This window comes from Chamaea fasciata, unplaced genomic scaffold, assembly GCF_029207755.1.
Source record: "Chamaea fasciata isolate MVZ Bird 193981 ecotype frontalis unplaced genomic scaffold, bChaFas1.0.hap1 SCAF_5, whole genome shotgun sequence".
Classification (NCBI taxonomy): domain Eukaryota; kingdom Metazoa; phylum Chordata; class Aves; order Passeriformes; family Sylviidae; genus Chamaea; species Chamaea fasciata.
This window is the reverse complement of record NW_027094090.1, coordinates 7,143,176-7,287,354: the sequence shown is the minus strand read 5'-3', so window position 1 is coordinate 7,287,354 and position 144,179 is coordinate 7,143,176. Positions and strand designations below refer to the sequence as shown.

Here is a 144,179-nt window from a genome sequence, read left to right as displayed (position 1 = left end):
TATTCTTCATCCTCATAAACTGTAGTCTTGTAAATTGTCGTCTAAACGGGGAGAATTTCAGCGGCTAAGGGGACTTTTGAAGATGCGGCTGAATTAGACTGTTTACTAACATTTTGAATAAGTACACGGCACGCTGAGAGTGACTTAGCAGCTGTCAAATCTCAAGGAGTGGTTGCACCATAGAGTTTAACTCCCACAGAGTCCTAAAAAGACATGGGAATAGCAGATGCAGGATCTGTATTAGGAAAATTTTTCTGCACCCAGTATAAAAGGTCTTTAAGTTCCTGCTTGGGTACGGAATGAGAATTAGATCTAACCAGAGCCTTAAGGCTCTTATAAACATCTCTGGGCTGTTTGGACATCTTGTGCCTTATCACGTTCCCCAAAGCTTACCTGTTGTTGTGCAGCAGGTGATAATACTGGTCTCCGTCTGAGTCAAATCAGCAGTGCAGGCAGAGGTTCCAACTGCTCCTTCCTTGTAGGAGTGATGCCTTGGGACAGCTGACCTGAAACAGAGACTGGACAGAGCTAGAGAATAAAGTAGGTATTTATTGAAAGGCCTCCAGGATCCACCATGGGCAGGGCTACACTCAAGGTGGGCTAAGAATGGGCACAAAATGGCTAACAAGTCACGAGGTCTTACACTTTTATAAGTTTTGGTTTATTTGCATATTGGGGTTTAATTGTCCAATTACAGCTTCAGGTTGTGAGGTCTCATCCTTCTTGTTCCTCCCTTCAGTTCACTGTTGTTTATGCTTTCAGGCCTGAAAGTTGTCCTTGGTCTTCAGCAGGAAAAGGATTTGTTTTGTCTACCTACTCTGTGAAGAGAGCTTACTGGCACTTAATATGAGGCTCAGAACTACACCCCTGGGCAGCACAGAATCTGAAAAACAAGAAAGTTAAAACTCAAGGCATCAGGAGGACTCAAAATCTCTAGGGTTCCTGCTTCTTCTCAGCAGCAGTTAGCAAAAAGTACTTTGGGGCATTCTAGCCAGTTGACAAATTAGCTGAATTGCATTCCCCGAATGGAAGGCAGTTCCATTTCTTGGAAAAAACCCGGCTCTACAGAGACAGGGCAACTGAGAGGTGTTTTTAAAAGATTTTATTCCATTATCAATCTCATAGAAGGGTGAGACACAAGAGACTTAAATCTCAATGCCATTCCATCAGAAGCCAAACTTTGTTACAATACCTAATAAATGTTTTTCAGCCTATTTGCTTTTGCCACACAATGTTGCTAATACTTCTAACACTGATCACCTATTATTTTACCCCACGTGGTCTTGCTACAATGTGTCTTTCATAGTTCTAATTCTCCAAAATATCTGGTGTGTTTGCAAGGCCATCATTTGAAACTTGTTTCCAGTTCAATTTCTCTGTCAACAATGTCTTTATTCTATGGCCTTTCTCAGTCAGCACACCTTATCTCAGAGTTTGCATACAGATGTACAAGACTATGTAAGCTTTCAGAACCCTCTACAAATCCATTTCTCACATTACCCAAATCAGTTAATGTTCCTGCCAGGTATAAGCAAACCTGAGTAGTAAGAAATTGGCAGGCAAGAAATTACTCAGCAGAGGTTTGTGGAGGCAAGTGGTATTTGCTGAGGAGTGAAATGCCCTTGTTTGTCTGTGCCCTTCCTATGTTTTTGGGAATTGTTCTTATCTAATGAGAAGTTCAAAAGCTGCACTGAGCTTGAGTGAGCTGATAAATGGGGCAACAACCCACCTCCAAATAAATAGTGGAAGCAACAGCCTGGCTCTGGAATTTGATCTTGCACACCTCTGCGGGAGCTATTTCTCTGACCTGGGAAGAGGGGAAACACCCAGCCACAGTCTGGCTGGACTCCTGCACATCTCCAGGCACCTCCTTCCGACAAACACTCACCACGCATCAAACTCAGCTGAGAATTAGACGAATACTCTGAAGCCGGTTAGTATTATTTTCCAGCTGAAAAAGCAGTAGCACAAACCTGTCACGGTGTCACAGCTGTCCCTTCTTCTCCGGGCTGTGGAACACCTCTCAGCCATCCAAAACCCAGAGCAGCTTTATATCCTCATATCTAAAACAAATCAGCCCTCTTTCAATTTAAAACCATCACCCCTTGCAACAGGTCTTGCTAAAAACTCTGTCTCCATCTTTCTCAGAGGCCCCCTTTAATGCCTTTAAGGTGGAAGCATCTCTATCAAACAAGGATTGCTTTGCAGCTGGTAAATAGTATGTACTCTAAAATGTCCCTTGGGGTAGGAAAGAGGGATGAGAGAACTTCTTTTAATTATCTTATGTGTGTTTTGACTTAATTCTCAGAAAATTAAGCTTCGAGGAGACAAGATGGCAGCTGCAAGACTGTGGCCTGTGATCATCTCTGGCCTGAGGATGTGAACAGACCCAGTGCAGTGGTCAGGACTCTCAGGAGAGCTTTGTGAGAGCCTGGTTGTGGGGGCCTGGACAGCAATCCTCTGTGTGGCACGTAGCCCCAGCTTTGAAAACAGCTCCTTCCCCAAGACAGAGGTGTAAGACTACACAGCCTTACTGGACGTCTTGCCATCTCTGTTAGAAAACTTCCATTTCCCTCACTTTGTATAAAAAGAGGCTTTTCAAGCTCATTGTCTGAATTCCCCAAAGTGATTACACCATCATTATTCATCACAGTGCTTATTTTGGGCACACATGGTGTTGGAGGGTGTCTGTATATCACCTCCAAGGCTACTGGGCTTTCGTGGAGGCTGTAGCTATTTCTGACTTTGCTCTTAACACTTGCCACCCATCACAAAAGCCACTTAATAAAATCGATTTCAGTATCCCTTCTTCATAACCCCAGTATATAAATGATAGGGAAGAAACAAGCTCAGTTAATGGGTCAGATTAGTTAAATACTTGTCTTAATATATAATAAACGGAACAAAATATTTTTTATGGATCGAAGGTCGGGGCTGACTGCTGTGGAGTCTTCCCGCAGCAGACCACAAAAAAGAAGTGCATAGAAAGTTTGGCAGGCAAACCCCTTGCAGAGCGGCTCTCAGTGCCTGTAGGTGGCAGAACTGCCGCATGAAATCGCAGTGCTACAACACCTGCAGCGATACAACTTACCTGCAGCATTCTGTCTGTTTGCCAGCTCGGTAGGTTAGCAGCAATGGTAAAGACAGATTAATTCTCTTTTACTCGCACCAGAGTGCTTATTAGAGAGTATCCCAAGATTTGTTTCTATTTTGGAGGACATAGACTATATTAAACATATCTGATTTCGATTGTAAATCAAGAATGGTAGTTTTCTTTCTTTTCTTGAAAAACCTTAGAGTGCTTTCAAAATAAACCACCGTTTTTTGCACTCTACATCACAAGCTTGAGTCACAAAGTAGGAAAAATTTGATTTTCTTGCAACGTGAAACAACCAAACTGTACCTGGGGCATTGATGAGTGCTCCTTGAATGAGCTGCTCACCCACATTGCAGCATCCCAAGGGAATCTGCCAATGACTCCAGTGAAAATAATGTCCTGAAATAATTTAAACTGTCTTTCAGGCCACGCTGGTACATTTCTTCTCTGCTGCCACTCTGGAAATTGGGAATTACTGTTGACAGGAGCAAGGAGGTACTGAATGCCAATTAAACACAAACACACTCCAAGGCTGGAACAGAGAACTGGCACAAGTCACCTTTGACAAGGCTTTGTAGAAATTTGGCTATTAGGGAAATCAAATTTGTATGAATTACTGTAGAGTAAATATAAGTACACGCCACAGACAATTGCATGTACACTTGGTGTTAATAAAACAAAAAATATGTAATATTCTCATTGCTGTTTGGGGAATTGCTATTGACTGTGTCAGGCAGTATCATCTTTGAGCACATCTGTGATGATCAAAGTTGGCTAAACAACTTCATTACTCTTGTGAAGCCTGAGAACTTTCAAACATACAGACCACTTTTTTCCCTCCCAGTAAGAGCACCAATCTGCATATTTTTGTCATTTTTCCTCTCTATGTTCCAGTTTTTCCATCTCTTAAATGATGTCAAGTTCACTCTGCAGGAATGTTGAACAGTTTTAATAATAGATAGGAAGTGTGCTGAGATCCTTGGCTGGAGGATGCTCTGTAAATGCAAAATGTTCTGGTTAATAATGCAGATCTGAGTTGTGACATGAATTACAAAGAATACCATGAGGCAAGCTCAGAGCTTTTCTAGCAAACTTCATGGTAAAATATGCCTGAAATTCACTTTTGTGCTCTCAGTGGAAAACCTTGTGCTCATTGAGCACTGCCATGAAGTTCATACTCTGCAGAGCAAGGTCACTACAAAAGGATGAGAGGAAATGGCCTCAAGTTGTGTCGGGGAAGAATTAGATTAGAATTAGATATTAGGAACAAATTATTTGCTGAAAGTGAGGTCAGGCATTGGAATCACCATCCCTGGAAGTTTTCAAAAGGTGTGTGTGTCTGGCACCTGGGGTGATGGTGAACACAGTGGTGCTGGGGTAAGTGTTGGGTTCAGATGTTCTTAGAGGCCTTTTCCAACCTGAACAGTTCCATGATTCTTTGAAAACTGAGCTGTGTTTAAACCAGCAGTTTAAGAAGAGATGACCACCACAAGAGGTTATGACCAGCATCAGATTAGACGGTGATTAAGGTGGGCAAAGAAAGGATTTAGGCATGAGGGTGCCAGCTAGAAACAAAGAGTTCAGTCTGTGCACTGTCAGAGATTTACCATGTGATTATGTGGAAGCCATTTAATTTTGCTGCTCCCTGAGTTCTTCATTTGGAAAAAAAAAAAACCCAAAGCAACAAATAAACGGGACCAGCATTTTCCTTCCTCCCAACGGTGTTCTGAGGATAACCACATTAATTAGTTGCCTGCTTAGAGGTGAGTGTAATAGGATGGAGTAGCTAGAACACAGCTCTTATCTCTGCTGACCACTCCTGGTCAGTATCATGTCAACTAAATTGATTTCTGCAGAAGGTGATTAAACGCACTTAAATGCCCATGTTAAAACGAACACTAAGATTAGCTTTATTGAACTGAGATCAAAGTGATGATAGATTTTGAGGTCCTTTTATTAAAAAAAAAAAAGTGTTAATAGGATCCATGCAGAGCTGACAGAACTACTTCCTTTCCCACAATCCCACTGTTATCTGTAAAGCTCAAAGATGAAATTACAGTTCTTTAAACTACAGAGCGGACATATTTTTTTAAGTGTTAATGACTCCTGACTTTAGCTAACTTACTAATATTCCTTTGGCAATCTCTGCTGTTCAGTTTACGGTTTTTATTGTTGTTGTATGTAAAGAATTTTTGATAGATTTTACTACAAATTCCCTTAGAATATAAGAAGTTACTTAGAGAAATTTACTTCTTGCTGTGGACATCATAGCTGGTCAGCAGCTGTGGGGATCAAAGGAAAATAATGGCATGTGGAACCATTTTTCTTTGTTTTAAGTTCTGAGAAAGCCCTGGTTAAATGACAGAATTTGTGCTCAGAAAAAAATCTCTGTCCATCTGCACTCATGGGCATTCATTCAAATCCAGTAATGACAATAATAATGATAATTATGAATAACAGAGGACAGTCCTGTGGCCTGTGAGAGGCAGATTTGCGAGATTTGTGCTTGATTTTCAGCATATATGGCTGTGTGTTGCTGGACAGCCATTGAAATCAGTGGGACTCTTTCCAGCAGCTTCCCTGGTCATTGGCTGGGGCCCTAAACTGCCTATTACACCAGGGGAGAATTAACAGAGCTGTTGGCAGCTCATCAGCTGATGACTGAATAGATACACTAAAATTCCCTTCCACCTTTGCAGAGGAAGCTGGGAAAGGCCAAGGGTGCAGAGGAGGGAGCTGCTGTGCTGATGAACAAACAGCTGCACTTTTCCTCAGCGACAGCTTCAGGGCTTCCGAGGAATTTCAGACACCAAACGATTTTACTGTGTGATGCTCTGGTTTTAATGACCTGGACCCAGAGAGCTGCTTCTGAAATAACAGCTGTCACTTCTGTGGAAAACTACACGTTTTTATGGAGACAAAACTACCTCTCATTCAGGCAGACCTGGGGCCCGGGCAGTTGGGACACATTACATCGACTGATCCTACCTCCTGAGCCACAGGAGGGCTGTGCAATCAGGCGGTTTGTTGTAAAATCTCTGCATGCTCTGATGTTAATTGTGCTGCAGGGACTCCTCACTCCTTTGGAAGCAGGAGGGGAATCCCCAAAGCCTTCACAGAAGAGCTGCTGCAGGAGACACAGTGCTTTTGGCAGCTCACAGGGGACAAACCCCACTCCACAAAGCAGGGGTGGCCTGGTTTAGGCCAACTTCAGCAGAGACATCTGCAGCACCAATCAATTACATGGGTCTACCCTTTGAAGAAAGGTGTACACTGAATTTTCAGCTTTGGATTTTCCCAGGTTGCCTTTTGGAGATTTCCCTGGCCTGCTCTCATGCCCAGAGGTTATTCCTCTGACTGCTGTTCAACCGCAGAGCAAAAAGAAAAAAAAATCTACTTCAAGAAATTACAGTCAAACCAAGAGGAATTTCCTGGGGTGCAGAGAAACAGTGAATCAGTCTGACCATGAGATAAGCAGAGGTTTCTGTGGTCCAGCCTCCTGCCCCTGTGCTGAAGAGTGCTTATCCACTATCCCCTATGGTGAGACAGACTAGGTGGGTAGACCTGCAAGAGTCTCATTCTTGATTTAGAACCACAGGTGGTCTCTTTGCCTTCTCTGTGCTGTAAAAGCTAGCAGAAAACCCCTGCTGCTTTTATGGGATGCATTCTACCATGAAGAGGAGAGCTTCCTTGCCGTATCATGTTACTCATTAATTCATTTAATTGTACATTCATCATGTTTGCTCATGTGACAGGCTGACACAGTCCCAGGTTTAGCTTCAGGATTTATTATGGGTGTAAAGTTAAAACAAAATATTGCCAAATAGAAACAACACCATTCAATACCTCCTGAAAATTATTTGCACATTTACAACATCCATTACAAGCATGTCTGGCACTGCTGTGCCCTTTGCTTTGCCATATGTTTTGCCCAATGGAAGGGGGAGTCCCGTGATTTTAGCCAGTGGCTTGTGGCAGTCAACATCCTTGGCATAATTGTGCCTTGTACTTCCATAGGTTTCTAGGAGTGTGCAAGCCTTCCCAGCTTTGCAGCATCCCCTGCCAAAGATCTGTGTAAAGTATAAGGTGGCAGACAGTTTGATTGCTGGGTTTTGGGGTCTTGCTGTTACATTTGGCTATCCTCCTACAGCCTTTTCTGTTCTTCAGCCTTTCTAAACCTGAACAGAAAGGGAAATAAATAGTTCTGTAGTGCCTTCCTCCCTTTTCTCATCTACTTACAGCTGAGGCCAGGAAAAGTTTGGGGCTTACACTTTCCTGCTAGCCAGAGCAGCCTTTGTTGGAGGCCTGTCTGGATGACTCATGGATGTGGATGGGCACTTTCCCAGCTCTGCAGTGAAGGAGGAGCAATGCTGACTCCTTCAGAGAGAGGTTGCTTGTTCAAGTTGAACAGCTGTGCACAAAGACTGTCGAGTTTTAAGTAACTCAAGTAAGTGAAGTCTCTTTTCCCTCTTGTTTTCTTTGTACATCAAAAAACTCTGCTCTTCTTACCCAGACAGTTTTTCATGGCAGACAAAAACTGAGTATAGGACATAAACAGCCAGTGCCATGGACTGAATGAAACCTCATTTCCAGTGGCTTAATGACTTTTGGATCTACCATGTTTTTCCTAGTGAAGTGCAGGGGTTGGCATGAGCTTTTTTCATGGCAGAGCACTTCTCAGACTCATTCTCCTGTGTGATTTTTCTGGTGGCTAATGAAACTTATTCTAAAGCCTTCCTCTTGAGGAAAGAAATGAGACAAAGAAACTGGTGCCATCCCCTCTAGAGATGTCATGGACTGGTAAAGCCTTGGTCCTTGGCTTAAAATACTTGGAGCTGCAGAGAGATCAGTGGAGGATATGGGACTACAAGCCCATTTCATTTGGGATGCAACAACTGGTCTCCCTGACTGTGCTGCCCTCTGTCACAGCAATTTCTCCACAGCATTTACATAAACTGGGTGATTTTTTTCCTCTCCACAACACAGAGGAGTTAAGGGCAATGTGAAAACTCACATGCTCTCTAAAGCGTCTCTCACATTCTTTCCTCTTGTGGAAAGGAAACTGGATTTAAAACACACACAGCTGTCCAGAAGGATGAGGGAGGCTGAGTGCTGGAAGTACTGACAGTCTGGGGAGAAGTCACCAGGGTCTGTATGGAGAAAGCAGAGCTTGTTCCAAAGTGTCTGTGTGCAAAGCCCAGATCACACCTTGAGCTGACACTGGTCTCAAGCCCATGTTGGTCACAAACACTGTCTTAAAGAGATGGTTGGGATTTTTATTAGGGGTTGCTTTTGTTGCATGCTAACAGTGCAAGGCATTTGTCAAACACCTTCAGAAAAGATTTCTAACAGACATACAATCATTAATTATTTACCTTTCAATAGGTGAGCAGAGGTCCCAGTATGCCAAGACCTATACATAACACACACATCAACACACACACACACAGGAGCTGTTTTTCTACACTATTCTCTGAGGATATGGTGTAAATAAAGCCACAGACAGAATCCATAAATAAATAAAAGGGCTCTGTCCTGTTACCAGTGAAGTCAGGGGTCTCTCACTGATGATACTGAGAGCAGAATTAGCCATAGGGTATTCCTGGAGCACATGGTACTATGGAATAGAGACAGGGGAGGAGGGAAGTGCCAAGATGCAGGGGGGTGAAACTCATGTGCCCTGGCTCAGCTGCCTGAAGCACAAGGTCCAGGTCAGAGCTAGTTCACATGTGGCAGAAATGGGCATCTGAAGAGACACTTCCAACTCATCAGTTTTTGGACTGCTGGCAGGCTCCCCACACTCACCCTGCAAATGCAGCCTGGCACATACAGATCCTACCCTGTGTTCTCTATTGCTTTTTCTGTCTTTCAGCACAGGTAGACAAGTGAGCAGCAATACAGATACAAATTGCAGCTCTTAGTCAGAAAATGCTAACCAAAACTAACCAGCCTAAAGCCTGCGTTGCTAGGAAACAATCTTCCTCTTACTATGCATCATTGCCATTTGCATGCATCCACTCTTCTGATTCTCTTATTAATATTCCTCACCTCAGACAAACTCTTAAGAAATTTCCACTACAAGCTGGCACAGAATCCAGTCCTCACCAGGTCCCCCAATGGTTTAATTTAAGCTCAGGCTGCTGATGCAAGTGACTTCAGTTACTTAATTTTAGTCTGGCAGGAAAGTGACAGAGTTCACATGCCCACATGCACGTGGCCATATGAAATCAGGGACAGCTGAGCTTTGCAGGACACAGTGTCATGTGCTGCCTTCTGCTTTTCCAGCCTGTCCTGGAGGTTTCTTCCTTTCAGTGTTGTTGTTGACTCTCACATGCCTTGAGGAACTAACCTGCCTGCTTGTGATTGCACAACCATACCCAGGAGGAAACTCAGGCAAAAATAATTAATCCTGCTAAAATTATTTTTCTTAGGACAAGTACCTCTAACCTATATTTTTATGTCATTTCTAGGGAGCTCTCGATTTACTATGTTGGAATTTAAGTCAATGTAGGTAAATCAATACTCAACTGCAGTGGAGATTAGGTTCACCATTGATTTTAAGTGTGTGTGACACGGGTAGAGTTTGCCATTTACAAGCACAGGATTTATTGGTGTGAGGCAGCTTTAAATCTCTCTGGCCATGTTACACCATCTCTGCCAAGATTTAGGCTGGGAGCTGGAGGGGGATTTCCAGTGGTGCATTCCCAGTCTGCTGATTGTTGCTGATAACCAAAGTCTCCTGATAAAACCTGGTGTGTCACTGCTTCCCAGTGCAGTTCTACCAGGAAATTGAAATCTAGCAAGAATCACGGCTTTTGCCTTTGTTTCAATGTGTTTTCAGGCGAGTTCATTTAAAGCATGTCATGATGCTGTCAGGATTAGGAAAGGGCTCTTCCTGCAGTGCCAGCAGCAGCCTGGGAGTGCCACAGCAGGGCAAGGACAGCACAACCCAGCAGAAGTCACTGTCAGAGCACTTTCTGCTGACACTGAGCAGCAGCAGCAGCCAGCAATCACATCATCTTATCATCTCATGTGGAGGTATTTGGCACTGGCTGCAGCTTCCACAGGCAGCTCCTTGGCCACAAATCCATCTTGGCTTTCCTGGAAGGCTTTTGCCTTTTATCTTAGCAGTGAAGGAAGGAGGCAGGGATCCTGTGGATAACCCTGTCCATTGCATGTTACAGAATAAGGCAGAATCCTGGAGAAAAAGCGCCTTTTTTTCCAAAAATCTGATTGTAGTGCACAAAGGACAAAATGAGTGTTTCACCTTGCATCTGTAGTCTTGTAATGGATGGGAGAATCGTGTGGCATCAATGTACATACGTGTTCCCTTGTGAAGATTATTCCCTAATCCCTAGGTCTTTGCTGCTTGGGAATGATTGTTCAACAAACCTCTGTTTCCTTTGCTTGTTGTCTTTGAAGCAGTTTGCCACAAATACACAGCCAAATGCACTTAAAGCTATTATAAATGAAAACTCAAGATTTTTAGACCTACTCTAAATACGTCTCTTTCCACTTCGTGTTATACTTTTCCAAAATCTATAGATATCCAAGGGTTTTGTCATGATCTTTAGATATTCAAGGGCTTTGCCACCTCACTTTACTAAACTGAACTTTCCAGAGGTTTTCAATAGAATTTGAGCTCTCAACTCTCTTATTGTTTTGGTGCTCTTCAAATCCCTTCCAATCGGGGATTGATATAATGGATGGAAACACAACCAGAAAATCCCAGTACTCCAGGATATTCTGCTTGTTTAAAGGGGTTATTGAATGTATACAGGTAGGGCCTGTGAGTTTAACTACAGAAAATGTAGGTGCAGGAAGATCAGCAGAAGATAATGGTACAAATCATAAAAGGAAAGCAGAAGGCTTGTCCATTATGTTTCCACCTCAAAAATTCCTGTGGGAATGAGAAGAATCCCTTCCAATTCCACCAGAAGGAAATGTGCTTTCTCTCATCCTGGGCTGCTCTGCCCAGGCACCCTCATACTGTGAAAGGTGTGGGAGGCAGCAGGACAGGTTGTGACATGAGTCCTGAGTGAACAGCTTAAGCCCTGATGGGCAGGATCTGAGCTGGTCCCAAAGTCTGAGACTGGCAGCAGATCCCTTAACAGCAGGAAGAAACCTTCCTCTGGTAACTTGACCCATCCTGGAAAAAGTGAGATCTACTTTCTGGTAGTTGGAGAGGCAGAACAGAACAAGATGCAGTACTTAGGAAAGAAACTAGTTCATGCATTGGCAGCCCTTTGAACAGTTTTTTATTTCACAATCAAACCCCATGGAAAAAGGACTCTGCAGCTGGTTAAATGCAATAGTAAAATTAGTTAAAAAAAGACTTCCAGTATGTCACAAATTAATAAATGCCTAAAAATTCACATCTGAACCTTGGCAGCCTTGTCTTGTCTGGAAATCTTGTACTTGAATCTCTTGACTGAGCAGATATCTCTAGGGCCATTGGGGAGGCCCAACTGGGCTGGAAGGATGTGCATCACCTGGAGGTCCCATGTCACACCTGCCCATACTTGGTGTCTCAGCCAAGAGGGTTTGAAATGTGTTGAGGTCACTGAATAGAGCCTGTCTTGTGTGGGTTTGCAGTGAATTTTCAGTATCTCCTGTCACAGAGGTAGACATAGAGGTGGGTAACTATATATCTATATCTTTATCTATATCTATATATCTGTTTGTAAGTTACTTGGGTACATCTGCTTTAAAAGAGGAAGTGGAAGAGGAATTGCTCCTTGTCCATCAGTAATGAACCAAGGATCTGCTTTACTCTTAATGTTACTTGTCTTTTGTGCTCTGTGACAGAAGTTAAGTCCATCTGTTCCACCTCTTTAAAATTTTCTATACCTTCATAAGAGAGCAGAGTACTTACTCTGGGAATGTGGCCAAACACACCTTGCCTAAACCTTCCTGTCTACCTCCATTTCCCTCCAGGTCCATCTGAATAAGATAGTCCGCATTTCCTATCCAAACCCACCATGTCTTTTTGCAGTGAGGTGTAAAACTGTGTACAAAATACGTAAATCTGGATGTCATTGCCAAAGTACTTCAATAAATGGATTTAATTGTGTTGCCTAAAGTTTGCAAACTTTTTCTTGCGACCAAAATATATACATATACACATGTAAAAATATAGATATTTAGGTCCTGTTCAAGACCTCTTGTCTGCTCAGCTATGACTTATTTGCCTGTGAAATAGCAGTCAGGTGTGCTCCTAAGGATAGACTCAGAGTTGCCAGGAGTCAAATGAGCTCAGCAGAGCCCAGGCAATTCCCATCAGCCCATGGCTTGGTGTGAGTTCCTATGCAAAATTACTTAGCGGGAAAGGTGCTCAAGTCGCACACAGCGTTTAAGCAGCAGTTTTAACATTTTAAAATTAGGAAGGAAAATATTCTCTCTGAACAAAACATGGATCTGGAAATGTTTTGTTTACCAGGTGGGACTCCCTCATCCACTGAACTGGTGCAGAAATAGCTGCCATCAGCGTTCTGGAGCTGTCTCCGTCTGTGAATTGACATTTGCTGATGGCAGTAAACTCAGCAGCCTGAAAAGCTATTTTTTCCCTACTGCTGAGACCACCATTCCATAGACTCTGGCAGAGGAGGTGCCTTCTGTCTCCCAGCATGTCATGCCAAGAGAAAGCCTTTTGTCCACCCACAACAGAGGCTGTGGCAGAGCAGGAAGTTGTGAAACGCTAACTACTGTTGCTGGCAAGTGAGCCATGAAGGAGGGTTCTGCCAGAAGGACACAGGCTGGGATCTGACCTCCCTTTCTGTGCTCACAGCCACTGTGGATAGGTGAAACCATCTCCTGAAGGGAGCACTGGAGGGGGCTGAGCTGTGCTGAGCCAAGAGCTCCCTGGAGTTAACTGCATTGTTAATGCTGGGGCAGAGATCTGGGTCTGTATTGGAAGCACAGACAATGCTTCCCCTCAGTCTTGCCACTGAGAGATTTCTGCCAGCTGGGCACCTGCCATGGATCTCAAAACACAGCTATGAAATTGGTTGCTATCCCAAATTAAATAATATCCTGAAGGATGGCACGGAGCAGCTTTCAGGCCAAATTTGGCATCTTCTGTATTTGCTAAAATCTGCCTTCTTAATAGTCCTTGCCTGTGTCTGCCCTCTCCGAGCAGCATCAGCTCCAGAGTGTCCAAGCAGCAGGATGAGGTGCCTTTGGGCACAGGAGATGTATTGGACTGGTCCCCCCAGGTACCCCCTCTGCTGCTCCTCTGCCCTGCAGAGGCATCTAAATTTGGTAGGACACTGATGGAGTGATCCTCTGCATCTGCTCTGGGGTGTGCAGAGCATAAGAGGGGTGCAGTATGGAACACTGTCCCAATGCTGTGTGCTGATGAAGGATCTCTTCCCTCCCTGATGAAGGGCCTTCACCGTCTCCTCCCTGCACAGGGCCATCGGGACACATCAGTGTGTTACTAATTACTCCCTGAGTAAACTTCAGACTCTGTTACAAGCCCAAGGGCTCAAAGACATATTTTAAATGTGGAATTTACAATTCTGGCATTTCACCTGCCTCTGGGAACCAGGAGCTTTAACTGACTTCTTCTCAAGCCTTAAACACTGCTACAACTTCTTGGCTCAGCTCCTTCACATCTAAATTACACACTGGACCCATCTTTTCAGAAGACATTGTTCTGCAATAAGATTTTCAAAGTAGCTTCTTTAATTTTGTGGTTAATTTCACATTTGCAGCATGTGAAAGAAATGGCCAGATTTTCCTAGCCTAAAGCATCTTGAAAGACGCCATAATTTTTGTTCTTGTGAAATATTTGCTCTTGAAGGCAGAGTCAGACAGACCTGTGCTGTGGCTTATCATGACCTGATTATACTGCAGTGAACTCAAAGGGTGGGTGTGAGGGGGAAGCAGCTATTTAAAACTATTTTCCTCAAAATCAGAGCAGTCTGTGGGAGCAAGACAGCTGCTAGATGCATTGTGGGCACTGAGATGGGAATTCCTGCCTGTTTAATCAGGCAGCCAGCTGCAGCCAGCAAAACCAACCCCGACAAGTCAAGCGATGGAAAGCTGCACCTGCGAGCTGCGTATGTGCCTATGGTGGGGTTGGGAAGGAAAAAAAAGAGAAGCCTTAAGACTGGATCAAACAAATGAAACCTGAAGTGTGGAAGCTGTGCAGAGGTTAAAAAGTAATAGCACTGTCATGGATTCATCTTGCAGGCCTGCCTGAGAGAGGACTCAGTGCATTGTGGTGAGGAGTCATCTCTGCTTGGGAAATTTTCCAAATGTCTGCAAAACCAGCAATCTTCTGTTGAAACTTGTGTAGTTGTGTTACCATTCCCACTGCCTGAAGTTCTGGATAATTAGTCTTAAGGACACCACAGAGGTGCCTTTGTGTTGTTGCCTGTGATGTCTCAGCGAGGAGTGTGGCAGTGAAATGCCTGCCGAGCCTCAGTGCAGAGGCAGTAGCAAACCCAGCATGTGTGTTTTGCTCAGGAACTGTAAGCAAACATGGAACAAGTGCATTGCATCAACACACACCACATATTTCAGCCCCTGGTTGGGAATTGCCCCTGTTGCACATGTGGGCAGGAGGCAGCAGGATGCTGAAGGGGGCAGCCCCTCACCTGCTGCCCACAAGGATCCAGGTCAGGCAGTCAGTGCAGAGCTTTCACTGTCAGACTTGAGCTGGTTGATTGCTGTGGTTCCTGGACTCAGTGAATGATGTTTAAGTCACCCACTCCTATCTGAGATGGATTTTATGTGGTCATGAACTGGATGACCCCAGACTGGGAGGAGTGTCTGATACACTGTTGGATTACGCTTCCATCCAGATCTCAGTAAGCTGGAGAAATGGGCCAGCAGGAATCTCATGAAACTCAACAAGGAGAAGTGCGAAGTCCTGTGCCAGGGGAAGAACAACCCCAGGCACCAATACATGCTGGAGGCCACCCAGCTGGAAAGCAGCTTGTTGGAAAAGGACCTTAGTGGACACGAAGTTGAACATGAGCCAACACAGTGCCCCTGCAGCAAAGAAGGCAAATGGCATCCTTGGCTGCAGTACACTATTACTAGAAGTTGAAGGGAAGTGGTATTTCCCCTCTACACTGCTTTCTTGAGACCCCACCTGGAGTATTTTGTTCAGTTCTGGGCTCTCCAATACAAGAGCGACATGGACATACTGAAGAGAGTCCAGCAAAAGATCAGGAAGACAGTGAAGAGTCTGGATCATCTGTCCTAGGAGGAGAGGCTGAGAGAGCTGGGGCTGGTCAGCCTGGGGCAGAGAAGGCTCAGAGGGTCTTATTAATGTCCGTAAAAACCTGAAGGGAGGGTGCAAGGAGAACAGAGCCAGGCTCTGTTCAGTGATGCCCAGTGACAGGGCCACAGGCAATGGGCACAAACTGAAACACTGGAGATTCCCTCTGAACACCAGGAAACACTTTTTAGCTGTGAGGGTGACTGAGTACTGGCACGGGTTGCCCAAGGGTGTTGCCTCCATCTATAGAGATATTCAAAAGCTGTCTGAATAATTGCTCTAGGTGGTCCTGGTTGAGCAGGGGGCTTGGATAAGATGACCTCTAGGGGTTCCTTTCAGCCTCAACCTTTCTGTGATTCTGTAATTTTGTTTCTTGATTAAATACAGAATCTTGGCCACAGGCGTGACTGTTCATTTTCCCAAGCATCAAGCAAGAATGTTGCAAAGTAAACAGAGCCAAGTGATGTGGAGACATGGCCAAAATTAAATTGAACAGAGCAAAATGATTGCGGATGCTCTTTGGTTTAATCACCTATCTCTGGTCAAGGCCATGGTGAATGCAGGCTTTATTTAGAGTTTTCAAGAAAAGGCTTCCAAACCGGAAAGATCATTTCACAAAATACCATTTCCTGAAATGATAATTGCTTTGGTAGATTTTTTTTTCTTCACAAAAATGTTTTTATCAAGAAAGATGACTTCTTCATACAAATAAGAAAGAGGGGTTCCTTTTCTTGTAAATAATATGTTTTCTTGAAGTGTTTTTATAAATCACCCAGAGGTTTACAGGGCGTTTGTATTTACAAATACAAACCAATTATACAATTTTAGAATCTCTCACTATGTTGCCCCTTAATATTGATTCTGGTTTTAATACTCACAAATCACTGCTGGGCTGAGTTGAAGAGCAGGTTTTGTTCAGCAAGCACTCAGAACACAAATTACAATATATGCCTGAAATCCTCAATGATGATGTATTTTCAAGCCCCTGTGAGGGAAGAAGGAAATACAGTGCTTTTCTTCATGTCAGAAATTTCAGAGTGAGATTTTGTCACCTGTGTGTGACAGAGTACACGGCACGGTTCCTCATGGCTCTCTTTCTGTTAGCCATGGAGACTTGCTCAGTTAAGGGCTCACAGAGTCAAAGGGATTGGGTGATTTTTTTCCTGGGAGGCAATTGTTGCATTGTAATTAGGAGAGTCAATAATGAAAAGGCGATTTTAAGGGTGAGAGATAATGACAGCACCTTGACATGAAATAGCACAGGCAATATTTTTTTAGATGGATATGGGGAGGGCTCAAAGAAGAAGTCAGTGGGAATTAAAAGAACCTGAAAAGCTACCTTTTCTGCTCCCAGACATTGCTCCCTTCTTTTGCATGCCCCATTTCTCTGCTTGCCCATCCATGCCCAAAACCAGATTCCCAGTCCCTGAGGGCAGGATTGTGCCATAGCCTTGGGTGCTGTGCCATGCCCCAGCTGCAACAGCGGGCTGAATTACGCAGCGATGGATCTCATCTGCATAACGGAGAGCCCATTCCCAGCACAGAAGGCCACAGAGCAGATTTCCTCTCTCCATGATCCTAATTAGCCATCTGTGGTGTGCAACTGGAAAAGGGCTCGGCTCAGCAGGGAGAGCAGGGAAGGGGCAGCCAGAGAATGATTCCCCCAGTCCAGGCTGGGCTGGCATTTCTCTGTACACAGGAGTGGAGCTGCCTGGTGCTGCTGGAGCAGTGACACAGCTGAGACCAGTGAAGGAAGGGCTGAGACCCCCTGCTTTCCCATGACAAAAACTGGAAAAATCAGAGCTGATTGAGAAAATTCCTGCTGGGAGAGCAGCCTTCAGTCCATCCCTTTCCAAAAGGGCATCTGGCAGTCTGCTCCATCCATATGCCAACACGTGTGTGCAAAGCGACTGTCTGGAATATGGGGAATGGCCCTGGGACAGTGCATCAGGCCATCACAGTCCACAGATGTGTCTGCTGCATCAAAGATAAGCTTCCAGTCCAAAGAAACGTGGCCAGCAGGTCAAGGGGCAAGATTGTTCCCCTCTGCTCTCCAGGGGTACTGCATGAGGCTGGGGGAACCCCAGTACAAGACAGACACTGACCTGCTGGAGTGGGTCCAGAGGAAGGCTGTGAAGATGGTCAGGGGGCTGGAGCACCTCTCTGTGAGGACAGGCTGGTGTTGTTCAGCCTGGAAAAGAGAAGGATCTAGGGAGACCTAATGATGGCCTTCCAGTACTTAGAGGGGACTTATAAGAAAGATCATAGAATCATAGAACCATTTAGATTGGAAAAGACCTTTGAGGTCACTGAGTTCAACCATCTTTGTGTCTTTTAAATACCTACAGGGATGGTGACTCCACCACTTCCCTGGGCAGCCTGTTCCAACGGGGTACAGACTTTCTTAGCAGGGCCTCTTCTGGTAGGCCAAAGGGTAATGGTTTTAAACTAAAAGAGGGGAGATCCAGACTAGATACAAGGAAGATTTTTTTTTTTTTTTCTTGCAATGAATATGGTGAAATAGTGGAACAGGTTGCCCAGAGATGTGGTGGATTGGAAGTGTTCAAGGCCACACTGGACAGGGCATTTAGCAACCTGGTCTAATGGAAGGTGTCTCTGCTCCTTGCAGGGACCTTTAAAGGCCCCTTCCAACTCAAATCATTCTGCAATTCTAAGTTACAAACTAGATAATCCCCCCTTTTTTTAATTCCTTGAAAATTACCTGCCTTTTGGAATGATTGCTAACAGCTAGCCATCAGGCAAGTCTGTGTTATTTTAAAAGGGCTGCAATGAGACTAGAATGCATATTTGTGAATTCAAAGGAACTCTTTCTATGAAGTAAAATCATTGAAACTCAAAGAAATATTTTGTCATTGCTCTTTTGTTTTTCTTAATATTCACAGTCACGCCATGTTAATACCAGTGGGTGAGAGTGAAAACCGGAAAATTGCTATAAATGTACAAAGTTGTGAAGGTTGGATGTGTAATTGAGAAAAGAGCAGAAAGTAAATGAAGCTGATCATTTACGAAGTGTCAATTATTTGAAACTGTTCTGGCCCAGAGGCTTGATGTGTCATTAGTGCATGAAAGGCCATTAAAAATAAAAATATGGGGTTTAATCTTGAATCCTCTAAACTACAAAAGGAAGAGATTCTACTTCTGCCTCAAGGACAACTTGTGCTCAGACAGAAGTTTTATTTCAGTTGTTAATCCAGCTGCAGGAGCTCTAAATTCATCTCAGAAACTAGTAGCACTTGTTATGAAAGAACTAATTTATTAAGCGGCCTTCTGATTTTTCCAAGTTTTCACTGACGGAAGCAACCTGTCTGGCTGGAAGATAGCAAAGTAAATATCATCATCTCTGTGTACCCATTTCAACAGCAGAATCAAGACTGATTCTACAATCTACTGATTTCTACAAAAGCTTCTGGCTCCAAGGCCCAGGACTTTGGTTTGGTATGAATATTATTTACATGGCCAAAAATGGAAAATTTGAACAATGATTTTCATTAATATAAAGAGTGCATGTGTGCATTCATCCAGTTTCAGGAATCATCCAACTTCTGGAATTAATTCTACAGTAGAATGGCATAATTTGTTGCAAAGGACTTTAGTTTAGCTCTTCATTTCCAGTCCTCTGTAATCTCACCACATGGGTTTACTTTTTAGTAGTGTTTTTTTCCCAGCTACTCAGTAGGAGTCCCTAGGGAATAAGCATTTTCACAGTCCCTCAAAATTATATCCTTCCCTGGGAAGACAAAGGGGTGTTCTCAGAGTCTGCCTCCAGCTGACCAGTGAGTCCTGGCAGGTTTTTGGCATTCTAAGACAGGAGGTTTTTTAGCCTCTCAGGAGCAAGATTTTGACAGGCATGCTCAAGACCTTCAAAAACCAGATTAGCAATGGAAGATAGTGGGGAGGGGGGTTGTTTGTTTCTTTGTTTGGTGTTGAAAGTATCAAAACATATACAAATTTCAGAAAATTAGTTGAAAAAAACTTTACAAGTTTAAATTTTTCTTGTCTAGAAAAACTGGCTCTGACATAACTGGATGAGACTAATAGTTTCTCTCAGCCAGACACCTGTCCTCAGTGATGCCTAATAGCAGGTACAACAGAAGATGAAAGAAACTCTGAAATTATTAGGGAGTGTTTTGGCTACCATAATCATCCAAGTTTTAACCTCAATCCCTATGTGTCTCAGATAAACACAGGCCATGTTATCCCATTTCTTATCTTACTGGTTTCTTGTTTCATCTCCAGCTGAGCTCTTTTAAACCTTCCCTTATAAGCTGGTCCCTCTGGCATCTGCAATGTTCTTATCTGAACTATCTTCTATTAAGGTCCATCCAAGCAGTGCCAAGTTGCTTCCAGCTGATTTGATGATTTCATGGTTTAGCTACACTCTCTTCACATCCTACTCATCTTCTATAGAATGTACATACTGTATGTGTATAGAAAGCACACCTCACACAAACATAGCTCTAACCCCCTGCCGCAGGCAGGGACACCTTCCACTAGACCAGGCTGCTCGAATCCTCATCCAACCTGTCCTTGGACACTTCCAGGGATGGGGCATCCACAGCTTCTCTGGGCTACCTGTGTCAGGGCCTCACCACCCTCACAGTAAAGAATTTCTTCCTGATATCTAATCTACACCTGCCCTCTGACAGTTTAGTATGTTTCATATGAAGTAGGAGGAGAGAGAAGCTCCGCTGGTTTCCAGCTGAAGTTTGGGCAGTCTGAAAGGAGACAGAAGAGATAGCAGGAGACTGGATTTATATCTGGTCACCGTTTCAGATCCCCCAAATCTGAAGGCAGTGGAACTCTATTGACTATCATCAGCTCTGATTGAACCTAAAACTTACTTTGGTGCAATGAACATATTTCTTCTGCAGGCAGCCCTGAGGCAGCAGATGCAGGTTGTGGCTTTTGTCAGGAGCAGAAAGGGGAGGTGCTGGGGCATGCTGAGCTATGGCCAAACCCACCAGACAGAAATGGGTTTGGGAGATGTTTAGAGGGTCAGTGCCACTGCAGGAGTGATGAGGAAAGAAGGGACAGCTCAGAAGAACAAAAGCTGCAAAACAAGATTCTGCAAAAGTGGCTCATGTGAAGTGAGAGACACAGCTAGGCTTAGGTCCTGCTGCAAGCCTGGAGCATCTGAGCTAAATCTGACCTGACGTCTCCTGCTGAGAAGAGTATAATATCAGTCACGTGAAGGAAAAATCTCTCTTGAAGGAATAATACTGAAGACAGGTCATAAGTTGGCTGCAATTCACCTTCTCCATTTCCTTGACATGTCCATCTCCCTGAGCTGTTAAGTCAGAACGTTTCAGCTCATCATTAATTTATGAGCAAATTCAGGAAAAATAAAGTGAGTCTTGTCTCTTGTCCTAATAATATCTCATCACACATAAAAAGTGGTTAGTACACTTGATTGATTAGTGCAAGGAGATCTGCTTGAATGAAACAAACCTTGAATCGTGACTTCAGTGTTAGCAAGAGTGATGGGCTTTAACCAAAACCCAACAGCCCCAAGTTGTGAGGAGATGGAGCTCATGTCTGACTGCTGGGACTCATGGCTGCCACTCCTTAGATGTCACCAGCAAGTTCATTTTGGACTTTCTCAGCTTGTGATATTTCTCAAGATGTCTTTGAACTCAGGACAAGATTCACGGGTTAATTACTCTTGTCCTGATCACTTCTCTTACAGGTACAATGCAGCATTTTCCTCTTTTTGTTGGCTGAAGAGGTATCTCTGTGGTTCTCACAGCAAGCAGGCACTGAACATTCTCCTTCCTCAGAGGTAATACGAGCACTCACCTGATTTTTAGAACAACCACTCTTCAGTCAGACATGTATCTGTGCCGTGCGGTGAATTTAAGTGTTCATGACTCACACATGCAGCTAGTCTTTGTGTAGACTGGTGTCCCTATAAACTCATTAGGTTCTCAGAAAGAGTTGAAGAAAAGCTGGCATAGCCAGCTGAAGACCTGGAAATAATTGAATATAGGTTGTTGGCTGACTGACTTGTTGAAATAACTATTTTAATTCCAAGCACAACTTACTGTTTAATTAATGAAATGTCAGATCATTGAAGTCTTAGTTGTGCATCACTTTGAAATTATTGTTCTTATCTAACCATCAAAAGCTGTTCCCACATAAAAACAGTTCTTTGGTCCTGCCTCTCCATTTGACCTCTCACAGCCACAGAGCTGTGCAGAGGAGCAGGGCACCCAGCTGGGTGCAAAACTATCTATTGGCAGTGAATCCACTTCCAAAGGGATCCATGTCCACCCCAGTGGATGCAAAGTGAGAGGAAGTTGCTGCACATCAGCATAGCCAGCTTTTTGTCTCCTGGTACTTGCTGCATGCTGACATTGGTGCTGATACTTTCACCTGAAGTAAAGCAAGGTGGACCCCAAACCAAAATCAACCTCTTCCACGGCTATAATAAAGCTAATGCTTTTCACTTCAAGGATTCCAGTTTTGCACCACATTTTTTACCTCTGAGTTTGCTTTCCCCACTATTAGATCCTCTCCTAACCTTTCCAAGCCTTTTTGGGTGAGCAGGTGCCTGGTTCACATCCAAGAGCAGTATGTTTTCACCTCACCCTGGCAGTACTCACAAACAAGGGAGTGATACAGGACAGCAAGAGCCCCTGCAAGCCAAAACGTATTGCTGTGCAAGCTGGAGGCCACTTTGGACCTTTCTAAAACACTAAACCAGCCACTGAGATGTGCAGATGTGCAAGACTCAGTTAGAAAAGGGTACAAAGAGAAGTTTAAGGTTATTTGGGATGAGGGACCTGAGATTGTTTTGCTCCCAGCACAGAAAATGTACACATCAGGATTTTAACCCTCAACATTCTGCACTTTGGTTCCTGATGAGCTACTGCTACTGGAAACACGAGTTTCTCCTAATATGTCACATTTTTGCGCAGTGTTACACGTGACAGGGATATGAAAGGAACAGTTACAGGGAGGGTCTGACAAACATCTAGAAACATCTAAAGCAAACCAGGCTAGAAAAATAAATGAAAGACTATGACCTTTTTGAGAAAAGACTGAACCCCAAATTTCTCTTTAGAAGACATTAACAGGTAAATGCCATGTTTGTATACAGAGACCTTTCGTACCAGCAGCTTAAAGGCAAATAAGAAGAAGCTGTTGCACTCAAGAGTCTATAACCTCTTACAAAGAGACAGGATATGTATAGTGGGTGGAAAAAACGAAGTGATTACTCTCCTCCTTTTTACAGATGGAGATAGAGATCAAATAACATCTCTACTATCACACAGGAAGCCTGTGGCAGCACAAAATAGAAGGAACTGGGATTTTCTGGAAGCAGATGCTCTAACCACAAACTCCCTTCTTCCCTCACTTCCCGCATATTTTTATTTTAACAGCCAGCCTCGAGCCACTGCACACTGGAAAAGGAAATGTCTCCCTTTACAACCACCCAAGAGCAGATGAGTTTTAGTAGGACACTTCCCTGGTTTCTCTGGGGAATGGAGAGGGCCAGTGGGTGATTTTGAGGGGAGCTGGGAGATGTGATGCTTCGTGGCTGGGGGAGGAGCAGTGGAGGACAGATCCTGCCTGTGCTGTAGGGGGGTGTGCTGGACATGGGGTGCCCACACAGCACCCCATCTTCACCCTCCTGACCAAAGCACCCGCTCGTTTTCCCATCTCAACGATGAGCAGCCCAGCCAGAGCTTGGAAGTACACTTTTGATCAAAGTCGGGGATAGATGAACGATTTGGGGGTTTACCGCTGATAAACACCCGAGCAGCGAAACCAGAGCCAGTTTTTCCTATTGTTATGATGACACTGATACAGTGTTGATGCTGTTATGGCCGCAGAGCTCGGGCTACATTATCTTTTTGCCTCCTTTGCCAGGTAATTTGAGGCCGCGGCACTATTGATTGAGGACCGGCGGGTCCTCTCCTGTAACCGTAACCCGCCTGGCTATGGGGCTATTGTGAGGTCTTTGTTCAGCTGCTGACAGCTCCCAGCAAGGGTATGCAAGGGTTGCGAACGTTTGTATTGTGCCTGCACCTCTTTGCCTTGCAGACAACAGGAGTGGTCGGCAGGGAGGAGATAGTGGGCTGACTTTGGTGGAGGACAGAGCAGGAGGTGTAGTACCCCACTTCTGAATGCTCCTGACAGCAGAAAAGGGGCTGCTCTCTCCTAGAAAAGCTGGAATGCCGTCATGCCAGGGCTTTCATTTTGGGCACTCTTCTGGATGTGAGTGCAGCCTGTTGATTATGCAGATGTGGAAAGCAGGCTAAGTGGATCCGATAACCTGTCATCCAAGATGCATCCTTTCCCTTGCTCAGCCCTGCTCACCTGCTTCGGAAACACACACGAAAACACTCCTTTTGAGCAGCCCAACGCAGGTCCTGTGTCCATGGAGGAGGAGAAGACAGAGGCAGCCCCAGCAGTGTGCCTGCAGCCATCCACAGCAGCAGCCAGCAGCATCGAGCACGGAGGAGAGAGGGGCAGCGAGGAGATGTTCAAAGCCAGCAAACGCTCTGACAAACAGAGCCGTGCAAGCAGCAGCTCCAGCAATCACACTGCTGCTCAGGCAGTGCCTGCTGCCACCCAGCCATCAGTGTTTGCTGCTAAAGAGCTGAGCCAGGAAGTTATTGCACTCTGCACTCACATCCCCAGGCCGTCCATCATCCACGTGCCAAAGGTGAGTGCTCTATGAGTCCCCGTGCAGCAAGGTAAGAGAACTGGCTCGCTTTTACTAAGCATAAAAAGGGTAGGAAAAAAAAAATCCATGGGAGCATTTACCTTGTATTGATTGGCATGCAGTCAGGAAGGGACTAATGGCTGTTCTTACTAAAATAATACAATATGACAGCTATAGCTTTCCTGCACTATTATCAGAAGCCTTAGGGGATGTTTGTAATAATACCAGGCACTTTTACAGTATGTTTCGATCACTTGCCTTCCTATCTTTTGTTGATCTTCACTTATTTTGGATCTCATCCAAAATCACTTGAAATGAACAGGCATCATTTCCCCCCGCCCCTGACTTGGGTGAACACTGCATTTTTACCACCTCAGACAGGTGCCTCGAGGCCATGGCACCAGTGGCTGCAGAATCCCTTTTCTATCTTATTTTTAGCTTGTGTGTGCTTGGAGGCAACAGTAAGGTTTTGAGTGCAGTTTTGGTGAATTCAATTTATTCTCGCTTTAATAAGATCACAAAGTTGAGTGTTTTGCCATCGTTGCTGCTAAAATAATAAACAGTAATGGACAAATGGTGCTGTTCTCATTTTCTCTTGGCTAGGTAACTGGAGATCACAGGCTTTTTCTCTCCTGATAAACACTGAGGAATGGAAGCCACATGTGTGACTCAATTTTTTTATATCACAGCTTTTGTTTAGAAGACCATGCCTCTCCCAGTTTCCCTGCCAAATCACATATATTCAGAATGCTGCTGTTTGCTTCCCCTTCACAGTCAGGTAATACTGTGTTTGGCAAAGATATCTGCCCTTCTTGTAGAACACGTGCTAGAAAAAGGTTTAATGTGAGATATATCTGGTGGAATTAAGAAACTTATGAGAATCAGGGTTTCCAAGGGAGTTATACTGCAACTACCAGAGCTGGGAGCTCTGCAGACCACCTCAGTCCTGTTGCTACCAACCACAGCTCCTACATGGAATAAAAGTAAAAAATACAAGGAAGAAGTGGAGCTGCCCAAGAACAGTAATTTGTAGAAGGGAGGGCTGACTATGAAGGTGCTCTGGATTCTGAAGAACAGCTTGCTGGTCATTATCTGGGGATGGAGTTAGTATATTTAGTCTTTCTGACATTCAAGGAGCCAAACCAGATGTTATCGAGGTCTCTCTCACCAGCTGTGGTTTCACTGTTTTGTTGTTTCACTTCTGTGAAACGTTTTTCTGGTTTCACTTTTGTTGTTGTTGGGTTTTTTTGTGTTTTGTTTTTTCTTGCTTTGTTTTGTTTTGCTTTGTTTTGTGGTAGGGTGTTTTGGTTTTTTGTTTTGTTTTGTTTTTGTTTTGTTTTTTTTCCCTTGCTTTGGAGGTTCAGAGTGGATGTTAGGAAAGGCTTTCTCACCTGGAGGCAGTGCAGCATGGGAGAAGGACACACAGAAGTGATGGGGATGCTGTGCTTGGAGGATAACAAGACTTGGCTGGACAAATCCAGGGCTGACCTGGCATACCCTTGGCAGCCATCTGGCTTTGAGGAGGAGGCTGGAAAAGAGACCTCAGGAGGCTCCTTCCAGTCACCATTTCTGTGATTTTGTCATGTCTGGATTTTGATGCATGCATGTAGCTTATAAGCACGAGGCATCTTTTTGCTGTCACTGAGACAGCCTGTGGTGCTCTTGACTTTACAATGGTTTTGTGACAATTTAACCCCTCTGTCTGCTCCTACCTGGTCCATTCCAACCACTTCACCCTGCCTTTACTCATTTTCTGCTCTTCTCTGTGCTGTCAAAACCACTGCCAACACCTCACCCATGCTGTGACTGTTCACTGTAGAGAAGATGTTTCTTATGTTGGGCACAGGCATCTCTAAACTCCACAGGCCTGTGGTGTTGGAACAGGCAATGCTGAAGGGTTGAGACTGTGGCAATCCAAGGATGCTCCATGCCAATGCAGTGGTGGAGCAGGGATTCTGCTGGCTAACCTGAGCCAGGGCTTTCTCCAGGAGTACATATAGTCTGATTTGAGAGTGAAATTTATATGAATCTGCAATCAGAGGAGAAATCAGGAATGGGCCCCATCCCTCTGGACAATCTGGGTGATTCAAATTCAATCATACAAGACACTACTTCAAATCTTTTGTGACTGGTTTTAGGGACTTTTTAAGAAAAAGTTATAAAAGAAACATCCATCAGGAACTGTGGTCCTGTCCTGAATACCTTCTTCTAAGTCCTTAGATGTTTTCCTGTAACTGGGGAGATCTGCAAGGAAATTCCTTGTTAGCGCAGGAATTGGGCTTTTTGCTCCCCCTCACCATTGGAACCTTCCTTCCAAGGTCTGGTCAGTGACACTTGTGAAGTCCTACACACAAGGAGCACTTCTGTCTCCAAGGCACACAAAGCCCAGATGTTGTATCTGATCAATCCCAGGCTGTCAGGGCACTCTGCAGCCAATGGGCTGAGATGATTTTGGCAAGCTGGGGAGAAAAAGGAGACCCACGGAGTCTTGGTGTCTGAGTGTCCATGTTCTGCTTTTCTGTGAGATTTGCTTAGCAGCAGTTCTTGGTACCCTACACCAAAGCAGTGTCCTCCCTCAGCTCTGCTCATCAGCTCAGCTGGGTTGAAAATATTAGTACCATCACTGATTGCCTTGTCAGGTAAAGAGAAAATAAGTAATTGAAGCAAAATAAGAAGAGGGGGCTGGCTATTCATGAAGAGTGTGTGATGCACTGGTTGGAAGTCAGAGTGCAGTGGGTGGAAGAAGGAATGCAGGATGTGGACTGACTCTGGTGGGTTGAGGGTGAAGGTGTGGCATGTGGAGATACTGGGGGGTTTGGACTTTCTGCCACAATTGGAGAAGAGACATGATAAATCTGGAGAGGAAGAAGAGGGTGCCAGCAATGGGACTTCAGCAGGAAGTGGGGAAGAGGGAGGGTATGGTCAAGGCATGTGGAGGGCTGTGGACCACACACACTGCTCCTGGTATGAGAGGGAGGAAGAAGATGGGGAGAAAAGGTGGTGGGAGGCACAGAGGACATCTGGTGTACATCTAAAGGAAGGGACTCAGGGAAAATATGGTCAATGAGGAGGGAAAGATGAGCACAGGGTCTCTATGAGCAAGGTGTGGGTGGCCTTGGTGGGAGGGTGGAGAGGAAAGAGAGGAGAAAGCCCAGGGCTGATGGAGAATGGGGGCTGGAGGCATTTCAGTCCCAAAGCAGAGTTCATGCCTGTTCTAAAATAATAATGTCCGGACATTGCTAAAGGAGCCAGTGAGGCCCAATGGAAAAGACTGAGATTTCCATCCTCCTTGTCATATCTGAATTTCCCTTTGTATCTCAGTTTCTCCCAGCTACGAAACAGACAGAATTTGTCCCATTTCCTGTGCAATCACAGTGAAATCTATAAATTAAATAAACATCTAGCTGCTAAGTGGCAAAGGCAAACATGCTATGTCCACACAGGAATTTCACAGTCCTACACAGGAAATCCTTAATTCATGTTCTTACATCAAATTCTTCAACAATAGCTGAAGTAATGTCAGGATAAATACTTATAGTATTTTGTCTCCTTCATTTCTAAAATGGCATCATCAAGGAGCTAAGGATAAATACACTGAGAACTTCCAGCATCAAGAGATCTGCTGTCTACCTGTCAGCATAATCCTTTTCAAGGAGAGAGAGAATCAGTCCACTTTTCACTCAGAGCAGCATACAATTCTAATTTGAACACATAATATACTAATTAACAAGATCTTCCAGCTGACCTTCCCTCCTGGGACATGTAGTCACATATTTTGGATTACAATGGAGTTGCATGCATGTAACCAAATCCAGAATTTGATCAATTATTCCTTTTATGAGAAGACTGCATCTGCTCCAGATGGAGCCAAGCTTAAATCTGATATAAACATGATCCAAACAGAAATTAGATTTGAAAATAATTACCAAAGAGATTGAGTTAGAGTTGTTTGGTGACAATTACCATGGCAGCAATATGCTTGTAAATAACCAACCATCATTTTAATATTTAGGGATTGCCTCAGTAATAAAGCATGATTAAATGTCAATGAAGTACTTGACATCTTGCATCTTTGTCCTGATTCTGATGTGTAAAGAATTAATTCTCTAGCATTTTGTGTGCTGTAGAGCCTTTATCAGCCTTTGCAAGGCCATAAATCAAAGCTGCCAGAACTGAAGACAAGAACTTGCTTGCCTGATCTTTCAACCACAGCTACAGCATAAAAAAATTCTCATCTTTTATTTCCAAGTACAGTTTTAGCAATTGATAAACTCTGGGGTGGAAACTAAGAAGAAATCCTTATTGCTCTGAACCAACAACTGTGCTATGACTCCAATAAATGTTTCATGTTGACAAAAGCATATCAGTGACCCTTTCTACTTGCAATATCACTCACCTGACTTGAACTCTGTTGACCTTCACAGTTCAGATTGATTTATTTTCCGAAACAAAAGAAACTCAAACATCATCCAATGCATCATGGAATAATTTTTTCCTTTTCAAGCTGTTTGAGCCACCAGAAAATCAGAGGCTGTGACCTTATACCAGAGATCATGGGAATGATATGTCAGATGAAGCTTCCCATTGCTCCTGGGGAGTCTTAATGAAATTGGTCTCAGCCGCAACTTCGTAGATAAAGTGCCAGTCATACCTTCAGGGTACATAGAACCCTTTAGAGGATCTCATAGCTACTTTCAAACCTTGAATGTGTAGTTTTGTCTGTTTTGCATTTGCACCCTTTCGATATCTAGATTAGTTCCTTGGCTAGAGAAGCCACACAGTGGATTTGACACCATGAAGCTTATTTTCAAGACTCTGGACAAAACAGATAAGCTTTTGGTACCATAATTCACAACAACTTTACCAGGCTATGGCCCAGAACTGAACCGAGTGCCAAGACAGTGATGTAAAACAAAGCCTGGCAATGACTTGTCGCACATTTGCAGCAGGGGAAAATGCTCACTGAGTGGAGATACAGGACTGCAAGAGATGAGGACAGTTGAGATGGAGGAAATTCACCAGTAGTGGCCTAGGTGAAACCCTACACTGAAGTTATACCTTGTAGGTAAACTCCATAAATACATTGAATATATCAACAGTCCATTGAAAATAATGGGACTTCTCACAGTCAAACTCACTCATTGCTCATGATTTTGTAATACCAGCTCCTAGGGACACAATGCTTGTGAGGATTCCTGGCACTTCTCATGCTCTCCTAGGAAAACAGTGAGAGTGGTTGTCTTCAAACTCCTCTCAGGTCCTGGCAGGCCCTGTGGGGCCTGACTGTCTGACTGCTGAAGGAAGCATTTCAAGTATGGTTTGGGAGTTGTAAAGTATTTTGATAAGCAGATAAAAGCTAGCAGGAAAAGAGCATCATTACTTGGTGATTGGCAGCTGCTCAAAACTGAGCTGTCCTTTTTTCTTACCTTGGCAAAGGCTTTGCTCCATCCCTCAGCAGAAGATGTTTGTGATCATTTCAGCAGTGGGACTGTAGGACTTGCACAGGGATATTCTTTTCTCCAGCACAACAAGGAAAATCTACTTTTATTTTCCCCAGTATTACTCTGGCACACATTTGCTTTAATTTAATCAAATTAAATCCACAGGTTAAACCCCATCTCTTCAAAGTGCTCTAGCTGGATGCTCAATTTCAGGCTGTAGTTGCCAGAGGAGCATTAACACCCTTCACTACTCTGACATCTGCAGGAGCTTAGCATCTCAAATAAAACAGTGTAATGTATACAAATTACATTTATATATTAATGCTTTGGCAAATTCATTTGGAAGATTATGGCCGTGGTGATTTGGCCAGAGCCCTCCAAGAGACTTGAGACAGTCCTTGGACAGGATTGATTTTTTTTTTCCCTCTCTGTTCCCTTGCTCCCTATGACCAAAATCTCTTACTAAAGCATGCTACTGTAATGTTTCCCTTCAACTCTCCCTCTTAATCTTGACTCTGTAGCTGGCAGCTGTCTGGGGAGAGTTTGTGTGGGCTGGCAGTTCTGCACTCTCAACATAAACAGCACCAAAGTGAAACCAGACTTTCTCATTACATTTTCTTCTTTGCTCCCCACTCCCACACAAACACAGAAGTAATGGCAGCACAGAGCCTTTTATCCTGGCTAAAGTACAACTCATTCATTTTCGTCCATGGCCTGCACATATGCAAAATAAAATCCATCCAAGTGGTAGAAGCAACAGGCTCTGGTCAAAGGGACGCTGTGTCCCATCCCAGGCTGTGCTGTCCCTAGACTGGCACATCTCTGCACAGACCAGGGAGCATTGCCAACCCTCTCCTGCCTGCAGAACTCCCCATTCAACAACTCCCCTTTCATCTTTCACGTGGGAGTGCTTTAACTGACCCCAACCAAAATGGTGTAGTTTCCCCTATTTGACAATAAACTCTTCTTTTGCTTTTTCTAAATCTCTCTCTTACCTCTTCCTCAGCTTGCATCAGCTGGGTTATTTTTTGCAGAGGGGTTATGCAGTTGCATTTCAGTTGCTGTTCTACAGCATCTCCTGCCTAGCAGAGTGATGAGGGACAGCCTAAGAACTTCTTTCATGGCCTCTCCCACACTGAAACCTATTCCGACAGCTCTTGGCAATAATGAACCTCCTCTGTGCCAACAATAATAATAGAAATAGTGGAGCTTTCAGAGAAGCCACGAGACCCTCATTTAAAGGGCATTAAGGAGAATTTGTGAAGTTTCATGAAAGGTACTTCTGAAAACAAGATATTGTTACGGAGCACTTTGAAACCTCCTCTAGGAAATTGGAGACCGCATGAAACTTGACAGGTTTTGGGTTTCATCACCAGCACAGAACAGCTCAGGGTCAGTGAAGAGTTCATACCCCTTCTACTCTTAGGGTGAGCACGAGGGTCCTGCCATGCTGCTGTGTGAGTAAACACTGGCATCCCATTAGCGTTCAGTTTTTGGCTTTTGCTCACTTTAGCACCTGCAGAACTGGTGCTGTTCATCTCCATAAACGTTCATGCCCTGTTTGCATGTTCTCCACAGCCTTGCTCTGAAGTCAGTGTGAATGTTATGGTAACATTCTCCTTCCTCCTGCCTTTCAGTAAATTAAAGGGTGTTTGCAGCTCTTGGAGGCAGATAAGATGCAGTTTGAATCAATGGAGTAATTACAGAAGAATATGATACTAATGGGACTGATTTGAATGCATATCTAAGGATGAATGCTGTGGCTCCCTGCCCAGACAGCACACACTTTCCCCATGATGAGTTATTTATGACTTGACACATCACAGCTCTGCTGCTTTGTCGTTGATAAAGCAAACTCTGTCAATATTGTGCATTCTTACTGATCCAGGGATGGCTGCTGAGCAGTCTTCACATCTGCTGCAGCCATGGCCACCCCCTCTCCAGCAGCAAAAGCAGAAGAGAAAGGCTGATACAGCTTTACCAAGGGCAAGTTGTGCCTGACTGAGTGACCATAGAAGTGTCCTTCCTTGGTGAAGTGATGGCACCAGTGGACATGAGAGGAGCTACTGACCTCATCTACCTGAACTTCTGGAGGACCTTTTAAATGGTCCTCCACAATATTCTTGGTTTGGGGCTACTTTCAGTAACCTAAGAAGCTCTGTACATAAGGAGCCTGATCCTGCACTGAAATACTCATCAGCCAGTAGGACCCTGGGGACTCTGCCTGTGAATAAAGATCAGGCCTTACATAAACCTGACCTTGTATTTGCCCAGAGACATAGAGCTCAAGAAATCCAAAACTTTATAAATCTTATATATATATATATATATACACACACATATATATATATATACATATATACATACTATGTATATCATTATCAATTTATATTATATCCAGATACAATAGATTGCAGTATAGCTATTTTGAGTCCTTCATAGTCCACTCCCTATGGCATCACACACTTCTGACATGACAGCATTTATCATTGCTTCTGCTTTTTTCCTTTGTCCCCATAGCCATGTGTTGAGGACAATTGTACCCAGAGATATTGTTATATCTAATGCACTGGGGCTGGGTGTTAAAACAAAATATTGATCTGAAAAGCCATGGCTCGGCAGCCCAGCTCTACACTGAGATCAGCATTCAGCCTCTCCACAGACAAAACACCTGAACACTGAGCTCTAGAAAAGTCCTATCTAAACCATAAGAAGACAGGTCAAATTTCTTGATTATTTTTAATGGAAACATTTAGACCACAAACTGTGAACCAACAGTGCCAAAACCCCAAATCATCTGGGCCATTAGTTCCTCTAAAAAAGCTACTGAGCACAGGCAGACCCAAGGGTTTGATGTGGAGGGTCCCTCCCTAAGGAGACTGTCATTGATTTCAGAGCATCAGATGCAAAATGCTGTTGTTTGAGCTCTGCTTCAGAACATGCACATGGAGCTTTGTGTTGGGTATGGACTCTGTGGAGGCTGAACACCGGAGAACAATGGCAGTAATTTGGGACTACACATTTGCAATACATTTGGAATGTAGCCCTGCTCTGTCACCCTCTTTTCCACACACGAGCAGTCAGGACTCTCCAGCTGCTCTGTCTAAATTAGTGCCTTTTTGTAACTAGCCCTAGCAGAAGGGACCCTTAGCTTTCCTGCCCTGACACTAAGCAGACAGATGCTGTGGCTAAAAGACAATGCCTTCCCAGGGGACAGGACTGTCCTCTTACCTGTACACATACAAAGCTGCCTCCAGCCCTGCTGTTGTGCTGGCTACATGAAGAGAAGCTAATCACAGGCAGAGCTAACAGAGCTAACAAATAATTCAGTGGGTAGAAGTTGCTGAATGATATTTAGTCCCACACGCCACAGACTGTGTGTTCCTTGCTCTGCAATTTCAGATCTAAATAGTGGGGGTTAGTAATATTCTGTTTGCTGACAGAATCTGTGTCTGTCCTTTGGCTTAGTATCAAAAGCAGTGGCTAGATGCCAAAAGATAATTTTTAGATACCTGAAGTGAAATTTTATCAGAAACTTCTTGCTGCTGAGTACCTTGAGTCCTTCACTTGGCATGTACAGGAACCAATCCCTGCTGACCAAAACTGGGCAACAAAATGTAGTTATCGTGCAGGACCTTGTTTCAGTGGTAGATTTCAATCTTCCACAGCCCAGCTGCATGATCTAGAACCTTCCTGGGGAAAAAAGATAAAGCAATTAAGTTCATTGTGACTTTGCTGTGCAGGTTGCAGCTCAATGAGATTTCGGATGCCTGGTACAAATCCTTAATTGACTGAGTATTGTCTTCACTAGGAATAGTGCTCAAGTGACCAGGGCATCAACACCTGCATTGAATGACACTCATCTCCCACTAGAGTGGGGCATTTTCCAGACTTTATTTTTGTGTGAGCAAAAATTTGCATTATTCCCCATGAGGACCACAGAAATGCATTCAGCTTCTTTGGATGTCTCCATGGGAAGGTCCTTTCCTAATATTAAGCTAAATTTGTCCTCCACAAACCCATCCAAAAGCTCCTCTGTCTGCTGCCACCTTCCTCTGCAGACCTGCCAGACCTTGACAAACCAGTCTTTTAATATCCCAAGACTTCTTGGTACTCACTGTCCCAATGCTGAGTGAGTATGTGACCTTCTAGATATCAAAAGCAAATTTGTATTAAGCAAAAATCAGTTTCAGTTCTTCTTCCTTCTACTCAGCTCCAAAATCTGAGTCAGCTTCAGTCCTTCATGTTGTGTTTTTCTCCACTCTCTGGAAATTTTTCTTCCAATTTCTCTGCTATTATTCAATTATATATGATCCTTTGACAGAAGCATTAATATTTGTTATGTTGCTTCCATCAAATTCCCATTATACACAAACCTCCACACTTTGCAGCTTTTTAAAACTGTGACATTTGTAAATGAGAAATTAAAAATACCCCACTAGGATAGATTTTTTCATGTTTCAGCCAAATACAATCATATAAATGATTTCAAATGTTGCAACCTCATAATTTCAAGACAAGTTTGTTTTTATTGCACAAGTATTCAGCAGTTCCTCATATGTTATTATAACTTTGTTTAAAAGAAATATCTGTGAAATCAAGTCCCAGACCCTGAGATTCTCCAGTCTGAAATCACACACAATTTCTGAAAGGGAAGAGTGGCAGAACCAGCTCTCAGGGAACTCAAACAGTAAACCAAAGCAGTAAAGGAAAATTATTTATGCTGAGTCACCATCCACTGGCAGAAAAATCTCACTAACAGGATGGAATCTGTACACATACAATTTAGAGTGGTGAAAAAGAAAAGTATTTAAGGTCCCAAAATGATACAGGTAAATGTATAGGGAGAAGAAGAGAATTTTTGTGCCAACAAGATTCTCCCTTCAAGTCAGAGCCCAGGGGTGCCTGCTGCTCCTGCCCCAGCACAGCTCCAGGGACAGCAGGGTCTGTAACCAGTTATTTTGGCTCTGACTGAAGCCAGTGGCCTTAAGCAACTTCTTGTCCTTATTTTTCTGGCTATAAGTTTTTGTGGAATTCTCCAGTTTTCAGAGGGATTTGTCTTTCTTGTAGGAGGATTTTCCCAGAGGGTTTTGCTCATACATGTAGGGAAGAAAGAGGACACAAGCAGATTTTAATTAAACCATTCTTTCAGCTCCCCAGGCTTGTGCAATTTAACTTCTTCTCAGAGATAATATTAACACTTACGTCATTTTTCATTATTGTTAGTTTTGCTTGTGGAATTGCACTGGCAAGAAACCCCCTGGAAGCAAATGCTCATTGAATCCTATTGTTTCCATTCCCTTCAGCCATCATTTCTCAGCCAAAGAACAAATGTTACCAGGAACAGGAAGGAGCTTGATTTTCCAACAAAATCAGCAGAATTGCAAATGCAGAGAACAGGCATAATATCTCACTAAGATCTGTCTGGTTAAAGGCGTTATTTGTCAATAACATTTTTAAAAATAAAAAGAAACTGGTACTCTCTGCAGAGGACTGGGATTGAAGACTTAGAAATCCGTGGCATTGCAGTGGCAGAGGTAGGGAGGAAGGGAGAGCAGGGATGTGGGAAGTGGAAGGGGCGTTCCACTGGCCCCTAGTCAGCAGCTCTCCCCCTCTCCTCACCCCTGTGTCAGCTCATTAGCAGCCCTGATTGCCATCTGAAGTAATAAAATAAACACCACCCCAGTGGAATATCCTGGGATTAGCCTCTCAGGCCTGCCAGGGCATGAGCTCAAGCTTTGCCCTGCTCTGAAGAATGGACAGATAAATAAGAAAGTAGATGGAGTGAGCCGGTTATTATATTGCCCTCCAAAGTGCAAACCCTGAGCCATTTCATGTCAGAGGCTCGGCATTTGTTGCAAGCACAAGGGGAATGGACAGCTCTCATGAAGCTAATTGCAAAGGCTAGTTAGGTTTAAACCCCGGGAGGAGGAATGCAAATAGGCAGATACAAAGAAGCATCTGGAGCCCGGTGTGCTCTTTCCAGGAGACTTTAGGTGCCAGACAAAGCTACGATCATGTCAGCAGTTGACACCGACACGCCAAGGTGATGTCTCATCACCATATGGGCTCCTGACCAGAGATGTGCTGCCCCTCCTCCGTTTTACAGGGTGAAAAATGCTGAGGGGCTTCTGGTGGGTTCTCCCCACCTCCCTGTGCTGCAGGTGGATGCAGGAAAGTGATCACTGGATGTAATTGCCCTTGCCCATGAACATCCACTCTCCAGCACTTGAGCTCACAGTGTTTTTGCATACCCGGAACTCTCTCCCCAGTCTGCAGGACCGTGTAAAACACACAGGTTATTTAAAGAAACCATGCTGCTCTTCAAGATGCACCAAGGCATTGGAGGAAAGAAGTCTAATCTAATCTGATGGGTTTTTCATGACGAGTTTCTTTCCCTAAAATACAGTGTCACTATGATTTTCCTCTTTGTTCTGACAGCTGTCGCAGTCGGTGGGTCTGGCCCTTTGGTCCTTTTCCACACTTCTTGCTTTCCACTCCTCTGAGCCCCCCTTTCATCTTTTATTTCTTAACGTTTTTCCCTGAAGTGCATGCGCTGTTGTAAAACTTTACCTGGCTTTTGAAATGCCAGTGTAATGTGTAACAAGAAATGCTAGATGTGGGATCTGGAGCATGCTGCTCCCCCACCTCCTTCCCACCCCCACCAAAACAAACAAATAACTTAAATTTTTGGGCTGATGAGCTCCGTGAGGTGGTTTTGCTTATGGCTTTAGACCCAGTGCAGTTGGCTCAAGCACGATTAGCGGGGTGGTGGACTCCTAGAAGGGCTGAGAAGCAAATGCAGAGGGTGTGAGACCTAACCCAGCCTGTCACCCAAGAAATCACAGCCCGAGAGCATGGCCAGCAGGAGGCAGAAATGGGAGGGCAAAAGAATCTTAGTGCTGAAAAACTGGAAGTGAGGGAAGTTTTGGGGGTAATTGAAACCTGTCTTGATCCTGCTTCCTTCTCCTGTTCCTCCCGAGGTCAGTGTGGTTTGAACAAGAGCAGTACTGAGACCTGACTATGTATTTTGCGATTTCAATCTTTTATGCTTTGTCCCAAAACACAATCATATCATTTCATGCCTGAAATGATGTCTCTTTCTGCTAAAGGAATCTTTATTGTTGTTTGGCAAACAAAGCAAAAAGCTAAGATGGAAAACTTGAGTCAGCTCTAAAAAGTTTATTAATATTCACCATGACTGTTTGTCAGGAACCTCTAGTTTCATATGCCTTCTAAAAGTATTGATGTTGGTAACAGTGGGGGTATTTTGGCTCTGCTCTTCTGTCTTTCCTGGTTGTATCATTAAATGCATCACAAGGGTGACACCAGCCAACCTCAAGAAATACCCAGCTACAGTGATGCTGCTGATTGTCTGTAAATGATCAGCTCAAAGTCTTTTAATGTAGTTTGGACCTCAGTCATAATGGATCTCTGATGATGGAAAAGGGTAATAAGATAATGGGGATGTCTCTTCCAGCCTGGTGCTTCACTCCTCCTGCTGGCCTGCTCTGTGCAGGTGGAGCTGGGGACAGGAACCCAAACCAGTGACATTGCAGACCAGGTCTGTAAGTGAAATAATAAGGAGCAGCTTAGAATTACTGAACTGACGCAGGAGTTTGGCATCCCATCATCTCTCTGCTTACCCTAGGGAAGTGTGGTGAACATGTGTGATTAATGTTCCAGGTCTTTCAGAGGACATGGGCAATCTAATATGGCAAGGCAACCGTTTTTCAACAAGAAATTAGAAGTGAGCTACTCCATTTTAGTGTTTTTAACCTCTTTTTTTATCTTTGTCTGTTGTCTGGCTTGAAAACAAGGGTGGGGAAGTTCAGGAAGGAATGCCCCGAGTAATTGGGATGCAGGGATCTTATGCAGAGCTTTCCTTACTGCAAATTATAACATATCCTATCTATTATTAACAGGAGATTTGTGTGGCTGATACACTGCCAGGGTCAGATTAGGAGCTCTGGAAGTTTAGCTTTGGTTTCAAAGGGAGATATTCAGCCAATAATCCTTTGCAGGTCTGCACAGGAATGCAGAGGGGAGTTGTCTCTCTGCTGAGGGACTGACAGATTTATTACCCTGCTATCTGGAGTGAGCTGGGCTTGGAAAGGGCAGCACCGAAAGGCTCCTTCCTTGTCTGCAGAACACATTAAACCCTGCCTTGCTGAGAGAAGCAAATCATGGTGGCTTCCCCCTTCTGGCAGCTCATTTCCCTTTCCCTTTCCATCTTCTGTCCCCCTTCCCACCATATCAAGGCACTGTACAGCAGCTCTAGTTGCTGCATCCCCAAATTGCTACAGCTCTGCCAGTGGTTTTCTCATCAGTATCTTCTGCTCTCTAAGGAAATACATGTAGTACAGAGCATGGTGGCTTGTTTTCAACTTACAGAGCACCTCCTAAACCCACTCTCCTTCTCCTTGCTTCAGTGAGACTCTTACAAACAAAATCTCCTGTCTTATACTTGCAAAACCTTCTACAGAGAAGAGTCAGCAACTGCAGTACCCCAAGCCTGCCAGGTGCTGCTGAAGATGAGGGTGGCTGTTCTTTCTGGACATTACATCTGGATTGAATGTGATAACAAGGAGATACTTTCTTATGGTTTTGGAGCATCTCCTTTTTCAACCTAGATTTTGCAGAGCTGCATATGCAGACAGCATGTGCTTCAGGTTTGTGTAGTGGCTCCTCACCTGCCCTCCTCCCCAGCAGAGCCTTCCTTATCTCCAGAGTCCTGGGCTGCAGAGGGAGAACCCCTTTTTCCTCCCAGCTTTGGTCTGGAGGTTGACACATGGATCAGTCTTGCCCCATCTGCACTCCTGCCTTCTTCATTTATCCCCTCTGTTTCCCAGTTTCTTGCCACAGCTGGGACTCAGGAGGTTTGGAGCAGGTTTTGGTGGGGCAGGGAGCAGTCTCACTGCAGTAACCCCACAGAGGGAGCTGGTGTTGCAACAGGGCTCTGCTTCACCCCTGCAAACACTGAGGTTCACTGTGATCAGCAGTGGCTGGTGAGACACAGGCTCCACGCTCTGCTGAGCTACCTGCTCCCCAGCCCTGTCCCTCCTAAAAGTATCCCAAGCATCACTGGAGGATAAGAAGCTGTCCTCAAAGAGTTGGGGTGAATGGCTTCCCCACAGAGCAATAATGCTTATGGACAAATCCCACCTGCACAGGAGGGCCGCTCCATCCTTTTATTTCCACCTTTCTGCCTTAATCCAGGATATACCCTGGCAAGCAGCCTGCAGGCTCAAATGACCTGTTTGCCTCAATCCACTGCTTTCATAAATTCTGCAAGGAAGTCTGTCAATACTAAAACACCCAAGAAATGAGTTTGTATCAAATTCCTCTGGTCTCTCATGAGATATTTGAAATCAGACCATAGCTGACGGTTAAAGGTGTGACCACTTCACATTCCCGGGAAAGAAGTTGCTTTCCTTTACATCTTGCATTTTGGGAGCCTCTCATTTATGGTACTCCCACATCCCTGCAGGATAAAATTGCTCATTCTGCTGATGTGGTTGTGCAAAGTCCTCTAGAGAATTAGAAATCATTGCCTGTCTTCAGAATGTTGATGTAACAAAAAGAAGGCACTCTGAAAGAAATCCATGACAAAATGAATAGCCTGAAAAGGCAGAAGGAATCTTTATGCACATCTAATCTAACCTCCCAAAGAGCACAGCCGTTGACTATTATATAGCAATATTCCCACAAAGACCAACAAGAAAATTCAGCAGCTTTTCAGCTTGTTTTTGAAAGAGATGTCTGTTTTACTCCATCAGTTTTGAAAGGGCATTGCTTAGAGCTAAGGAGCATGGGGGTTTTATTCAGCTTCTGCAGAAAAAGAAAAGGGGATGCAGCCTTTTTCTTACTGCTGATGGCTGATTTTACCTTTTTTTCCCTCTAAATTAGGGTAGTTTGAACCTCCTGTAGGCATTTTTGCCTGGTTAACTTCTAGGTTTCTCAGTAATGAAAGACTCCTTGTTAGCAACATCCTAAACACCACATTCCTGATGGACCTTTGAACTCATGGGAAGGCAACATCTTCCTTTTCTGGAAAGCAATTCTGGACCAAGGATTTGAAAGTTATTTGTGCTTGGAAAGCAGAATGCATTTGATAGGAATGCAACTGTTTGTTCCCAGCCAAAAATCACACCTGTGAGCCTTTGATCCAGGGAATCCTATTGTGATGAAAAAGGCTTTGTAAAATAGCAGTGCAGTCTCCCCCTGTGAAACAGAAGATTAAATCGTGATTACCCTGCTGTTGACTCAACTGTTAGCAGCTGAAATATTATTTGCTCAACACACTTAACTCAGTTATGATCTGCAGAAAGATGCTGTGGTTAGACTGATTCTGAAACACAATGGAGCTGCACAACTTCCCCATTAAAAGAGAATTATTTGTATTTATCAAATGGAAAATTAAAAGCAGGTTTTCACAAGAAGTTCAAGCCAACCCACCTCTGCCTGGCTGCCAAAAGGGACAGTCCTGCTTACCTGTCCCATCCCACCCAACCCTATTCCTGGCTGTGCATTCCTGCCACCACCACTGTGCCAGGCTAGCAGCTGTGGAACCACATGATGAGGCAGGTCAGCCTGCTAATCTGGCTGAAAAATGAGCCACCAAACACATCCAACTAGCTGGTAGCTGCACCACAAGGGAGCAAGAAGAAACATGCAGCCAGGGCAGGGAATAAGCAGGACCACATCTTTGGGTGACAATATACTCCCACATTGGTTTAAACTGATTGTGAACCATGGGTGTAGGGACTGCAGGGTCATACCAGGGCTGGTGCTGGTCCAGGACAGTGAGGTCCTGCTTCCCTCAGAGGGTTTTATAAGCAGAGACCAGAAAATCTTTTGACCAAAGTCAGGAGGAAGGCTGGTGCTGGCTGCAACCAGAGCATGTGAGTTGAGTGTGATGAGACCCAAGCCCAGCAGCTTGGCCAGAGCCCACATGTGGGAGCACTTCACCAGCTCTGCCCTGCCAAAGCTTGTCGTGGTCAGGAGCTGGTCTAGGAGATCCCAACTCTTTGTATTCATGTTGATATAAAGTTATAAATGCACATGAATAGCCCATGTGAGAGATGGTGGTGGTGTCTCCCATGGACAGGTGGTGATGCATTTGCTGGAAAGGACACAGGGAGTCCCCAAACCTTTTCTTCTCATTCCTGCACATGGGTGAAAAGATGAATTTCCTGGGGCAATAAAGGAGGGAGTAACCCTCTCCAGATTGCTACTACCCCGCATAACATGCATTTAATGCCTTGTGCAAGATTAACAGCTCAGTTCCCACTGCAGCTCTGTCCTGCCCCAAAGCACACATTATATGGGCTGCTTCTGCCTCACAGGTTTTAGCACGCCCTCAGTGAGGGGATGTCTTTCCCCAGATAGCATTTCTGTGGTCAGCATTTCTGCATGTTTCACACTGTGCTGCAGGCTGTAGTCAGCCCCCTCTCAGCCCCTCCACATCCCACCTGCGCAGAGGGGGGCTGCAGGAGTTCTGGGGATAAATCACTGAGGAGGAACGTGCCCATTAGGGGGGGACGTGACAAACCCCTGCACTAAGGCACCCCAGGGCTCTGCATCTTGTTTTCATCTTGTGAAAGCAGAACATTTTTAGGTCATATTTTTACCAATGCTAGTGATGTTTAGATAAAAGGGTTTTTCAAGACTCTTTGGCTCATTTTCCTATCCAGTGCCAGCAGAGGAGTGCAGCCTCTCTGACCTGGGTGCTGGGTGTCCAGGGAGTCCAAGCCACTGCTGCTGTAGCTGCCCATGCTCCCTGCACTGGACATGTGCCATCAGCAGGTTCCCAAACAGTAATGAGGATTTTCCTCTTAGCAAATCCCAGCTGAAAATGTGGGAGACCTAATCTTGAGGCAGCAGGAGCTGTAGGGATAAGGCTACAAGGCAAAGGAACAGACAAAGTAGTTGAGGCTGAGAAATTATCCTTCAAGGCTCCCACAACATAAATTCAAGATCAAATTTATTGTTTAACCCCAGCCAAAAAGGGCAGTCCATCCTCTCCCTCTTCTTTCCCCATACTGCTGTCCTGGTGCTGGCATGAAGATTAGTGCATTTACAGAGTGACCAGGGATGGGCAACTGTTAGAGGGCCCCAGTGCTGGCACTGCCTGAGCAAAGAGCTACACCCCAAACTGATTTGCTCCTCTGAGGGTCCCTCCTGGCTTTCAGTGCTGGTCCCATAGAACTGTTCTGCCAGATAAAATGCTTGTTAGAATTGTGAAAGCTACTCTGCTGATAAAGATCTCACCACTCCCTCCCCCCCAAAGCTCTACCAAGCTTCAGCAGAAATAAGAGCACAGAGGCTGCTGTTTTGCTGCCAGCTGGCCCACGTCATACTGTAGGGTTGAAGAGGAGTTTGGGGGTGATCATTCTATGACTCAAGGGGGGCCTTTGCAGCCTGACACACCGAAGTGCCCCTGCCACATGCAGGGACACGATCTGGCAGGTGTCTCTCTGCCCCACTTCTCACTGTTCCTTCCAACCTGTGGACAATAATTGGGTTTTCTGTGGGGATGACACACTGCATTTCCCATGATCAAGGCCAAGGGGTCATTTTCAGTCTCTGCAGGTTTGGGTACCTCTGTTTCTGGGTGTACTTCTGCAACCAGTCTGCAGCCAGGGCTCACAGTGGGAGTGTGCTCTGTAGGAAGTAGGGACACTCACCAAAGGGGCTGAAGTTTGCTCAAACTTTCACAACAAGAACAAGCAGAATGGAGAAGTCTCTATCCATCAGATTATAACAGACTTAAAGCAATTCTCTTTTGGGACAAGAATACAGTGACCACCATCTGAGTAACCGATAGCCAAGAAACACAGTTATTACACTAATTAATTTATTAATCGCCAAGTACCAGTCATGAAAAAAAGGTACTTGCTTCTCTGAGACTTTTATCTGAATGATTTAACGTTGCGTGACTAATTCATGCTTTTGAGCAGACCAAGCTGTGCATTAATCTGAGTTTAGTTTTTCCAAAGGGCAGTTCAATTCCAGGTTTTCAGCACTAATAGACTTTTATGATTGCAGAAGTGAAGTTGAAAATAAAACAGAGACTGCAGAACGTTCTTTACCCTGAAAGTTTGGTGACTTATGGAGGCCAAGCAGATTTATGTATTTCTCCTTGTGGAGGTCACATATTTTTAGCTCCCAGACAGTTTTGCCAGATGCAGAATCTGAATCACCAGGCTCTGAGACAAAAGTAACCAGAGACTTTTAAAAGCTGGTTCTGGTGCCTGTGTCTCTTGCTCTGGATTCTTGTGGGGGTATTTTGGGGGTTTTTTGTTTGGTTGGTTTTTTTGGGGAGGCGGGGGCATTAGGGGTTTTTTGTTTGTTTCATTTTGTGGTTTTTTTTGTTTTTCATTTTGTTTTGTTTAGGGGTTTTGGTTTTTTTGTTGTTGTTGTTGTTTAGGTGGGTTTTTTAGTTATTCAAGAATAGGACATCACTGGATGCACAGGGACACAGGGATAGATGGATGTCAGAGGCTCTTTGGGAGTGAAGGGTGGTGGCAGAAGGAAGGAAGGAAGTTCTGCCATGGTGAAGGGCCACACCTGAAACCGGGGTAGGGGAGTTGAGAAACCCACTGAGGAATGTGTGAAAGACACCCAGCATGTCCTCAGGGCCAACAAGAGAACCTCAGTGCTGGAGAATATCGGTAAGGGAGGTTTGCATTGGAGAGGAGAGAGATGGAGCACTCTGAGGAGCAGCAGGCAAAGCTTTTGCCTTGAGTTTTACAACCAAGACCCCAGATGCTAATTCATGGAGATGGCTGTATGGAAGGCTGGTGGGCTTGTGCATGTGGTACATCTGAATATCACACAGAAAGGTGCTGCAGGACACATCTGAAACTAGGAAGATCTGCTTGGTGAATTGTAGTGGTATCTACACACATGTAGGGAAAAGCCAGGAATCTGAAGAAGTTACATCCTGTCCATAGAGCACCTCACTGCAATGCTGTTTGACACGTGACATCTGGATTGCTGTGCCTCTTGAGGCCTCTAGTGTGCCACTAAAGGCCTGAAAATACTGGTGATTTAGGTTGGAAGCATTCTTCAAGTTGTCTGTGGCATCCACTCTTGCCCTTATGCAGTGCTCATTTAATCCTAGGACAGGCTTCTCCCTCTCTCCACAGCCTGCCCAGGTAATGTGCACCCACACTCACATAAAGGGTGGGATTAAGATTGATTCAGATGAGCCTTTGCTCTGATTTCCTCTGGGAACTGCAGAGATCCCTTGCAAGTCCCAAGTAATGCTGTGAGCATCTGTCCCACCCAGTGGGATGGAGCACAAGGGTGCAGGATGCTCATCCTGCATCCTGGCTGGCCCATCCTGGCACAGACGCTGCCCAGGCAAGGGGCACACGAGGTTGGATCATGGCATCCAAGCCACTGAGCCCCCTGCCCCTTCCTGCCTCCTCTCACAGCACATGTGCACACAGCATCCTCTGTCATCCCACAGCAGCTTTATTTCCTTCCACTGCTGTGGCCCGAGGGAGATCAACTGAGTGCTACAAAGGCAAAAATTAAGAAAAAAATATCTCAGCTGTTCCCCTGCTGTGTAGGAGCACAGAAACAGCTGCAAGTGGCTGTAGCTCCTACCTTCTGGGAGACGACTCTTTGGGAAATGATGAACATTACCCTAAATTTTAAAAGCTGTTCTGGGGCAGTGAGAGGAAGGACAGTGCTGAGAATTTCAAGATTTGCTTTTATAATCTGATTATCTCCAGTATTTCTCTAGCCAAGGCAGCACAAGCACAGCACCTGTGCTGTGTCTGTCATTCACCCACACTGCCTTGAGATGGACACTTGTCTGGGGCTCAGGGGATCCTCTAAAACCCAGCTCCTGGCAGTGGGAAAACGGCTACCTTCACATTCCTAACAAAACCCCACATTCCTTGAAAATGCTTCCTGCACAGTCACCTGGAATTCTCTGAAGCCTCCAAGTTCTCCATCAAACTGAGAAGTGAAAAGTTGCTCCCACCCTGTTTCCTTTCTTTTAACCTCAACATGAACGGCTGGACAGAGAAGGGAAAATGCATGAGCAAACATTTGTTTGCTCTTAAACAAATTCCAATCGAGAAAGAAAAGAGAGGACTGCAGTTTTTCTACCTATCCTTTCCCCTGCCCCACCAGCTCTCCTGGAAGGGTCCCCTCTTTACCCAAACACCCAAGTTCTGCTAATGCAGTAAACCCCCTTGTGCAGCTGTGGTGAAGGCAGTGCTGCTGCCCATTAGTGGTGCATTGAGGTGGGGTTCCTTCTTGGAGGCTGTGCTGTGCATCCCCAGTGCTTCCCACACCAATCAGAGGAGCATGGTGGTGTGACACAGAATCTGTATCCCTCTTTTTGCCATTTTTCATGTTCCTCCACTACTCTGGTGCAGTTAAAGTGCAGCTGATACTGGAACTCTGATCCCAGGGACAGCAGTGTAGGCAAAGGGGCTTTCAGAGAAGGGAGAGGAATGAGAGATGTGAGTGGGTCTGGGGTTGTCCCATAGCCCAGCCCAGGGAAAGGGAGGCTCCATGAAGGCTCCACACTGTAGGTCTCTCCTGTGAGTTTGGAGAAGCACCTGCAGTACATGCTGGGATGTCAGCAGCCTGAGAGTAGGCAGGAATGGCCCTGCTGTGGGACGTTTTCCATTCCTGGGTGTTTGGCTGCTGGCTTTAACCACAAAAACCAGCAGCTTCTGCTTTCTCAATTCTTATTGCAAAGCCCTTTGCAGCATTGCACAACTTGGCCTCACATTTCAGCCATCTGGCAGTATTGCTGCATCAAGGACAAAGATATAAATGAGGATTTGATGAGAATTTCCTTTCTTTTCCTCTTCCTCTTCCCCCTTTGCTTTCAACTTTGTTTTTTTGCTTTGGGCAAACTTGCTCATTTGCCTTTGCTGGATATGGGACATAATGGTATGGAATAATAGAATCATTCAGTTTGGAAAAGACCTCCAAGATCAAGTCCAACCTTTGATTCAGCACCGCTGTGCCCACTAAACCATATCACAGAGTGCCACATCTACTCCTTTTACAGTTCCACAGACCCAGCAGTACCTTCCCTTGGCACCAAAACACACAGTGAGAGTGAGGAGGTGAGGGAATATTTTTATTCAAGGAAATTATCTTCTAGACTGTGTTCCTTAAATATCCAGTCTCTCAGATATAGTCACACACTGGCAGGATCACCAGAAGTAGTGTGGGATGCAATGGAAGTTGAAGGCAACTATTCCTAGAAACCAAATGTCTCAAGGACAAGACTTTAAGCAAATGTCAATGAAAGTAAAGAAAGGAGTAAAGAGGCCTACATGACTACTTCTTTGAGAAAAATTTGTGCAAATCTTGCTATTGTCATAAGCATGATCTATTTTTGTGTTCTCTACATAAAAAAGTACATGGATGTCTGCTGAGGGCAGACAGGGAGATCTGGCTCATCCCTCAGCCTGTGTCCAGCTCCAATCTTAAATTTCCTTTTCCCAAGAGCCAGAAATTCCTGTGTTGATATTTTGCTGCCAGTTTTTTGGATGGATCTCCTGTGCTCTGCCTCTGACCTGCTCCTTTATGCAGAGAAAGCTTTGACCAGGTTCCTCAGTGGCAAATATCTGGCCATAGCTCATGGCCCTTTTTTGCTTGCGCTGTTGGTCACCTGTAATATAGTGGGTTTCCATCTCTTCTTTGGCACTGGATGGACTCACTGTCAATTTTTGTGAGCTCTATACTCCCTTTCAGATCTGGGGAAAATTCATGATGGTGCTGTAAAAGTCATGGAAAAGGAATATAAAGGGATTTATCTCTTGCACAAATATTAAACAATACTTCCTGTTGTAGCCTCCTGTCTCCTTATCTTTCTAAAGTAATGACAAGTAGCTTTAATATAACTCCTACTCTCCTTACAGATTTAGCCACTCATTATTAAAAATGTGGCTGTTTCAGGTGAAGGTCAGTAAATTCTGTTTTGGGTGAGTGGGAATCAGCCTGTACTCAGGAGCTCGTGTGTCTTTTTGCAAATGCGGAGCAAATATTGCAGGAAAGGCAGAAATCAGGATAGGAAAAACCCATGGAAATCAACAAGTTCAGCCAGGGAACGCACTGTGTTGTAGCAGTGAGTTGGTTATAGATAAGTTGTAAATCACACTCTGTTTCTGGTGGATATATCATTCCTGGGAAAACAAAAAAGCAGCAAAATCTGATTTTCCTCCAAACTGGTCCAAAAGCAAAAGCCTTCAAAATTTTCTATAAACATACTCCTTTCTGCAAGAAATCTATAAAATACCATGTCCCCAGTAAGGTTTTGCTTTTTTTTTTTTTTTATCCTGCATTTATTATAGGACCAGGGATCATCTCTCCTCCCCTTCATTCAGTTTGTTTCTACAAACCCTTTCTCAATTTAGAGATACACAACAATTGCAGGCCCAGTTTACTCTCAGGGCCACCTTTGAGACCCAGAGGGTGGAATATCAGGACAGATTTTCTGTTTTTGACAAACAGGATGGAGACTGGAATATGATTCCATGCAGAGACATTAGAGTTAAGTGTTTGAGAGGCCTTTTTTATCTTGAGGTGGAATTAAAATTTGTTGATGCATCCAGTGCCTTTTAATACAATCCAGAGGCTTAGAGAGGGACAAAGTGAGGCTTTTATTTCAACTGGAAAGTGGTTTCTGCCCAAAGAAATTGTGAGAAAACGTTTGTGTAAGAGGACAAAGAGGTTTTCCAGGCAGAAAGTACAAAAGCTATTTACATGGGCTTCAGCATTTGATCACAAAGCCTAGGGCAGGGCTGGAGAGAGCCTGTGACAAAGGATTATTCCTTGAGGAAAACCAGCAAGAAGGAGTGAACTTTAAGAAAAGATCAGGCAAGACCAGTTTGACTGGCTATAAACCCCTTCAAAATGCCACCCTTCTTTGTAAAAATGCCACCCCTTTTTGTGAAAAGTCATTTTGCCATGAAGAGGACTCTTTCCAAAGCCACTTTGCAGTGCTGGCTTTGCCACTTACCTTGTAACTCTAGCAGACACAAAATAAATGAGGTGAGAAGTCAATCCTCTCAAAATAAAAAAAAAACCAACCAAGAACAACAACAACAACAACAACAACCCTTTCTCAAATAGAATTTTGAGAAATAATATTTATTTCTATTCACCTATTTGTATCTCAAAAAAAAAAAAAAAAAGAGAGAGAAAGCAAATGAGTCCAGGAAATTCCCCACTGACTTGCTATTGATTTTATGCAGAAAGAGCTCAGATTCTGCAGCAATGGGAAACATACATGCCACCCACAACGCATCTGGAAGCTGAAAACCCCAAACCAAAAAGAGCCTCTGGTTCCCACATGCTTTTAGGCTGTGTAACTTGCACTGTTTATGGAGAAACGTGCTTGCCTAAGACCCACACCTTAAATAAAAGACCAGGGGAATATTCTGCTCAAGGAGCTCTGACCTGGGTGAGAGATGGATGGCAGGGTGGCTCAGCAGCCGTTTTCTGACCTTGAGATGAGGCTGGTGCCTTTGCTGATGGAATAGGATGGGACTTTATTTTTTAGTTGGTATCAAGTTTTATATGCTTAGAATTAAACATCTCTTGGGATCCCACTACAGCCAGTTGTAGCCCTGAGCAAGTGAAGTTCTGACATATGGGTTTATCAAGGTGAATCATGCAAACAGTGCCAGTCTAGGTGGATTAGAGACACTCCATTTTCCACCACTTAGAGATTACACCTGACAGCCAGAATGGCTGATTCCGTGCCTCACCGATCCTGGTCCCTGGTTGGCTCTTGTCATCTGTCCTGTGGTCCTGTGGGCAATTCCAAGTTTGCGTGAGTAATGCATAGACTATTCCAAATTACTGGGAGCTCAGAGTGGTGATAATCAAGCTATAAACATGGGATTCTAAGTGACCTTCACAGAGGCACCTTCCTGCCACCTCGAGGAAGGGGACACTGGAAGCTTGTGTCTATGTCAGGTGTCAGGGCTTTGGTCAGAACAAGCCAGAGAGTCCTTTCTGCTCAGGAGCAGCAATTCTGATAGTTCTCAGATGAGGATGTGGACACTTTGAGGGCAGCTACTTGTCTCCAGGCATTTGTGTGAAAGGGCAGTGAGGTTCTTTGATGGGATTTAGGAGAGCCTGGGAGCGGAAGCTGGAAGTGTGGGTGTATGTGATGTCCCCCGTGGCTTGTCCGGGCTGAAGAAAACCATCTGCCAGATCAAGTGCTCCCTGTTGGCCTGGTGGGCACTGAAAAGATACAGCAGACAGGACATATGTGAACACCCATCCTCCATCCTTCCTGTGCATCCTGCTATCAATGGCTTTTTCAGGATCCCACAGCTTGCTCCAAGCTTTACTTCTATCCCTGGAGACTCGGTGGGTTTTGTTCTTTGTCAGGGACTGAAGAGACACAGTCTGTGTTAGAGAAGCACAAAGGCAGATTTTCTGTCAAAGAGAAAATTTTGTGGTTTGTCTATGAGCTGCAAAGGCACACCAAAAACATGTAACAATTGGAGCTGAAAGTCCAAACAGAGCCATAGTCCTGTTATCATCTGTCTCCATCCCCCTGACAGGACCTAGGAGATGAATTAGGAGGGTTTAGTGATCCTTTGTTCAAGTTTCTTGGTTGGTCACTTATCTGCCACTTACCACAGCCTTGGGCTTCCTTTTCAGCTTCTCCCCTAAGCAGAACCCTTCCAGCCTGTGTCTCCCTGTGGGCAGCTCGTGGGGGCAAAGGGCTCCCTGGTGCTCTTCCTTGGTGCCAAACCTCTACCCAAATTTTCAGTGGCTGTGGAGCAGGAGAGGGATAGAGGTGACGAGTGCCTGCTGGATAGATTCCCAAAAAACTCTTATATGAGAAGGGTGCTGCAGAATTTAAACCAGTTGTGGTGGTGGGAAGCCAGAGGTGACTTTACTAGAGGAGGTGGGGCACAACAGAAGAGAGGAGAGGTAAAGGGCCAAGACCTGGGGAGAGGGTTGTGCACCCCACTGCTAAAACCATGGCTGGTTCTCAGCCATATGACCATTTCTTTGCAGGCTGATACAGCCGCATGCTCTGCTGGGCCAAGGGGAAACAGAATGATCAGCTTTAATTATTACAGCCCAAATTACATGATGGAATGAGCTGATCATGTAGCTTGTCTCTATGTCATAGTTGGCATGTGTAGCAAATACATCCATTTCCAAGGATTATAGGCCAGAAATGTAGCTGTTATAAATCCTCTTATCTGTTCCATGAGGCCCGTAAGAAAACCTTTTGTTTTTATCTTGGAAGTGCTGAAATATGTATGAAATGTCACTGGCCCTGCACACACAGAAGTATGGCTCTTGCCTATCACCGTGCTTTCACTCAAGACATTATTTCATGCCCCTGGTATGTCATTAGCCACACCACTTATCGGCCCACTCCTGACAGGGAGGAGCACTCATGTACTGCTTGTCCTGTTGTTTTCTGATCCTTTTGGGTTGGGCACACAATCCAAACCCAGGTTTGGGTTGAGTGTGCAGCCCTCCCTGCAAGGAGAGACACAAGGTTTAGTGCTTTCAACCTCCAGAGTCATTGATACACTGGAAAAGTTTACCTGGATCCAAGCCAAGCTAAACCTGTGCCTGATGGAGAGGTGACCATTTTCCTTCCTCTCAGAAGGGTCATTGAGAGATGGCATGGAGAAGATACTCACAGTATTTACTGGCAAGGGAGTCCATTACTCCATGTAGCTTCTCTCTCCCTGAGGTGGCTGCTTTTCTGGTAGATACAGAAATTAATTTATTCTTAAAAATAAAAAGCAGAAAAGTGACGCTCTCCCCTTGGATCCATCCAGCAGCTCCTGACTAAGGAATCCTACATTGGCCCATCAAACCTGGCCTTGAACACTTCCAGGGATGGGGCAGCCACAGCTTCTCTGGGAATCCCATTCCAGAGGCTCACCACAGTCAAAGTACTTAAGTCTGATTAAACTTTGCCAGGACAAAGTGGTGGCCCCATGTAGTAGGGAGTTTCACTTGTTTGGATGCTTCAATGCTACATCCTGCAACTACAATAAATGCCTCCCTCCCAAAAATTTTGGTCTGCTTCAGTAAAGACTCACGAGACATATCTCAAGTCCCCACTGCATTATGATCTGTACCTTCCAGGACATCTGACTTCTGTGTCCCCAAAATCTGCCTCAAATTTCTACTTCCTGAAAAAAGGAGATGGCTTTAGGGACAGACTATCACTTAAAAAATACGAACAGAGCATTTACAGCATACTCCATTTATCCATAAGCTCAAACCCAAACTAAACACCTGTGAGGCATCCTGGCAATTTTGAGTCACTGCCTTCAATGTCTGATGAACACAGTTGTTTTTAATTTTTTCACCAAACGTGAACAATTTCCCCATTTAGAATTTTCTATCCAGAATTTTCCCACAGGGAAGGTTCAATTTGCAGCAAGTTTATGGTACTGCCATCAGGGTGGTGAGGCAGCCTTCAGACAGCTGCTGAGGGATGAAGGAGGAGAGGGAGTGAAATGGTACAGGGCATACAAAACCTTTGCCTGCAGATGGTGTGGCTCCCTCTTGGCACATACCCTTGTGCTGGACACCATCAGCTTTACTCTCTTACAGGGACCTTCACTGTGGCCAAGGAATGTTGGAGGTGGAACCTGCGTGCTCCAGAGCAGACAGAGCAGTGGAAGGGCAGGGAGATGGTTGGAATGGATGGGAGATAGATGGATGGAGGGAAAGCAGAAGCTGGTGGAGCCTTCACCCTGCATATCCCAGTGGCATTGCCTGCTCTTCCTCTCTGTCATTGCTGTTGCCATCTCCTCCTCTCCATCCCCACGATTCCCGCTTTGCTTCTCTCCCCTCTCTGTTCTGCCTCACTGAACTGATTTTCCTAAATCAATACAGAACTTAATTTTCATTCATGGCCTCCTTTCCCCACCACAAGATTTTAAGCAAGCTTCCAAGTGGAAGAGAACATTTGCTCCTTGCCCCCCACATGGTTTCTTTGTGCAGTTTCTGTCAAAACAAAGTTGAATAGCAGGAAACTCTTCACTGACCCGTTACTTGAGAGGCTGTTGTTGTCAGCAGGTTCTCCATAACCGCCTCATCCATCCTCCCGCTCCACGTGCTGCCTTGGGTGTGTGACAGATTTGCAATCCACACTGCATTTTTAATAAGCCTGTCCTCCCTCTTTGGACGTCAAAGGCACTGTTCTGAAAGTCAATCTCAGCCTCTGACCTCTCTGAGCTTCCCTCTTATATTTAATCTGGAAATACTACTCTGAAAGACGAATATGATCTGCCAGTGTTATGCTCTGGCAGCGCCTCCCGGCCTTGCCAGCGGCTCTGTGGCATTTTGCCACTGCCAGCACAGAGCCCTCCAGGCTGCCTCACTCACACTCATGTCCATGTCCCCAGGTGCCACAACAACACATCTTTTAAATACCTCCAGGACTCAGCCATTTCCCTGGGAAGTCTGTTCCACCGCTTGACAAACCTTGTGGTAAAAAAACTGTTCCTAATATCCAACATAAACATCCCCTGGTGCATCTCGAGGCCATTTCCCCTTGTCATATCACTTGTTAGTTGGGAGAAGAGACTGATACCCACCTGTTACACCCTCCTGTCAGGGAGTTGCAGAGAGCAAGATGCTCCCTCCTCAGCCTCCTTTTCTCCAGGTTAAACACCTCCAGTTCCCTCAGATGCTCTTCATCAGATTTGTGCTCCATATCCTTCCCAGCTCCGTTGCACTTTTCTGGAGTCGTTCCAGTCCCTCAATGTTTTTCTTGTCATGAGGGGCTCAAAACTGAACCCAGGATTAGAGGTAAGGCCTCACCAGTGCTGAATACAGGGGGATAATCCTTGCCTTGGTTCTGCTGGACACACTATTGCTGGTACAGTCGATGGCAGGGCTCATCTGATCTAGCTCAAGTTTGACTGTGAACAGATTTTTCTTCTGAATGCTGAAGACATTCACTTATCAATGGGCAAGATCACCAAAAAAAATTTTCAGCCTTTTGCTTTGTTCTGTATTTGGCATGAATGGATTTTTCAAAGGAATGGAGTAGATATTTTAATAAGGAAAAGTAGAATAATTCTAATAAAATTTTCTCTTTTTAAATGGACAGATAAGCTTAATGACTTCAGCTGGAGCATGAGACAGGCAACACTGGGTTCAAGTCTCAAGATTAAATCTTAGATTTAGAGGTGGATCCAGCCAGCTTTTTCAGTGTAGTTCTGTATGTTCTAAAATGCTGTTTAGTTCTCTGAGGCTTCACATAATTTCTGAGCTTCACCTCCTCCATACATACTACCGGCATTATGTGGAGGTGATGCCTGACACAGGGGTGTTGGGAGCTTTGCTTTCATGCTAGGCATGAATTCCAAGACTGTTTGATGAAAGATGTTTGTGATGTAAATCATGTTTCTGTCTGGTATTAGTGCTATTCAAAATTTTGTCTCATTTTGACAAATAGTTTAACGGTTTGCATTTCCCCTCTTTTTCTTTTTTTTTTTCTTTTTTTTTTTTTTCTGCTTTCTATTGGGAAATGCAACATAAAAGGAAGAAGAAGATGAAGAAGAAGAAGAGTCACCACAGAAGCAGCTGGATTTACCAGTCTCGGAGCATGAGCCCTTATCAGGTATGAGTGATATTCAGAGCTTGCATCCATTCTGTGGACCAAATTGAAACCAGTCTTTTCTGGATGGGCCTGAGCTGGGATGATAATGTGATGACATTGAGATCATGGCAAATGAAAGGAGAGATATCTGTGATAATAGGCCTGGAAGTTGTTGCATGTCTATTACAGCTTGTCTATTGTCTTGGGACTTGTTTCAATTTGTGAACACGGACCTTCTCTGGGTCAGGCATTTGCAGCTAATACAACTGAAATTGGCTTTCACTTCCTCCCTTGCAAAAGATAGTGACTATGGGTACAGGCAGTATTTGATCTCTCCCTCAATCTGTACACTGCAGAGAGAGGTACTTACAGCATGAATAAAGAGGAATTTGTCCATATCCCCCTATAAAGAACTTCATTCCCTTTTTTCTAACAAGAAACAATGGGCCATGAAACCTCTCTGTAAAGTTTTGGATATGAATCACAGCCAGGCTAAAGGATGTTAACTCCAGTTTGTTAGATCTGGCTGTTAAAATCCCTGGCAATTCCCAAAACAGAGTATTTTTTTCTGCCAGTCTGAGCCTGTTTTGGTGGGAAGTTCCTGCTTCTCCTACCTTTACCTGCTCAGATCTATTTTGGGAGCCACCTCCTGCTTCCAGACATGTGTTGGGGGAAGTGGATAACAGGTATTTCTTGCAAAGAGAAGCCTTCAGGCCTGCTAAGAGAACATCCATCATCAGTATTACTGTCTCTTCTCAGGCCCAGCTGAGACAGCTGCTGTATCTGCTTTGTAGATTCAAAACCTGGAGGGATTATGACTTTCTCTTGTGGCTTTCAAGACAAGGCAAAACAAAGGAGAGGACAGCATAGCTTTCAGCTGTGTAGGGCTTCCCCCTACCTTTCCCTCCCTGCCTGGTTTGCTGTGTGCAGAGCAATAAAATAAAACAAAACCTTCTCAGCAAATCTGTGGTTATAGATAGAAGGGGGGCCTGTGTTTAATATGGGCCCACCCAGCCAGCAAGTGAGACATCAGAGGTGGAAAAGGACCCTGGAAAGAGTTGCCTGGTCATCTACTCATGGTGTTTTAAATTAACTTAATTAATTAATTAATTAAGTGAATTAATTGCTTGGTAATATCCAGTGCTGGGACATATTTGTGCTGTAGCCTGAATTCTCTGTTTATTTATGATAATACAAGCCCTGGTGCAAATGGTTGTCACCAGCTGCAGATGCTGACATTTAGGATGCTGGAACTGGAGAGAGGAAAACACAGCAACAACTGAGCAGCTGCTGGTCAGGGCAGTGCATCAGGACAAACCTGCTGAGGGATGGGATGGCATTGGAGCTGACAGAGATGTGGAATAAATGTAGGGGGGTAAAATGCCCTAAGCCCAAGCTGTGCCACCTTCCCCACTCATGTCAGCTCTGACCCAGCCTGGCATGGACACACAGAGCTCATGTGCAGCTTCTGTGCCACGTCCTGATGGCAACACTGCAGGGATGCAGCAGTGAAATGAAACATTTGTACCGATGTAGCTTTTACCCTTCATCAGTTGCAATCAGTCATAAGGTTGCTTTTATTTTTTGTGGCAGAGAAATGAAAGGGAACCACCTGACTCTGGCATTTACAATCCAACAGGCAAATTAGTGAGCAGAGATGCTCTGAGAAGCATAAAGCTCTGAGACTGGTGTTTCAAGAGTCAAGTGGAGATCAGTATTGAGCCCTCTGAACCACGATTTATTTAAACTCCACCAAAGAGAACATGAGCAAGGCTTATGTAATTTTCCAAGCAGATGAATAACAAATATTTTCCATGTAAAATCTGAAAAGCTCATACGTAATTTTGTTATTGTTTTTTAATATTGCTCACAGGAATGTGTCTTTTTTAAAAATAAAACCCCACATATTTTCCTGACTTAAAAACAGAATGGTGCCAACAGAAAGGCAAGTTTGTGAAGAAAATACTCTTTTAAAAAACCAAACTACAAAAGGGTTTGTTTTTAATAAACCATAAAGTAATAGAATAAACTGAGAGAGTGGTTTGGACTGGAAGGGACTTTAAAGACTATCTAGCCCAAGTCTCCTGCAATGGACAGGGCCACCTCTCACCTAGATCAGGTTGCTTTAAGTCCCATCCAGCCTGGCCTTGAACACTTCCAAGGATGAATATCTGAACAAAACTCAGTTCAGGGCAAGATGCCAAGAGGAACTGGGAGGAGAGACAAAAGCTCTGGGAACCACTGTGATGTCCAACTGCTGTCTGCAGATGACTCTGCAGCACAGAACAGCCTCTCCCAATCCAGGCTGGCCATGGAAGCTGGCAGGAGCTGTGCTGGGTGGCAGTGAAGCTGCTTTGCATGGTGAGGCTGAGGGAGTTTTCCCCTCAGCACCTCCTTTGGCCTCCCTCCAGGCAGGCACTAGATCAGTATCTTCCTCTTCTGTGACTGCCCAGGCCTGTGACTGCAAAAAGGGGTGAATTCTGACCACAGGCAGCACCCATATGTTGCTGAGGACCTTCCTGGTGAGTTTGGAGGTTCCAACAAGCTGCAAAGAGTGGAAGAAGGAGCAGCACCCCTGGCAGAGCCAGGAGGAAGAGGGGAGGGTGTTTGGCTGCCTGGGGAGTGAAAGAGTGGGGGAAGCTCTGCCACAAATTCCTCATCTTAGCATCTGCTAACCTTGCTGCAGGACGCCAGCTTCACCTTCACTCTCTGGGCTAGAGCAGGCTGTCACACTGCTCCTCCTCATGCTCTTTGGTGACAGGTCCCTCCATAGCTCCGGGCCGCTACCTAAACATCTGTGGCACAGGGATCTCTGCTAAGGGTTTCAGTGTGAGCCCTGTGCCATGCAAGGAGCAAGTTTTGTCAGCCTTCTCACCACTGCTTTGCAACTGCAACCTCACCAGCCCCATCATCCATCACCTCTCCCAGCACAGACACCACAAGCAGTGCTGGCACAGGCTGTGAGTTCCACAGGGACACAGCATCCAGGGAAAGGTCAGCTCCACAGAGCAGCCAAAACCCACCCATCCCTCCTCCACAAACCTTGAAAGCAAAGCCAAAGTAGGAAACCAAGGGAAACGAAGGAAAAACAACATTCTGGCTCCCTGCTAAAGAAAACCCTCAGGGTGGCTCCTCTCCTCTTGCTGCTGTGGTGTGGTTACAGCTGCACCACAAGCAAACTGGCCATGATCCAAGCAAAGCAGAAAGCACATTTCTGAGCAGAAATCAGGGGCTTTGCAGGTAACCGGCAAGTGGATCTAGCTGCAGTAATTTAATATATTAAGGACTCTGACTGGATGTGCTGCTCATCTGCTTCTGCACCAGGGAAGATGATTAAATCTTCTAGCGATAAACAATATGGAAATGCCAGCTCTGGATGGTGAGCTGTCCAGTGAGACAAGGGTGTGTGTTCATTCCTGCAGCCTTTCAGGTCAGCCTGTGCTGTTGGTGACACTAAAACAAACATCTGCACTGTTGCAAAATGACTTTTCTTTGAAATGCCTTTCTTAATCTAGGGCAGACTTCCTTCAATTCTGGCAGGATCAAGCCACAGGTATTTTTAACCAACACTGAAGTGACTGCATTTTTGTTCAGCTGCAAAACAGACTTTTCCAGGTTCAGCAGGTCCCTGCTCTGCTCAGGGTTCTCTGCTGCTCATAAGGCTTCTCCAGCAAGCCACAACTTCCTTCTACAGCTACCAGAGAATGAAATACTTTGTGATCTGGAACTTCATGTTTTTCTAAGATAGCGATAGCAGCTACCATGATAAAAGCCTCAACTACCCAAGGTGTTTCTATCCTTGGCAAAAAAACTACTTGAGCTATAGTGAAGCCGCAGGTTAAAAAATGGAAAATGAAGCAGGTCCTAAGAAAGTATCTTGCTGAAGTAACCCACTGGTGCAAAGTGGAGTTCAGCCTCTGATTTGGGTCTTGCAAACCAGAAAATACCTCATGATCCAGATTAACCTGCCTCGAGCACACTGCAGTTTTCTTTGTATGAGTGACTGGTGGTCAGTTATGACCTTGCAGCAAAATTGAGTTTGTGGGTAGAAAGATCTGGATTCTGTTTCCATCCCTGTTACACAGCACCTGTTGTAGAGTTCATGTGTGCTCCCCTCCACAATGCCATGTATAAACAGGAAGCTGAAAATCCCAGGCAATGCTGGAAATGAAAGAGAAGGAAGGGCCCCAGGCAAGTGGGTGTTTTATTACATGGAGCTCCCTCAACATGGCTTACCCTCCATCGACAAAAATTCTTTTCTTGCTCAAAGCATCAGCAGCATCACAGGTGCTCTTCCAAATTACAGTTCGTTTGTTTACATTGAGGCAAAAATAAGAACTTCAAAAAAATCCCTTCCTGCAGCCCAGGATGCAAATATACAGCACACACCTTGAATATAACTTAAAATAACAACCCATGGCACATGTGACTTGATCCAAAATACAAATGCCACGTAACACATCAGGGACCAGAGAGCAGATCCTTTCATGTTTGGTGAACTAGCCCTGACCTGTCTTTCCTTTGTCACAGCCCAGCTGAAGGGGGCAGACAGAGGGAGGGCTCCTTGGCAGCTCCTGCAGGTGTCAAGGTGTCCCTCTGCAGGGTCCCGTCCCTGACATGGGGAAGGTGCAGGGCCTGAAGCACCAGCCAGCTCAGGAACAAACTGCTTTGGATATTGCTCTCCAAAAAGCAGATGGTTTGCAGTTTCCCTTTTGGTGTGGTTGATAGGCAAGCACATGTTGGGGGATTTATCTGTGTTTCTTGAAATGGAGTTGGGAATCTGGAGGGATTTCTGGTATTTCCCACTTTCAATCAGACTAAATATACTTAAGGATGACCTTTATCTTGATATCTTAGCTCTACCTCTTCTAATCCTGATGTGAAAAACAAAGAAAAGAGATTCCTGGAAATGTGAGGTTGAAGAAAAAAAAGGTGCTGGTCCTCCTCTTTTTCCATCTCTGGAAAGGGAACGTGGTTGTTAAGGGATTTGGCAGTTCAGCCTGGTTATTATTTTATTCTATATAAATCCACAGTTCTTTCATTGTGCTCAGTGAAACTTTCCTCACCTTCTGCTTTTTTTTTTTTATAGAAAATGTAAATCACTTCTATTTAAACAACTTTTGGACCACCATAGATCCCTAGCCATTAAAAACTTCTTACTGGAGGAATTAATGCTCTCAGTTAAAATATCAGTATCCTTGAAACAGAGTCAGCAAAACTTCTGACCAATTTAAGCTTTTGCTTTTAATCATAAAAGTTGTTTCCCAAAGCAAGTTCCAGCAGAACAATCTGTTGTCAGCACTGCTTTTAGGGAGCACTGAACCTCTGGCAGACCTGCTAGATAGAAATCCTCTTCTGGAAGCTTCTGGAAGGAGTTTTCCTCCAGCCTTTCATATCCCAGAGAATTAGGTCTTCCTCTGTGCTCGGTGAAAGATCAGCCACTTTGGCACAACAGACTTGGCCCAGGTATTTATTTCTCACTTGGGATTCTCCAGCAGCTCCAAGCTAACAGTTCTTAGAAAAATACCTTAGAAAAGAAAGAAAAAATAGGAAGTTTTTATATTAAAAATATTGCATGCTGTGCTGTATTTCAGGAAAGCCTGTTTGCAAGGATCCAGATGAACTGTCCCTCTCCACGCTTGCTTGTGTAAGGAGGGACATTCCCTCTCCTGTCCTCCTGGAGAGTAAAACTGGGAATATTCTTTGTGTGTCCCACAAGGCCTCTAGCAGACGGACCTTTCAGTGAAGAAATTGTTCCTAATATCTAAGCCTCTCATTTCTTCTTCTTACAGTCTCCTTTCTTTTAACTCAAGGTAATGGAGTACTATGTATGGAGGAGGTAAATGAAGGCTCATATAATGTTCAAATTTTTAAAATTCTTCAGTCTTGAGACTCTTCTTATGGGAGAGTTTGGGAGATACAGAACTTGTATGGGGCTAGTTAGGGCAGGAGAGATGTAAAAATAAAATTTAAACGCCAAATTTAAGGGTGTTTTAACTTTTAGCACTTCTAGAAGGGAAATAAAATCTTCATAGCTGAAGGGATATGCTGATCTGCTCATGAAGTCACTGGTTTCAGACTTATTTGGAGTTAAGATACTCATCTAGCTGGACTTCAGGTCAGAACAGAGCCAGTGTAGTGATCCTCATGTTGTTCCTATCCATGTGCATGTCACACTCCTCACAGCTAAACTCTTCCTGATGAGTCAGTTTTGTGTCTAGGTTGGATCTGTCCCTAATTCTCTCTTAAAATCCCAACTAGCCCCTCAAACTGAGTGCATAAGCAGCAGAAAACACCTTAGGGTGCTGCTGGAAAGAAAATATCAGTAACAAGAAGCTGTTTGCACACAGTTCAAGGATTTGGCAGCTCCTCTTACCCAAGGCAGTAGAAAAATGCCACCATTATCTTCCAACCTTTGAGTGTTGCTCTGCACATTTAGCGGCACTGTGTTTACTAGTCAGTGCTGGCTTTATTTGTGAAAAGGGAGCTGCAAACAAAGGTCCAGCTCTTGTCTCCGGGAGTGGGGGAGGCTGGATTTCCTGTGGGGAGGAAGTGGGGCAGGTGGTGAAAACTTTGTGGAAAGATTTGTTTTGCCAGCTGTGGTGTGGTGGGATACATCCCAGGCACCCCACACCTATGGCTCCTGCTGCTTGTCATGCAGCAAAAATGAAACCTCAAATCTCTTGGGGTTTGTTCAGATTGGAAAGTGCATCCTTAGAGCCAAAAAGATCAGCAGAGTATTTCCTGCCTCCAGCCTGCAGAAAGTGGGATGTCAGTGAGCACCAGCACATCTCCAAGGGCCAAGAGGAGACAGGGAAAGCCACTGAGGAGTTACACAAAGCCAAGTATTGCTGGAAACTACAAAGAGCTGGATACTGTGTAATATCTGCGACGTAAGGGCTGACTAGAGCAGAGAGATTAATTTCTATTCTTTCTGCTACAGACAGTACAAAACCACCCACACTCCTCAACACCGAGCCATGCTCTGAGCAAAGGACCAGTTAGTTACACAAGAAGGGATGAAAGCTCCTGGTGCTCTGGGGTCAGAGCAGGCAGGACACCACCAAGCAGGGCTGCTGCGCACACCAGATTGAACAGCACTGCAAAAAATTCACATTCCCCCCCTCCTGGACCTCCTGTCCTATTTCACTGTGGAGAGTGGAAGGTACAGGATAGGTGCCAAGAGGTACCTGAACATCCTCCAACAGCACTGAGGGAGGAATAAATAAAGAACCAGATCAATTTAGGTGCTTGGTTTTCCAGCTCATCAAATGAAAAACTGTGGTTTTCCTCAACTGGTTGCTGGAGAAAGGGCTCTCCTTCCTAAATGGCTGGAACTGCATGAAGCATCCCAGTCCCAGGCCATGCCTGGGCAGGGTAAATTATGTGCTCCCTAAAATATCGTCAGGTTTCTGTATCAGATTGGCTAAATATGCTCCTGAGGCAGCAGGGTCTTCTCCATGCTAGACTTTGCTGATGTGTTTAAAATAGCTCCTACGCTTCAGCAAATGCAGATTCCTGCTCTCTCTGAGGCCCCTCAGATCCGTCTGCTCAGGCTGGCAGAGCCCAACTGCAAGAAGCAACAAGCTGCAGGACCATCTGGCTTCAAAACACCAGTGCCAGGCAAAGCACAGCCCAATGCAAAGGAGCAAGAGCAGGGGCCATCCACCCAGGGTGGTCTGTGCCCACCATGTCCTAGCAGGGCCATGCAGTGTCCCCAAGGCCCCAAGGCACGCCTCCACCTGCTTCCTATGGGAAAAACAATCTCTGTGCCATGAGCCTGAGGCTGAGTAGGGACAAGTCACCTCCCCTGTGCATCCCCTCAATACTCAGCACTGGTGCAGGGGTAGATTTGGGCCCCATTGCCTGTAGGAAATATCAAGAGGAATGAAATAGGACATTTTTGTTTTCAGCATGAGAAGTACTTGCAGTAGCACGTCAAATAGATCATGACTGATTTCTACAGGAGCACTCCTATACCTGGTTACAAAGTGAACATTCCAGGTTCTGGAATTCATTCATTCATTCAGGATTGGAAGGGAAGAACCATGGACGTGAGTATAGTCCAAGGATTAGAAGAACATCTGGGGAACCTGGGTTAAGGTTTTGTTCTGCCACAGTCGCTCTGTATGAACCAAGAAGAATCACCATCCCTGGAATGATTTAAAAGATGTGGATATGGCACCTGGGGACATGCTTTAATGGTGGACTTGACAGTGCTGACTTAATGGTTGGAGCTGATGATCTTAAGGGTCTTTTCCAACCTAAAGTACTCTATGATTATACAATCATTGTCCAATTTGTGTCTCACTGACACAGTGTTAATGGAAAGCAATGCCATTTTCCATGCTGACAGTGATCTGGAGGAGGAAAGACATGCGAGGCTGCAAAGGGCTGAGCTGCTGCAGAAGAGCACAGGGAACAGCCAGTGCGAGGAAGCTGAGGGTGTACAATACATCCGACCTGGTGGTAATTTATTCGGCGCTTTCTTACATTTCCACTTGGCTTCCTCTCCTGCCCCAACCCAGCTGCCCACCCTCTCACTGAATATCTGATTTCCCAGCTGGTAATCCTCACCCTGTCCACATCCCTGCTGAATGTGGTCTAGACAGTCTAATTGTATATAATCCCAGAGCTATACCAACACCCCACACTAAACCCTGCAGTTCTGTGCACGCCAGGGATTCATTTGCACACATATCTGCTGAGCAGCCACAGCACATCTCATTAAGGGGAATGTTGGGGATTAAAAGGTGAGGATGATGTGAAGATGAAGGCACATCCTTCCCAGTGTGGGATAGACAACACTGCCTCTGACTGATTTTTGGTTATGATGTGACAAATGTTGAAGGGAGTCAAGATGTCACCTCAGAGCACCTCGGGTTGTCCTTGCTCTGCTATTGCTCCTTGCATCTCTCGCTCTCCTCCTGTCACAGGCTCCCCTGTGACCCAGCCATGGGTACCTGTGCACATCTGAGAGGGGAACAACTCTCTACACCCTCTGCCTGTCTCACAGAGGAATCCATTGTATTCTTCATGGGTACAATTCAGAGCTGCCTTCTGGTTTCTGGGCAGGACCTAGGAATCTCTTAGAATTACAACCTCTTTTCCCTTTTGTCTCCCTTCCCTTGCTAATGAGGGAGTCAGCCTCAGTTAGGCTGCCCATAAGTGATATCGGGAAACACAAGCTGAAGAACTGACCTCTGAAATGACACCCTGGCCTCTGCTGAATGAGATAAGGTGCTGTGGGAGATTCTGGGAAAGGCTGTTACACAGTGAAGACCTGGCTGGCGTTTTTGCTTAACACAGGCTATTCTCTATCAGTCTCAAGGGCTCATCAGTGTGCAAGCTTCAAGTTTTGGAAAGTGTGAAAATGAGCTGGATGAAATCAGGAAGGGGAACTTATCTGGCTTTGCAGTAGAGACAGGGGCCAGATGCCGAGAGGTTACTGGGAAAAGAGATGACAAGGGTTTTTAATGACAAGTGTTTTTCTTCAATCACTCACAAACATTCTTTGTCAGGAGAGGGTGGCTGGGGAATAACAACATCTTTTAAGCCTTAGAAACAGAGACACATTCTTGCTATGGCAAACACCCTTGCAAGTTCCAACAGCCACATGCCCCAGGGAAGCACTGGAGTAAGTGGGAGAGCTCTTTGGCAGATCATGTTGTGGTGTCACACAGTTGCCAGCATCCTGAAGCATGTAAAGGCTAAGGGGAAACTTCATGGGAGTCAGGGGGAAAGGGCAGAGAGGGGACAACCATGCCTTGGGACTGGGGTCTTTGGGGAGCAACAGGGAAGGTGTTGGAGTCAGGTGGACTTTTAGGGACCTGTTCACAGCAAGAAAGGCTCAAACATGGCTCCTCTTACACAGAGGACATCCTGAAGGAGATTTATGAAGCCGACAGAAGTGGGCAGTAAGGGGACTCTAGGTAGAACTGATCTGCAGGTCAGTGTGAAAGGACAGCCAGGGCATATCCATGAAGAAGCCAGCTCCTCACAGGGACATGCACAGCTATCGAAATATTGCTGGTGAGGCCAGGTTTCATTGTTTTCCCTTCCCTTCCCTTCCCTTCCCTTCCCTTCCCTTCCCTTCCCTTCCCTTCCCTTCCCTTCCCTTCCCTTCCCTTCCCTTCCCTTCCCTTCCCTTCCCTTCCCTTCCCTTCCCTTCCCTTCCCTTCCCTTCCCTTCCCTTCCCTTCCCTTCCCTTCCCTTCCCTTCCCTTCCCTTCCCTTCCCTTCCCTTCCCTTCCCTTCCCTTCCCTTCCCTGACTTCTTTTTCGCCCTTTCCTTTTTTCTTTACCCAAAGTAAACACACTCTGCTCAGGCTGCTGCCCTGACACAGCAAGTCAGGCTGGGTTTAACAGCAATCCATGTTTTCAAAGCTCCATCAGATGAAGTGTGAAGGACTTCCAGCCCGGCTCGCAGCCTGACTCCCAGAGGGGTCAGTGGCTGGTGCACAGAGCAATGTGTTTCCTGCCCTGCAGCAGCAAACGAGAGGTGGATGGAGGAAACAGATGTGGAAAATACAGTCTCCTCCCCTGCAGCCTGTCTCTCAGAAGCTGCAAAAAGCAGATTTGGGTTCTTTTTCAGTGTGGTGGTAACGACTGCTCAGTTTTGCTAATGGAAAAGGGCTGCTGATTCCGGCAGTGGGGTTATTGTGTTGCCATGCAAATACACAAGGTAGGAGGAAAACAGATTTTGGTTTTGCCTCTTGCTATTTTTCTTACCATTAGTCAGGTAAAAACTTCAGAGGGCACCTTGGTGGCTTTCTCAGATGCAGCTAATAACATCAGTCTTCCCTTGAACCACTGACTGCAGTGGGTATGATGACTCTGGTCATCTCCCAACTCCCTGCAATGACAGCTCCAAGGCTACAAGTCAGGTTCAGCCATGCCAAGTGAGCAGAGCAAGTTCCATGTCCAGCAGAGGTGTGTGTTCATTAGAGTTTGCATTGTCAACAGCTCAGCTCTCTGCTAGGGAATAAATACACCACCCTCAGATGCAGTGACTGCCAAAAGCCTGGGAGCATAAACACTGAAACACTCACTGGGTTTCCTCTGAAAAGAGAATTTGACAGGACTAAACTTCTTTGCAATTCCTTAATGATGGGGACTAGAATCTGCTCTGAGCAGAGGCTTGCTGATGCCCACTAAATATTATCTTGTACATTATAACTGATGCACATGCAAATTCTCTCATTCTAATTGGAATATCTAGCTGAGAAAAGCTATCATGGAAATTCCTGCAATCATTACCTACACACTTTATTTAGTCTTGGATTACTTTGAATCAGGAAGAGAAGCCTGGTAAGGGTTTGGAAGAGGGTTTAAATACATCAAAATGTTCCACAGAGAATAAAGCCATGAGGGATATGGTGAATCTCTTGGTTAAACAGATATACATGGTCCCAAAATACCCATGCAGCTCTCACTTTTGGTGAATTTCCCAAAGAAATCCCTATTAGTTTATGCCATCTCCCCCAAACACCTGGGAATCTAGAAGGCTCCCAGTGAAACCGTGGTGCATCCATTTTCCTCCTTTCTTTGGAAGAGAATGGACATGATCATGGACAAGAGAAGTTTTATAAGTCAAGCACAGAGCCAACAGAGCTGGGACTGCTGCCTGGGACTCAGCAATCAATCAAACAAATAATCACTAAATGTAGAAAGCACTGCTGTTGTTGTCAGAACCAGAGGAATTTTTATCTTCAGTTTCACAGGAAACTGGATGGGCCCCTTAATCTTCCTTACTTAGGGAGAGGCGGGAGTGGGAAAATACAACTTTTGCTGAGGAAGAAAAAATTATGCAGATAATGTGTAGTGTTTTTGTCAGGCTTTTAATTGCTGTTGCCAAGGAAATGTATACGCTTGGGTCAGGGATAGTGTAATGACAAAATGCAAACAGCTTGATTCATGTTTGTAGAGAGACAGAGCCAAATTCATCCCTGGTGCAATTGGGCCAAAATGCAGAGATGAATTTGGCTTGTTATCTAGCTAGCAGTTCTGTGTTAACATGTTCTCCCAAGCTATTTTACAAACAACACCTAATTTATTAAAAGGGAAAGTTTAGGAAATGTTTTTTTTATGATTTACTGCTACTTGCCTGCCAGTTGTTAGAACAAGACTCCACCAGTCTGTTCCTCTTTGCATTTTTATTTGCTAAAAGGAATGCTCTGGCTTTGGGATTTCAAATCTGCCTCAGCAAGCTTTTAAATCAACAGCAGTAATCCCTTCACCCTTGATTATCACTCCTATGTCTTTTTTTACAAGACAACATTTCTAAAATAATCAGCAATTATTGAATTTCCATTTGCAATATCACTCTGACTGCGCAATACTTTTACTACCAATCTGCTGCATAAATTATTGCCGTAGATCACAGCTGAAACTTTAAAGCAAGGGATTGGAATTAAAATACTTATAAAGGTCTCTTGCTCTTTAAGTGTTCCCTCAGTTCCATCTCACTCATATCCTCATCCTGCATAATGAAGATCGGTGGGAGCTTTGCCACAGTGTGGGATCGCATACATCAATCCGGGCTGTGATCATGGAATAAGCTCCAGATCTGGGTCTGCACAGGACACACTTTGACTTCAGCAGAGTCCTGAGCACGATTCAGTTCTTGTCTGTGATTTCAGTGCCTCAGTGATGCACCCCTGCTGCGTGTCAGCACTCAAGGCCTCTTCCTTTGTTACACAAAGGGGGAAAATGGGAGCACCTTGCTTGCAAAGACAAGGAGTTTGGGAATGCTCTCAGGGCAGGTCCATACCCAGTTACATTAAAGAGCTCAGATCTCTATGTACCTCCCAGGGCATACATGTAGTTCTTCCTCCTCTAGCAGAGTCTGCAATAGATTTTTCCAGTAAAGCAAAGGTGACATCAATTCCTCCTGAATTTTCAGCAGAATTGGGGAGAAAAGATGGGCTTCTCCAAAAACAAAATGTGTTTTCAGAGGAAACACATTCTCCAAAAGACCTCTGATGTAAATCTCATGAAGAAAATGAAAATGTTCTAAGGTTTGCAACACAAAACTGAAGACTTTATGATTCTAATCCAAAATTTTTTGATTTGGGATTTTACAAAAAGCCCCAAAGATGCCTATGGAGAAAACCTCCAGTTAGCTGTTACCAGACTGGAATGTTGCAACTCAGTGATGCTGAGTATTGATATAGAAAATGTCAGGGTGGCTAAATCTTGTTCTAAAATACCAAAGAGGAAACAAGCTGAGGAAGAAGAGAGGGAGGGGTGCGAACAGATCTCTGATAAGGAGAGCTTTCAGCTGTGGAAAGAACTTGGAGTGCAGTTAGGGGAGGCTTTGGATGCTATCTTTAGGAGCCAGGAAGCAGGACAGATTAATCCTAATCTTTCAAAAGACCTTGCTACCCCAGCAGAAAATGACAGTTGGAAACTCTACATTCTTCACTCTAATTGTCACCAAAAATGTCCACAATGTTCTTATGAAAGTTGCAACTGGAAGCAAAACTAAAAAACAAAACTATAAAATTAATCAACACATTAAAAAAAATAACCGACAACACTAAGAAGTTCATCTGCTCCCTATTTTATGTGATAAATGCCTCTGTAGTGCAGAACCTGATGGAAAATCCTGAAAGATGGGTGCAATTCCCTACCAGCACATTGCAGACTTGCAGCACATTTGATGTTTTATGCAGTTTAAAGAATTGGAACGTCATAGAATCCTAGAATCACAGAACACCAGGTTGGAAAAGACCTCAAGGATCATCTCATCCAACTTCTCTTGGCAAAAGCATTGTCTAGATGGCCCAGGACCCTGTCCAGCTTAATCTTTTAAGTGTCTAATGTTGAGGAATCCACCACTTCCCTGAGGAGATGATTTCAGTTGCTGATTGTTTTCATTATGAAAAGTTTTCCTCTTCTGTCCAGCTGGAAACTCCCCAGGAACAACTTGTCTAACTCATCTTTTCTATGAGTCTCCTTGTAAAAACTGAGTCTCCATCTCCTTTGTAACATCCTTTGAATACTGGAACATGTTAAAGTGTTCCCTAACACTTCTTTTCTCAAGGCTGAACAAACCCAGCTTTTCCTCATACAACAGGCTTCCCAGCCCTTGGATCATCTCTGTGGCCCCTCTTTGCAACCTCTCTAGCCTGCACACACCTCTTTTTGATGTGGGAACCAAAACAGAATTCCAGGTGTGGCCAGACAAGTGCTGAGTAGAGTGGGATGATGATTTTTTCCTCTCTGCCCTTGTTGATGCTCAGCAGCCTGTTCTTTCTTTGCAGCAGCCGCACAGAGCTCACTCATCCCCAGCTTGTTGCCCACCAGGACCCCCAGGGCCCTTCCCACAGAGCTGCTCTTCAGCTGGGCTGGTCCCAGTCTTTGCTGCACTCCTGGATTGTGCTTTCCCAGGTTCAAAGCCTTACACTTGTCCTTCCTGAACTTCACATGACTCTTGTTAGCACACCCCTTCAGCCTATCTAGGTCTTCCTGCAGGGTGGTTCTCCCTTCCAAAGGGTCCAATTCCCCACTTAGTTTGGTGTTGTTGGCAAAATTTATCAGGGTACATTTGATTCCATCATCCAGGTCAGGCATTTGTTGCTAATCTGTCCTTCACAAATAGCTGGGGGTTTTTTTTGCCTATATAACCCTGATGCTGGATATTTTTAACCTCCTGTTTATTGTTATCTGTTGCACAGGAATGCTGGAAAAGCTCAGGTTTAAATAATTTGGAATGCCCTGGAGAGATCTTATTTTGTTGGCTTTGTTTTCAGCTGCAAGTAGCTGTTACATTTTGTAGACATGTAAAACCACATTTAAAAAAAAAAAACAAAAAACCAAAAAACTCCAAGATCAAATTAGGCTGGTCCTGGGCAAACTTAGCAAAGTTTGTCTATTTCCTGTCAGACACACAGACTGTTCTGCTCAGGAATTTGTGCCTTTCAGTCCACATTTAATTCTATTTGCTGCCTGATTTCTATTTATAATGCACAAAGCAATATTATTTGCCAGTAACACTTTAAACAATTCCAGCAATATACTGCAATATGAGAAGTATGGGGGAAAAGAGAAGGCTTTTCTAAGTGAGTTACCCAACTAAATTTCTCTCTTGTTTGAATGTACAGAGAACCACAGGAATGAACTACAGGTGTTCAAGGTTCACACTGGAGCCTGACAATTCTGTGTTAATAAGGGGCTGTGGAATAAAGTTTCTGTTAACCCTGTGGTGGCCAGAGGGGGAGGTCCCTTCAGAAGAGACCTTGTTTTCCTGAGGTTTTATTGTTCTTATGATCTGTGATTTTCTTTATTCTGTGTACACATTCAAACCAAACTATTGCAAGCTAAGCACAGACCTAAATCACAGGCAGAAACCAAACCACTGAACCTTATGCTTCTTTTTTCTCCCTCCGTCCCACTGACATCTCCACCTATGTCACTGACATCTCTACCTCTGTGCATATGTCTTCACCAGCTCTTTTTAGAGCCACTCATTTTCTTCTCACAGTTTTCCTCCCCCTTTAGAGTATGTCAGTCTGCCTGCTTTCATGTTTCCTCTCACTGTTTCAGCATCTAAACCTTTGTTGAGTGTCTCACTGGGTTACACAGATAAAAGCAAAGTTCTTGAGCCCTTAAGCTGATGACTGAATGTCTGTGTCTTCATGTGATCTCACCTCAAGCAGATTCTTCAAACACATTGGTACTTTCACCACAGGGAGCTTAACTTGAGGGGTGGTGGTCGGCAGTCCAAGATGAACAAAAAATTGCATCTCTGATGTTGGTCTCAATTATATCATTCTGTCAATTAAACTACTCTACAGGCCACACAACAGCTAAATACTGTGTAGGAGATGCAGTATTGCCAAACAGCAGGTACAAATCAAAGGAAAGCATTGCAATGTTTTGTTGAGTTATGGGGTGTTTGGGCTGCCAGCAGTTTACATGAGTTCATTAATGAAAAAATACATGAAAATCACTGAAATGACTAAAGGTTGCTAAAACATAAAGATACCATCTGTGGCTCGGCACATCCCATACTTTGTTGAGGACTTGGAAAGCACTTTAGTTTTATTCTGTTCCTAAATACCTTCACTGCTGGGCCTTGTGGAAGACATAAAATAGAGAACAACCATAATGAGGCCAGTCTCATCCTTTAATGACACTTAAATGACAACTAAATGCAAACTTCATTAAACAAAGACAATTCTTGCCGCACACCCTCAGAAATGTGAGGTAAAACCAGCATGATCTTACACAGGACAAGCCTCTGTCTCCGGCTTTGCTGCTTCCTCAGGTTGGCTGTTCAATAAAGTCAGAGTAATTCGGAGCAGAGACACAGTCCAAAGCAATCAGCTCTTAGCCAGGAAATCCCCCCAATGTCGAGAGCATAAATCTCCCAGCCCACGCAGAGCTTTGCATTCCTGCAGCACATGGGGCCCATTAACGCCCCTCACAGGCCTCAGGAACAGCAGTGCTGCAGCAGCTCTACTCCAGGGTCCTTCAGCTGCTATATCTACTCTGCTTCCCCTCGCCCCTTTGGGGCTACTGAGGATTTCTTCCCTATCCCAGAAAAAGCCTGAATGGATCTTCTGCACTGCCCCAGAGCCCGTGCCAGGTGCCGCAGGAGGGGCTGGAAACTCTTACTTGGCTGGCTTTGAGGACAGTCATGGTGCTGAATTCCTGAGCAGTGCCAGCAAACCCTGTAATTTTGCCTCATTATGTTCTAATGAAGCAGAATGAGACAGAGCTTCGATTTAGTGGTGTTCTTTTCTGACAAGGCTGAGAAATGTCATCTGTCACTGAGCAATGAAGCTCAGAGAACTCATCTAAGATTCTTCCTGTTCAGATCAGTTCTTTAGAAGCAAGAGGCTCCTACCACACACACCAAAAAAAAAAAAAAAAAAAAAAAAAAAAAAAAAAAAAAAAAAAAAAAGTCCTTCCAAGCTCCTCATGCCTTTCACCAAAGCTTTTCACTGCCATATTTGCAAGTAGGTCACGGTTAGCAGCATCAGTGGGGGAACGTGTTCTGTTACCTGGTCCTGGATGTCGACTAGAGATCTTAAATCTAAGAGAGGCCACTCATGGTGAAGGACCTGCAACAGCAACTCCATGAGAGACAGGTCTCACTGCCTGCCTTGGCCTCAGCTGTGTTGCAGCATGGAAAGGGAAGTGGGAGCCCAGTGTAGAGCCACAGACATCTCTTCATATGGCTTCACTACCAGGTTTCCTTCCACTACAGCTGACCAGGGCTATTTGTTGGGGGTTAGACCAGCTGGTTTCTTTTCATGTGATTACAGCCTTAAAGAGGGAAATGAGTTGTAAAATATGTCCACTGTTTTCTCACATGGAGAAAGATAATGCTTGTGTGTATCCTCTTGCTGGAAAAAAAAGGCCCACAGCATACTCATGGAGCACCTCAACTCATCTGAAGTAACCCTGCCTGAATTTCTAAGTTATTTATAGTTATTAACAGACATTTAAAAAAAGAAACAACACCAGCAAAGCTTTTTATTAGCTTTGCCTCAATAAGATGGGATGCACATTGTGTTTGGAACTTTAAAAGTTTTATACCACTTTCAGTCTAAAGGGAGGCCTGATTGTGCCCTGTCCAGATGAATGTCCAGCTGTGAACCTCAGTCTTACCTAGTCCTGTGTGTGCTGAGGGAGTCAGACAGACTTCCTAAAGCTGAGTGAGACAATTTCAAATTAAGACATTTAAAAGGAGGCATTGCAAGCTGGACCTGCACTGGAGATGTGAGAACTCAGAGTCAACTAGGCACATCAGGATTTGATCTTGGCTCCCTCACCTTAAGAAAATACCCTAAATTCTGAATTCTTACTATTGTGAGGTGAGGTAGGATAAGCTGATTATAATATTGTGTAGATTTTCCCAGGAATGCCATTGTTGCTGAAACTGGTGTGAAAATTCTCACAGAAACCCCTTGGCTCAGGTGCATGAGTTTTCTTTGTTTTCTAGTCAAAATCCATCTCACTGGAAAATTCCCAGTCTTGTCTTAGCATTATCCTGATAATTTTAACCCATGGACACACAACTGCAGGTGCATTTTGTTTTCCAGAACTGGCCAAGAAGGAACCAGTGCCTGCAGTTTTGCTAAGCCCCATGAGAGGCACAAATTATTCTCTCCTATAACTGAGGACAGAAAACCACACTCACAGTAATTTGCAGGTACAAAAGAAGAAAATATTATAAAAAAGGAAGAAAAAAGTCAAGGCCCTGTCACAAAGCAGGGATCTGTGTCTGTCAGGTTCAAATCCATATTCAGAGTGTGAAAGAGCACAGAGGAGTGAAAGGAGAAGGCATGGGTGAGAAAGAGAAGTACCTTCAAGCAATTTAAAGCTGTGTCAGGAAAGCAAGCTGAGGAGGTAAAAGATATTGTGGAAGGCTGTGTGATATTTAATGAACTCCTTGCCCTTGACATCTGCTACTGACCAAAGAGCTGGGCACAAAACATTCTACAGCTGAGCCTACAGAAATTAAATCACATTTGCTGCCTTTGTGAGGTTCTTTCATTCTAATAATAAAAGTAGCAAAATTCTACTCATGCTACCACTCTTAATTCATGGCACTTCTGATGCTGGAAAGCCCAGCTCCTGTGTGAGTGCCAAAGAATCCATGTAGCAATCCAAGTCCATGAGCAGGGATGTGGGATCTGACATGGATTTTTCACACCAAAACCCAGGTGGGCCAACCTCAGATGGTGTCACAGAATCATAGAATAGCCTGGGAGGCTTGGTGCTGTCATGTCCCCAGGTAGAGCACCTAGGGCAGCAGTGCTTCAGCTCACGGATCCCCCCAAGAAGCAGATCTTGTGTTGCTGTACTTGTTATAGCACTGAGGGATGCATGGATAAATTTGTCCTTTAACACAGCACGTTTGTGAACAGGCAGACCTCAGTCATACCCCTGCTCAGCTGCCTTTTCTCCAAATAGCAGCTGAGTTTCAGCCTTTTCTGCCTCTCTTTGTGAGGCAGCTGCTCCATCCCTTGACTTCAGCTGTCTTCCTCTGCATCTTCTCCAGCTCCACCAGATCCCCACTCTGATACATCAAAGCTGAGACGAATTGTGCTGGGTTTGTCCTGCAGAGCCTTCTGACTCGTGTGACAAAGGGACACTGCGCAAATTATGAGTCACACAACCCTGGCTGATACAATTTGGAGACCAAGAATTATCTCTAACTCATAACATATTGTATATCAATTATTCCATAATTAATAAATGTTTCCTCATTTGTTTGTTTTAATTTCTGCAATCTGTTCATGAATAGTTTGTGAATAAAAATAGTACAAAATCCAGGGAACAAATTGTGCATGGAATTATCTGCTGGGCTCCCTTTGTCATGAGTTTCTTGCCCTTGATTTAGTTAAAATGGCACTCTAACTTCTTGCACATTCCTTGTTTTTAATCACAACCTTGTGAGAATCTCCTGGAAATACCTTGCTTGCCTGTTCCTAACAAAACAGATCAACTTGCAGCTGGATTTAAGTACACTAGTGATGAGAAAAGCATTTCATTGTTTCATCTAACTACCCCCCTCTCCTTGTTTCCTTCCACTGTGAACTCTCTAGTTAGCAGATTATTTCCTACACCAGAAAAAAACCATCAGGCCTTTGGGAAGACTCCAGCTCTGCTAGGAAAGCTGTTGTGCTGATGGACCAAATACTTCCAGCTCTACCCTTTTTGTCTGTCCTTTCTTGCCATCACCTCAGCACATTCCCATGGTCCCAGGCACCCAAGCAGATTTGCAGACCCAAGTCCTGTATCCTGTAGTCAGACATAGAGCTGTACCAGGGGATTATAGTATCCAGTAATTTAGGAATTGGCTGGAACTGTTGTGTCATATATGAAATATGACAATCTCCCAACCCACATGTACTATTTATTAATGATGGTTGAGATGGGAGAAGATAAACTGATGATATAGATATTCATGCTCTAGAGCCCTGAATGACCTAAAATGTCAGAAGCACAGAAATTTAGCCTAATTCCATAGATCTAAATAGCTCAGGATTCTTTTAATTGGGTTATGTATTTAGTTTAAATGAGCATGAGATGGCTCTAAGTAGTCCCTGAATAATAAGATTAACAAAGGAGATGGATTGAAACCAGAACCAGAACCATTCGTCTAACACCTCCCAGTCAGACACTTTTGATTATATCCCCGTCATTCCCACTTGGGATTTTGCAAACAAAAATTTGGCATATGCTGTCATATGCAAACAGGGCCTCAGGTTCAGTGCTTGGACTGGTAAAATCGTGTTTGTATGCAAGATGTGGCAGGTCCTAGGAGGGCTGGTGACACATGCTAAGCTTCAGCTTGCTCCCTCTGATCCCTTGATCTCAGTGGTCTCTGAAATGAAATGTGCCACAGGGAACACTTTTGTCAGCCTTTTTCCATTCACTTAATTGCTAACAAAATGTGTGTCTCCACTCTGGATGCTGTGAGACCAGGACAATGACATCAGTGGACAAAACCAAGGGGCCATGAGTAAACACTACTGAGCTTCCCTCTCCAAAATTCATTCTGTTAACACATACATAAATTAGAAAAAAAAACATTGATTTTCCATTCTGTCTCTTTCTGGGAATGAACACACGGAAAAACACCACTCATAGGAGATGAATGAAATATCTCTCCACTGCCATTAAGTCCAGGGAATACAGACAATGAGAGACACACAGGGAAGTGCTTGGTGTTACAGGCAATGGAAATGACATTTATCCAGGCTTAAATGCATAGGAAGCTTCCATAAGGAAGAACAAACAGAATCACCCACATCACAGGGTCTGCCCAGGATCACCCAAAGTCTGACATCAGTTTTTCTAGGAGAATTGGTATTTCCAAAAGAAGATTTCTTTTCCCCTAGAAACAGGTTTTTAGATGAAATGGAAATATTTGTTAAAAGTTTTAAGAAGGCATGTGGGTTGCAGTTAATACATGAACAAGTCCTGAAAGAAATCTTTGATTTTAAACTGAAACAAAATTGTTTGCAATTTTTCGTTTAAGTATTTTGCAAGAAAGCCAGAAATTATGTCTGAACAGCTGTTTTTATCAGATCAGAGTCAGCTTGAGTATTGTATGAGTACCAATAAAGACAAATTTGCAGCTCAGTGTAACTCATCTCAGAGGAGTTTATATAAACTCCTGCCAAAACCCACCCAGTAACTATGTCCATCCAAGTGGTGCACTTTCCCCTCATGATTTCCCCAGCAGCTCAAGGACATTTAGTCTGAGTAAAGACTAAATGCTTTCTGCAGGGCCATGATGGTGAATGAATACACTGGGAAAACTCCACTCTTTTCTACAGCCAAGTTGTTCTTTCTCTCACTTCTAGGACTGTATTTTTCTTAAGATTGATTTCTGATGTTTTCTAACCATCTTTTATTTCCACAGGACGCTGAAGTGAATTATTTCACTTCTATGCTTCCAGGAAAAGCCAGCAGGAAGCCCTTTGTTTCCCTTTCTTCCTCCTTTGTGCTAAGGGGATTTATTTAATACAGCTGGGAGGTCAGGCCCCCAGAGGTCTATTTGTACGTAATTCTACAACTGCCTTGCATTATAAAAGAATGCAAATGCAATATGTATTGACTCTATGGGTCACAGTGGCACATCTTGTTTGGGGAAATATTGAAGTTATCTACAAGTACATAAATAAGAGAGTACACTGAAGTATGCTGTATTTACAGGGTGCCTCTGCCTTAGTTAATAACACAGAAGAAATAGGTGATCAAAACCAGAACACAAATGGCATAAATTTGAGGGAATTACACGGAGATAATTCAGATTTAAATCCTCTGATAAAAGGGGACACAATTTAGCAAGATGAGTCCTGTAGCCATGTAAATGAGAGCAGAGCCTTTTATTGAACCTATTTGTTTCAGTAATTGTTGTGAGGCAGCCCCCTCACCACTCAGCCTTTCATCTTTCTTTAAAAAACACTCTGAAGCTTTTTTTGAAGTGAAATTATTGTTTTGATGAACCCTGCTAGAAACTAAAGCAGGATTACAAAGCCAGAATTGTAATAAAGGCTACTGGGTACTTAGGGAGAGATGAAACTTCACTTTGATTAAATTGCAATTTGTACTATTTTTTCCAGTCGGCCAGGAATTGTGGACTTAACAAAAATTAACAACCTCTTGCTGATTTTGAGGGGGCTTGGGTTAAACAATACTGCTGAGATCTAACACCAGAGAAGCCTATAGAAGTTTGCCTCCATTGACCATAGGTTAATGTGTCCTTTAAGTAGAATTGTATTAAGCAATAGTGATTAACATTTACAAAAAACCTTACTAACCAGGGCACAATAAGATTATTGAGCTTTGAAATTTCTTGCCAAAAGATACTGCCACAGTCTCACTAGAATTCAAGGGGAGGCTGGACAAGTCCAAGGGAAAAAAGATTGATGGAGGGTTGTATCTAGAAATCTTCACCTATTTGTAGAAAATAGTAGAAATCTTCAGTCAGTTCAGGAGACTGTGAGTATCTAGAGATTGTGAGTGGAGTATCATGTATGTTTGCCCATTTCCTGTATCTTGTATCTACCCCTTGGAAACTTACTTTTGTAAATGGGTTGTGAAAGATTTTTAACCTAAACACTACAGCCACGCTTTACAGACTTTTTATGTCTTTATACTATGATTGGTCAGGAGAAAGCACAAGAAAGGTTCCCAAGAGGATCCTGTGAGGCCTGCCCCGGGACAAGCAGTGGTTCCTTGGGCTGGCAACGTAGGCTGAGGAAGGATGATCTGTGTGTAGTCCCACCATGCCCTCAGATGAATGCTCCTCTTTCTGTTGTTTGACATCCCAATCCAGCCCAGCACAAATTAATGATCTAGCAAACAGCCCACATAGATGGCAGCAGCAATGAGACAGATTGTTGATTTCCCACCAGAGATGACAAAATTCACTCTGTATTTGGAGCTGGGTGAACAATAAACTTCTCGTAGACAAAAGGAAATGCTGTGCAATAAACATAATGAGATGTTAATGCATTATTAGAATAAGTCAATCAATGTTATGTTGAGTCAAACTTCCATGTAACCTTGGTGTGGGTTTACAGATTCCATTAATTTGATTCCTAAATGCACATTTTCCCCTGAATGAAATAAATCCTGTTTCTTCCCATTTATCCTCGTGAAAATATAAAGCTATGAATAAGTCACCCACCTAATAGTGTTCAAACATTATTTTTATATTTGCATTAAGTCAACATGCAATGTAAAGCTTTTTCCAGAGAAAGGGGTCTCACAAAAGGTGAGGTTCAAGACGGGCCAGAGCTCAGCCAGGACCTGCAAAGGTGGACTTGGGTGCTGTGGGGTGTGTTTAAGACCACAGAAAGTGACAGCAGTTGTCTCAAGTTGCTCCAGGTTACTGGAACTTGGAGCAGATACTGATCCAACAGGAGCACTAACAGGCTCCTTTTCTCACCCTTTATTCAGTATAATAGGATGACTCCACTAATGGGATACTTTTGTTCACGGAGTTATAAGATGGACTAACTCATCTCCATCAGCACTGATGTGTTGAAACTCATCCAGCAATCCAAAATGTAATTTATCTGCCTAACACAGAACGATGTTAAGATAAGCTTGTCCCTTTTCCATTTGCTCTCTGACATTCATTGATCTCATAAATTAAATGTCTTTCCTGCATTTTGGCACAGCCATGAAGCAACTCCCAAGGACTTCTGTGGTAGGCTGGGGACTCTAAAGTGACTTACCCAATACCTTTCCTAAGGTTGTCACCTGAATTGTCATACATGTTGTCCTTTGCAGATAGAAATACTGACAAGTAGTTCTACTGACAGGCAGAACTTTCAAACTGAGTTTTAGAACTGATTGTAGAGAGATAACAGTCAACATTAGTAGGAGTGGTGATATGTTTTTCCTTTGGAAACCACATGAAAATCAGGAGACTGGCCTGAAAATGCTTCACTCTTGAGTAGTCATGTTTACCTTATGTAGAAATAGTTTATTTCATTTCATGTTCACTGGGGAAGCCACTTTTTGAATTGTATTCTCCAATAATTGAGGAGACGTGCAGGATTAGATCAGGATTTATAATGAGGGGAGAGCAGCCCTGAGGCAGATGCTCTTAAGCAGAGCTATAATTTACTGGCAACCTTATCTAAGATATGGTCAGTCAATAAGAAAGCCTCAGAGGACTTCAGCGTAGCCACAGCGTCAATCAACCTGCTGATTTCTTCAGAAGGAATACCAGCTGGTTACTAAACCACAGGGTGCAGACAATAAAATTGAAGAGTTAGGGACAGAATAATGATTTATTTCAAGTGGGAAACCAGGAAAATAGTTGGAAACCTATTTCAGTTAATTGCTTGCTTTGCTGTCATTACTCCATTACTATTTGTAGCAGAATTGGTGACAAGAGACTCAGCTGAAATTCTAAACTGATTAAGCTGAAATGGACCTACTGTGCTCACACCGTGCCTTCACTACCCATTGCTGAAGGCTCTGATACAGCATTCCCCATATTTTCTTTCTCGATTTACACAATACACTAATACACAACCCAGCTTCTCAGCCATGGTTGGAAGTGCAGACTATGCCTCTGCTTTCCTCTGGGATTCTATCCCATTTACTTTGTCTCTTCAGTTTCTTCCCACAGTTCTCCCTATGTGTCTAGAGGACCAAGGCAAGCACTCCCATGATGAATGACTCACTGAGAAAGAATCAGGTAGACTTTGAACTTATTTTAGCACAACTTCCCCAGGAAGAATGACCCCAGAAATCCCAACTGCACGCAAGACTAAAGATAATCCAGGCAGAATTTTATGGTGTGACTGCCTAAGACAGGCCTGAGCCAGTTGGAGATGCCATGTGGTGATCACAGACCCAGTTATGGAGTGGGTACACATTCCAGTGTGCAACCTGCCTGTTACTGGGACAGTGAGAACCTGGAGCTCTGACTCCTGTTCCCAGAACTGCTACTAGCCCAGTGTGTTGGCTTGGAAGTCTCTGTCACCCCTACCACTTCTCTAATTCTGCCATCCTGTGGCTTTTTTTGTATTTATGGAAATTATGGAAAAACCAGAGCAGCTTGGCTATACTAAGGATTTCCAAGTGCTTAGCAACTGTTGTGGTGTGATAAATTGGGCTAACCTGCCCATGCAAGGGGATTTGCATACACACAAAACTATTTTGGCGTGGACCCACCAGTTCTGCAGAGCCTGCATAGAAGGTCTGAGATGCTGAGCTTACTCAAGACTCTCTGCTTGGCACAGCATAACTCATAATGTTCATGGATTTCTGCACAGTAAATCCCACATAGAAATATGGGGAACTCAACACTAAGAGATTCAACTTTTGCTTTAGATATCAAAGGCCAGCAGGTGGAGGTTTTTTTTTTTCTTTCTTTCACTTTATTTTTAGGAATGGTGATCTCTAACTCTCCTCTTAAGTTAAACTAGGGTTGGAAGTTGAAAATCTAGTTTTTCATTTCTAAATTAGACATGCTTATATATTTTGGGCATGAATTTTCCTCCTAGTAGCTGATACTGTAGGATATCAATAACCATGGTGTTTGCAGCATGCCCATGGTTATTGATATCTTACAGTATCAGCTACTAGGAGGAAAACTAACTCTATCCCAGCCAAAGCAAGGACAAGTCATTAGGTTTGACCAGCACTTTGAGATCCTGTGATGGAAGATGCTGTAGAGTCTTGATCCATGTGCATGATCCTCTGCACGTGTGTATGTGGCCCATTGAAAGTCCCCAGAGTGCAACCATTGCTGCACAAAAGACAGAAATAAAGCTACTTGTCCCTTGCAATTTGCATGTCCTTTATGGCTTAGAGCACAGAGAATATATGCCCATCTCTCCTTTCATGGAGGAAGGAGCACTTGACTATTTCTTGTAGTGGGAAATGATATGAGATTGTCTGTTCCAATTGCTGTAGGGCCACCCCAAGTACAATCTGCTAACAGCCTGTCATCCTGGGTAAATAAACCAGCTTGGGAATGGAAAAATTTGCCCAGCCTGCACAACAGTCCAGCTGTGTCCTGGTCAGAGGCAGGGACAGACCTCCTCGGAAGTTTTGTCTCACGTTTTCTGGGTCTCCAGCTATTACAGCTGTATTTCCACAGACCTTCCTGTGTCATCCCTGGGAAAACAGCTGGCCATGTGTTTGTAGGCCCAGTAAAAGCAAAATTCCTCATGATCTCCACAGGAGCAGGAGCAGGAGCAGTTTCCAAGCCCTCACCAGGCTTTGTTGCTCCATCTCATCTAAGAGGCAGGCAGAAACACAGACTCAGTCTAACGTGAGGGTTGTGGCAATTTTAGCAATGACTTAATTAGCTGAATGGGGCTTTCTGTGTCAGACATGACTCTCGAGAAGTCAAATGGAGAGGAATTCTGGTATCATTACTTGCAGCATCTCAAGGCTTTGGTCCTACTGAGGATGCCGGTAACGTGTTGTTGAGTCTGTTAAAATGTTCTGCATTATAACCCTAAGCCCACTGTAAACGTATGTTTGAGGATCTGATTTCCCCAGAAAAGTGCCACGGAATGCTAGGCACTGTGTATCTGTATTTTACATAGGATGTGTATCCTTTCCACAGATCCTGTGTCCTTCAGGATCAAACTGACACGTGGGCTCAGAGATCTTGGTGCCTGCTTACCTCTGCCAGTGCCAGGGGTAGTTTGTTTTACCAGAATAATGTAAGATCACTATAATGACATGAGAAGGCAAGCAAAGGCACAGAAAAATGGCAAGATTAGGGGAGAAGGTGGCCAGAAAACCACAATCCAAGCATATCTATAATTTTCTGACCTACTCTTATGAGACCTTGAGATTCTAGAGGTCAATATCTAATTTTATCTGAAGATGAACCTCACTTAGTGTCTTCTATCTGCAAGTTCAAATGGTGTCAGTAAGGAAGTCACAGTTATTTTCTCCATTCCACTAGACCAGAACTTGAGGTAAAATAAGTCAGTAGTGGAGTGGAGTCAGAGTCAGTAGTGGAGGCAATATAAGAAGATGCGTCTTAAGTCCTAGCAGAGGGAATGCAGAACAGCTTTTCAGAGCCCAGACTACAGGCAGGGATAAAATAGTGAAAAAAGTGATCAAATGAAACTCTGCTTTTGGAAGGTAAATTAAATCCCCTTTTTTTCTGCAGCCTGGGGAATGAGCATGTTTCGGATCCAACTGTGTGACATTAATCACAATATGGAATATTTGAGCCAAAGGTCATCCACAGGGGGGCAACTATTAACATATGGGATTTATCTGTCTACTTCTTCCATAAAGATGCAGTGTGCTGGGTAATTAAACTCCTGAGTGCCAGTGTGGAGTGTAGTCTGTTTTTTTTCCACTGCTCTTTGTGATTCGATCCAGAACCATTTCCTTTCACTGTGTACTCAGAAGGGGAAGAAGCAAAGGTGGCATCCTGATCTTCATTATTAATACACAGGAAAACTTGGAGGAAATCCCTTTTATGCCCCTGGCTTTGTGTAAAGAAAACCCTGCAAGCCCCGAAGTCATATTGTTCAGCTCCTATATATATGTTCATCTATGTGCATAGCAGATGTTTCTTCAAATATGTAACTGATGTTTCTGAAGAATTGTAGTACGGAAAAACATCCAGAGCGACCTGCATTCCCATTGATTTACTTCTATTAAATTAAAAATCTAGAAAATAAATTACATTTAAAGTGGCTACAGGGGAATAAAGAAAACCACAGTCTCCTATGATTCAAGTCAGTGTTTGCAAAGGGGAGCAGGCAATAGGGAGGCATTTTGCCACTTGGGGTGAAGGAATTACACAAAGCTAAAGTAATTCTGAGGAAGGCATCTAGCTGAAGCTGGTCAGGTGCTGCCTTGTACAACCAGCAGAAGCATTTCCAAAGCAGTTAGTCCAGTTCTAACATAGACATTTAGGGTAGGAGGCACAAATCTCTCTCTGAGGGTACCTACCTCTTCCCCAGCCTTCATGACCTGCGTAGACGAGACGTCTGCCTGCAGACAGCTAAAACTAAGGTAGGGGAATCCCACAGCAGCTGACTCCACTTGTGTCTACCCCTATAAAATATTCCACTTTGTTTCTGCTACAGTAAAATTGTTATTACTATTATTTAAGGTTATAATGTGGTAACACTCAAAGGCTAGGTATGGTGCAGGCATGGCTTAAAATGCAATTCCCTGCCTCACGAAGAGGGATTTAAATTAAAGGATGATTTTGCTTTTAATTCTGCAGTTCGACTAAAAGAAAAAACAAACAGCAACAGGCAATTAAAATACATAAGAATTGATTCATGTGACATCAAAATGCCAAAGTACATATTACAAATGTCCTGTGACGATCATATGATAGAATGTCTATGCACTTTTGGCTATAATATTAACAAGAAGGGAATTTTTTCATATTATTTCCAGTGAATCATTCTGTCTAAAGTGCAGCCAGTGTATTAAATTTTTTTTTATTCCAATACACTGCTTTTCATTTAAAATAAAATGGTAATGTTTTACATTTATATATTGCTTTTCATCTAGAAAGATCCCTGAGGCTTTTTTGAGTGCTTTCTAGAGTTTCAGTACCCACAGCGCTAGGGGGAGAAGGTTCGTCATGAGTAAAACACAGTTGTGGCCAAATTTCTTCATCACATGAACCATGGACTGTAATTTTCATGTGGGCAAAAGGCACATACAATGTGCCTTAAAGAAGAAACAGGAATTCCAGGAATCTGAGTGGCTCACTGATGGGAGACAATGCTGACCACTCATGTTCCTCTCTTAGGGGCTGCAGCTGAGCTGGACTGACCCATTCCCCTGCCAGGGGTCTGAGGTACCAGGCAGCTCTTGCACCAAAACCAGGCAATGTGATGACTCAAGTTATCCCTTAAATTGCTCGTGAGATGTTTGACTCAGACCTATCATTTGACCACTGTCTCTTGTGAGGCACGGAGTGAAGAATTAAGACAATGGGATAACAGATTGATCTCGGCCATTTCTGGTCTTCGGGTGTGTCCTTGGTGAGTCCTTTCAACTTTCTGCCCCTCACAAATCTTTCCCTTTCTTGCTTCAGCAATAGTTTTCAGGTCTGGATACAGCCATGGCAGCTTAGGAGATGCACAGCATTACAGTAATTTCACAAAACACAAGATAATTCTGTATGCGTGTGGACTTTGTTAAATCTGTACCTGCCAACATTGCCCCAATGCCACACACTTAAACTGAATGTAACTCTGGAACAAAATACCATGAAAAATGCCCGTGCTCCTTTGACAAGCCATGGCAAGAGATGCCAAGTTTTTTTTGTAATTTTGCTTCAGAAAAGTGTTACATGCCATTTAAAGGTGTGGATGTGCAGGATCTGTTGGGAAGACCATACATATCCCAACAAAATAGCTGCCTGAGCTGAGGAAGGGTTGGGAAACAGTGATGTAACGTGTCAGATTTCAGAGCAGGGACAACTGCCTGTGCAGTGTCTAAGGCAACAGAGATAAAAAACTTGATCAGGGCTACTACAAAGTGTCTTTAGAATACAAATTGTTAATGCTTGCTTACAGAAATGATATGGAGAGGTCTCTAAGGTCAAGAATGCAAAAGATAGGGAAGACCAGCATTCTGCTGGCCTTGCAATAATTTTATTTTGTTGCTGTTTGCAATTTTCTGGCCATAAACTATTTCCCCCTCCCATGCTTCAGACGGAGGGTTGCTCACAGACCAGGGAACTAATCAATATTTATACTGCCTCATTCATCCTGGCACAGAATTTTACCACATTTATTTTTAAAGAGTCAATTTTTATGAGGTTTTCTCCATACAGTGTCCATGAACACCACATCAGAACAGCCATATCTCACAACTCTCCTGTAAAGGAAGGGGTGCAGAGGAATGAGGCTGCTCATTGCCAGGGCTGACACTGTGAACATGGACAACACAAATCGTTGTCCAGATTGGCATGTCACGAGGGACTTTTGGAGGAGCATTAGGTATTTTTTAACATTTCATTTGTTCACAGGACAGCTCTGATTATGTATGCAGGTGCTTGGCAGCGGGCTTGAATGGAACCAGATGTGACAATGGCCACTGGTGCCCTGGATTTCATCTATTTCCTAGGCTTCAACCCAACTGCCGTTTATTCCTGTGGAAGAACAGCTGCACACAAAGACCTGAAAAGTCTTTTACTACATACTAGCACTCAGGATTTCAACCTTGCCTCACAGAAAACGTGTTTCTCCAAACTCACTCGCTGCCCTTCCCATCCTGGGGCAGAGGGTTATTTAGGATGAATTCGGTGGAAATAGCTCCATCTACTGAGCACCCAACACGCTTCCTGCTGGGACCTCTGGGTCTGGGGGTTTTGCAGGGGAAGGGTCTGTCTCCACAGCCCAAGGGATGCTGAATCCTTAGGTCCTCAAATTCCTGAGCTCCCCAGATGAGGCTGAAGCTTCTCATCCCTGAGATGATTCCGGTCGCTGTGCTGTGATTCAAGTCTTCTGTTTTGAAGAAACGCAAAATAATCCCAGGGATAAATACACAAAATAAATCTGTTTAATCCCAGTGTGTACCCCAGTGCGTAAACATACATTTCATCCCCAAACGTCTTTGTTTGGGTTCATTCCCAAGTCTGTGCACGCTATGGCGTGTCCCAGATTCTTTCTCATGTCCCCATCGTGCGATGCTCACTCGGAGACAGATTTTGGGTACACTGCACACGTGTTGGCTGGCTAGCCGACCGTGACCTCTTGGCCTCCAACTTGGATGAGCACCTTAATTCCTACAGAATGAACGGTGATAACATCCCCAGGCACAGGGCTCTGGGAAGGAACCCCTCGGGAAAGTTACAGGCAGGCACAGCTGGGAAATTCTTTTCCATGGAAGGAGAGATGGCTCCCGCAGGTGAGCGGGGCCGCTCATCGCACCCACAGCCCCGGCAGCACTTGGAGAACCACCCGTGGCTGCCCCACGCGCGTTGTCCCTCCCGGGGCGGGGCGGGCCGGCCCAGGCCGCCACACGGGCCCAGTTTTTCCCCCGTTTCCCTCGGGATTTCCCTCCAGCCATCCCCGCCACCCCGGATTTTTCCACGCCTGACAACAAAGGAGGCGGCGGGGCGGCCGCGGCGGTGACTCAGCGCCGGGCCCGCCCCCGGCCCGCCCCGCCGCTCCCCTCAGGCGCGGCCGGGCCGGCTCCGCGCGTGTGGCGGGGTCGGGCGGACACTCCGGCGGCACCGGGCGGGCGGGCAGCGGCCGCTTCTCTCCGTCCCCCCTCGGCTCTCCCTGCCCTCGTCCCCCGCGCTGCCGGCCGGGCAGAGCCGCCCCGCCGAGGTAGGTTCTGTGTGTGCTCCGCACACAAAGGCGCTGGCGTGGAGGGACGGGATATCCCAGCCGGGGGAGTGGGCTGAGGGACGGCGGCTCCCGGCTCGGGGGGGGGGGGCACCCGCGCCTTCCTTCGTGAAAGGAAACGCGGGGAGTTCGTCGTGGCTCTGCATTAATTAAAGGGGGAGCAAGCAGAGGGGTGTGCGGGGCTCCGGCGGTGCTGCCGGTCCCGCCGCCACCCGTGAGTGTCCCCGGCTCGCCGGGGCCGTGGGACCGGTGGGTGTTCGGCGTGTCCTTGTGGGTAGCTTTGATCCTTGGGTGACTCTTGCGGTCGTGGGAGCACCCCCATAACACCGCGGGATCCGTGGGTGCAGGCCGGCAGGACTGGGGGAATGGATGGTGGTGGACGGGAAGAGGAGTTAGAAAAGCAAACAAAAATGATAAATATTTTATTTCCTATACGTGGTTCTCTGTAAAATGAGCATCCAGAGCAGCTGAACTTCTGGTGTGGGCAGTGGATGTCTTCTTACAGCTCTTTAGAACAAGTAGAAGCTGGGAGCGGGACAAGCCCCGAGGAGCTACTTCTCCTGTGCTCCCACCTGGGTCTGTCAGACTCTCCCTCAAGGAGCCCGGGAATTCAAATGTCCAGGTTTTGCTGTGCATTGGGTTGAAAGGCTGCGAAGCTGGCCAGGGAGACTGCACAGAGAAACGCGTTGTGAGGGTGCATGAGGGGAAGGGATGCAGTACGGGAGCTCTGTGTGCCTGAACTACTTGTTTGCTTCAGCCATTGGATTTTTTTCATAGCTTAATGAGTTCTGGCATAAATCGATACTGTGCAAATGTGGTGTACGGCCGTGGCTGGCATTGGAGCAGCATTGGCCCTGTAAGCCCAAGGCATGGTTGTGGTGAGCGCTAAGGAACGGCAGAAACATGTGTACTTGGGGGATTTCGTTGGGAATTCACATGGTCAAACAGAAATGTAACAAAAGGAGGAAAAGATGCTTCTGTGTGAGCATAGTGTGGTCGCGGTGTATGGTTTGTGGTGGGAGTATTGTTGAATAACTCTGGCAGTGGTGCTGCTCAGCGTTGTGGTACGTCTGTGTGTGCACTGAGTCCTGTAGCACCACTCAGGACATTCAACTTTCCTTGACTTGGCAGAGGAGTCTGGAAGGATGTTGCTGAAAATGAGAATGACTGCTTGGGGATCTGGTTGGCAATTTGGGAGGCATTTAAACTGCCTTTAATTTCCTTGTGATATGAGCAGGACACTGGGAATCTGTTGCTTTATTGATGGATGTCTTCCTACGGACAGACAGTGTGTGCTCTGAATGTGATGGCTGCTTGTTTGGTGTCAGCGATATTTGCTTAGGGACAATAAACAATTGTTTGCTGAGCTTTATTATAAAGAACCAGAAATTCCCCATATCTCCTGAAACAAAGCCTTTTTTGTCTTAATGCAACTGTGGGCCAATTTCATGCTTGGTGTAGTTCCACTGACGGTGGTGGAGTTTTGCCAGGGATGATTTTGGCAGGTGAAATGTCACTTCTGTGTCCATAATGCTCAAGAGTAATGTCACTATATTGTCTTCAGTATTTAAGTATTGTTAATTAAAATGGCATGCTGATGCTTCCCAAAAGTTAGAAGTGGGAGAATCATCTCATCAGGTCCTCACAATACTTTTCCTCTTGCTTTCTCCTTTCTGCTTCAGGTCTCATATCCCTTAATTTATTCTCTTCCTTCTTTTTCACTCTTAGCATCTTTCTTCTCTCTTCAAAATTAGGAAGTTTCTCTGAAGTCCACTTCACCTGCAAGCCTTTAGAGGTTTTGAGCCTGTGTTGAGCCCTGCACTCCTGGGTAAGTGAAGGGCCATGTGGCAGCTGCAGTTGGGTGCGCTTCCTCGCACGAGCTCTCCTCCACAATCTGATCTGTGTGGTGGCTCTGGTCAGTGCATTTGCTGAAGTGGCAGATTGTTTGTCAGAGTCACGCAGTGGAACAGCCTGGCTCGAGAGACAGTGATAGACTGGGCTGGGGGTGGGGGAGTCTCTCAGTTTTTACACACTGCCTATACTCGGGACATTGAGAAACTGGTTTTGAGACCACTCCTTCATGACTTCAGTAAGGACATGGAAATTACCTAAAAATTGGGGCAGAAAGAGAAATGGAGAAAGAGAGAAGGAAATAATCATGTTTGCTAGCTGTGGGAAGACGAGTGGAACTGTTTAACCAGTAACTGGCTCTAACAGAACTTTGGCTCTGTCAAAGTTTCAAAGAAAATATTTGATTGAATAAAGCTATGTTATCTTTGTATGCAGTTAACAGTATTAAATACATGTGGCCAACTCTTAATCTGTTCTGGGGCTGTGGTAGTTGTAAACAGTCAGTTTCAATGCTCAGCTTCTGCTGAACAGTTTTGTATCTGACATCTCTGTGCTGTACAACTTTGGTTCTGTTTGCATCTCCTGAGAACACAAAGCAAGAGTGTCTGACACAGCTCAGGGCTGATGCTGGTCTGACACAGTATGAAAGAGCAAGATACATGCAGGGTCTCACTGTGAAGGGGAAGAAAATGCTTGATGCTTCTTCAGCTCAGTTATAAGTCTAAAGTTTGTTCTGGTTTGGCCAGACCTGGCATGTTTTTGACTGTCAGTGACGCATGGTTTGCAGCACAACAGAATGTTGCAAAGAGCCTGCAACTCTTCTGGAGTTTACTTAAAAGGCATGTGGGTTGGGGTTTTGATGTTTGGTTTTGACACAAGACAGTGGAAGGATTCAGATGTGGAAAGAGAATTGTTCACATGCTAACCTGAACATAAAGCTGCAGATTTGATAGGAAAAATGTACTTTCAGAAGAAAGAGAAATTATCTGTTTAGAACTGCATTTATAAGTGATACTTCAGCTTCCCATGTCTTGCATGCTCATGGCAGGCTTATCTCTTTGAATGCTTCGTTTATATTAATCTTTTTAAAACCATGCTGAAGGAATACCATGTGTTCCTGTTGTGGGGAAGACAACTTTCCTTTGCAGATGGGGAATAAAAAGCATAAGCAAGAAAATGAGTTGCCTGTGACCACATAGGAGCTGTGTAGTGGTGGAAGAACTTGAGCTCGTGTGTCCTGAGCTGTTGGCTGGTGTTGAAATGAAAATACTGCCCCTTCCAGAAGGAGTGGGAGAAGAGGCACAGCCCAAAAGGCACAGTGTGAAAACTGGTTGGGTTACCTGGCTGTGATGTACTCATGGGTCTTCCATCTCAGCCGTGCTGGTCTTTGTTAGACTGTGGAAAACAAGGGTTTTGTGGGGATAAGTACTTAAACAATGAGATTCAGCATGCACAGGAGAGAAGAGAAAAAAGAAAGGGACGTTTTTCTTCTCCTTTCTATACCTGTCTTCAAATAGTGGGTGCCGTTTTTACAGATGGGTCTTAGGGGAGGTCCTTCATGTCCCACTGTACAGTCGTGTGTGAGCAGGTGCCTGCAGAAGGGCAGAGGAGACTTTGCAGAGCCAGGTGAGTCATGGCAAGACCAGGACTGCCTTTCTTTGACCCCAGCAGTTGGTTTGAGTGCAGACCCCCACCCTGAGAGACCAGACTTCTGCTTTTTTTTTAAGTGTTTTCTAGAGGGGTGGCTGTTCTTTGTTGTGATATGCACAGACAGTCACGTAGCTGCTCTTCTCACCTGGTTGCTTTTCTGCTTTGGGTTGTTGGTGTGAAGGGCTGTGGGTGTTGCATGACAGCAGGGAGTGGCCCATGGCAGTTCTGTGGCAGAAATCTTACGGGGCTCTATGAGCATGTAACACTGGTGTATGCAAGAAAAGGAAGGATGTGGTCTTTTCTTCCCTTTTCTGCATAACTCGAAGCACTGAAGCTTACCTGCTGCCTCTGTGCTCTGTAACTTTAGGAAAATTGAAATAATGTTTTTCCTTTCAGTGCCTTGGTGCTTGATGGTTATAATTGTGAAGTCAGTCCTGTTTGTAACTTTGGTTTCAAAACAACTTTTGTGCTGACAGGCTACTTCTTGTGCTTAGGCTGGTGCTGTAAGTTTTGTGCAATGAAGGGTGAGACTCTCACAGGTGGGAGAACAGTGTTTCCAAGGTGTGTCTATACAAGAATAAGTTGCAAAGATTTTGGAGCATTTGTGGGCAGTGCTGTCTGCTGGTCTGTGTCGCATTTTAAAATAACTTTCGAAATCGGTATTTTTTGCACTGGTTTAGCCTGTGTGTGTAGCTGCTGAAAGGGCAGGTTTTGTGGTGACTTGGTGCAGTTTGCTTGTAGCAGAGGTCTTGTGTGCAGTGGAGTTTACTGAGTCTTTAGCAGGTCTTCAGCTTGCTTATCTGGGACAAGGATCCCAGTTTTATGATGTCAGCAGGGAGCACAAATGCAATACCCTTTGCCTTGTTTAGCTTTATTTATCCTAGAAGCAAACCTCCTGGATTTGCTTACATTTTTAAAATGTCTTTGACAACATGAAGGCAGAAGGTTGCCTTTTGTGCACATCCATACTCCTCATCAAGAAAGAAGTAGTGCAGTCATTTAGGAACAGTGGGACAAATCCCCCTCATTTAGATGTGCTCAATTTCTTTATTTTTACATTTATACTGCAATTTTTGGCAGCACATGTTCTTTCAGGATGAACTGTAAAACCTTTGTGCTGTCCTTTAGCAAATCTCAGCCGTTTCCATTTACAGCCTCTCTGTGTGAGCTGCATTAGAGTCCTGTAGAGACCTTGTGATGACAAAGCATGGAAAGTGCTGCTGCTATGAGGGGTATTTTCATATCCCGGAGAACAGTCTTGTTGCTTGTTGGGGTGGGATGGATCTTGTGTTTTACCTTGTACTGGGGAATTACTTACCTTTCTTGTAAGCTATGGAGCTGAAACCCAGGAATTCTTCTGAAGGAGAAACTGCCCTCATGTTTGGCTTCATTTGAAGCAGTCGCTCTGCTTTCTAGTATAATATATTTTAGGCAGGAAAAACTCAGTCTTTAAAGTGTTTTTCTGTAGAGGGGGACTCTCTTTGAGCTTCTTTTCCTTACTTGATTGTTTAGAGTTCTCCTGTGGCTCTTGAAGATGTCCAGTTCACCATGCTTGTGCCCACTGGTGCTAACCACCTTGCCAGGTCAGCACTGTCTGCCCTGAAGGGGAGGCAAACTCTGCCCATCAAAGGTATTTTAATAGTCATGGCATTCAGTGGGTTGGCGAGAGGAGGATGATGATGGCAAGTCATAGAACAATTCCTTTCATTCCTTGCCTGTGCAGTGAGTGGGCATTTGTCAGACTTCATGTACACACAGAGGCTTTTTCTTGTTCTGGTGCTAATAATAAATAGAGTTCACAGCTCTGAGTAGCTGGGACGATGTGGCGAGAAGTGGGTCAGGACCATTCGTGTGTGCATAACTGCATTCCTGATCTAGGCCAGTGCCTGTGCTGGATGCTTCTAAACAAGCTGAAAAGATTTCAAGGAAGCTGGAGTTTATGCTTTCAGCTGGGTGAAGTGCACCTCTAGCTGACTGGAGCACTTAAGGACAGGGCTCAGAGTGAACGATCTGGAGTCGCTTTGCATGTTAGAAGAACCACAGAGGTACAGCTTTACTGTTTAGTACCTCTGAAGAGCAAGGAGTTTCAGTCAAAGTCAACTGTCGTCTTCCTGGCAGGATGACTTGCTGAGCAGCCCTTTGAACATGTACACTGCTCTATTTCACTGGAATATGTCTCTGGTACCTCAGTTTCCTCTGAAGTGTCACTGGGGACAAAGATGACTTGCTGAATGTCGCCTTGCATTGCTGCCACGTCCTTCAGACTTGCTGCAGTGGTTGAGCTCCTTGGTGCCCTTCAAGGAAGAGTGGGTGCCTGGCCTCACCCTGAGATGCTGTTTGGCACTTGGCTGCTGGTAGAAGTAGAAAGCAAATTTTCATCTGAAGCCACTGGGATTTGTTGAATTTATTTTTGGTGAGAATAGGGAGGAGGAGTTTGATGGGTTATGATTTCTGTTATGGTTCTATGCTTAGGGTTTTTTTTTTTTCAGCCTAGAGCTTTTCGAGGTTACTTGTCCTTGAAGAAGATCTATGACATATAAGGCAAGCTGTAATATGCTTGTTTAACTCTCATAATACCTGGCACATCACTGCTGCTCCCTGAAAACAGTCTGTCAGAAATTTATACACAAGTTTGGATGGGAATGGGGGAAAGGACAGGGAAAGAGTCATGGTAGTTTTGCTATTTGGAAGGTGGCGTTTTGGTATCTAAAAGTAAATGGATCTTTTCTTGCAAGCCTCAGGTACTTTTGAGGCCATCCCTGTGTAAGATGCAGAAGCAAACAAGTGCTGGGGGTTGTACCCAGGGTGTTGATGGTGTGGGCAGTGGGCTTTGCCACACGACCTTTGGGAGGTGAGCGTGCTGAGTGGTGAATTGTCTCACCATTCTCCTGTGTCCTGTGTCACACTGAGCAGTGCAGTGACACAGTTCCTGATCACAAGTGCTCAGGCACTGGTGTGTTTGCTCAGGTCTGGTGTGCTCTGGAAGGGAGCCCTGGCTGTGCAAGGGTTGTCCTGTGAGTGGTTTGTTACCACAGATGGCAACTGTGGGAGCTGGTGACTCTCCAAAGGCAATGTTAGTCTGCCCATTACTCTCTGTTTATCTGTTTGTTCTTTCAAGTGCAGGAAGGCTGAGCAAGTCATAAGCTTCTTACACAAAATATGAGCAAACATATTCTTCCTTTTTCAGAAAATACCTTGAAAGCAAGCTTTAGAATTCAAGAAAATTAACGTCTCTGTAGTGCAGAAAGCATTTATCTCTTGGTGTGAATCTAAATTCTGTTGAAAAGATTAAGTTTTTTTTTTTTCTGAAAGATAGCATTTAGAAAGCCAGCCTTGAAGCTTTTAATGAAGACTGAAATTTGTGAATGTCTATGGCTGTCAGTCTTAGGTGGAGGATTTAGTTTAAAAGGTCAAAGCAGTGTTTCAGATGCCATTGTGTCAAAACTCTCTTTTGGGGAAGCTCCAATCTGAGTTCTTGGGCCTGCCTTGCCTTGTCTGCAGTTAGTGACTGATTCATCTGGGCATAAAGAGGGAGAGGTTAGAGGCATCACCTGGCCATTTTATATGCCACATCCTTTTCCTAATTGGGCAAAAGTGCTGTACCCTCAAAGTTTCCTCTATAACTCTAACTTACTGAGAGTGCAATGACTGGTTGGATTTTGGTTTGTTGGTTGGGGTTTTTTTTCAGTATAGTATGTAAGCAAAATAAAATAAATTTCCTTGCTTGAGGACAAGTTAGCATGTGAAGTTAGAAAATAAGTGTGCCAACTATTGTTTTATTTTCCAGTGGCCTGAGGGTCCTTCCCACTCATCACTGTTGTAAAGAGACAGTCTCTGCCCTGAAGAACTTACAATTTAAGTAAGGAAGAGTGTGTGAGTGGATATTAGAGACACAAAAAGGTGAAGTACGTTGGTGTGAGGGTTGAAGTGGAAAATTTTTTCTTGCAATGAATACAGCTGTTTAATGGAGAGACAGATTTTTGCTTAAACTTCCACTGTAGCATTATGTATCTGTATAAAGTTGCTTCATTGCTCATGTTTATTGCACTACAGGAAGAAATTTTAGCACTGTGAGCTGCCCCAGAAGGGTTCTATATATTTTCCAGCTAGTTAGGACCTGCTTTTTTTCTTTATAGAAGCACTAAAAAAGCATCTCCTCAACCTTGGTACCTATTTCCAGGTAACTAATAGGATTAACAGATCCAAGACAATGTGTTCCTTTAGCTAAATGTAATCCATTTGCCAGCTTCAGCCAAAAGTATTGCAGAGAGGACAAACACTGGTCTATATAGTAAATCTAATTTTCAAAAAAAGCAGGGTTTAATACAAGTTAGACCAGTGTTTTTTTTCTAGAAAATTTCCAAAACTGTGTCACTTAAATTGTGCAATTTTAGAGGAGGTGACTCTAAAACTGGGAGCCAGCTCAAAATGCAGTTGGGGTCAGTCAGGTCAGTGATACTGGGATACCTTTTTAAGGGAACTGGGAGAAGAACTTCAGGATGGGGATTATTTAAATCCGGGGGGGCTTCTTGTATGCCATGGCAGTGGGCCATATGGATCCCTAAGTAGCTAAATTTTCTGCTCAAATTGTAATTCCTGTGTCTGTCTAGTCTCTTCCTAATCCACTGTCGTGGTTTCCTGTGGCTGAGTAGTTCTTCCTTCTCCCAAAGCTGTCTCAGTGTTGCAGGCACGGGATGACTGCAACCAGCAGCTGCCAGGGGCAGTCTCTTGTTTCTGTGGTGCTGAGGTCGAGGTGGGCTCAGTGTGTGATGTGCAAGAGCTTTGCCCCAGAAGGGTGCCCAGGTTTATATTGCTGTGTCAATTAAAATCTCTGTGTCTGGTGTACAAAATTCTTAATTGCTGCAGCATCCTCATATCAGCTTTCAGTAAAGTTGTTTTCCAAAGCACTTTAGTTTTCGTTCCACACCACACAATTACGAGAGAAGAAGGTGACTGGTTGCTGAAGAACAAGTGATGTCACCTGTTCTACTCTCCTGTGGATTTTTTTTTTTTTGTATTGATGGAAGACTTTGTTTTGATGCTTAATTCTTTTGACTGACAGCATCTGGTGGCATACAGGGGAGTGCTGCATGCTGTTTTGTGCACTGAAAGGCAAGAGTTTAGAATGAACTTTAAAGCAGAGGACTGTGTCCTTTCAAAGACTTTACTCTTTCCAACACTGAAATTGAAGTAATGAATCAAACTGGGCATGGCATGCATTGATAAAGTGGTGCTTTGTTAAATGACTGCTCTAAGGGATGGTTTCAACCCCTTCCTCCCATTTTAGTATTGGATCTTAATCTCTTTTTTGCAAGTAACATCAGCAGTAGTAGAATTAAGAATTAAAGTCTGAGCCAGTGGTATTTATTCCTATTTTATCTCTAATGATGAAGAAGCCTCAGCTGATTTCCTGCTCAGGTTTGATGATTCACAAGGTTTGAGGTTCATCTTTATTTTATCTCCAGAATCTCACTTGGTTTAGAGTATTTTTCCCCCTAATAGAGAGCTGTTTAATTGACTGGTAAAACAGGCACAGATGTAGTTAATAATTTTTAAGTGCAGATGTATTGTGTGTGAGGAAGTTGGGCAAAGATTGGATTTAGAAAGGCCCGGATTACAGACATCAGTCAAGAAAACATTGAATATCACAAAAAACTTATTGCTGCAAAAGCAATGGAATAAAGAGCTCTTAGTCCTCTGTATATTCCCCCATGAAGAGGAGTGGAAAAAATTTCTCTACTGTAATATACAGTCACTCAGATTCCTAAGATTAAATGTCTCTGTAATCAATGCATTCTTTTTTTTTTTTTTAATTATTTTTTAGACTGTCATAGTTAGGATGCCATGAACTCAGCTCAGGATAACATGGTTTGCAACATGGGAGGCTTTTGAAATGTGCTGTAGGAAATGGTCTCCTTGAGGAAGGAAAGGACAGGGAGTTCCACACGCCACTTAAAAAAATTACAACCATTCCAATTAATGTGAGTAAACAGGGTAATTTTTGCATAGAATTTTATAAAATTGTTTTTGAAAAACTGTGTCAGGGTAAACACATCTTTCCAGTATCTATTTAAAGTACATAAATATTTATTATTGTCCTTCTTTTACAGTTTAAGAAACAAAGGCTGAATTGACTTGCCTGAAGCTATAACTAATTAATGCAAGGATAGAATGTGAACTTGGGACTTTGAACCAAGAGAACAACAAACAAGATGAAACACTGCAAATGGAAGCATAATGAAAAGATAATATAAACTTTATATTTCAAGCATAAACTCACTACCCCAATATAGAAATCATCTTTCCATAAATGCCTTTAGGCAAGTAAGCAGCCTAAAAAGCTGCTTCTTACTGAAAACAGAGTCTGTTTAGGCTAGATCATTTCTTTACTTGCCAATTTTGTGCATCTAGCATTACCCCCATTAAGCTTGTTGCTTCTGAGAAAATTCCTTAAAACCAAACTGGAATTTAAATTTTCAAGTCATTTGAGTTCAAATGAAGAGAACCAGGCAAATTTACACTTCATCATGAAAAGCTGCAGCAAAATCATGCTGGAAATTCCCTTTACTTCTCTCCCAGGTAGATGGTTGGTGTGAGTCAGCCAGAGCACTTGTACTGAATGTGGGAATGGAGCTGATTCAGAGACAAGTGATTGGCATCATTTTATGGGATGTCACCAATTGCAGCTTCAATAAATGTAGTTTTTCCTCTGTCTTGGTCAAATGTTAATTTTCATCGCAATTTTGACTGAATGTAGCAGAATTTTTTATTTTTTTGGCTTTTGGTAAGTTCCCTGGATCACAAGGGCCACCCATGGTCGTTATGTTTTTAATGGAAAGAACAGGGGATCTGCAAGGCCAATTCTTATTTCTCTAAATTCCATGCCCTTGGGGTGGTCACACAGACATGGTCACTGCACCACTCCACTGTTTGTGCATTTTGGAAGAACAGGGTAGTCCTGTAACAGGGTTTGGGATTTCTCTCCTTCTTTTCTGGACATTATTTTGGAAGGAATTTTGGAAAGAATTCATTGCAGTATCTATGCATTGCAGTGGTTTTGGTCAATGCCTTTGTGTCGCTGGTAGACATTGAGAGATAGGGAATTTTTAATGTCATTTCTGTATAACTTTAAGCAATTTCAGACTTTTGTAATGATATTTTTTTTTCTAAAGTTGCTAAGTTAAAAGCAGATCGAACATTTTCTAGTTTTCTGGGGCTTTTAAATGTCTTGTGTACTGCATGTTGTGTGAATTGCATTCCTTTGCCTGAGCTGCCTTGTTTGTTCTGGTGTTTGTGATTCATTTGAATGTGCACCAGCCAGCACTTGAATAATGGAAAACCTAAAGTAAATAAGTGATAGTGCCTGCTAGAGAATCAAAAGCTTCTACAGTGAGCCGTGGTGCTCTTTAGAACAATTTAAAGATCTTTCTGTAAACAAACTGTTGAATGAAGAGTGGTTGAATGGAAGCTGAAAAGCTTGAATCAATCAAGTTTGGGACATTGAAAGTCTAGATGAAATTTAAAAGTGTTGCTACTTTGAAGTTCTTAAAAGGGACTATAGGACATTCTGAGACGGGCTTTCTTTACCTTTGCCTGGGGTTTATAATTGAATCTAGGGTTTGGAGGATTAAACTGGGTTTATTCTCATTGCACCAGTTACAGTTTCCTCCCATATATGGCAGTTTTTTAAAGGTTAGTAGGTTGGGCTTTTCTTCGTTAAAGTGAACGCTGCTTTAGATTTTAGGTGCCAATTTGGTAATTAACAACAGGAGGTTTGTAATATGACTGGAAGTGGTTCTTGAAAGATTTTGAAATATTAATCAGGTTCATCACATTGATGGTATGATAGAAGAAATATTTGTATTTTTAACAGGGATAATTTTGCCTTCTGGGGCTTTTTTCATTTGTGGTGGGGGTTTTTGTTTTGTTTTAGGTTGGAATTTGGAAGGGGGGGGGATTGTCTTGTGGGATTTGTGTGTGTGTGTTTGTTTTTGGTTTTTTTCATTAAATGTGTCCCGGAAACCACAACTGTATAACAGGACACCCACTTACACCTACTTTCAGAAAAAATGAGGCAGGTAGGTACATCACGGTTCATTGTTTCATCATGTTTGATAAATTTTGAAAGAAAATCAGTCAGACTGTAAAGAAAGTGAAATATGAGATAACTAATAAAAAAGGTATATCTGTTTGTACCATATATATTTCTGCTACATCCCAAAGCTGTACACTTTCTGTCTGAGCTGCATGAGATAAACCTGTGTGACTCTTTCACACCATCATCACAAACTTGACCTCTTCTGTGTTGCTTAGCAGTGTCATACAGTTCACATATGGTCAGTGTGGGGATCCTCCAGTTTTGCTTTCCATAAACCTTGGTTTTGTTTTTTTGACAGTTCATTTCCTGATATTCAAATTCTTTGTTTGTTTGTTGTTGTTTTTAACATTCTGCCAAAGGCTTTTACTTGCAGTTGTTGTCTGGCAGCACTGGACTGAAGCCTGTCAGAGCCTGGCCTCCTGGCACCTCTCATTGTTCAGCCACCAGTTTACTGGTGAAGCCTCCATGGAGTTCAGGGGAATTTCATGGAGGCTTCAAACCTCTTAAAAATTTGGCTGATACTGGCCAAAGTTATGGGGCAGGTTGTGTGTGCACACTTATGTTATCATACAAGAAATCTAAGAAGTTTGTTTAATGTAAATTCTTGACCTGGCCCATATTTGCTTCTTGTTTATGGAACAATCTCCCTGAATGTGTTTTTGCAGCTTTGCTTGGTACCCGGGGAACTCCCTGTGGTGGCTCTGGTTTTGCTAGAGCCATACTGACTTCATTAAGATGTGGGCATCAGAATGGCATCCTAGAGTTGTCCTATCTCATGTGGAAGTGCTTTACCTACGTCGTTGCTACCTCTTTAGAAAGGCTGTTGTGCAGACAAACCACACCGATTTCCTTCAGCATTATTTAACTGGCAGTTTGTGGGCAGCGGGTGGAGAACAGTAGATAAAGATTTTGTTCTTGCTGACTTTCTGACCAGTGAACCACGTGAAATTTTGTAGAGCTGGAGGTGGGGAAAAAACCCAGTGCATTTCAGTCCCGTTATTTGGTTCCAGCTGTAAAGGGTAATGTGCAGTTATCACTTCCTTCTAGAAGCTTTCTGTAACTGCATGAGCTATTCCTGCAATTCAGTGACACGTGCATTACAAAGGCTTGAAAATTGGATAGGATTGGAAACTCCTGTTATTTCAAATTATGTCGTCGTAAACTGGCTGCAGGCCTTTGGGTTAAAAGACTAAGCATTGATTTCAACATACTGCTGGGTTGTATCACGGAGAGATAAAAGTTGATTTTACATGAAGTAGAAACTTAGACACGGTGGTATGGAAGTCAGTAAGCCCACGGTGAATATATGTTGGCTGCTCACAGATCATATCATAAAGCAATTTATTTGTATCAGTGGCCTGTCACATCATGTAGGATCAATCTTTGCTTAAATAGAGAATACTTATTAAGGAAAGCTACTGCAGACCTGAGCTTGCATTCTAGCTGTGATAGCTCTTGTGGGCCAATAACCACATGTTTTATCTGGTTTTCTTCCCAGTACGTGAACATGCCTGGTGAGTAACACATGAAAACCAAATATAACAAGGGTTGATACATTTGGCCACCATACAGAGTGTAAGGATCTCATTATTTTTCCCTACTTCCTGCCTTTGTTTTTTTACTTGAAATGTATCTGTCTAATTTCTCTTTAGCAGCCTAAGCAAGGGGTTTTTTTCCCATTTCATCTGCAAATTAGTCTTTCTGTGGGTATGGCTATGTTGAATGATGAATTTGGTTGTTATTTATTTATTTTTGTGGTAGCCTTTTTACTTGGCTCTTGAAGGAAGTGACATAGGTTTTTTTTTTTTTCTTATTTTCTTTGTACGTCAAGGAAGGTGAGGGTCACATTCTGTAGGGGAGAAAAAATGAAGGATGTCAGAAATGCACCACTTGCCACTATCAATAAAACTTTAATTAACTAAATGCTCTGTCTGGCTTCTTGCCCATGTAATATATAAAAATCAGACAGATTCTCCTAAGTCATTATTACTGGTTATTAAAAATACTTATGTTTCCATTTACAGTGAAACCTGAAGAAGAATTGACTGACAAGTCCCAATATGCAAAGAAAACTTGCTTATTCAGATTATGCATTTTCCTACACTTGCATGGTTGTGCTGGTGTGCTGAAGAGTTGCTTTATCAATCCAATCCGTATTTAAAATTGCCTTCATATATGTGAATTATGAGTCCCATAGCAGGATTGCTGTTGACATTCTTGTAAGGTCTGCCCAGGGTTTGTAGCATCACAGAAAGGTCTGGGTTTGAAAGGACTTCAAAGATCATCTCATTGTAACCCCCTGCCGTGGGCGGGGGCACCTGCCACTCCAGCAGGTTTGATCAGTGCCCCATGCTGTCTGGCCTTGAACACTTCCAGCATTGGCTGGATTTGCTGCAGTAATGGTGGATGCCATCTGCAGAGCTCCTGTTGAGCAAAGCCTCTGCCTTGCCTCCTCCTGTACCATTTACCTGGTTTCTCTTGATTCAAAGTCTTGCTGCAAGTGCTGTTCACCACTCAGGATTTAAACTGTCTCAGCAGGAATTGGGCAGCTGGGCTGCCACTGCAGATGGTGACTCATCTTGCCTCCCCTAGGAGAAATGAACCTCCCTGCTCCGAACTTCCTTGAGGATTTTAATAACTCCCAACTTTTTCTGCTGGAGACCAGTAACAGCCTGCTCACCTGTCCAGAAGGAATTGAACCAGTATCAGTTTTGCCTGTGAGTGGATGTCCTTTGGCTGCATTTGCAGTCACGTATAATGAGGGGGAAACAACTCTGACTGCCTTGCTTTACTTTTTATTTCTGAATCTTCTGTTTTTTGTCTCTAATCTTCAGGCTCAGACAATAAATTTGGTTTAACTGTAGATCCTAACACTGAGCTGATTAGGTGCAGATCTGTGGATCAAACATTAAGCTATCAGAAGGGATTCTTGCTCTGCTGCCCAAGATGAAGTGGTGTCTTGTTAGATCCCCATCAGATAAACCACGTCACCCTGTTTTTCCAGGGCCCAGCAGTCCCCTGGTGCCATCCTGTGTGTATCACAGGAGGGGAGAATGCAGGGGCAGCATCCACACCATTTTAAGTGCAGCCCTGGTGGGAGGTGAAACTCCTGTCAGCTGCAGATTTGGTGTCTCTCCCCAGCCACCCTTTTGTGGGTTGGTGCTGTGGGATCGTGGGCCTCTCTTCCCAAGGAGTCACCTGCATCACCTGCTGCAGGAACTGGTGGGACTGTGCCCAGGTTGCCCTTGTGCAGTGTAGGTGCTGGCAGACAGGGATGAAGTCCAGGCAGCATTCCCCTCCACCGAGCCTCCCCACAACAGCTCCTTGATTGCCTATTTCCCATAAGTTGCAGGTGCTGTCAGAGTGTCTCCTGGCTCGTTTCTTGGCAGTGTTGTTGCAAGAAAGCATTTTTAGTAGCTGCTTTTCACCATCAAAATAATTATTCTGCCATGAATCAGAGCTGACTTAAATGCAGTGAAAGATGACTCCCTAAGCCGTGGTGTCTCTGCCAGACCCCAAAAGCAGTTGAGCTTTCTGCTCATGAGGTGTCCTGAGCTGCCTTATATCATCTCCATGTCCCAGAGCAGAGTTTACCACAGCTGATAGCAGCCTGTCCTGACAGCCTGCAAGGGGTGGGGGAAAGGAAACACCTTCCTGAAATCCCACTCCCTACAAATGGAGAGCTCTGGTAACCATTATTATCTCTTGAGAGCCAGGACTTCCCAGGGCTGCTCTGTTGGGCACGGGAAAACTCATCGTTTTCTTCCAGCCCATTTTTTTCATTCCCTGCTTCACCATTCACATAAATTTCCTTTTAAGTGGTGTTTACGTTTGCAGCTTCAAAAATGTGGGAAAGGCTCTGTTGTGGCAGGCTGTAATACAGTGCAAGTAACTACTTCAGAGCTGGCCTTGCATTGCCTCTTGCCCTCTCATCTGTCATCAGCTCCCTCCTGTGTTTTGTGAAGTTTTCCCTTCACTGCTGAGAGTGGCACAGCAAAAAGTGAGCTCATAGAGAGCTCCAATTACTGTTGAACCAGTTCAGGTCTGTTTAATGGAAACCTTCCTTCTCCAAAGCCTTTTACACTCCTTTTACTTGAGTCATAAAACTTCTTCTATTTGAACTGAGCGGAAACAAACCCCAAGCCCTTTCTGTTCTAGTTACAAAACGCTTTGATTCCTTTCCCTGGTTTTGTTTCGCATTATTTACTGAGCTCCTGCTGGAGTAGCATCTTGGGGTAAAAAGACACTGCTTCTTAGACGAGCAATTTAAATTTTTCATCAAGGGAGATGTATAACCAAACTCTTTGTGAGATGAGTTAGCCATCCATTCTACTCCAGCTCCAAGTAGGAAGTGTGGATCATTTCAAAGGGAGAATTCAGACATGATAGGGTAGGTATGTATGCAATAGTACTTCATCAGCTGTGGGCATAAAGAAAATCTTCTGGCTGGTTCTGGCAAAAACTGCAGTAAATGTATGACTTTGGAGGGCAGTGGCTGCATCTGAACTCCTGAGACAAGGGTGAATTTTTGCATGTTATGCTGAGTAGTGTGTGTGAGCATCAGCCCATATTTACAAAAGAGTGGTATGTGTCTTTTCCATTTTTAATTTCTTTTCCTGAGGCAGAGATGTGCCAGGGTCTATTGTTGACCTTGTTAGGTAAATGCCATCTCTCCTTCTGTGTTCTAGTTTTGCTTTTTGGGTTTCTGTGCTATTGGCTAATCTGTTAGTGATGCTTAATTTTAAGGGCATCTGAGTTGCACAGTCTGTCACGTGAAGAAAAAAATGTATTTACTTCTGAGTTTTTTTCTCTGAACTTCTTAGGTTGCTTTTGGGTTTTTTGAGATGGGTGGTACTAAGTTACTATGGCAGGGTGTGGACAGCTTTTTAAAATTATCAGTCTTGCATTTATGCAGGAAAACCTTTGCTATCTTCTGCAGTCAGAATTTCAGCAGACCTGCTATCACTGCAGAATCATTTGGGTGTGGATTCTCTCCACTTGCTGTGTTTGACTTTCACAAGGATCTGTACATACCTAAAAACATTTAATGAGAACTAGTAAGATATTTTAGCCATGCAGACTTTTTTCTCTGTAAACATTAGCCAACATTATTGAGATCAATGGTTTCCTGTGTTTTATTAGCACAGCAGTTTCAGCTGGTCCTGTAATCTCACATTTCTTTTTATAACTATTTTATAAGGAGAAGGACCCAGTTACAGGTTTCTCTGTTGCAGTGCTCTAATGCTTGCTCTCATTGTAACAAGTCTGTCTTGGCTGTCCATCTGCTGTGCTGCCCAAGCCTTTGCCATGTCTCACTGGCACACCTGCATGTGTGCCAAAAGCTCTGCAGTCACGTAGGCAGTGTTTTCTTTTTGACCATCTTTGCCTCCTTGTATCCAGATGTGTACACAAAAGTGCACAATCCAGTGTTTGCTTGGTATTTTTGAGCCAACAGAGGCTGAGATTACCAGATGGTTCCACCTCTCTGTGCAGGACTGAAACCTCCCAAGCCGGGGCTGTGTCCCCTTCACATCCTGGGGACAGAGCAGGGCTGGTGCGGGGACATTGAAGAGAGAGTGGGTGGCAGCTGCTGCGGGTGATTAGGACAGCTTGTGCTATCTGATACAGGGCGCCAGGTGGTTTCTGTTGTTGCCAGTAGGGGTGGGGGTAAAAGGTGGGCAGGAAAGAGGGACCATCCTATACCTGCATCCATTGCCCCAGTGCAGGTAGCTCAGCTGTAGCAAGAAGACTTCAGCTCTTGGGGTCTTGTGCCTCAAATCTTTGTTTTCCGCTTCTCCAGACCAGAAAAATACATGTGAGCAGAGCCTGAAGGCTTTCTTCAAGACCTAAGGCTGAGGTGACTCTGATCCTGCTCTGGGTACCTGGTGAGTGGTAAAGCTGGGCCACTGTGGTCTTCTCTGCTCTGCTGCTGAACTGGTGGTGCCAGGAGGTGTATGGGAGCATCCACTATGTTTGTGCCTTTGTCTCCATGCAGGAACCTGCCATTATTGTGGTACAGGAGTGAGGTCAGGGGAGGGTTCTTTAGATTCTCAGTTGGGGTGATAAGACTTAAATGCTTGCTATGAATTCAGGATTGGCAAAACCCTGTTGTAGGGCGGAATGGCTTGTCTTGTCCATGTTATGGTAACTTCCAAGTATTTTGTTGATTGTGTAAATGGGGTAGGTCTTTAGGATTCTGCAGGTCAAAACATTAATTTTTAACTGGACTAGGAATACATAAAAGTAATAGTGAAAAATATTATTTGTAAATTAGTTTTAAATAAATGTGTAGTTTAGCCATAGTGAAATAATTCAGTCTAACAGCCTTCCTTACCTGCCCTATTCTAAGCAGCTTCAGGCTTCCCCCTTTATTACTTCTTGACATTTACTGGTTAAGAGTTCAGAACCAGGGTTTTTTTTAGAAGCAAGCAAAATGTATCAGTAATCTTTCAAATTCAGAGGTATTTTCTTGATTTTTATTACATTCAATGAATTCTGCAACTAGGTATTTTCATTCCGTAAATAGTTATTCCAAAGCTGAGAAAGTGACGAAAAGTCAGGAATGTGATTAAGATAGAGAAAGACAGCTCTAATAGTTCTAAAATCTGGAATCAGGACCAAAAATAATCAATTTGTGAACTTGAGGTAATAATTACTTTCATAAATTTTATCTATAAACAAGATGTCTGTTCCACTTTGTGCCCAGCCTGCTTCAGGGGGTTTTAGCTAAGTAAATAAAATCAGTTTCGCTTTGATGCTTTTGCAGACCTACTCTGCCTTCACTTACCTCTCTTAATGCCACGTTGATAGGAATATCAGTTGAAAGTGTGTTCATTTAGAACATTAGAACTGAGTCATTTTCCATGTGTAATGAAGAATTTGGGTAAGTGTGTGTTATATGTGACTAATTAGTGGTGCAGTTTATCTGCCTCTTCAGCAAACAAAAGGCTCATGTTACAGCAACCCTTCTGCAGAGAACAGCAATCAAGATTTCTGCTTAAATGATTTTCTTTTTTTAGCATCTGTTCACTTCAAGAACACAAATCAACACCAGTGCATTTTCCTCTGATAAATCTTGCTCGAATCCTTTTTAGCTGAAGAGAAAAACAGAGGCATGGCATTATTTTGAGCCTACATGTGCTTTGCTCCTGAAGTGAAACAGTGAAACTCACAGACTGCAAGCCTTCTATAGGCAGACGACGCCCCTGGCTGTGCAAGAAGAGATTTAGATGTGCAGATTATGAAGAAAATTTGTGGTCTTTTAAGGAAAGATTATACTGGGTAAAAATGAGTTTGAAAATTGGAGCTTGCTATGATTTCTTTCTTAAATCTAATAGATGCCTGGATAAAGGGAATTACTCATAAGAAGGAAGTCATAAAACTGGTTTGAATTAGATTTCAAAGGCCAGGGTTATGTTGCTCATTTAAAGCCTTGGATTTCTCACCACCACCAGAGTCAATAAATAGCAATCTAACCCAAGGTTCTAGCTAAGCATGGTCTGGTATGTAAAGGGCCTTTTGCAAGTTAAAACTGAGTGATTTGGGATCATATTTAGCATCTGTGGCTTGTGCTGGAGTAGTACATGGGAGGAGATGGCTTGTTCTCACCAGCATGGGATGTTTGGAGATCCCGCTGAAACTGAGCCATTATTTTATTTATGCTTGTTTTGACTTGGCCTTCAACTCCCAAGCTGGAGAATGTAGGTCAGCTGCACCGGTGAGGCTCTGGGTTCTGAAAGAAGATTGCCAGTCCTGTCCCAGTGCCTCTTTCCAGCACCCTTTGGGCTTCATTAACAGTCTGTCTGCTGGCTCCCTTGGGCACAGGGACTATTAGCCATCTGACACTCATTTGCCCAGGGGCAGCATGTTTGCTCAGTAATGGAGGAAATGGGTACCAAGTACCTGACATCCTTCCAAACCTGTTACAATTTTCCTGCCACCACCATCTTTACTGTTAATTTCAATATTTGAGATCAACAAAATCACAGCAGGCTAAATAACGTTTTTCAATTCCAAGGGGATGTGAGTGCTTCCAGAATGCCACCAGGCAGTATCTTAAGACATTTCCATCTGAATACAAAACCTGACCGATGGGAGGTGGAAGAAGAGGCTGCTAATGAGATTATGAAGTAAAATATTGGCAAACAACATTCTCTCTCATGGAGATTAGGGAAGGAGGAGCAAAATTTATGCAAAATAAAGAGACTTTTTTTTACATATTAATTATGGATATTTTACATACTAAAATAAATAATATGGAAATTTTACATATTAAAATTTGTAATTTAAGCAGGGGGATTTAATTTCTTAGCTGAATCAGCTTTTATAGTTAAAGTCTGTGGAATACGCTGCATTTGGGATAAATATTCAAAACATAATTCTTGCGAGAATTTAAACCTGAAGTTGGAAGAGGAAAAGGAATGGGGAGAAGTAGGAAACAACTCTCTGTAAGGCTCTGAGATTAGGACTTGTGTGTTCAGTGGAGGGTTTTGCTTTGGTTTTGTTGTTTTTTTCAGTCAATAATACACACCTCTTCTGAGTAGTCGAGGATCTCTGACAGACAACTTAACCAGGGCTACCAAATGAAAACATATCATCTGTAGCCCCCACCTTCTATTAAATTGTTTCAACATCAAAGTGCTTTCACTGAGGATGAGGTTTTTTTATGTTTTGCATGGTCCACAGTTCATTTTGGTTCTTGAATTCTTCATAGGGCTGTCTGCTGTGAAGCCATTTATTGCCTTGGTAAAGAGTGGGGGCTTTTTGCTTAGAAAACGTTTGCATGATGGTGGTGCCTCTTAAACATAAAATGCTTCTGAGATATCCACTGGAAAGAATACCCATGAATAAAAAATGAACCCCTTAAATCTATACTATTACTTTTCATTCTCTGCTTTCTTAATCTTGCCTTGTTGCTTTTATTCTCTTTATTAGCTTTTCATGATGTTGAAGTTTTCTTTTCAGAAGAGGCCATGTGGCCCTGTTATTCTCCATTGCTTTGTTTCATCTGCAGCTCACACAATAATGTGATAGGGACGTTGGGAGTTATAATTTCAGAACTGTGCATGCAGGTAGTTTGTCTTTAAAACATGTTTTTTTCTCCCCCTTGCTACTACTTGGGTTTTTTTGCCATATCATCTCTTCTATTTTACTGCTTTTTATTATTTCATTTTATGGTATCTTACATAGTCTGTGAACACAAAGTAAATTGATGACTTCTGCATCAGAGGCTATTACAGCATTTTCCTGATTAGATGAGGTCCTTGCTCTCACTGAGATAAATCTTAAATTAACCAAAGCACTTCAGGTGGAAGTATAGTTTTAATAAAACTTACCCTGTGTTAAATTCCTGGAGATTTTTGTCTTTCTAACAGCAGTCCTCATGGGGGTTATTAATGTAGAGTTATTAACTTTCAGATGTTCACTCAGGCCAAGTTTCATTCACTTCTTTTCAGTTTTCTTTTAGTATTTTAATAAAATAGCATCATGAGATCTTTGTCACATCTGGACTTGTCTCTTATGTGTGGAGGATGGAGGTGATTTACTGTCTTAATTTAAAAAGTCCCAAATGTTATGCTAAGCAGAGTGGCCAGTGTTCATTGCAGCTGATAGACCTTCCCCAGAGGAAGGCAAGTTTGGTGGTGACAGAGGAATGAAGATGGTTACAAGAGTCCCTGGGCTGGAGGAACGGGCAGGTGTTAATGCTGGGCAAAGAGCAGCAAAGTGAATAATGGCCACGTAGTGAGAGTGACCCTCCAGCACTGACTTCTGTTCTGACTGATTTTGTTACCCTATTCTTTTTGTGATCGCAAAACTTGATTCTGATTTAGTGCCTTCTCTTCCCCTTTGTTGTTAGCATGGAGGTGGTCACAGCTGGTGGTGGCAATGAGCCCATGCACTGTACAGTCAGGGGAGGCTGCACTTCACTGCTGCTGTGCCCAGGCCCATTTCATAAAGTTTGAGAGCATGCAGCAGCAGTGTGTGCATTTTATGGTGATGACGGAGCCTCTTAGGCTTTTAATGTACTTCATTTCCAGCACCATGACAGGGTTTTCATGCAGCTTGATGCTGTGTCTAAGGTTTACCTCAGCATTTCCATTGTAAGCCCCTGATTTCCAGGTGTGGTGCTGTGCAGCAGCCTGGTCGCAGACGACTTAGTGGGAAAGGATGTCATCAGGATTAAGAAAGGGAAGATTTTCAACCCTTTCTAAAATTGTGTAGAGCAAACATATTGAAAGGGAAGAAGGCCTCTATGTGTGTGATTAAAAGGGTCTTAGTTGGAGTTTGAGGTGTTTGGAATGTGAGGCTTGTCTGTAGTAGAGTGGGAACGTGGAGGGGGTTAAAGGTAGAGTGGGACAGCATTTTTCAGTAGGTGAGGGCTGTGGAGTTGTGGGCACTGACCTGGGAGTAGTAAACACAAATGTTAGCAAGGCTCCTGCAGTGAGCAGGGGCTGGAGTGGCTGTAAATGCAGTTCTGCTGGAGTTCACCACCCCCATGTGCCGGAAGCTGTTCCAGCCATGGGATCTGCCTGCAGAGCTGTTTCTCTGCATTGCCATTTCCATTAGATGGCATTGCTGATGACCTCTGGCTCACTTCATTTGGCTTGATGGTGTCTTCTCTCTGCTGGGAATTGTCTCTTGCTTGGAAGGGAAATTCTCGGATCTCTATTGGTGGCATATTTGTGACTTGTAATAAACTTTTCTGTGACTGTGAGCCATGTGCTTGACTAAAATGTGAGAGGAAATTAGTGGGACATCTGGCCTTTGTAAGGGTCAGACTTTCATTTTTACTTTCTTGACTAGAGTTTCATGAATTCTAAGTTAATCTGAGTTGAGTGACCTTTTGACTAGGGTAAAGGCCTATCTTGCCTTTCTTTTTCTTTTCCCAGTTTAAAAAGGTTTCATGTCCTGGATCTGTGAAATTGTAATTCTCCATGGTATGTAAGATTGTCGTTTCTTGCTCATACACTCAGATCTAAATGCACAATAGTTGGAGGCAGTTTGTGGTTTTAATCAGTGGAAAAGGAAGACTTGAGTTAATCAGCTCTTAGTGAATGAAATCTTAATGGTTGGAATGAAATCTTCCAGTGCTGGCCTTGTGGACTGTTGTAGGAATTCAGCAGTGTGCAGTAATACTCATTTCCAAAATGAAAGTCTGTTAAAAAACAAGTACTGTCTTTGCATTGCTTCAATTCTGAATCATCTGTATTAATTTTTAATTTCATATTTTAAATGTAAATGAAATGAAGAGTTGACTTAGAACTAATAAAACAAATGGTATGTCAGATTTTTAGAGTGAGAAGGGATTTCTGGCACTAATGCTAAACAGGCTTACATGTGACTCAGCCTTCAACTTTAGTCTGCCAATTAGACTTTGTTTTTTACATATTTTCTTAATAGTTTGCACATTCAGGGAATGTTTTTTACAAGAAGCACTGTAAAATATCAAATAGAGGTGATTCATCAAGATTGGTTCTGATTATTTACAAAGGCCTTATGTGTGACTATGTATGTGCATATGTGTCTGTGTGTTTATGTGTATGTTTTGAACCAGCAGGCCTTACCCACACGCAGAATGTAATCACATCGTGGTTTTTTGGCTACATTTGTGGCCAAGAAATGGACTGTTTATTCTCCTTTTAAGTCCATTTGTGGACTTATAAGGAAAACAAAGAGATGTAAGCAAGATTGACTTTTGGGATTTTAAGGAATTCTAATACCCTCTGCCAGAGTTAGGGTCATCTTTTTCCAGTGATGTAAAATTCATGAGTCTTGTGTTACAGTTGAAGTAGGCAGGATTTGAAATTACTGCACATCTAGATGTGTGAGAATTGGTTAAATGCAGAAGGGCTTGTTTTACAAGGCTCACTTGGGACTTTCATGGTCCACCTCGAGTTTCCTGTTCCACCTAATTCCTCAAGTAAGTTGATTTCTGATTTGGGTTTTGAATTTTTTTTTTCTTTATGTTCACCTTCTTACAAAATAAAGAAGCTAGATCTCAGCTCTCCAGAGTGCCATGAAGGTAAATTGGACTGTGTTGGTGGATGACCACCATGTTTCTTCTTCTGACTTTAGCCCTGGGCTACTGTGATAACCAGTGAGGTGAGGAGAAACACTTCCAGAAAGTGATACCTTCTGTATATATATAGTTCCTTATTGCTACCAGCTATAACAGGAAAGTATTACAAATTCAATTTATGAACCCCTGCTGTGTGTGTGTAGGCTTGCAAGGGGAGCCCTCCTGCAAGCTGACTACCAGCACAGGTGCATGCTCCTACACACACAGTGCAAAGCACTGCAGACAAGCTCTGGAAACTTGAAATAACACTGGTGTCTAATGAGAAGTCTTGTGCAAATTTAAACCTATACTTGATTTGAATTTATTTTAATAACTGTGAGAACATGTGCCACCAAAGCCACTTTTCTCAAGACCTAATTGCTTTTAAGTCTTGAAGAACTCATCCTGTGCATGCACGTCTGCAATTCTAAACAGCTTTAAGATAAATGTAGATTAATGAAATGTCTTGAGAGTACTTGCCTATACATGCACTTAACCTAAATGGATGAATAACTGATTATATGAATGTTTCATTACAGGGAGACAGAAGAGAGTCTAAAGTTTTTAATTTAAATTAAGAAGGCTGGGATTGACTTTCATACGTGTCCAAATTGTATTCACGTGTCTCCTTGCTAGGAGTCTGCCACTCATTTACAGTCTGATCTCATCCCTCTCCAACAGGAGCAGATGGGGATTCTTGAACTTGGCCCAAATTCCTAGAAAGTCTCCGCATTGACATTTTGTAAAGGTGTGAGAGGAGCTGGGAATTTGGATGGCAGAGGGTGCAGTAAGAGAGAATGGTACAAGGATGAAGCAGCAACACTTCCCTGCACATCGTTCAACACTGTGAATACAGAATGTCTCAGTGTGGCAGAATAAATGCTCCTCTCTTGCCATCTAGGTGACATTTGACATGGATATTCTTTGCTTGATTGTTATGCTCCCCATCACTCCCCCTCTCACTCCCCCCCCCCCCCATTTAATTAGCTCAAAATTATCATTCTTAATGACATTTCCAAATTGGAACATCCTGATACTTGAGTCTTTCCCTCCCCCCTCTCTTGTTCATATTCATATGGGAATTTTGGCTATTTTGTGGATATTTTGAGGCCCGTGCTGAAGATGGATCTGAAAGCCACATGCAGATATTTCCTATTCCTCTTTCTCTGGCACATGCCTGTCTGTTTCCTTGTGGTCCTGGCATTGCTGGTCCTCTCTGGGGGAACCTGCGAAAGAGGACTCAGATCCCAGGGGATTTTGAACAAGAACTGGTTCTGCCACCCATTGCTATCTAATGGAACAAGAAGAGATGAGTGTGTGTATTATTGGAAATAAAATAGAGGGGAGGGAATTTGGGTTGTTATATTTAGTTACAATAACTTTTAACATTTTCCACATGGAAATATGATTCTGCCTTTTTTTAACAGGCAATTCTCCCTTGCAAGTCAGGCTGGTAATCCCCTTTGCCCACAGCTTTTCTGATTCAGTTCTTGTTTGCTTCTTCAGGAGTTGGAGTTTTTGTGAGCAATCTTACAAGTTGATTTTTCAAAATTTAAAGCGAAACATTAAAGATAACAGTGAGTGCATGTGGTGGAGTAACTTCTGAATACAAAATCATTTTGCTTCTCTCAAAACATTAAATATTCACACCAGGAAAAGTCTGGAAGCTCTTCTTGAAAATGTGTGACTTCAGCCTCTGTGCCAGCAAGATTTGTGTTAGAATGAAATTGCCATATTGTGTCTGACTACAGTTGTCTCTATATTAATTAGGTGTCTACTTGCGTGGTAGGCTTTTCAAAGGAGAACTGAGCACATCTTTTGTTCATTAGTAGCACTTAATTAGTAGCATTATTTTAATACATGGAAAACCTGTGTCTCTGAATGTGTGTAAAATTGCACACTAAGCTGAATTACCGCTTTGCAAATCATTTTCAGTTCCTCAGATTTGTTGCCGTTTTTCTTGAAGTTTCTATTTGTCAGTTATTTGTTCCACTGTTCCAACACAAAAGTCACATACTGTTAATGAATGTATTTTAAGTCTCTGGGACTGGGTGACAGCATGTAACAGAAGATTGAAGCAGGAAAGGGAATTACTGCTGGTGAGTGATGAGGTGGATGCTGCTTTTCAGTACCTAGCAAGAGAACTGGCAGATGTGTAGGCTGCAAACCCAGTATCTGTTTAGTGCAGGCTGTTGGAGTTATTATCTGTCGTGCCCAGCTCTGACAAACATTGGGCCAATCTTGTGTGCATCTCTTAGTGTAGGAACCCTTTGCTGTCTCTCACTGCTTCCTTCCTTCTTTGTCTTTCACTGTGACAAAACAGCCAGCATTGAGAATGGGTCATGTCAACCACCCTGCTGATATGAAGGTACTGAGCCATCATCCTCAGAAATTCCACAGCAGTTTCCAGGCCCCTCTGGCACCAGTGCCGTGCTGTGGGCTCCCCTTCAGGGTCTCTATAAACCATGTGCAGTTTGTACCCAGGCCAAAGGCACTCTGGTCCCTCAGGAAGCTCCATGCCATTTGGCACTGCTGTGCAGCTGAAAGCCGCACCAGAGAAAATGCAAGGAATAGTCTGCCTTTCAAGCTAAATATTCAAGCAGCTGCTTTTGAGCAGCAAGCCTGCCAGTTCTCTGGATGCAGTGGATAATAGTATCCCTTGCTGTTCAGTCTCCTCCTGTGCAAGGAACAGACCTCAGCTGACATTTCTCCTCAAGCTTTTTACCCCCATTTTCAGGCCTGCACACGTGTTTGTGGTTTTCTTTTAACTGTATGATACAGTTCCTATAGTGAATCTTAATTTACTTCTTGTCTGACAAAGGTCCTCTTGTCTGTTTTGCAAGAAGCATATGCTGACATCCACTCAATTCTTCAGCTATTTGGCAGTGTAATTATATATGAAGAGTTGTTCAGACCATACACCTGCTGAAAGATCTGGCCTACAGTATGTATTTTTCCCTGGGTTTTGATCTACTCAACACTTGGAAGATAATGCAAATATGGTTGAGGCATAACCATCAGTATTCAAAATCTGCAGTTTTTTGCTTTAGTCTTAACTATTGGTTTTATATTTAGTTTACTTTATGAAAGCAAAAAAACCCCTAGAACCCACACTTGCTAATGCACAGATTGTGTAAAGAATTTAGAAAGGCATCAAAAATTTCAAGTGCTAAATGAAACTTGACATTTTAGTGACTGTGAGGTTAATTGCTCACTACTGAAAGCTTTCTGTCCCTCTTGGATGGACTGGGCCTTAAGGAATCTCTGGAATAAAGGAGACTCCTTGGATCCTTGTCTTGTTACTTTCTTCAATGGTAAATTCGGACCTAATAAGAAGAAATCACCTGATATTTTCTTAACCTCTCATGGAGCATAGGTTTTAGTAGCAGCTGGTGAGTTGTTAGACTTTCCTAACTCAGCCCTGGAAATCTCAGGGATGGCTGGCCATGAGCATTTAATCCAAGTTTCAGGTAATGTAGCAGCTAACAGTTGTGCAGTTCTTGTACACCCACTGCTGCCTGTGCTCTGTGGGATTCAGCTTAAATGGCTTTGTATACAAAATCCTGGATCCCACATGGTTTCTTTCACTTGCTTGTTGTGAGCCAGTTCTGCAGCAGGCATTGCTGTCTGTCTGTCTGGTTACCTGTAGAGGGAACAACATTCATGCTGTCTTTCACTGTGAATACACCTGGAGAGTTTCTCTGATCAGTGACCTGTTTTATTGTTGTCTGAGCTCGGCACCTGTGCGAGACTCAGCTTTTATCTCTCCCCATTAACACAGATGCCAAACAGGTGGATGTTTTTATGAAATGGATGTGACATCTATGTAGGTGGTTGAGAGCTGAGACTGAATCACAGAGTCTTCAGTGCTTTGTGTCCATCTCAGCTGTTGTCACAGTCTGTATGTCCCAGCACATGGATGAGCAACAGGCAGCAATGGGAATGGTACTGGGGCAGCCTTCTGACCTCTGAGGGGGTTGGCCAACACACTTTGTATGTGATACAGCCACTTCTAGTGATAGAGATACAAAGAGATCGGTGTTACTCCAGCTTCTACATCCTTTTTTCTCTTGCATTTGAACTTTTTACGGAATAAGTGTCTTATGCACTAAATAAACCCCATAGATAGGGATGAGCTCTCAATTGAAATTAGAGTCAAGAGTTCTGTAATTAATGTAAGGACACATTGCCGTTTCCCCTTTCCATCAGCTGGAACAGAGCAACTGGATGCTCCCTGTACGTGGGGAGCAGTTGTTTCTGTAGCAGCTGCCAAAGTGGGACTGGTTGGGTCTTTGGGAGGGCATGAAGTGGTGCAGGACCCCTCTGGCTTAACTGGGACAACTGTGCTTGTCGCCTTTCTACAAACAAGGGGAAGTGTGTTGGGGAAGAGTGGGAAAGTCCTGTGCAGGGGCAGCTGTGAGAGTGTGAGCTCTGGGATGGAAATCTGCCAGTGCAGCTCCTGACCACAGTGGGTACAATGTCTGTTATGGGTCACGGGAGATACCCTGCCTGTCACTTGTACAGAAAGTGACAGAGCCACTGCAGATGCTTCTTGTTCAGTCCTTTTCTTGGTGAATTAGCAATTTACTGGGCATTTTAATGCTACCATCCAAATTGTTTAATTTAGTGATTCTCCGGTTTCTAAGAAAATGCTTTGCAGTTCTCCATCTCATTAATGCCTTTATTCAAAGTGGTGATCCAAGCAGCAGACTAATAATAGAATTTAACACTGTTGCTTTTGATTTGAGAACTGCATGAAGAATGGTGTCAAATTAAAATACTTAGTGTTTTGTGTGTTGCTCTTTGTAGTCTGAACCCTTTTTGTGACAAGTGGCATGAATTTTCTACAATTCTGTGACAAAGCAAATGGCTATCTATTTCTAATTGCTACTGGTTAGGAATATGATATGTGTGCAATGCAAGAGAGATTGATTAGACTCATTAATGACATGAAATGAAAATGTCAGAGTATAAAAAAAAGCAACATAGTCACTGCATTTTTTATTACACTTTTGCCTTGGGTTTTGCATAATTTAAAAGGATCATACACACAAAAAGGAATCTTGCCCTGAAAAACAGAACATCTGAGAAGAAAAAAACCCTCTCAATTATTGCAATAAACTGAGTCCCAGGAGACTGGGGAGTTTGATTTATTTGAATAATTGCATGAAAAAAATATATGGGGAAAAATAGAAGCAATATATATATATATATATTCTGGTTTAGAATCACAATGAGAAAACTGGGTTTCATCTCAACATGAGCACATGATTATTTTCAGGACTGGCAGAAGCAGTGGAAACACTTCCAAACAGATCCTAGTGATTCCATGCCTGGAAGATGTGGAAGGAAATAAATGTTCCTATTAGTGAGTTATTGTCTTTAAATAAGCTGCAGTGCCTTGTTACAAGAATTAAAGCCTTGCTTTAATAATTTAAAACTTTTTTAAGAGTAGGATCTGATGTCCAGACCCTTCTCCCTTTACCTCACCACTGAAGTGTCACCAGTAGCTGTTAGTCCTGAATCCTTCCGTGCTGCTGAGAGCAATCCAAGTACTGTTTTTGCAGAATGGCTTTCTGAATGGCTTTCCCTGCCGGCCTCCCCTTTCCTCCCTCCACAGACTCTTCATCTCTGAAATTGTGGCCCAGGAGTTTTGGAAGGCAGAGGAGCCACGAGATCTCTGCTCCTTGGGATTCCTGAGCCTTTGAGGGAAAACAGAGGGAAGGAGATGAGGCAGAGGGAATGCCCCCCTGCCATTGCAAGGCAAGCAATGACAAGCTTGTAAAAGGTCAAAACCAGACTTGGTCAGTGCAAGGCAGGAGGGAAGACCTCTCTGGGAACAGAGAGGAAGAGTGGCCTCTTCTGTATGGCAGTGGGAATACCTTCTGCCTCAGTGCCTGTCGTGGAGATGATGGCTGCAATGAGAGCATTGCAGGTTTTCTCATGAGCTCTGTGGTCTCCTTGAGATGTGCTAAAAATATCTCCTGCAATGGAGATGAAGAAAAATCTGTTGAACAGATTTTTAAATTTCTGCTACGTTTGACTCCTGCTCTAAAGAAATTGTTCATCTACCTGTGGATGTCTCTGCTGTCCCCGCGTTAGTGAAGGCTCGGCTCAGCTCTGCTCACATCGGAACTTCACCAGCCAGTTTGATGTTCTGTATATCCATTAGCATTAAATGTCAATGCCTGGGGCTTAAAACCAGATGAACAACTGGGTTTAAATCACATCTTGTTTTGAATTAAAATCAAGAATGAAAAATTTTGGCTCAAAAACTTCTTTGGCAGGAGGAGACTTTGTGGATATGTAGGTGTGCTACAGCTTGCCCTGGGGCAGGGAGGGGGTGAGGGGCCTCTTGAGGTTCCTTCCAGCCCGATTTTCTGTGTTTCTACAAAAATATGATTACAGTGGTTGCTGGCTGTGCAAATTGCTGTAGATAAATTGCTTTTGGCAACTTGAGTGTGTTTTATGGCTGTGTCTATCACTGAAGTGGATGCAGTCTTCCATGGGAGCAGCGTTACAGGTGCATCCGTGCGGGTCTGCAGCAGCGTGTGAGGCTTCCCAAGGCCATTGCTCTCTCCAGCATTCTGCATGTGTGACTTTGGGGAGAGCTGCAGTATTAATATTGCCCACATTCCCTCAGCAGTCAGATGAGCTGAGGAAGATAAATTGGTTTTAGTAGGCTGGCTCCAGCTCATGCCAGCTGAGAGTCTAACCTGATGCTGTTTGTAGTTGTATTTTGTCTGATTGTGTAATCTCAATGTAAAAACTTGAAATCTTGAATACATGGGTCTGATTTTCCATGTACACCTAATTTCTGAGCTCCTTAATTCATGGTACGCAACCTGAACTGCATATATAAGATGGTCTTTATTTAAGACTGCAGATACTTAGGTATTGAAAAGAAACCAAAATAAATGAACCCCAAAACCAATCAAAAAACCCCACAATCCCTCCCCAGCCCGAAAAATCACACAGAAAACAAACAAAAAAATTGAAACATCTGCCACAACAAAACTGCTCCCCACAGAACCAGACAGGAAGAATATCAGGTTGATCACCTGAAAACAGAGTATTCTGAAACACTGTCTTGACATTTTCCATCTATTTAATACTGGAAACTCTGCTCCAATTTATTTCTAAACAAGTGCTCTGGGAACACAAATGAAAATGTTTCAGGTATTTCCACACAGATCTATTTCAGTAGAATTTTTCTGAAACTCATTTTTGTTGAAAAACTTTACTGGGCCAGATTTATCCCTGGAGTAATTGGCCTTGATTTTTAATACCATTGCAGGAAGGGTAAATTTGGCTTGTGTTTAATTTATAACACAGGAAATATGTACAGCTACAGAACATCTTTTCCAAGGCCTGGTGCACAAGGGGAAAACATGCATGTCTCTCTCAGTACTTCGTTAATTTAATTGCAACAACAGATGCAGCATTTCATTTATTTGACTGTTGTTACTGAGTTGCTAATCCAAGTGTACCCCAGCTCTGGGGCCCACAATGTAATAAGAACAGGGACCTGTTGGAGTGAACCCAGAGGCTGAAAGATGCTCAGAGGGCTGGACCACCTCTGCTGTGGAGACCGCTCAGAGAGTTGGGGTTGTTGAGCCTGGAGAAGGGAAGGCTCTGGGGACACCTCAGAGCTCCTTCCAGTATCTAAAGTGGCTACAAGAGAGCTGGAGAAGGACACTGGACAAGGTGGAATGGGTTTAGACTGAAGGAGGGCAGGTGTAGATTATGTATTAGGAAGAAACTCTTTACTGTGAGGGTGGTGAATTTCTGGAGTAGGTTGCACAGAGAAGTGGTGCCTGTTTCCATCTCTGGAAGTGTTCAAAGTCAGAATAAACAGGGTTTGAGCAACCTGGCCTAGGGGAAGGTGTCCCTGCCCATGGCATCTAGTTGGAACTAGATGGTCTCTTAAGTCCCCTCCTAGTCCAAACCTCTGTATGATACTCAAAGTGTATGTCTGTTTTCTCCAGCTACAACACTGAGTGAAAAGCCTCAGATGTTCTTGAAGTGTTAAGCAGTTTTGCAATTTCCGCTCCTCTCTGCCTCAATAATCTATTATTTTTGCTGATAGTGCTTGGTTTTGAATCTTTGAGATGTCTTCCTTTCTGCTTATACCAACACCTGTTTCTTCCTGTGTTCAGAGAAAGAAAAATGCCACAAGAGAGACTTTCTTTCTCTTTCCTTCTTTGTTTTTTTTTTGTTCCCTCCTCTCCTCCCTTTTTAGGTTACAACATGCTCAGAGTTAATTTAAAAATGGAGCTCTCTAGGAAGTGCAGTTTAGTCACAATTACGTTCCATGGCATTTGGTATGTGTTCAGGAAAGTGCTTCCATTAAAGGCATTTCTTAAATTGGAAACCAGAGTAGTAAACTTGTGAGTGCTGCTTGTGTTTGGTGGCCTGGAAATAACAGAAGTATTTCTACAAGTATGTCCAGTGGTGCAGTTTAGATTGCTTTCAAACAGAAATGTGCCTCTTGCTTAACCAGGACACACAGAAATGAGATGTGGCCACATCTGTGTCTGGGGAGAGCAGTAATTCTGCTCCAGGGCTTCCTTCACCTGTGTGGATGTCCTGGCTCCAGGAGAGGAGTGGCATCTCTCTCACTGTTGGACTGCTTCTGTGCACCAGTACAAGCACCCCCAAAACGTGTTCATCCCATCCTCATATAAATGTCCTCAGTCAGAGAGTCATGGAAGGCTTTGAGTTGGAGGAGACTATTAAAGTTCATTTAATCCAACCACCCAGCAGTGGGTAGGGACATCTTTCACTCGATTGTGTTGCTCAGAACTCCATCCAACCTGACTTCGAGCACTTCCAGTGATGGGGCACCCAGAGCTTCTATGGGCAACCTGTGCCAGTGTCTCACCACCTTCATCATAAAGCATTTCTTCCTTAGTGACCCTTCTCTCCGTTCCTTCAGGCAGTTTAGCTTCCAGGTTTGAAAGCCCTTCTCTCTCTTTGATTTTCCCCATCTTTGGGACTTTCCACAGTTGCTTAATGGTTTACTCACCTTCCTGTATAGGGAGGGTCTTTTTTCACTCATGTGTAGCAGTAGGAGGGGCTTGTTCTTCAGTACAGCTCTCGCGCTGGAGATCACAGGAGCTCATTGCTCTCAATATTTAGATCACTTCTTCAGACCAGCAACATTAACGGCACTTGCAGTCATTCTGTTATCCGGATAATTAATCCACAAGGTATTGTACACAATGTGGTGAATAATACAGGAAATGATTAAACTGAGTATTTTCTATGGGTTTACATCACACTGTATGTGAAGCTGGAAGTAACTAGAGATGGTGGCATGCTGGAGATAGTGTAAAAATCAGAGGCAGGTTGGATTTATTAATTGTTGCTGTAGTTTACAAAATTTGAGCTGCACTTTCTAACTCTTGATTTTTGAAGGGACCTTGCCCTTTGATTTAAAAAAGCAGTTTGGGAATCTAAATTCTCTGGAGTTCTCATAACCAGAGGGGGAAGGAGAGAGTGTCTGGAAGCTGCTTGAGAGTGATGATATTTGACTTTAGTGCTGAACATAGCTACTTTGATTTGCCCTCTGGATAACCATGCTAATGCTATAAGGAGCTTGCTTTCCCATTTTAGCTGCAGCAGTTACCGGCCTAAAGGTAGGTGACATGAATGCTTCTATAAATATGTATATTTTAATCAAGCCATTGTTTATAATTAGATAATAATCATAATGGTGTAAATAAGGGTTAGAGTGGAGTGTATAAAAGGTCTTAAGCAAGAGAGACAAGTGGTTGATGTCTTCAGTTTTTAGCTGAGCTATTGGGTAAGATTCAGAGATGGCAGTTACAGCTGAGCCCTGATTCATCTGATGTAAGGAAGAGTAGAATGAGGTGTGAGAAATTGGATGAAATTCTTGTTGCCTTGGCCTTCTGTGTCTGCCTTACTCATTTAATATACTGTCTCCTCCTGCTTCTTGAGTCACTTGTGGAAGTAATGAAGCTGTCCCATGAGGGGTTTTTGGAAAGGGATATTTAAAAGACACGTTCAGAGGTTTTTCTACTAAATGGATGTCAGCACTTTCTAGCAATAGAAAAAAAAACCCTGGATGGGATAAAAAACTCTGAAATCTGCATAGATCTCTTTTCCTGATAAAGAGTCTTTGCCTTTACAAACTTACCCATCTTGGCTCTACTGTAAAATTACAAATTTGTTACCTCCCTACTAGTGAGAGTAGTACTTCTGAGGGTGAGCAGGCACATTGCCTGGCACAAATTTCAGTAAAGCTGCTGTTACTGTGTGGGAAAGTTCATCCATTGATTTCAAACTTTTAATGTTCTTATTGTAATTTTTTTATCACTGTGTGAATTTAACTAAACATTGTTTTCCTGGAAGCACTGTGTTTTCAATGGTAGTTAATGTTTATGTTGAATGGAAGCCATAGGAAAACACTGAGCACAGTAGGAGGGTGCAGATCAAAATTAATTTGTAGACATACACTTCCTGAATCAAAACATGCACCCCTGCCCAGCCCCAGGGACTTGCTGTTTATTCCACCAGGCCCTGAGGTGTATGTGTAGTTAAATGTCTTGGTATGAGGGAAGTGGCTCTTGAAATGAGGGTGTTTCACCCAAAACTATGGGATTGATGGCTTAGCTACATATGAGATGGTGCCATGCTGTTGGGCTCTCATGGAGTGGCTGTCACCCTGCTCAGACACATAATTCTCTATCTCAGGCAGCCCAATTTGCAGCAAACAGGTTAATAGTGCCGACAAGGTCAGGTTTGGGGATAAAGGTGGCAACCGACATGTTTTTTGTCTGGGAAATCAACTGAACGGTTACTTAAAATGTGAGCGGGATGTTATGTTTTTGTGAAAGATGAGCTGACAGTGTCTCTCTCTAAGAACACAATGTTGGCTGAGCACAGTCAGTAAAATTTGCAGAAGTTCTACTATTTCCAAGTCCCAAAGGCCCTTGGCTTCCAGGAAGATAGAGTATATAAAATTGGAATAATGATTCAGTTGTCTCTGTAGACTTATGGAACATAGTGGTGTGAACAGTGAAGTTGCTCTAATTTTTGTTCCAATTGCCGTTTGTAAAATAAATGCATACCATGGGGTCTAATGAAACTCGAATAGGATTGATATTTTGTCATTTCAGAGTTACTGGGATTCTAGTATTTTCATACAAGTTGTTCTGTAGGGTTCAAGGGAACTGAGTGTCTGCTTTAGCCAGTTGTGGTTTTGCTGGTGCAGCTGTTCCCACTCTGGAGTAACTTTGCTTGATACTGATACAGATAGATCCCTGTGCTGATTTTCACTAGTACATGGCACAGAAGCTGCAATCCCAGCTGGCTGTGCCTGTCCCTTCTGTGGGTTTTGCTTCCTTGCAGGGCTGTTTGTTCATGCAAGTACAGCACGAGCTGCTCTAGAGTTTCTCCAGTATGAGGAACTGGGACTGGCTGGAGCAGACTGTTGTCTGCTGGAAAGATGCTTAAGACACACTGGGATGGGCAGTCACTGTGTTCAGCCCATATTCACCCTCTTCATTTGCCAGTTGCAGTGTGCTGCCATTGGTGCCTGTGGTGTTGCTGCTCTCAGCAGTGTTGGAAAGGCACAGGTGAGAAAACAAGAAGTATTAATGACAAATCTGTGCAGGGGAAGGCTCCTGGATTACTTCTGATAGCCTAGCTTTCATAAACCAATGCCTTTCTAAACTGGAAGAGGATTCTATTGCTGCCTTTGTTATGTTTCTGTGCAGCTTTTCTGATCTTTTGTGGGGATCGTGGTACAACATCCTCTGAGCAGGCTGCTGGGTTCAGTGTATCAGGTCAGAATCCTGTGCTTAACATCACATATCTCAAGATGAAAAAAGTTATGGCTGGTTTGTTAACATTCACATTAAAGGATGACTATTAACATTCTTAGATGAAATGGGACTTAATTGTAGCAAACATTTGCTTCAGTCTTAAACACTAATGTGCGTGTTAAACTCACATTTGGGAAGTGGCTGAAGGTGCAGTATTTACACCCTGCTGAGCACCGAGGCTGTTGAAGAATACATGCTGTTTTAAAGAGGACAGATTTTCACAAATGGGCTCTGTCTTATTCCGAACATGCTCAAAAAGAACATGCTGTATTCACCAGTGGGATAGGAAAGCCCTCAGGCTCCCAGCTCTCATTCTGGCTTTTCAATGTGGATTTTTGTCTTGGAGTAATTTCTGAGAATATATTTACTAGTGCAGCTTAAAAAAGCATGTGTTTAATATGCCCCTTTTTGTCGTTGAGACGATAAATCCACAGACAAATAACAAAAAAAAAAAATTCACTGAGGACTTTGGTAACAACTTGGGAAGGAAGAAATTTGTAAAAATAGGCTTGGGGTGAAAATAGTGTCAGTCCTTTAGGCATGAGACTTCTAAATCCCTGGGGTTTTTTTGCAGCACCAAGAAGTTCACAACCTCTGTGTTATTAACTCTAACATCTTTCTAAATTTTATTCTGTGTATCTCTTAATCCACAACTTCGTACCTTATTTTAAACATCATCAATTTAATTTTGTAAACTTCTTTCAGCAAATTACCTGTTTGGATTTCGTCTCTTGATTCTAAAGGAAGCATTTGTTCAATCCTAAAAAAAGAGTGGTTAACATGAAATGGCTCCAAAATATCTGACAAAATGCTGCCTATAATAGAACAAAGCATAGTGTTGTTGTAATTTATGACGTTTCTTATTGATTTGCTCATCCGAAAAAGCCTGTCTTGCTCTCTCTGCATTTGGTATCCAACATGTCCTGCGCTGACAACCGCAGCTTGTTCCAGAGTAATTTAAGGCTCAGCAACTTGCTCAGCATCACAAATCCAGTTTTTTGGTAGAGCTGAGAATAGAGCCTCTCTCTTCTGTCATGTCTCAGTTCCTCACTGTAATTGTTGAGCAGCTTTCCTACTGACTGAGCGAGCCTCTGATGTGACCAACCCATTATAATGAACATTGCTACTTCATATTTTGATGAAGTCCCCTTGCTCAGTAATTTTTTTGAACTTATAAAATAAAATTCCTCAGTGAATCGTGGCAAAATATGATTGTTTAATAAAAAAAAGAAGCAGATGTTAATGTTCTACTTTGCAGTCTCTAGTTCTCCACTGCTTGTTAAGCAAGCAGGTTGAGAAAGTGATTATGTTGTAAGATGATAGCTGTGGTAAATGTAGGAATTTGAGCAACTTGAGTTAAAATGTTTGAAAGTGTCGTGGCAGTTTGATCTGCTTTACTCAGGTTTATGGGACTAGTAACAGGTCCTAAGAGTTCACAGTAAAGGGGTTTCCACCTCCTTTTATTTTTTTAAGAAACTACTCACATTTGCTGATCACCTTTCCCACAGTGAGGTGCAACCGCAGGAATTAGCAATGCATGAGATGCCTACATAAATATCAATTCACCTTTCACCCTTAGTCATAAAGAGAGTTCTTCTAGCAAGTCCATAACATCTTTGTAGGTTAAGCAGTCACAGAGAAAACTAGTAATTAATTTAGTAATAGGAAGCATGAGAGGCAGTGCTTGTGTGATGTCACATGGCACAATGTGTCCTCTAGAGTGTTGACTATTCACCTGTGACCATTTGTTGGAGTGCTTCTGCTTGGAAAACAGGGATGTGCTTTCTTAAAAGTCTTGGAGGCCACATGGGCTCATTGGAATTTTAATTACAATTTTTTTTCCGTGTGTGGTTGTTGTTGTTGTTTTTTAATAGCCCATTTAGTTAATGAAGGAGATCAGGAAAATGATGGCAGAAACACCTCTTGCCATTTCTTCCTTCCTTCTACAAATGTCTGAGACAGTGAGATGATATCCTGCTGAGGACACTGCATGGTGGCATTTTCAAGGAGTCTTTAACATGCCGTTTATTGCCAACATAGAAAGTTTGCTTGCCTGAATTTTTCCCCTCTTTGGCTGCAGGCCTAGCAGGTGCTCAGAGCCCCCCAAGTTGTGTTTTCAGCAGCAGAACAAAGAGCAGGGCTGGCTTCAGGCATGAAGAGATGCAGCTGGCAGTGGAGGTTATGATTGCCTGTCAATAGGTATTCATCCTATTAATTAAGCCACTGCTGTAAAACCCAGCTAGAGGACAGCTTTTCAGCCTGCCTGTTGTAAAGTCAGCTGAGTCACCTGTGAAATGATGTTAATAAGAGGGCTCCAAGGCTTATGAGGAGGCTTTTTTTCAAATCCTCTTCTCTTGGGACTGGCAGCAGCCTCTTTCAGAGACGTGGCTGCCGGGCTGTCTGTGAATGACAAATGGCACTCGATTCTCTGGAAGCTCTGTGCTGGTTTTGTGAACCTTGACTAGCAGGAGCCAAGCTGTGACCTCACACTGCTTTTGTTCCTCAGCTGTAGGCATGTTATGATAAAGACTTTGAGCCCCTTTCTTGGCTCTCCTGAAAGTCTTGTTTTGCAGCCTTTTGGTTTTTGTCTTCTTTAAGGCTTTTCGTTATTTTTGAGTATGAAAAAGCAAGAGTATGCACATGAAATTTTTCTTTATGAGACCAGTGTAAACTGGTGTATGACCTTTTGGGATGTAGATGGTTTGTTATAACCGTTTGATGGAGATCCTCATAGTGTCGCTTAGGACTACTGAGAGTTTTTTTCTTGTTCAAATTACATAGTTCAGAGTTCTTGCATTTCAGGTTTAGGTCCAGTTCAGTTCCACTTCTGCTAGGACATGAAGTAAGTGAGCCATCCTCTCTAAAGCCCTGGAGAAGGATGTGAGGAGCAGAGTGGGGGGTCCTACAAACTCCAGCTCACCCTCTTCACAAGTGCTGCTGAGGAAGGACAGCCTGAGACTTTCCTCCAGGTGGTCTCTCATGCAGAAAGGTAACAATTGTAGGAAATTCCTTTCCTGCCACCAGTTCACAAGCTCAACAAACAATCCCTTTGTTGAGGCATTGGGGTCATCCTTCTGGTTTCTTACTCTTCTTTGCTAACTACTTGGAATTTGTAAAACAGTTCCTTTCTGGAGGGATTAGGGAGTGGTGGTCTGTTTCTCCCTTCCTGAACCTTTCCAAGTCTTTCTAAAAAGACAAAAAAAGAGAAAAAAGTTGACAGAAAACATCCTAGAAACAGTCCCATGTCATCATACACAACAAATCGTTCTGCCAAAGGATATGCTAAAATCTCCCTTGTGTTTGTGCTAAGCTTGTGTGACTGCTTTTGTTTTGGGTATTGACATTCTGGGTTCTTCATTCCAGGGAGGCTGAGAAGCCAGAGGCAGCTCAGTTGTGTGTGTTAACACATCAGTCCTGTTCAGATGGAGGCTTGTTTCTTTAGAGAATGACGCCCTTCCGCCTGAGCCGAGAGGCTGCTCTGCTGCCCTTTCATGTGCAGCCTTCTGGCTGATACTCAGCCCTGCCCTGGTGCCACAGCTTCCTGATTTATGAGCTTGCAGGAGAAGCTGTTGATTGTAGCTGCTCATCAAGAGCAGCAGTGAAAAGTCACCAGCTTTGACAGATGCGATTGACTGTCGTCGTTATTCTCCATTTTTATTTTCTGTAAGTTTCTGGTTTTCAGACCTCTCATTCTTCCCATCAGACAGTGAGCAGATGATGTTCCTCTTCATGCCCTGTGGCATGTTGTGTTCATTGCAGGGCGCCTGTTGATCTCTGTTGCATTTTAATAGTCGTGTGTATCAGGCTTGGCTGTCCTGAGCCCACTTGTAGCTTCCAGGAGGTTTGTGCTGGCTGCCATACATTCCTACACCCACTCAATCCTTTTAAACCATTAGAGCATCGTGCTTTTGGTTAAGGTCATGAGTAGGGTGTGGAACGGCCTTTTTAAAAAATTTCTTACTCTACGTCACTTTTGGAAGATTGGTCATCAGTTTTAGTGGTGTCCTCATTTTTGCTTTTTCCTGCAGTCTTGTTTTCCTTCCTTCGTAATGGTTTCTTTTTCCACGGAGTTGCAGTGCAGAGCCTCTTACTGAAATTTATCTGTGCCAGCTGAGAGTGGATAAAACAGGTCTGGGCCAGGAAGGGTTTGTCTTTGTGGACACAGTGCAGTCTGGAATGTGGATGTAGTTGCCTGAGCCAAGACTAACTCCTTGAGGTGAAGGTTTTATTTCTTTTCTGTGATTAAGCTGGGAGTGGGTTAGTTTGGAGTAGCAGTAAGTTTAAGGAAATTATTTCTTTTTGTTTCCTTTTGTCTGTTTCTAGGAAATCTCCCTGTGTTAAGAAATCAAAACAGAGGCTGGATTCTTGCTCTGAGCCATTTGTCACCAAAGAGAAGAAAAAAAGCAATCTTTGCTAGTGCTGATTTTTATTTTTTTTTCCTCCTAGGAAAAGGGTTTCTTCGTAGAAAATGAAAAGAACTTGAGTTGGCAGGTAATTGATACATATCTGCCCGGTCTGAAGAAGTACTTAACTTTTACATAACTACCTATGAGTCTGTTTAGGAAGCTGCCAAGCTGCAGTGGACTGTGTGGTTTTCATTATGGCAGTGTATTTAAAATTGTTGCAAATGGCCTTCTTTTATGGGTGGTTAGAATTCCTTTTAAGTTGTGATTCAGAAAGCCCCAGAGGGGAGGGGAGCAGTGACAGCTCAGCAGATCGTGCTGTGCCCTGACTCCAGGCAGGATGCTGCTGTGCCCTGAGGATCAGCACGTGGCACGGAGCAAAATCTGGTTCAGCACCCCCGCTGTGCTCCTTTGGCAAGACTTGGGGATTTACAGCGCTGGAGTAACTGAGGCAGCATGAGGAATACTTGGCTTTCCTGGTCTCATTTTTGATGCTGTAGCTACTGAATGCATAACTACCTGATTAATGCAGAGATTTTAATCTTCTGACCCCCTTGCATACACTTATTAATTGCACTCATAGATTTTAAATTTGTAGAACTAGAAGGGATAATTATGATCCTTATAATTTGGTTTCTCCGTGCAGCTGAACAGAAATCTTTTACTAAATCGGTGGCTTTATTCCCCTCACTTTAAAAAAGTGTGCTCCTTATTTAAGGAATTTGTTTTCTAGCCTCAATACCCAGTCATCAAAAATTTTCAAAGTTTTGTCAGACTTGTTGCTTATGTTATTATTGGGCTGGTATTAATCTTCACTTCTTAAAAATCAAATGAGCAGAGCTGTTAGAACAGACTCAATATAGGGCACGTTCTCCCATTCACAGATGTTCCTCCTCCATTTGCTTTTTAACTTCATAATGTCTTTTTAACAAAGAAAACTTTGTTCACTGTGCAGTTTGTTTGCTGTTGTCATGTTTACAGGGTTGCTAAGTAACCTGTCTCTTCTCTTGCTCCAATTTTTTTTCACATATATCAAAGGTAATTTTAACCTTTTTGGCTTGTATTTGATATAAACTTCTGCCTGGTTGGATATTTGCTAGGACCCTCCATCATCATCATCCTCCTCATGATCATCGCAGCATCCAGAACAGGATTCTTGTTCCAGGAGAATGACCTGCATCCTTTGGTCCTGGACATTGTTTGGCCTCACTGGGACACGTGTTAGTCTCTAATCTTTCTCTCTATATCATGTGAAGAAAATAGAGAACAACTGGAAACATAACCACATTTCTCTCTTCCCTGGACAAATCTTGCTAAAGTCCAGTGAAATAGATTTTAAGAGCATTCAAGCTTTACCAGTCTCCTTTTAAGTATCTCAAGTCAGATGCTTGAAATGTTTGCAGTCTTCCAATTGATAAGGGGCTGCTGGCTGCTCTGGATTTCCCCCTCTCCCTCAGAAATACCTGTTTAATGTTCAACCTTTCATATTTGAAGAATCACTGTTCTCTAATGCTGATGTTTGCAGAAATAGAATGACTTAGGAGTAAGACTTCCTGCTAAAATTGTGGGGGATTCAGTATGTTTGCTCTTTCAGTTCAGCAGTTCTGTATATAAACATGGATTTGGGTCAGTCTTCCCCCTTGTGCCTCCCGTGTTTTTCTGTCGTGTTCCTATTTGCAGGAAGTCCTTTACCACTGGGTGCCACTGTTTGATAGTTCTTAACATTTGCTTCAGTGAAGCCCTGAAGAAAGTCTCCCCTCACTCTGAGGACTTCTGATTTTAAATCAAGGCTCAGTTTTTATGTGGCATCCCACGTTTCAATGTAGTAAAATTTGATTCAAACAAACTTGTCCTGATTTTTAATTTAGTGGCCCACACTGATGGGTCTACAACACTGATGGTGCACTGTAGCTGCAGGGAGCATAAACTGATCTTACTTGCTTTTCTGCCCTAAAATCTCTTTAAAAAATGTGTCATTCCAGAATTGCATATGAATCACTGTTGACCCATGTATAAATAAATTGCTTGTTACCTTTGGGGATTAATCTGGTTGCAAACTGTGCTGCTGAGTGCCTTTCCTAAGAGGCATAATTTCAGTTATCATCTCCTGAAAATCACGTTACTGCACTGTTATAATTACCTGTGTAGTGTTTTGGTGAAAGTTATGTGTATATACGGTTGTGTACCTTTGCCAGTCACGATTTATTCCTTTCAAAGGACTGACACAGATGAGAGGACAGCGGGGTGTGCACGACATGCTGTTGTTCTTCAGGGCAAAAGCACAATAAGTCACTTAGGGCCTTTTGGATGAGAGGTGTCCGAAACACTGGGTCTTCTCCTTGCCATCAGAATGGCTTTACACACCCTCAGCCCTGTCTTGGGATTTAGATGATCACAGGATCCTGAGCAAAATGAGTATGGGGAATGTAAAGTCCTGGAGAAAAACGTAGGGAATTTAGGAAAGACAAGTGATGTGAGATGTACAGTGTGTGTTACCTGCTGTTAGTCCCAGACTGGCACCGTGGTGTTACAGTGGGTGGATCACAGACCAGGATTTAGGAAAGATGAGTGCTCTTCAGTGTGCTGCTCTTCATCCTGTGTCTTTCTGTCTTTTCTACTGCCTGTATTAAAAATTAGATGCTAAGTAGTTTGTTACAGTAAAAGTGAAAATCTAAGTTTTGCCTGTGTCTGACAAAAAGGGAACCTTTCAGAAGATCTCCATCTTTTACTCTCTCGGTATTCTTAAAGCACCTTGTGTGCAGACCTCTTCTTGCAGCAGGAGGGGAGAGGCACTTTGTTTCTGTCTTCTGCTTCTGATTACACAGCTGCATTGACACCTCTTCAGCATTTCAACCCAACAAGAGAAGAAAGAAATGCTACTATTTAGACCTGATCCTTTCAGCTGGTTTGAAAGCCAGTGGCAGAGAACTTCTTTGCAGCACTTGCAGCCTGAGGAAAATTTCTTTAGGATTAATACAAATTCCTCTCTTTTGGATTTTGGGGTTTTTAGTAGAAGATGTGAGGCCGTTCTCAAGGCTGTTTGTGTCTTCTTGAATCTTTTTTCTACGTAAACTACAGACCAAGAGGAAGGAGCCATTCTGTCCTCACCAGCATTGCACTCCAGGCCTTTGCCTCTCTGGGGTCAAGGCTGTTCCCTCCACACCCAAGACTTGACTGAACTTCAAAGCCCTGGAACAGAGACTGCCTGGTGCTGTTTAAATTGAATGTGAGCCATGAGCTGCTCTTTGCATTTGAATTTTAACAGTGTGGAGCACTGCCCCAGATCTTGCACTCTGCCTTCCTTTAGGTGTCAGTGCCAATGCAAACATCTTTAAAATGACCGTCTTTCTTCTGGTTTCTCATTTAGTGGATGTTTTATCTGTGCTTTGTTGATGTTACTCTCAGCAGTACTTAAGGGAAGAAAATGAGCGTTAACTGGATTTCCTTCAGATTTTGAGTGGGTTAGGTCATTTTAATATCATCTAAAGTGACAACAGGAACAAGCTTCAGGAGCCAGCAAGCTCTGCCTCTTTCCACATCCTTGACATCACTGAGATTGCTTTGGGCTGCCCAAATCAAGTGAGCCCTTGTTCCTGAGAGAATTCTCTGTCAGTCTTCTGGCAGCCGTGGAACTAATGAAGACATGATACCTTATGTCAGGGGGGTGCTGTGAGTTAAACCGTCCTGGCTTGGGATGGACAGAACTTTGTCAGCCTTGGGATGGGATGTGAGATTTTGAAGTGCACGACAAGAAGCAGCGAGGTTTGACTTGCAGAAGCCATGGCGATTTCTAAGATGCTCTTCTCTTTTATGTGTGGAGCTGCAAAACAAAAGCCTGCTAAAGGGTTTGAAAGCTCCATTATGTTAATTTTGAAGAACAGTAATGTATTTAGTAACCTGGTGGCAAGATAGTACTCGGCGGGCAATCCCAGGTCCATGCTGCCCTGAACCTGTTTGATTTTGAGGCAGGTGAAGTAGCTACTCTTTAGATCTAAAAGGAAAGCTCTTGTCACGGGGAAGTGGCAGCCCTTTTGAACAAAGAACGAGGGGCTGGCAGGAATTGCAGCCACCAGGACCTGTGGTCCTCCCCTCTCCCTCCACAGGCAGTCTGGCTGTGTTGTGCCATGGCCCAAACTCCATCCTTCCTTTCAGCCACGAAAGACAGTGTAAGAGTCAAATTCCTTTGTCAGTGTCTGGCTCTAGCATTGTGGCTGGGAAGAGTATTTTATATTCCGTTTTCAGGAACTCTTACTTTGAATTAAAGGGTGAACTGTGGGAAGTTATTAATGATATCTATAATCAAGGATTAATCAAGTAAATCTCTCTAGTCGAGTGCCTCTTACTGCACTGAGAGCATACAGATAAAGACGATAGCGGTGTGAGCTTTCATGTGCAAACAGTGCTGAGGTGGTGCCTGCAAAGCAAAGCACACTCTGCATTTAAGTAGCTCTTTTGCTTTCTACCCAAGCTGGCTGATGCATGGTGTTGCTTGGTCGTGTAACGGCTGAGCAGAGACATGCTGAAGAATTTTTATTTCAATTCCTCTTGAAATTGGAAGGGGGAAAGTAAAACAAGATTTTTATATATATATATATATATATATATATATTTTTTTTTTTTAATGGAGAATGCCTTTGGGTTACTTGTAGCAAAGTGCAAGTCTGTGCGGTAGTTTAAAAAGCTAAAAATGCAAGTCTTAAAGTGTTTGATGGTTTACAGTACAGCTTAGAACAGATGTTGAAGCTTTTTCAAGAATAAAATCTTCAGGAGGTATTCAGTATTTGAGCTAGTGCTCCTGTGGAAGATATTAGTTCAAGAATTTATTAAGGAAATCATGTGAATTTACTTTTAATGTAACTTTTGGATATAGTGTAGTCTATTATTTTCATGTCTGTTGGTATTTTTAGGCATTTATTTATCTGCTTTTTAAGAGGCCTCAACTCTACCTCTGCTTTCACAGCTGGAAGTAATTGTGGGAATCATTTGAAGGGTGAAAATGCCATATATATGTGTAATAATATAAATATATATTGTCTCACAGGAATTTTTATATTCAGATTCCATATGTAGAGGGTGATTTCTGGTATGAAGAATATCAGATAGAAAATAAATTAAAGTCCCTGAATGCCTTATAAACACGAGAGGGTTTGGGGAATTTTTGTTTTTGTGAATGTCTTTCTCCTGTGGAAGCCGTGGGAGTCCTTTTGTACCAGAAACTTGGGCAGCTGCTGAATCCTTAACCTGGCGCTGTTAGGATGCCTGTTAAAAACACGTGTCTGTCTGTAGTTCTCTGTGTACACGTGTTTCCAGTGTTACTACCATTAAGGGACTTTTGCTGGAAAAAAACCCTCTGTCGATAGAGTAAAAAATAAATAACATTGGAAGCAAAGGTATCTGCTGGACACATTCCCCCAAATGTGACTCACGCTTCTGGCTTTGGTTGTATCTCTTCTGCAGGATCAACTTTTGAAGGGTCTTTTCTGTTTTCCCTTAATTTACTTGGGCTCCAAGGAAATTAAAGGAGAGAGTTGCAAATATGTGACCACTTGGTCTTGGCCCTTCGAGGCTGAGGGAGTTCTTGATTACTCCAAGAGCATCTTTTTGTCTGGAAACATTAAACTTCTGTCTGGGAGGATACTTGAAGTAATTTTTCTACAGAGGCATTTTCTTTGTCTAGTGGGATGTTGAAATTGCTTTGCAGTTGTTTGAGGAGTTAAAATTCCACTTCCATGGAGGATCCCCAGTTTATTCTTTCTCTCTGTGGATCAAAATCTACATATACTGAAGAAGTTGTGGACAAAGACTGCGAGTTACTTAGGCACTACGAGGCAGATAAATGCTTTTGTGCTGCTTGTGCAGCAACAGCTAATTCAGCAAATGCCCTGGGAAAGCACCTGCCAAATTAGTGGGTGTATTAAACTTGAGCCAAGCTCAGCTAAAACATCCCCTGAATCCAAATCTCCTTTATTTGGACAAGGTAGTGAGGAAACACAGCAATGGGTTGTGCATTCTCAGTCGATCGTGTTACAGCAGATGGTTAAAAGGAGCCTCTCGGATGCTCTTCAGGCAGCGTATTCCTGCTAAGTGATTATTTGGATTATTAATGTCCCACTGTAGCACCTAGTGATGATCTGAAAGCAGCTTTATGGGCTGTGACTTTTGTGGTGATGAGCACTAGAGACTCATGAAATTAATAATGTTTTAATTGTTATTGCTTGAACATTGATTAAACTTGTTTAAGGACTTTTAAGGGATTCTGTCATCAAGCTTGACTTGTTTAATAGTGTGAGCCTGAACCTCAGAGGGAAACTCTGGGGATAAACTGCTCTGTTCCTGTGTGCCCCTTGTCTGGTGAATCCTTTGTGCCTCAGTTTCCTTTTTATGTGACACTTGACTGTGCTTTTGTAAATGTTAGCTTTGACAGGGTGTGGGGAGAGATCACCTTATCTAATTTTATTGCTTGCATTACACAGTGACTGTGCAGGACTTTGTCGGTGGCCCCCAGCCAGGCTGAGGTTTGCAGAGGGTGTGAGAGAATTCACTGAGTGGGAACTGGGCACCCTGTGTCGCTGGCTCTGTTTGGAAATTCTAGTTGAAGTCATTTGCAGCTTAATCATACATGGAAAGACTCTTTTCTTCCCAGGGGAGTTTTTATTCATTCATGTTTGCTGCTAGTAGAGTTCATGTTACAGTAGGAAACCACAATTCCTGACCTCTGAGTTGAATACATGTTTTAAAAATAGTGATGGGACAGAAGAAAGAAGAATAAATAAACTTCACTTTAAGGGCTTGCTCAAACCAAATCGATGTGCTGCAAAATACAGCACCACACTTTGAGAAATGATTGAATCAAAGTGTTTTTCAGGGGCTTGTGTCAAGAAAATTGTACATTATTTATGGCAGTTGTAGAGTAATTCTGCGTTTTTCTTCTCCACCTAAGCAAACAAGAATTACCTTGAAGAAGCAGCAGGTTATTTTTGGATTTACTTTAACAGAGAGCTGTTGATGACAAAAGGCTTCTAGAAGACTCACAGGCCTATCAGTGCAACAGAACTGATAGAGGAGTAAAGCAAAACAAATATTTACAGGGAAGGTTTATTTTGGGTGGAGGTTGGATATGTAATATTTGAGTTATTTTAGTTGTAATAAGCCTGATGTGCACGCTGAGGAAGAATGAAATGTTATGTCCTCATGTAAGAAAAGAACTGCAGCTGGTTTATTCACTGTCTGTGCTAAAAAAACTAGACCTCCACAAATGATTCATTAACAGCTTGGTGCTGTGTGGTGTGTGTTGAGGAGTTTTGGGGCTTTGCTTTTGGTTTTTATATGGCGTGCTATGGAACAGTGGGGGATCTGAGATGTGAGTTTAGCCAAGGCCCCCAAGGTGGGCTGTCGTGGAGGCTGAGGGACCTGGACTGGCTCAGCCCAGAGCAGAGGTTTGGCAGGACCAAGCAGCAGCCCCTGCCTGGGAAGTGCTTTCCAAGGAGATTGACCCAGGCTCTTCACCCGAGTGCATGGCTGGAGCATGAGAGGCAACAGGCTGGAGTTGACAAGAGAGTCATGGAGGTGTAAGGAAGAACCACCATGAAGAAAGGCAGGAGGGACCATCCACAGAGGTGGATCCACAGCCTTGGGGATCTTCAGGGAAAATGTCCTGAGCAGCCTGCTCTGTTCTCATAGCTGTTCCTGCTCTCAGGAGGAAGTTAAATTAGAAGTCTTCCAACTTCTTCTGACCTGTTTTCCAGTGGTCCCATATATTTGACATGTGTGGTGATAGGTGGTTGCTTGATTGAAGCAAGGAGGACTCTGAAGAGGTGACAAGTATTCTTACTGCATGATCAGTGTCAGTAAGAGGTTTCTGCCATGTACAGCAATGTATTTCCATAGTTTTTGGACTGTGGACAATTTTTATAGTAGTTTCAGAGGTCCTTGTGTGACCTGACACTCCCATAGAATTCAAAATTCTTCATATGAACTTGCCTTGAAGAACTGATGAAGGAGTCACCCGAGAGCAGCTCACACTGGTGAGCTGTTTCTCCTTGAAGTTGCTCGACAGAAATTTGGTGTGTGAGATGTAGCACCACTAAAACACAATTCACATCATCCATTCTAAAAGAGAAGCCGAAAGATCTTTGCCAGGTCCACTGGACAAATTCAAATCCTGAGTATCTTTCTTGCATCTGCTGAAAACTTCCATGTTGTTTTGCTTCCTCATGTGAAAGCAGCTGCAGCTCGGTGATGGTGGTACTGTTCAGTTTTAATCTACTGAAGTCTTAAGTGAAAATCTTTCTGCTGTATCAAGTGGATTTGATCAGACCTGAGCAACAGTATGAGATTCCTTCTGAAAGAAAATAGTTTAGGGATTAAACTGTGGCTGAACATTGGTTTTGTAGCCCATGGGGTGAGAAAGAGAGGGAAGGGCTGGTAACAGTGGGATCTGAGTTAAAGCACATATTCAGCTTTTACAGGAAACAGCACAGCAAATCCCAGTGATTCTCTGATTTGTGAGTACAGTGTGCAGCATTCAGCTGTTCTGCCACTCAATGGAAGCCTCTCGCCTTTTCTTTCATGTCCCATTGATTCATCTCTGTAAACCCACATGCTGGGAGATTATTTTTTGGGGTCTGTTTGAGGGGCCAAGTTTCATCAAACTGACAACTGCAAATTCTGCGTGCAGGTTTTCACAACAGTGAAGAGAGACAGAATTTCTCTGAATGTGCTTTGTTTTAGATGCTGGTCATCTTGTGACTGGTGCTTTTTAATGGAAAGGGGTTTGAATGGTCACATACGAATTATTTGAAAGCCATCGTTTGCTTGTCAGCTGTTGATTCAAAATGTTGTGATTTGATGTGTAGATAAGTTTTCTATAGCAGGATAGGAAAGTGCCACTTTTCCAAATGAAATAAATCATGAATTCATTGCCTTCAGGTCAGTGGATTTCTGTGGATTTTTCACTGGGTGGAATACAGCCTTTAAGAAACAACCTCACCTAACATTCTTCTCTTATACTTTTCCATTCAGAAATCAGTTCCCCATCACAACAATTGCAGATCTGGCAATTTCCACATGGAAGCTTTTGCTTGATACAGTTCAGGGCTTGCCTATCCACAGAGCTGTTTTCCCCACAGCTGGCATGTCACTGACAGCACAAAATGAGACTTTGCTTTTGATACACATTCACAGTATTTAATACAGTTAGTATTTTAAATGTCTTTAGGGTCTCAGGACTATTGATCCAAAAATGTTTCATCTGTATAGGCTTATTAAAATCAATAACGGTCTTCACACACTTAAACTAAATTATTTGTGAAGTTCTTCTCAAAACGGGGGAAACTCTTGTCTCCAAGTCACTGGATGAAGGCTGTTGGAGATGCCATTGTTATAACATTACTCCTTATTTAAAAAAATGCTACTGATGTTTGCTCTGAGAGCCTTTACTTTTTACAGACAAAACTAATCCAGCAAAAGCATGACTGTTGTAATGTAATATACTGCCTTTGTGGTTTAGGACATCTTTAAAAGGCCTTTCAGTGTAGATTCAATAGAGTTTTTCCTGTTTTACAGATACTGTGAGCAAGGACACTGAACCCAAAGATCCATTTCCCATTCCAAGAAAGATTATGGCTGAACCAGACTACATAGATGATGACAATCCTGAATTAATTAGACCTCAGAAATTAATTAATCCTGTGAAGTCATCCCGGAATCATCAAGATCTCCATAGAGAGCTGCTTATGAATCAGAAAAGGTAAGAGTCTAAAAATCACTTGTGCCACCCTCCCACCCCAAACACACAGCTTGAGTTTTAGTTTCATCAAAAGAACATTGTCCCCAAAACCCAGCAGGCACTGTTTGTTAATTCAGATCTTGTAAATTGAAAGACCCTGATTCTTAACCGTGGCATTTATTTCTGTTTGAATTTCAATGCAAAAGCTTGCCTTAGAAGGCTTCTCATTTCATCTTTGTAAATACTCAGAGGGTCAGTTTTGAGAGAAAGCAGTTCAGTTCTCCGCTATTGCATTTCATAGGAGCTACTCGGGCGCTGCAATTTGTCTTGTACTCTTAGTGTTATCAAGTATTTGACAAAATTTTGCTGATAACAGCAGGATGGTAAAATCTGTGGGCTTTCACCATTCCCAGTGCACTGAGTTTATGAGGCCACTTTTAAATGAGAAAAATCATGTAGTTTATTTCACATGAAACTGTTCTCTGCTTATTTGATCTCACAATCCAGTGTGATAGTCTGGTGCCTGCTCTGCTGCTGCACAAGTGTTTCTTTCTATGTTTTGCAAATGCTGCCTGCTCCTCTCTGGGATGGGATGCACAGCTGTTGCTCTCTATATTGCTTTTAGAGATGTAAACAGCCATGTCTTCATTTCATCAACTTCAGAGACACAGGCACCTGGCCCAGAAATAGCTGAAGTTCTGTTACTAAATCTCTTCAGCAACAGAGAAGTCATTTAGAAAACACATTAAGAAAATAGCCACCAGACCACCTGGTGGAGGAAAAGGCACTAAGCCTGTTGATGCTCCTTTTTTTAAACCAACAGAAACCAACTATGATATCAGTTGGTGATTTGGTGCTTTGAAGAAACCGAAAATGGACTTTTCAAAGGCAGGGTGTGGGGATCCATAAAATAGAAGTGGAAAAACAGTATTTCAGAGTGGATTTGAGCAGAAAGCTGGTGGTATCAGCCATTCTGACTTTTTGAGACCCAGGACCTTGATAAAGAAGAGTAAAAAGCTACAAATTTGGCTACTCCAGCAGGCCTAGATTTGCCTGTTTGGCAGGAAGAGTTACATTATGGCAGTTTTTCTCTCTCTCTTTTCTTTTCTTAATCCTTTGACATTGTAGTATTTCGAGGCAAGAGGGAGTCTTTTTATGTGTAATAGCAAAATCCTCACAAATGCTGGGCTTAGAGACATAATTCTAAATGAATTGCATCCACAATATAGCATTTCTTTAGTGATGAAGAAGGAGAGATATTTTACAGAATTCCAACTGAATTGGAAGAAACTGGCCTAAATAGGTGTTTGTCCTATTTTTCGTTAATGGGATTAAACATCAAAGTCAGTTCCTGGCACCGAGAAGTTTATAGTCATTGAAAGAAAAATAGTTGAAGTTTCCTGATGATCTTAATCTAGAGGATGTGGAGGCTGCAATAAATTAAGACTATTTTTTTTTCCTTTTAAGTTTATGAAAGCATAAAGCACTTTTAAATAGTATGGGGTTCTTTTCTTTTTGGAAGCTATCCTATTACACAGAAAAGTTGCGCAGACCTCAATACCCTCTCTTCTCTTATTGTAGTTTTGATTAGCTGCAGTTGTTAATTCTAGATTCTTATTTGTTGGTGCAGAAATAGATACTTTGAGTATTTTCACCAGCAGAAAAAATGGTATCTTTTAGAGGAGGGTTAGTCTTCTGTGCTTTGTGTCACTGTACTAGCTCTGATAGGAGGCTTTTCAGTAATGTAGATACTGGGCTCTGTTCTGCTTTGTTACATCAGACTGTCAAATATGTGGAGGACTTTCTGTGCTCTTATAGAAGTCTGCTGAACATTCTGCTTATTTTGTTGTAAAGACTCAGTGTAGACATCAGCAGCTTCACTTTGTGGACCCATCGGTTCTGAACAGCCAGAAATGGATGTTGGAAGATACAAGTACAGGTCCAGTCATTCTGCGTGCCCACTGTGAGCAGTGTCTGTCAGGTCTAGAACTGGTGTAGTTATTTACTTGCAGAAAGATTTGTTCTGGGAAGAAGGAAAAAAAAAAAGTATTCAGGTGGTGCTACTTCAAGGCACTGGTCATTAAATTGTTAACACTTATTAGGAATCAACCTCAGCTCTGCAGAATATTGGTGCTGTCCCTTCCAGAGGTTTTAACCCTATCAGCTCTCACTTGTGTTGTAACACTTTGCTTCCTCTATATCAAAGCCTTAGGATTTGTATTTTAACCAGAACAGTCACCAGGAGGTCATACAAGACCCCAGTTAATCCAGTATCCACCAGTTTGTTGCTTGTCCTTTTTACATGAGAGTGGAAACAGGATTGACTTTATAGTTCTGTTACCGATCTGCCATCCCCACCTGATTGGACTGAGGGGTTGTAGTTACTTGTAGCTTCTGCAGGTTCCCTTTGTTACAGCACATCTGAACCAGTCTGTGCCTCTGCTTTGTTGTGGTGGAACCTCAGTGAGAAAAGCAGCAGCAGTAATGTTACTTAGCAGCTGCTCTCTGCTTTGTGGCTGTTCTGACTGCTGATTGCCAGTGTGGAAGCTTCCACTGACTCTGCTCTTACCAATCCAGTAGTAGTAGTAATAGTAGTAGTAAAAAATTTTCAGCTTTTCCTGCCTGACTTCAGTTTTACGTGCTAAAATGTAATTAAAATAGCATGAAACATAAAATATGAACAGAGTCTTGTAGCTTCTGTTGCACTCAGGCCATGAGATCTATTATGAGAAACAGGGAACAACATTTGGTGTTGCTAAATATTTGATTTTGCTGTCAGGGTATGTACAGGGATAGAGTGTTGCATAATATATGGAATCATTCCTAGATACCACCATAAAATGGCATTTTAATGTTTTATTGGACATGCTGTCAGATATGCATATTAATGAATAATTAGGCAACCACAGATGTATAGCAAGTAGGAAGGGTAAAAATATGTTTTCTGAAAGCTTATTCAGATTACTGAGTTTCTTAAAGGGGAAATAAAAAATGGTTGCTGCTAAACTTAACGCTGGATGCTTTCATGTAATCGTCTTCACAGGAAAGACAACAATAACAAAGACAATTTCAGATCTCTCTGCTCTGCCTTAAGTGACGGTAATACCTGAATAACAGGGAGAGCTTTGAATCTTAAATTTTGAAACCATCATGGCGTTACAGAGATAAAAGAAATCACTGAAGTCCCAGAAATAAGTAGGAGTGAGTATTCATGTGTGTGCCTGTATAAATAACGTCATGCATCTTCCCAAGGAATGAGCTTTCTCATTCCGGAGTAGCTGGCTTAGAAAGCAATTTGTGCTGAACAGGCTCAAAACATTCAGTTCATGTAGCACCCTAAAGGCTTGTCAGAGGGAGAATCCTCCAGGCTTTGTCTGGTCTCCAAGGTGATGGCAACTTTTTTATTCTGGATTTTTGTTGTCTTAGGCTCTTTGTGATGTCTATTGTAGCCTGGGAGCTCTCAGTGGAAATAGCTTCACAGCCAGGCATGGGTAAAGCTGTCACATTTTCAAGGAAAGCAGAGAATCCATGATTTCCAGGAGCAGTGTGACAGACCACTTTTTAGTTTTGTCCATGCAGACTTTTGTGGGTAGAATAGCCTGCACAGGACTGTCTGAACGCAGTCCTTCCGAGTTATCAGGCACTAAGCAAATTCTTCTTGTCCAAAATTTGTTTCTAGCTCTGATAGTGTCTTGATCTGTGATTTTTTTTCAGTCTTTTGGAATCAAGAGAATACAGTGAAGACTAAAGATGAAAGTTAATGAAGTATACAGGAGAAATACTAGCATGCATGTTAAAGGGAAATATCTTTAGTGATTATGTGGCTTAAATTCTAGCTTAGGGTACTGGTTAGAAATCAGGCAAATGTATGCATGTTTTTTCCTTTTAATTACTTATTTACATCCCAATGTATCTAAATAGGCAGCTACTTGATTTTAGTAAAGCTGCCAGCAATTCTGTAGGAATTCCTGGTAACTGAAACTGATCTCCTTTTTCCTCACCCCATGTAATTTGAAGGGGTCTTGCACCTCAGAACAAACCAGAGCTGCAGAAGGTGATGGAGAAAAGGAAACGAGATCAAGTTATTAAACAACAAAAAGAAGAGGAAGCACAAAAGAAGAAGTCAGACCTGGAAATAGAGCTACTGAAACGGCAGCAAAAACTGGAGCAGGTAAGATGGGGAATAACAGACATTTGCACATCTACATCTGAGCTACTCACCTGAGGCTCACTTTGTAGACAGAAAAGAAGCAGCAGCCAATTTTTGGCATGTTTCCCCTAGTTAAATTCAGATATCTCTTGGGATAAGCGAAATCACACTCTTTAATTACCTGTTGTCACTTACTGTATAGGAACTGCATACAGGGTCTGCCTTTGGTCAAATGAATCCTGCACCAGCCAGCAGGCATGTGTGTGGAGCACTGATGATATTTAACCATTGAAACTGTAGTGATTTACTCAATTTTTGTAGTCTAACTTTGTTCCACTAAGAATGGCTGTTAGGCTGTAGAACATCAAAATTACGTTTAATGAATTAAAATCAATTGATTCTCCAGGGTTATGTAAGATACTAGGTAACTTTTAAAAGCTCTTTTGTAGTCTTAAAAGATGTGAGCCCATTGGTGTTTTCAAGTGCAAGAAAAAGTCCTCAGACCCTGTGCATGGAGATGATGTGGAGCTGGAGTTCCTCGTGGTGAAGCTTTTTGCCAGGCACAGGGCCGGCCAAATGTCTCTGTGCCTCTAGAAGCACTCTGTGTGCCTGGAAGGAATATCTCTGCAGTGAAATAGCTCGTCATAGAAGTCACTGTGCATCAAGCAATGCATTTATTTTAAAATAAATTAATGCTATAAATAAATGCTTTAAAAAGTACCTCCTGTGATTCTGAAAAGAAATCAGTTAAGCCAAATAATTACTGTTAAAATTACATGTAATCCAATCATTATAGGTTTTAGGGTTTTATTATAGGTTGGTGGTTTTTTGTTTTAATTAGGTTTAGAAGTATTTTTGGAGGAAGCTATTGTATTTTTAAGTGTATCATCCTGTCATTTTTCTTATCTCTCTTAAAGGGCCCAGCTTTGAATGATTCAGCTTGTGGGAAGATTTGATTTGAAACTGAGCCATACCACATAGATTATGCAGACTAGAAAATTCTGTTAGAAGAGGAAAAGCCTGCCCATTGCAAACAGTGCTGTGACTTTGTAAACATCATAGGAATGGCACTAATTGACAACATGACTCATGGAGGGACCTTGTTGTAATTTATAGAAAGGCACATCCCTTGTCAGTGAACCAGAGACAAAGGAGAGATTATTTAGGTGAGCTGTACGTGTTCCCCATTAATCAGGGAGACCTTGGTCTGTTTAAGAAGAAAAAAAAACCAAAACCTGCTTTCAGGCACTTTTTTAAGTTTACTAAAGGGTTTTTTCTCCCTTTTTGCCAACTCATCTGCCTTCCCTAAGGATCACTAAGCAATCCATATTCTGTGCCGTGTGTGAGCCTGTGTTGGAAAGGCACTGCATAGCCTTGCCACACAGAGCATTTCCGATCCTCACGTGGAAGTTTCAAGTGTCTGCATGGGTAGGAGCTCCAACTTGGTTAAAAAAATCAGTGAATGGGTTCTCAAAAATGAATGGCTGAGGGCCAACAAAGATTTTTAGGGGTTTTATTGCTTTTTGTGGTAGATAAACCAGATACTCTTAAAGAGGCTCAAGTTAGATACAGAACTTCATACCTAAACATTCAGAAATCAGTTCTGCAGGTTGCTGAGTAGTAGCTGTTCACATGTTCTCCCACGAGGCACATTCTTCCTTGTTCTGTTGTAAAGCCTGAGAAGTGAATTACTGTTGTTTCTTTAATGAAGATGTCCAAGAATTCCTTAAAAAATGCTTCATCTTGTTCTTGTACTGAGCTTGCAGAGTTTTTGTCTGTCTGGCGAAGGTGGACATCTGGAACAAGCTAGAGCCAAGGATTTGAAAAGATTTATTGTTTATGAGAACAGATACTCCCAAAGAAAGGCAATTTTATCTTTTCCATGAGACAAAGAAAGGAAGCAATTTAAAGAGTTTGACATGTCCAGTTATTGAAACCTTTACTTTTTTGTCTTGTATTTCAGTGATGTGTTTTCTATGCTTCTTTTTTTTTTAACATGTGATCTCCCTTTTAAGCTGGAGCTGGAGAAGCAGAAGATACAGGAAGAGCAGGAAAATGCACCTGAATTTGTCAAAGTCAAGGGCAACTTGAGGAGGACGGTCCAGGAAGCAACAGAAGCACCAGACTCCTAGAGCCAGAGCCTACTTAGACTTCCAGCTTTCCTGCAGAGAGAGGCTTTTGCAAGTTGTCTCACATTTGCCCCTCAAGAGGGAAAATAACAGCATCCAGCTGACACTTACTGAAGATGAGATCTTTAATTCCTGGGTTGTGTGGATTAAAAAGACAGTATCGTAAACAGATCGACTTGCCAAATACAGTCCTGAGATCAATGGATAAGGAGTGTCTTTGTCAGTTCAGTGTCATGGACCAGGCTGACATGCTTTCTCAGAGATTTTAACCAGGGATACTAGAGAAACTCCTTCAGTGTTGCACTGCTTTAACTCTTGTGATCCTCATTTAGTGGAGATACACAGATTATATTTTGCTTTAAAACAGAATAAAAATCCTCCTGTGATATCAAGCTTTGCTGTGCAGGTAGATTTCCTCCATCTAGACCTACAGCTTGTGTATATCCCACAATAATTTGTGTTTCCTTGGAATTTTTATTAAATCTAGGAGGATATGAGTTGTGCTGATTACTGCTGCCTATCTCCACTAGGATAGGTAGGTGTGGGCAAGATGAAAATGCTTAAAATTCACCAGCAGTGAAAAGTTAAGCAGCCTTAAAGCCCATTTCTTGCTGTTTGGCATGTAGAATTTGGGCTATGAAAGAGCAAAAATATGATGATCCTTTCACAGGAAGACTCCAGAGGCTGATTTATCTGTTGGTAAACTTACACTGTTGTATACAGGCCTGTGAAGTGCTACCTGTGAATTTACCTCTCAAAGCAAAATGATCTGTCTTCTACTTTTCATGTTTTGAAATCCTACTTACTTTGGTGTTGTGGCCTTTCTCCTCCAAGGACATGCTGAACAGAGTACAGTGGTAACACATCAGTTGGTAGTGTTTGAACTCATTTGCTGGAACTGATCTCTCATCAGTTCCCACGCTCTGCTTGCAGACACTTGTTGCAGTTTCTGCAGTAGAGAAGTGTCTGAACCAGACCAAACCAATTACTGGAATCTACTGAAATGGAATTTTTTTTCCCCAAAGTGAGGCATAACATGAAATTCATTTTATCCCATCCTTCATTCAGCCTCAGGAAAGAAGGGAAGTGTGTTACCACTGAGACTTTGGGTCCAATTCTGTCATCTTCTGCCTTTCTACAAGTTGCCCTTGTGACTTGCCATTACTTAAAATATTGCTCAGCTTGCACAGGGATGACAGAATCTGATCCTTCATGCTTATGACTACTAGTTATCCAGGAAAGCCTGGGATAAGGAGTGGGGAACAGATTGCTCATGTAGGATTATGGAATTGGATTCTTACCTGGTGTGACTGGGTGCAGGTATATCTTCACAATCTGGGGAGAAATCCTCATCTTCCTTGGTGGAGGTTGTTCTGGCTGTAACTGAAACTGTGTTCATACATACCTGCTGAGGATCTAATCCCTAGCCTTTGCCTTAGGATGCTAAACACAATAATTTCTACTTTGTAATTACATTGGACATAACTGTTTGAAAACACTTTTTTTATTAATATCAGCAGTGGCATGTTTGTATTGTAAAGGTGTGGTGGAGGGTTGTTGGTTTGGTTTTTATAGTTCCTTTTGCCTTCCTGTAAGTATTGGACATTCTAAACACAATTTCAGATTAGCAGTTGGGACAAAACACTCGCAATTAGAAATGTTTCCTAGATACAGACTTTAATTTGTTAAGATACAGGCATTTTTTGTGAGGACATAATCAGATTGAGGGTAAATTGAATTGTGATAAGCATATTGCCATTGATTTAGACTTGCAGTGTGACTCACATCCAGAAGATTAAATGTGAAGATGGTCTAACAGACTGTTCGGATGATGGACATACAAAAGACAAAGGCCAAATGTAAGACTCTTCCATGTATTATCTCAACAAAGGAACACCCTGAATGCTGCAGGTTCTTCCCTCTCTCCTTCCCTTCTCCGGGCAGGAGAGGATCTTCTCTGACAACACATTCCAACACTTGCACTGATTTTGTTTCATGTTGTTGAGACAGCTCTGTCTGAGCCTTCCACACCCTGCTCATGCTTCATCTTAGCTGTTCCCAGCCTACCAAACATCCTGCCTCTTGGTTTCAGCTCCACATTAACCTTCTGCTCAGTCTGGAAAAGTCTAGGAGTGATTGAGGAAATTTTCCTCTGGCTTGAGCAGACCATTTCATGTTAGCCATTTCCCCGTGGTGATCATGGCAATCCTACCGCATGTACACAGTGAAATGAAATCAGTGGAACTGGGAGTGGTGGGGGACAAAGACCTCCGTTTTGGCTTCAGTGGGTGTGTTGGATTGAGCCCTCAAGGCTAAAGGCAGTCTGCTTTCTCCCCAGGTTAGCTTGTGATTGAGGGTAGAATTTCTCAAACACAGGAGGCCAGAAAACTCCCTTGTACATACAGCATGAGTTTTTTGTTTTTCATTGGAATTAACTCTCTGTGTGAACAGAACATCAACGTGTGTGTTAGAACATCTTTGAATCCTGCTAATCCTTTAGTCTAGGAACCCCAGCCACCTTCATATCAATTTTGACAGGCAAAAGCTTGTATTTGAAGTCAGGATTGGGCAACCCTTTAATGGGTGGCCAGTTAGTCACACCACAAGTGTCCTGTGCAGCTACTTAAGTAAGAAACTGCTTGGCAGTGAGCGTAAGCAATTCCTGCTCCGCTCTTCAGCTATATGGGTTTTGAAGCAATCCAGCGAATACTTCAGTGATCTGAAAATTGCTCACTTACCACTTTGTACTTTTTTAAAAACTCTTGCTTTTGATAGTATAGTAGTAAATTTTTTAGCATTTTTGTGGCTTTAACATTCTGTTAATATCTGCACTTGTTTGAGTGTACATATATAAATATATATAAATATAAAAAGGGAGCCTTAATGGATTTGTTTTCATAATTTAATATTTTTTGTATTTGCTCTTGTATAATTGTTTTTAACTAAAGGTATTACAAGAATGAGGGTGGAATACTTAGAACCAAAGTTATGCTTAATAAAATCTACTACATGCTTGGTGTATGTGGTGGTGTCTGTCATATCCTGCCAAAAACAAAACCTTGGGGGTTGCACTGAGATATCCAGATTGTTTAAAATTCTGCAGTGTGGGGGCAAGTATCAAGATCATTATGACTTGGTTCCTTAAAACCCTGCATCCCTGTTTGTATGTGCAGAAGTTGACAGAAAGTTTGCTGTGTCTCTTAGCCAGTATTATCCTTCAAATATGTTCGGTGCAGAAAGTTTTTAACAGGACTGTGCAGCTGTTCACATAATCCAAGGTGAGGAAGAGCATGAGGGAAAACTTCTGATGGGAGTCAAGTAATTGTGGAAATCATTCCCTATCAATCCTTGGAATTAATCAGAGTTGCAATAGTTCCATTTCAAATTGGAGTGAGAAGAGAGCAGCGAGCCTGGTCCTGGGTTCAAGTCCTACAATGCTCCTTTTAATTTAGCCAGTGCTCCAGCGTGTGGTTTTAGTAGGAAAGATGTGGGTATGAGAAAGAAGTTGCAGGCACAAATAATTTTCTGGGTTAGGGTCAGACAGCTCAGTGCCAAAGAGCAAAATCCAGCGATAGGGAAGGTAGCAGGGGATGGACGGGGCTGGAAGAGGTGTGTGCCATCAGTTCTCCACAAAGATCCTCAGCTTGCACTGGTGAGCCCTGGTCAGCTGGACAGGTGACAGTGGAGGGGGAGCTGGAGAGGAGCATGAGGCAAAATGAAGTGGGGGAGGAGGAGAGCAGTGAATTCAGAACAGATGTCAGGAAATGCTTTTTTCCATCAGAAACTGCTCAGCATGTGGAATGGGTCCTGGCAGTGCTGCTGATGCAATGACTCTGGACCCGCTCCAGGAGCTCTCAGATGCGGGGGAGGTAAAAAAGAACAGAGAGTTAATAAGGGGTGA

The 144,179-nt window shown here is 43.3% G+C and overlaps 1 protein-coding gene across 4 annotated transcripts; it reads left to right on the top strand.

Moving 5' to 3' along the window:
* Positions 1-84,197: 84,197 nt before the first annotated feature.
* Positions 84,198-143,299, top strand: FAM107B (family with sequence similarity 107 member B). Of its 4 annotated transcripts, XM_066182748.1 has the most exons (5): positions 84,255-84,342; positions 101,760-101,844; positions 133,837-134,020; positions 138,017-138,170; positions 140,165-143,299. In XM_066182748.1, the coding sequence occupies exons 3-5, from the start codon at positions 133,893-133,895 to the stop codon at positions 140,279-140,281; spliced, it is 399 nt and encodes a 132-aa protein (XP_066038845.1). In that variant the 5' UTR covers positions 84,255-84,342; positions 101,760-101,844; positions 133,837-133,892; the 3' UTR covers positions 140,282-143,299. The 4 variants fall into 4 exon arrangements, with proteins under 4 accessions (XP_066038848.1, XP_066038845.1, XP_066038846.1 ...); XM_066182751.1 differs by lacking the exon at positions 101,760-101,844 and having other exon boundaries at positions 84,198-84,342; XM_066182749.1 differs by lacking the exons at positions 84,255-84,342; positions 101,760-101,844 and adding an exon at positions 117,156-117,229.
* The last annotated feature ends 880 nt before the right edge of the window (positions 143,300-144,179 follow it).

What these genes read in the sequence shown, in the direction of transcription:
- FAM107B (XM_066182751.1), top strand. Translation starts at nt 133,893, where the DNA reads ATGGCTGAACCAGACTACATAGATGATGACAATCCTGAATTAATTAGA. An exon ending in CTGCTTATGAATCAGAAAAG is followed by an intron (nt 134,021 to 138,016) that starts GTAAGAGTCTAA and finishes TGTAATTTGAAG; the next exon opens with GGGTCTTGCACCTCAGAACA. An exon ending in GGCAGCAAAAACTGGAGCAG is followed by an intron (nt 138,171 to 140,164) that starts GTAAGATGGGGA and finishes CTCCCTTTTAAG; the next exon opens with CTGGAGCTGGAGAAGCAGAA.